The sequence below is a fragment of the Seriola dumerili genome, unplaced genomic scaffold (genome assembly GCF_002260705.1).
Source record: "Seriola dumerili isolate Sdu_G_001 unplaced genomic scaffold, Sdu_1.0 BDQW01002074.1, whole genome shotgun sequence".
In the NCBI taxonomy this organism is placed as follows: Eukaryota; Metazoa; Chordata; class Actinopteri; order Carangiformes; family Carangidae; genus Seriola; species Seriola dumerili.
Window position 1 is genome coordinate 34,995 of NW_019176329.1, and position 130,634 is coordinate 165,628.

The window sequence follows — 130,634 nt, forward strand, 5'->3', positions numbered from 1 at the left end:
TTTTTCTGCCATACATTCTTTAGACGTTTTTTGGCATTTTTCTGTACAATTATATCATTTCTTCTCATGTCCTGCCATACTATGACGTTTTTATGACCTTTTATGCCTTAATATACTATGATGTTTTTTTGACATTTTATGCCATACTATACTATGGCGTTTTTTGTCATTTTTCTGCCATACATTCTTTAGACGTTTTTTGGCATTTTTCTGTACAATTATATCATTTCTTCTCATGTCCTGCCATACTATGACGTTTTTATGACCTTTTATGCCTTAATATACTATGATGTTTTTTTGACATTTTATGCCATACTATACTATGGCGTTTTTTGTCAGTTTTCTGCCATAATTTCTTTTCACGTTTTTTGGCATTTTTATGCATAATTATATTATTTCCTCTCATGCCTTGCTATACTATGACGTTTTTATGACCTTTTATGCCTTAATATACTATGATGTTTTTTTGACATTTTATGCCATACTATACTATGGCGTTTTTTGTCATTTTTCTGCCATACTTTCTTTTGACGTTTTTTGGCATTTTTATGCATAATTATATTATTTCCTCTCATGCCTTGCCATACTATGACGTTTTTATGACCTTTTATGCCTTAATATACTATGATGTTTTTTTGACATTTTATGCCATACTATACTATGGCGTTTTTTGTCATTTTTCTGCCATACATTCTTTAGACGTTTTTTGGCATTTTTATACATAATTATATCATTTTGACTCATGCCCTGCCATACTATGACGTTTTTATGATCTTTTATGCCTTAATATACTATGATGTTTTTTTGACATTTTATGCCATACTATACTGTGGCGCTTTTTGTCATTGTCGTTTTTTTGGCATTTTCATGCATAATTATATTATTTCCTCTCATGCCTTGCCATACTATGACGTTTTTATGATGTTATAAGCCTTAATATACTATGATGTTTTTTTGACATTTTTTGCCATACTATACTATGGCGTTTTTTGTAATTTTTCTGCCATACTTTCTTTTGACGTTTTTTAGCATTTTTATACATAATTATATCATTTCCTCTCATGCCTTGCTATACTATGACGTTTTTATGACCTTTTATGCCTTAATATACTATGATGTTATTTTGACATTTTATGCCATACTATGGCGTTTTTTGTCATTTTTCTGCCTTACTTTTTTTTGACGTTTTTTGGCATTTTTATACATAATTATATCATTTCTTCTCATGCCTTGATATACTATGACGTTTTCATGACCTTTTATGCCTTAATATACTATGATGTTTTTTTGACATTTTATGCCATACTATACTATGGCGTTTTTTGTCATTTTTCTGCCATACTTTCTTTTGACGTTTTTTGGCATTTTTATACATAATTATATCATTTCTTCTCATGCCCTGCCATACTATGACGATTTTATGACCTTTTATGCCTTAATATACTATGATGTTTTTTTGACATTTTATGCCATACTATATTATGGCATTTTTATGCCTTACTATACTATGACATTTTATGACATTTGTATGCCATACCATAATATGACGTTTTATGACATTCTTTGATTTACTATACTATGACATTTTTTGACATTTTCATGCGTTACTATACTATGACATTTTTATGTCTTACTATAATATGACATTTTTATGTCTTACTATATTATGACATTTTTATGCCTTACTATACTATGACGTTTTATGACATTCTTTGCCTTACTATACCATGACATTTTGTGACATTTTTATGCCATACTATACTATTACAACTTATGACATTTTAATGCCTTACTATACTATGATTTTTTTGCCTTACTATACTATGACATTTTTTGCTTTGCCATACTATACTATGACATTTTATGACATTTTCATGCCTTGCCATACTATGACGTTTTTATGACGTTTTACGCCTTACTATACTATGACAACTTATGACATTTTAATGCCTTACTATACTATGATTTTTTTGCCTTACTATACTATGACATTTTTTGCTTTGCCATACTATACTATGACATTTTATGACATTTTCATGCCTTACTATACTATGACATTTTTTGACATTTTCATGCTTTACTATACTATGATATTTTATGAATTTTTTTTGCCATACTATACTATTACATTTTTTGCCTTACTATACTATGACATTTTATGACATTTTTAGGCTATACTATACTATGACATTTTTATGCCTTACTATACTAAGACGTTTTATGACATTTTCACGCCTTAATATATTATGACATTTTATGTCATTTTCATGACTTACCATAGTGTGACAGTTTTATCCCTCACTATACCATGACTTTTTATGACATTTTTATTCCTTACTATACTATGAAGTTTTTATGCCTTACCATAATATGAAATTTGTATGCCCTATTACAGCATTACATTTTTTCATGCCTGATTGACGGGAGGGGTGAAATGGGATTAAATTGGACCGAAAGTCCTGTGGTCTGAGCCCGGCATTACTTAAGTAAAGGACATAAATAGTTCACAGATATCTTCTGCAGTCTTTGTGTGTTTGCAGTTGAAACATGAAATGAAGTGAGGCTGGATCAAAGCTGAGTCAATAAAACATTATTGTTTAATGTTTGTCATTAATCATGAATCCACAACACAGCAGTTTGTTTAGTGAGTAGGAAAAAAAATGTGAGTATTTACATCTACTGTCATACACGTCACAGTTTATACCCATGCTAACACAATAAAGACTTTTATATACAAGAAATACTTACTAGCATCATCGTACAAAGGAATATCGTCATAGTAACTCAATATCTGGATTTGATGCAAAATACACAAAATAATGATAACCCTCAGCTGCCCTGAAATCATCAGAATCATTAGACAAAAGGAACTTGTGTTTTTTGTTGTCGTCTAGGTTTAAAAACAGTTTTACATCAGAAGGTACAAGGCAAGACAACCACAGTCTACATGTATACAAGGTTTGCCCTTTATGATCGGTATAAATACACTCTCCTTGTTTATGTACACAGAAATCAACCTGTTGCCCCTGTGCACTGGACATCAGTCCCCCCCCCACACACACACACACCTCCTCTTCATCAGCTTCAGCGTTTACACTGAACGTCAAAATACAACCTGCCCAGTGGTTTTAGTGTCACACCACACTCACTGCTCGTCTGACTGAGCATCTCCAACAAAGCTTCAGTTAGCACATGAAACGAGCCCTTCCTGCTGTTATCTATTACAACATTTTGTTTTTGTCACTTTTATAAAGTGCCAGCCTTCAGCTAATATCCCTGCTCTCAAGCACTGACATTGTATGATATTTTTATTTCAAACAAATGATTCAGTCAAGACTTAAAGAAACAACTAAATAATTCAAACTGGAAATCGTATTAAAAAAAAGGGGCTTTGCATAGTTTCTCCTCAACTGACAAGCTGTGATTCTCAGAATGGTTTTAATGTGAACTGAGTTTACAGGCCTGTATATCTAATACATTTAACACTGTCTAACAATCTAGTGTATGGCCTTGAAAATTACATCGTGCCAAACAAGTCCTTCTCCCTGCGTTTAAAGTCTGCACCAAACAGTCCTAATGAACATGTTGACCCAAACCTTTCACTCAGTGGGTGGGATTCATCCTTCATAACAACAAGTGTAAATGTCTGTCTGTGTGTGTGTAAACTTTCTGTCACTGATTTAATTGCGACAAACAGAAGAAAAGCATCATTTAGATCTTAGCGTTCAATGACTCAGTGTCTTTTAACATTAGAAGTAAAAGTAAAATAATAAACCAAGGCTTCTGGATTTCCCCTCAGCGTGGCTGTGAAACATTGACACCAACACACAGCGGTTACATGTGGATGAGAATACATTGTCAGTTAATACAGTGCGGTGAGCCACACTTCACCTGTATCAGAATCACACCTCACTCAAACCTCAAAGCCAAACCACCGGCCCCAAAACGAGCTCATAACTCAGCTTTTAGCACAAGGACGAAAAACTGATGCAGCAGCCAAACTAAGAAGAAAAAAAAAAATCAGTATCAGTGGCTCAGAAAGATTCAGAGTTTCACTGTTATCGTGTAGAGAATAAGTGAAGGAGCAAGATTTCATTAAAGAAACAGAAAACTCCAGATCTATAGATATACATATATACGATATAACGTGTGGAGCTATAACAACAACAGACTGGTGATGTTCAGACACCAAAACAGAAGGAGTGTTTCTATAAATCAAGAAAGCTGCAGAGTGACATGAACGATCTCTGAGCTTCACACCAGAATCCACGAGGCCGAGGTCAAAAACACAAATCACAAGCTGAACCCAGCTCGCGTCACCTCGACAGGAAGATAAAGAGGAAGCAAATATGTTTCTGTGACCACTCAGTCCACAACAACAGCCCCAAACAATCTGTGGTTCAGTGTGTCCAAAGGGAGGGAGGAGGAGACGAGCTGCTCAACGTTACGGGTCTGAGTAAAGACACAAGTGGAGACGTGATTAACGAGTCAAACACTCACCTGCTCTAAACTACAGCTCCTGTCGCGGGTGGAACTGACGCCATGATAATAACGACGGCTGTGTTACCAGTGAGGCAGCGTGCAGACATACAGGGGCCCCCGGGGGCCGGCACACCCTCATCAATGTCATTAATCACACCTGTGCTTTTCCTACAGTGACACATCTGCTGCTACACTGAAGGTGACGCACATTGTTCCACATCTGGATCTTTTCCGTCGTCGAAGGAAACAGGAAATAAAAATAGTCAATATTAAATCAGGAGCTTATGGATTACACTTGTACAGTTATTGATGATTATTCTGGGAGCTGATGGAAACAAACACAGACTCTACTTTTTCATTTCCTTCTGTCTGTGACTCGCAGCTCTAAAGACAAACCTTCAAAAACACCTCGCAAATATATAGTTTCATCATCAAACTGCTCAGTATTTACTAAACCAAGTGGCCAGTGTGTGTTTGGGGTCTATTGTCTGTCATGACATGAGATGACAGGATATTAGCAGCCTTCTCCTTTAACTTTGCATCAGTTAATGCAAATTCAGGATTTTGAGTTTCTCGTACCTTTAAGATGTTACAGTCTGCGCCGTTACAGTTCATCATGTGTGGTTACAGTGGGACTATGATCCAGCAACAGGTGAATCTGTGACAGAACCAAGGAGCGGTCGCTAAGAGGCTAAACCAGACGAGCTAACGGCTGATCACACTTCAGTTCTTTCCGTCTGAGACAGAACAGAGAGGAGGTGGATTACAGCAGGACAGAGTGTGTTCAGTCTGAGCTGGTGGCTACAAGTCAAACGTTTCACATATTTAAAATAAAAAAAACAAAACAAAAACAAAGTATTATCCTTCACAGTTCTGTTACTTTATCACAGAGATTTCACATCCTGGGTGATTTAAGTGAAAGTGTTTCATCAGTGCACAGCAATCCTCCAGTGCTTCCTCTAATTCACCTTTGTGCATCGCTCACAGTCTGTCCCACGACTCATTAAATGAACATGCATACAAAACAGGACCCTGATTAAAAAAATGTACAGTCATTACAGTTCATTACTTTCATAAAAAAATGGCAAAAAGTGTATATTTATGATAGTTAATATTCTCTATAAATCCATCTAATGCCTCGCACACATTTACTGGTTCGTCCCTCAAACATCCTCAGCTAAAAAAAAAAAAACAAAAACCAACCCTCACAGTCTTTTTCCAAATCACAAGCATAAATAAACCAGTTCTTTAACCCTCAAGTTGCTGGATTCAACGTCTTCAGGACGTTAGAAGCTGCTGTTGTTTGTGTGTGAGGCGTCGTCACGTCGTCCTTCTCAACAAGTGCACATCATGTATCATCAAGCAGCTACTCGTGGCTCCAGAAGCCATTTAACTTGCATATTTCTACATAGGTTTCACCTTTCAATCAAAAGTATAAGGATTAAATATAAATTATATTTATACACATCTGTATACCGTATTACATTTATCTACACGCTTTGATATAAAGACTCTCCGGCTCCGTCAAACGCTCGTTGGTTGTTGATGCGTCCAGGAATAACATGAAGCTGTTGTTCAGGTGGAAGAACTAAACGTGTCTCGTGTCTTCATTGTTACCACTTTCTTTATGTTTTGGTCTTTTTGTTTTCAGTCACTTTACCTTCGTGCATCAGCTCCCGTCTCTACTTTGATCTTTCTGCGTTTATAAAAACTATAATTCTTAACTCTCAGTTGTGTTGCTCTGGTGCTTCGTTAAAGTGCCGCTTGTCTTCGCGTCATCAGAGCGAGGTATCAACAGCACGTCTTCCCTTCATGAACGATAACGTTTGATCAATGTCATCGATGAAAATGAAATCAATAACTAACATGAGATCTGTGCAGGTGTCAGAATTTAGAAACATGATGACGGGTTTAATGAAGGGGCGGACTGATTCATTATTCCTTGGTTTGCTCCTCCACAGATGACGGGAGGTGGTTAACGGCGGTGGGATGTGAGGGAGCAGATCATTTGAAACTTTAACTTTAAGGTTTAATTATGGGACTAAAACAACGGGGGGGAATCTGACCGTTTCTCTCAACATCACTTTTCATTTTCATCAGTTTTCGTTTGGCTCTTGTTCTCATTTCTCTCTCTCTTTCTTTCTTTCTCTCTCTCTTCTGAAAAGAGTTTATTCAAATCCTACACGTCTCTACGAATCGCCCGTCGTCGTCTTACTCCTCACTGATGCCGTGCTCCCACGCCACCTTAGCTTGCTCATCCTTGGTTGCTGCGATTATGGGCTGGGAGATCTTGCGTGGCATGGGCCGGGGCGCAGGAGGAGGTGCAGACTGGGCGTTGAGGGCGTCTTCTTCAGGGATACACCCCTCTCTGAGGTAGGGTTTGGGGGGCAGGGCTGGGGGAGGCTCGTGGAGGTGGTAAAGAGGCGGGTGGTGGGGGATGTAGTGTGGGTGGAAGTGGTGGTGATAGTAGTGGTGTTGTGGGTGCGGCAGCCCGTCCTGCTGCTGCGGTTGTGGTTGTGGAGCTCCGGTGGAGGTCGAACCCTGGGGCTGGATTTGGCCGCCCGCCTGGGCCGGGGCAACGCCTCCCGGGGCGGACTGGCTGCGGCAGGGTGGGGGCTTGGATCCGTCCAGGACTTCGGGCTCAGAGACGCTGTACCTGACGGGCTGGTAAGGCGAGTCGAGGTCTTCTTGGTCGGTGGTCCAGGCCTGGCTGCTGGGGACGGACTCCAGGGTGTCTGTGCGGCTGGCCGGGGGGTCGGAGGAGGAGGCGGGGCCGCCGAAGTTGCTCTCGCTGAGGGAGGAGACTCCAGAGCTGGCGCTGCCCGACAAGGTGGAGTTACTGCCATCCAGGATGGACTGTGGACTGGTGGGCGAGGCAGGTATAGGGTGCAGGGGAGACTGGGGAGAGAGAGAGAGGGTGGGGGTGGGGGAGTTAGCAGGGGCAGACACATCAGCAGCTCAGTTTCTATTCAAACGTTTTTAATCTGATATGATGGAAAAAATCTGTAGCTACTGTTTCATATTATTATTTTCTCTTCTCAGACTGAAAATCACAGTCGATGCTTTTCACTGTAGTATTTTACTGTAGTTTCATATCTGCAGTGTGTTGTGGTTCTATGATAATGATTTAATTTAATTACACTGCACATGTAAAAGCAAAACTAGAGACAAGAGCTGAAGATTAGCAGCAGCTGTAAACTCTCTGTGCAACACATCAGCTTCATGCTTCGTATCGGAACTGTGTTAAACTGCATCGTCCCTAATAAATAAATAACAAACAGCAAAAGAATTATAATAAAACCCACTGTAGCACAAAACAATTAGGTAATTGAAAAAAACACAAATAAGGAATAAACTCTGGACATTAATCAGATTATTCTCATTAATAATACTTTAATACTAATAAACCAGTTTATTTTCTTTTAGAAATAAAAAAGTAAAGTCTGGTCTCTGGACTCAGACAGAGCGTGAGAACAAACTCAGACTCAGTCGAGTCAAAGAAAGACTCAAATATAAAACTAAAAAAAATTAACTATTTCATGTTTCTATTTAACAGTGTTCATAAAAAGGTGAACAGGAAAAGGACAGTGAGAGGTGAACAGGTGAAATATTCTTGTTGCGTTCAGGAATCAAACTGTCGACAGGGAGATGAGGAGAAGGACACGAAGGTTGAACAGAACTGGAAAATGGACAGAAAAGCAGAGGAGTGTGTGTCAGGGGAGACAACATGGAGATTTAATCCGCTGATGGTTTGATTGTGTTTATCTTTAATCTTAGCGCTTCCTGCTGCTGCTCCCCCGACACACAACGCCCTGAAATCTCACAGTTTCATCCACACTGACATTTTGAATGTCAGCTGAGGATGAATTTTTCTTCATGAAATCTATCTTCCTCTGATGTCTCACAAAAAGTCGTTCTGCTGACGTTGTGACAACAATCACTGAGTGTGTGCAGCGATGTTTCCTAATCATGGCATCAAATAAATAAAAATGGACACAAAGAAATACACACAGTCTTGGGGAGTGCAGACAGACAGACGGACAGACAGACAGACAGACAGACAAGCATCCAGACCAACAGCAGGAGTGAGGAAGAGGAGGAGGAGGAGGAGGGTACCTTTCTTAAGGAGCGCGCGGGGAGAGCTGGAGGGAGGTCGCTGACCTGGTGGTGGAAAGCGTCAAAGTGCATCGACAGGTGTTGCCCTACGGGGGGGACACAGCAGGACTGACTGAGAGAGAGGCACACTCACACACCTCAGAGCAGAGAAGAAGAAGAAGAAGAAGATGAAGATGAGAAGAAGAAGAAGAAGGAGGAGGAGGAAGAGAGAGAAAGGAGAGTAGAAAGATGCAGCAGGAGGACTGAAGCAGAGAGGAGGTGGAGGAGTGAGTGAAGGAGGGAGGGGGGTGATCGAAGGGCCCTCTGAAGATCACATGGTGCTTGGTTTTGATTCTTAATATGATCTTAAACTTATTTTAAACGAGAAACTGAGAAACATAAAGATGAAAGGTTCAGTTCAACCACGTCACACAAACACGTCCCCTCTTAGTTAATATTGTCGAGCCTCGCAGAACGTCTTGATTTCATGTGGTGAGGTTCTGAGATAACTGTGTGTGATGGGAGTGTAATCTGAGGTTTCTCATCTCTTTTAAAATCCTCTGCTATGATAAATATTTTTGTTTCACTTGGTTTTCACACATAAAAAGTGAAAAAGAAAATGGAAAACTGGTTCTGAAGCTCATCTCCTCTTACTTCCTGGATCAGGGCTTGTGCCCCGCCCACCACCTGCTGGCTCCAGGTGGACAGGTGAAAGAGCAGAGAGTAGGAAGATGGTGAGAGGAGGAAACATCAGAGAGACTCAGCCACATGTTTGAGCCTCAGTCAGACCCAGACTCAGAGGAGGAGTCTGAGACCAGAACCAGAGACTAGCAGACGGGTCAGAACTGTTAGCATAGTTAGCATCTTTTATTTGTTTATTAGCTTGTAACTGGCAGTGGCTGACACGGTGTTAGCAGTTGTTGCTAATGCTAACTCTCTCTCTCTGTACTGACAAGGTTTTCAGGTGTATTTAGCCCCGCCCCCCGTTCCCATAAGGTGACAGGATTGGTTCCTGAGGTTTGTGACGTATGAAACCCAGAATCTGTGTTTATGAGACTGTGATTGGTTCACTGCAGTTCAAGGTGGAAACACGCAGTCATGGTGTTGATGATCACATGTCTGTATTATATAAAAAAACATCATACGGATGATAACAAGTAACATAAAAAAGGAAATATCTGTGAACCACAGTTCAGACTGAAGTAAACGCCAACAGGAACATTTCTGACCTGAAAATAAACAACAACATTACACCAAAACAAAGCACCACACACACACACACACACACACACACACACACACACACACACACACACACACACACACACACACACACAGAGACAAAGACAGTTCTGAAGGACCTGAGTAACACACACACACACACACACACACACACACGTTTACATGCAGTAATGTCAGAAGAAACAAAAAAACAAACATCCACAAGTGAACACACAAGAGAAATGAGTCAGACTAACACACAAACATATAAGACACACACACACACACACACACACACACACACACACGTAAGACACACACTCAGCAGTAGAGTCATACCATGAGGCAGGTTGCGTGGGGGAACAGGAGGCGCCATGACGCTGCCAACGTGGGCAGAGAGGAAGGGGAGGGCTTCTCTGGTACCACTGTCCAAACTCCAACTACTGGGGGTGGTGAGGACTAGAGGAGGAGAGGAGGAGAGGCAGAGGAGGAGAGGAGGAGAGAGAGGAGAGGAGGGGAGAGAGGAGAGGGGAGGGGAGGGGAGGAGAGGCGAGGAGAGAGGAGAGGAGAGGAGAGGAGGAGAGAGGAGAGGAGGAGAGAGAGGAGAGAGGAGAGGAGGAGAGAGAGGAGAGAGGAGATGAGGAGAGGAGGAGAGGAGGAGAGAGAGGAGAGGAGGAGAGAGAGGAGAGGAGGAGAGGAGGAGAGAGAGGAGAGAGGAGAGAGGAGAGGAGAGAAAACAAGGAGGAGAGGAGGAGAGAGGACAGAAAACAAGGATAAGAGGAGAGGAGGAGAGGAGAGGAGAGGAATTGAGAGAAGACAAGATGAGAGAAATACAGGAGAGCAGAGGAAGAAGAAACAGAATAGAGAGAAGAGGACAGGAAAAGGAAAGGAGAGGAGAAAGAGAAAGAGGAGGAGACGAGGAAGAAAGGAGAGGAGAGAAACAATGAGGAATGGAAATAAGAGACAAAGAAAGGAGGAGAAGAGAAGAGGAGAAAAAGGTGGCGAGGGTGAAGAAAGAAAAGACAGGAGGGGATGAGCGACTGTATTTTGAGATATAATCCGTCACATTGAGTCTGAGTGAGTGACTTCTACCTTTCTCAGCTACAGACAGGTTGGGGTCGCTGCAGGGTTTACATGGACCGATCACCTGGTGGAACAACGCCCGCTGGAAGTTCACGGGCTGAAGACGGCGAGAAAGACTAAAGGTCAAAGCCCGTTACACTTCATACACAGCTGTCTCATGACTGTTCAAAGAGTTTCTGTTTCGACATAAATCCAGCTGCAACAGTTACAGATCAAAAATCCTGAGAGAGAAAATCATCAGTCGCATCATGTGGTTTATATTTACACCTGAAAAAGCTTCACTTTAATCAGAGGGTTAGGGTTGTGTCTACAGTTAGACACAAAGAAGATCCTTGTTCCTCCCGCCTGTCGCTCCGTACCTGTCCGTTCTCCGTGATGTTGGTGTACATTGCGCTGCTCGGCCGCTCTCTGTGCGGCGGCAGCAGCATCAGCATCTCTCTGTTGTGTCTGTATTTGTCTGGTAGAGAAGGAGAGCCGACTGCAGAGGGACAGAGAGGGGGGGTGGGGTTAACAGGAAGTTAACTCTAGTGTCAAATACACACAAACACGTGACGTCTGTTCCTCTGGTCACTACAAGGTTAAAGCCTTCACTCCCACTCATTCACTCTTTTTTCTCCTTTACATGGGGCTGCAGTTTATGTTGCTCTTGAGTTCTTATACTTGGTCCATGTTTGTCTCATAGAGCTTTATTTGTCCCTATTTCTTTAAGAACAACATGAGACTTCTTTGATTCACTGTGTTCTTTTAATCTTTAATTCTCCCCTTCATGTTTAGAAAAACAACTCTTTTGAGATTTGAGAATAAACCTTTGTCAGAGAATTGAAGTTTCATGGTTTCCTGACCCGATGCCCATGATGACAGTTCACCTTTTATTCTGAACCTCCTACTTCACAGGGACTGTCTGACCAAGTATTGAAGCTTTTCTCTCCAAGTTTTAGTCTTAAACTTCGGGGGTGATTCCTCTCAGCTAAAGTCGGTTAAATTGTTACACAAAAGATCAAAGTTCACCACGGGGTGAGTTCCTGTTCAAACAACAGGAGGATGAAATAGTAGTGCGCTTCTTTGATGTTACCCGCTTTGAAAAAGTGATAGTTAGGTCTATCACAAGTGCTATTGGCAGCAAATCAACAGTCTCCATGGAAACAGCAGAATTTCTTACTTAACTCTTTTCCTTAACTAAGGAAACCTTTGATGAGATGAGTAACTCCCTCTGCTGAGGAGAAATCAAACCTTAAGTGTCAGACTCAAGTAGAAAACTTAAGGTGTTGTGTGCAACAGGTCCCAGAAGCTGGTGTAGCTAACGGATGAATGTTGCATGGTGTATCTGATCTGCTCACCTCTGATGGTTGAGGGGGTGGAGTTTATCATCTGAGAGGGCGCAGAGTGGGTGGAGCTAAGGCTGGAGGAGGAGGGGCTTGCCTGCAAAGAGAAAACGTGACTGTGGTGAAAATCAGCAACACAAACAAAAACACTCACATAAAATCTGGACTGAAAAAGAAAGTGATTAAAATAAACGTACAGTGGTGATGTAAAGTCTTACTGGTGGAGATAGATCCACTGACCTGCATGCGGTAGAAGTCCTCGGGGTGCTCCACCACCATGCCGTCAGCCAGGATCAGCAGATTGCCAACGTTCCCCATCTCACTGGAGTTGTGAGAGGAGAGAGAGGAGGAGGAGTTTCGCACTGGAGTCAAAACGGCTATGGGACTGGGAGGAGGGAACGAAGGAGGGACAGTGGGGAGGGAAGAAGAGGAGAGGGGTGGAGGAGGAAGAGGAGGAAGAGGAGGAAGAGGAGGAAGGGCAAAGAGGAGAGAGAAAGGCGTCGAGGCACAGGGAGGAGAGGAGAGGAGGGAAGGAAAGAGGAGCCATGCAGAGTACGTCCCAAAATCGGAGGGAGGAGGCAAACCAACAACCAAAACATGCAAAATATGATTTGGTGGGAATGAGAGTGATGCAGGAGTGTTCAGCCAAGACGAGGCAAGAGGCGACACACAGGGTGATATCATGGGAAAAGGAAGACGGAGTGAGAGAGAGAGAGAGAGAGAGAGAGAGAGAGGGAGGGAGGAAATGGTAGAATGTCAGAAAGCATGATGTGTGCAGCAGAACAGAGATGAGCGAGAACGCAGCATGTTTTTTTTTTTGTGTGTAAAAAAATTAGCAAAGATCATTAATGAGACGGAACCAGTGAAGAAGAGATGAAGAAGCCGGTGAGAAAAAAAGTGTGTGTTGACTAATTTACATGTGATGAGGATGTGACACCGTGTGGCTATGAACGGATGAGTGTGTCGTTCAATGAGGACAAAGCAGAACATTCTCACTTGGGGATAAGTGTGTAAGTGTGTAAGTGTGTGTGTGTGTGTGTGTGTGTGTTGCTGACCTGTGCCGGTGCATGATCTTGAAGCTCTCGGGGCTCATGGGGCTGTGAGAAGCCAGGATCCCTCTGGGGGTGTTGGCTCCTGAGCCGGTCTTGTCTAAACCAGGCAGACCCTGCAAGGCCACATAGAAACACTGCTCTGAATGTTCACGCTGCCCTCGGACACGTGCCTGTGTTAATGTGTGTGAATGTGCGTCTGAAATCAAGGGACTTTTAAACGGAGGTGCCCTGCAGTTCAACATATATAACGGAGTGAAAGGCTGTTGCTGCGACAGTTTCTCTGCACTCACGTGGCAGAGGCTGCTCCTCATCATCTGGAACTGATCGATCAGCTTCTTGTGCAGGGGGCGCATTTCAGGGTGCACCAGCTTCTCGTGCACCGCCAGGCCGACTCCCAGGATGTGAACCTGCGGGAAACCAAGCAGTGTGTGAAGAGACTGGAAGTTCCTGAACTTTATTTTTCTGTTGAGAAAAATTGTATTTGTTCTTGGTCCTCGCAGCTTTCATCCAAAATTTTTAGCGCCACCATCAAGCCAAAAGTTTTCAGAAACTTAAGGGTAGATTGATGATTCAGCTTATTTATGCTTCTTTGTTTAACGTTTAACGTTTTATTTATGAACATTTTTCATGTTATGAGAACAAGTTTTAAAAGAAAAACATTATTCCATAATGTTGGTGCATGTTTACTCTTCACTGAGATCCTCAGCGTCACATAAAATCCATAAAATGTGTATCAGTTAAAAACTTCAGTTTTTCCAAAGTGGTTAAAATGAACTTGTTTTCCACAATAAATCCAAGTTATATTTTACATCTTCAGAGAAATCTTTACAGCTACTCACATATAGAAGTCACTCCTCCATGTTTCTCGTGACCCGACTCTTTAGTCTAACGCCACAGTCAGGTGAAGCTCTTCAGGTGCATGTGCATGTATAGTGTATAGTGTGAAGTGTGTTCAGTTCACTGTGGTTAAATAAAGTCTCACCTGCTCCTGCATCAGGTCTTTGAGCTGTGTGATCTTCTCCGTGTCCTCAGGGTGGCTGGTGATATACTCCTTATCAAAGAAAGCCTGTGTCACAAACAAAAACAAACTTCTTTAAGAACATCATCATCAAATTAACAAATGACTAATTGTGTTTAGAATATTTTTAATATTGAAGTAAAACTGCTGTTGTCACTAATTATCATTGTTTAATTATCAGACTGCGTGAACAGTGATGACGGCTGAGCATAAGCTTTAATAAGAAACCTGCAGGTTCACTGAGCATGAAACAAGAACATCCTCCTAACGTCTGTGTTTACCCCGACTCAGCCGTTTACCCAGAACTGCCCCCGTTGATAACTGCATTAATTACCCCCGTGTCATTTAATTAGGCAGTTATAAAAGAAATGAGGTGTTTCTGTGACGCCAAACTCACAGAGCCTTGAGGCATACCAGGCTCGCATGATGAACTTAATTTGCATTTAACACTTTTGTTTTCGCTGTGTGTCCGACCTCTTGGTATCTGGCGATGCCTCCGTTGACGGCGGCGTCGATGACTCCGTTCAGGGTCATGCTGAGCAGGTTGATGTTGCCGTGCAGCTGCTTGTGTTGGTACTGGCTGATCAGAGTCCGCAGCTCCTGGTTCTTATTCTCCACCACGGAGACGGCGTTTTCTAACGGACTCACCTCCACCTGGGAGAGAGAATTTATTTAACGTTATTCTCTCCGTGTACAAAACTGTGTTGATCCTCTGCTGTAAGATGCAGCTGATCCCCAAGTAAAAGATCCAGACAGTGAGTGTGCAGGGCGGGAAATTTGAAGGGTTTCATGAATTATAGGAGTAAGGAAATGTAACACGAGCATTATCATACTGTCCGTTTTCATTTCACTCACCAGCTCTCTCTTCTCCACCTCGAACCAGCGTGAAATCCCAGGCAAAGGGTGAGTGAGGATCAGGGTGGTCCTCTCAATCCACAGACTCTGAAACACACAACAAGCAGCGACACACACACACACACACACACACACACACACACAGTCCTGAATCCACGAGGTGACATGTTTGATATGAGCATCAGCAGCACTGAGGTCTGAACCACTGACCGCTCTCATTACAAATGATATTAATCAGTTCCATGTTAATGTTGATATATAGTGTAATTATCGCTCATGTTTACGAACGAAGCTGGAGTTGTGCACTAAAGTTTTTCTTTTTCTAACGTACGTGTCCCTTAAGAAGGAGTGTCAGTAAAACACAATGTAAAAATGTTGGTGAAATACAGAAACAGAAATAAATTTCAGTGAGTGAATGGACATTTTTCCAGCTGTACATTCATTTGTGTAAAGGTTTACAATAGAACAGTTTATCTTTAATATATATGTAATTGCAGAAAAACACACGGATCTTAAAATGAGTAGAAACTGATGCGAGCGTTTTCCTTGCTCACCTTGAACTCATTGTCTCGGTCTTTGGGTCCTTTGTGGAAGGGCCGGTCGTAACGGAAACGGCGAACGTTGTTGACCCGGTAGAAGCTCTTGATGCGGTCCGGCACTCTGTCCATCTGCAGCACGCTGACGCTGTCTGGTACCGGTGTCACGGCGTAGATCTGGAGGTCTGATCCTCACAGGTCAAAGAACTAACTCTATAAACGTCACGGATCATTTGCTTCTGATTCTCCTTCTCATGATGAAGTAATATTCAGATCAATCAGTCATAATTGGACAAACATCAACACACACACACACACACACACGCACACGCACACGCACACGCACACGCACACGCACACGCACACACACACACTCTTTTTCTGAAGGATACACTGTGCATCACACTGCAGAATAGCCTCATCTGGCTGATTGGGGTGCTGCATCGCAATGGCTTGTGGGAATTCTCCCAGCATCCTTTGCTGGAAGGCCTCTAACCTTTCGTAGTCATGGCCACGACAGACAAACTCTTTGTTCTGGAGAGGACAAAGACAGAGACAAAACAAAAAGTTTTTCTAAATGTCTTCCTCTCGTTAATAGTCAGAATATTTATGGAGCAGTTTCATTCATTAAATTACTTCAGAAAAAACTTTTTAAACTTCGTGTTTTTATCAGTAAGTTGTTTTTTTTTTTTTAAAACTGACACTGTACAACGACACTAGAAGATAAATGTTTAACTCACTCTGAGGAAGAAAGGGAACTTCCGGCCGTAGAACCCGACCCTGAAGAACTCTGGCTCCAGACGCTGCTGCTCCATGATGTTGTCATAATATGCCGCCTCCATTTTCTTTACACACACACACACACACACACACACACACACACACACACACACACACACACACACACACACACCACAGCAGGAAGACATGAGAAGAAGAAGTCACAAATAGTTTGATGATATTGGGAATTTTTATTCATCTGAGAGACCTGACACAGGAAACAGGAAAACTATCATGAGTGACGTGTCATGTGACTCACCCGTATCCAGCTCAGACTCTGGTAGTCGTACAGAGATTCATACTGGAAGGCCAGCTCTCTGCAAAGGGGTATTCCATATTCCCAACACTGAAGAGCGCAGACACACACACACACACACACACACACACACACACACACACACACACACACACACACACACACACACACACACACTTTCTTAATGTTCACTTCCCCTTCTATTGTTCTTTCCTCACTAAATGAAGTTGATCATGATGAACGCCTCTTCCTTGACGAGGTAGTTACTAAAAGTGACACTTCCTGGATGTGCACAGGAAACAGCTGCCAAGTCCAGTCCAGTTTTACTTTTCTCCCCTCACTGGGTGACTGAACCAGCTGTGCTAGGGGACTGTCAGCTGTCGGTCACTTCCCATCAGTGCACATCTACATCAGGGTTTTTCTTCCTTTTTTGGCCAGAAACCTGCCAATTTATCTCTAAACATTAGGGAGAGGATTATGTTTTCTCATCTTTTGTGGCCAGTCAGGGAGGTGTCACTTCCCTTTGTTACTTGTGTTACTCTGATATTAAACACCCACTCCTGTTGCACTCTCAGACACTTCCTTTTCTTTTCTTAGTTGTCGTGGTTTGTTAGAGTCACCTCGGGTACTTTGTTACTCCCCGTGTTCCCCGGGACATTTTTCTAGTGTTGTAACACCACAGATTAAAATCACGGGGTGAATTAAACTGAAGTGAAGCACAGCAGCAGATATTTCTGTTATCAGTTTACCTCTCCACATGACACAAGTTAAACTTCTTGTTAAAAGCTTCTGCTTTTGTATATAGAGGATAATACACACTCATTCCTCATTGAGGTTTCCCTCAGTAAAATTCAAAAGGGGACATGTGTCGATCTTGAGAGTGTGTTGTAGATAATTCCATGTGTTTGGTGCAAAAAACTAAAGGCAGATTTTAAAAAGCCAAAACTTTATCAAAACACTGTTCAACCTGCATAAATGTGAACATGTAGAAACAAGCGAAAAAGAAAGCTGTCTGTCTGTCGTCTGACCGTTTAGCTTAGTTTTCCACAAGACTAAAATGTGGCACCGCTGACTGAGATAAGCAGCCCCCTCAGTGTTGAGTATGTGTGTGTGTGTGTGTGTGTGTGTCTGTCCTCACCTTTCCCTTGTTGAAGTAGTGGATGACCTTGCGGCACAGCCCCTCCTTGCGATGCCACTCTGTCTGAGCAGGATAGTGCAGGAACTCTTTGAGAGGCCGCTCGTCCCAGTGCAGCAGCTCCCAGTACAACAGCAGAGTGAACGCAGCCTCTGTGGACAAACAACCCCAGCGTTTTATACAGTGTGCATGAGTGTGTGTGTGTGTGTGTGTGTTAGTGTGTGTGTGTGTGCTGTACCGGTGTAGTTCTCCGCCTGTAGATGCATATCACACAGTTTGTGGATGTAGCGGATGTACATCTCCTCCTTGTTGATCTCTGACTTGTAGAAGTTCTGAAAAGACACAGACACAAACTGTTTTCATCCAAACTAAAATAGTTTCTGTGGTTCATCAGGTAGAAACAAGTACTGAAGGATCTGCAGTATTAGAGATATCAACATGACATAAATCTTACCAGGAGGTTCACAGTGCAGCCAATCTTCTTGTTCTCAGTCTCATCTCCCTTCATACAGTCTCTGAAGAATAAACGACACCATAGCAATTAAAAACTGCAGCCCCTCCCCCTCCTCTCGTAATGAGCCTCTGTTCCACTGGCTCCAGCTTCTATAAGAAAGTGGACTGGACAATGAGTTTGGGCTGATATTCAATAATAGCGAATATTGTGATATTGGCTTTACTGTTTGTTGTAATCCTGCAATGTGCCTTCTGAGTTACACTGGTGAAGGAACCTGGTCCAAACACAACAAACACATTTTAACGACTGGATGCACGACAGCTAAAAGACTGGTAGCAACAAACTGGAAGGACGCAGATCGACTGAAAGAGGGACTGTGGACTGTGTCTGTGTGTGTGTGTGTGTCTCTTGTATGTTACCGGTAGTCCAGCAGTCGCTCCATCAGCCGTGTGACTGAGGTAACAAAGGAAATCCCCGTCTCCCTCCACGTCTCCTGCTCAATCTTCTCCAACAGACTTCAGAGAAAAGAAAAAAGAAAAATCAGACACTGAGCTCGTTTTACAAACTGGTAACTTGTGTTTTGACTCTGTTGTTGTTGTTGTTGTTGTTGTTTAAGTCAGATCTCTTTATTTCCTTGAAACTGATTCACTTTCAACAGGCCCATGTGCACAGGGCAGACTTCCATCAGTTAACTTGGCCTTTCGGAGAAACAGTGTTTTCAACAGTTCATGGGTGGTTGGTGGTTAGTGGTAAAGAGCTCAGATGGTTAAACATGAAAATATGGTGGCTATTCTCTACCGGCTTGTTCATGTGAAAGTAAATGTGGTTAAAACCCACAAACAGTGTTTTCTGAGTAAGTTGTGCAACTGTTATTGTTTGAGTTTGTTTTACTGTAAGATGTGTCGCAACAGTTTCAATCAAGAACGATAACCCGCTTTTGAAATCTGAGTTTTAGTTTCCTCTGAATGACACTGAAGAGACACTGAGAGGTGATATAGTAATAAACCTGAACATTTTTGTTTCACCGCAGCTTTTACGAGGTATTGGTGATGTCATACCTGGGGTACGGCCCAAACAGCTGGGTTCTAGTCCCGCAGCACAGAGCAAAGCAAACACACAAGAGCAGTGTTAGAGCAGAGAGACAGAGAGTTAATCTGTGTTACCAAAGAGAGGCAGAGCAGAAGGATCAGACTGGGGTTTCAAATCAGAGGCAGACACGGGGAGAGAAACTGTGAGGAGTAATCTGACTGTCTTCTTACAGCAAACCGAAGAGCTCCCTGTAGTTCTCGTCACCTTTCCCCTCGGACACCAAACTGTCCAGCTTGTCGATCAGCTCAGCCTCCACCTGCACGCACACACCAAGAAAAACAAACACTGGCTTCCTCCAAACTATCGGGGCTGTTTGCAGTTGTCCTTAAAAGTGTGTGTGTGTGTGTGTGTGTGTGTGTGTGTGTGTGTGTGTGTGTGTGTGTGAGTGTGAGTGTGTGTGTACCTGTTTGAAGTTCCCGTTCTTACGTTGCTCCCAGTCCATCATGTCATGGAAGATGGGGATCATGATGTTTCGTACCTCCACCTGAGGGACCAGCGTCACTCCCAGGAACGGACCGATCATACCGGGGATGAAGTGGATCTTATTCTCACCTGCAGCCAGAGAGTTCGTATCAACTCTTCAATCTTTGATCAATCAACCAATAAATCTAAATCTGTGTGCGAGTTAACCATTTCAGCACGGAAACGGAATTGGACACACATTAGATTTCAGGAATATAAATTATAGTTACAGTAAACTCTTTGAGAGGTGAACAAAAAGTCTTACCCAGGTTCTGCCACATGCTGAACAGTTCATAGGTCATCATCACTCTCATGTCACCGTACCTGCAGAGGCACAAACATCAAGTGATAAGTCCCAAAAACTACTAATAATATGTAAGAAGACTGTAGAGCCTTTAGATGAAAAGGTTAATATAGGTCAAACTACTGTTAACTCCTTTTATGATAAAGAAAAAATAATATATTTAAATGTAGTTCATGTCTTGATTGGCTAAAACAAGAGAGCAACAGGGTGAGGAGATTATTTTTTGGGGGTTGCGGGTTGATTTTCAAAATAAATTAATAATAAAGAGTTAGCCAAACGTTGGCTAACTACCGCAGAGTGGCTGAGCGGTGCCTTAAGATGCCAGCTCAAGATGAGAAGAGATGGAAGAGATATGTGAAGTTGGACCAACTGAAAGTAACGTTACAAAGTCAAGTTCAAATGAAAGACGTGAGGTGCTGGCGACAGATTTGGCCTCCAACGAGCAGGAGAGGTCAGTGACCTCAACGCAGCAGAGAAGTCACCGGTACCGACTCCCCCTCTGTGCTGCTCATGGGAATAATATTATAAAGAGTACAGTCCTGATCTGTATGAATGAAAAGTGCCCTGATAACTTCTGTTATGATTTGGCTGCTGTATAAAATATGGAAGGTGTTTTAATGTTTTCTTTCCATTGAAACATCGCAGTCGCTCAACTATGTGCTGTGTCATCGTACATGTCTCAATCCAGGAATTCGCTTTTTGATCCGAAACTCAGTAATAACTGTGGGTGGGGACTTTACTGAGTTTAGTGTCTAGGTCCTCTTCGTTCCTGGGACTATTTGGTGGAGAAGGCCTAATGGAGATGGGAAAAGGGTTTTCCTGGTGTGAGAAAGTGTGTGTTCCTGCAGGAGGGAATAAGAAGGTCTCCAACTTTGTAGATTCTCAGCACAAATGACTCAAAACTCTCCGGAATAGAGAGTTGGCGGTCTGTAGTGTTTTATTGGTGCACGGCTCTCACTTGTCTAAAACCTTCTTCCTCTTCGCAGGGCTCAGGCTTTCCAGCTGTAAACTGGGCTGGTTGATATACAGTACCGCCAAACTGAAGTAGGAGTTCCACACCTGCTCTCACACACACACACACACACACACACACACACACACACACACACACACACACACACACATTAAAGCATATCCATTAGTAATATTTCAGAGTGTGTGAACATTAATGTTAGCAGCCACATTAGCTCCACTGATTCATGATGATTCACAGTTTTCTCTCCCGGTAGAAAAGGGATTCGAGCCGACGATGCAGTCTGGTGCCATGGTCTGTGATGCAAATCCCCGACCAGCTGAATGTTACATTCCTCATGTTTTTGTCATTGAAAGTGAGAGATATATTCAGCCTTATATTCATGTTGAAATGGCCCATTTTGAGGCACCTGTGGCAGATTAACTGAGCAAAGGGACGGGGAAGCCTCACAGACTTCCAGCGGTTTGAATTAAATCTCATACCAGACAGTTTGTGGGTGTGTGCGGGGACGACTGTGGCTCAGTTCCACACACGTACCTTAAAATCAAATTCTGCTTCTGTGAAGTTCTTGTGCAGAGCAGGAGACAGATACTGAGCTGTGGTCAGGATGATGCTGCAGAGAGGGAACACACACAAACAGCTGTTGCTAGGGCAAAGTTGTGTGTTACTTAACTAGAGCTGCACAATTAAACAAAACATTATCGTAATCACAATCTGTCCGAGTGCAATATCCAAATCGCAGGAGCTGCTATTTTTTGATAAAGGGAAATGTGTCACAACCTTTTTGTGCAATGTTAGTGCAATAAACATTGTGGAGTTGCAGAGACGCCCCGGCCTACAAATCATATTGCAATCACACTATGATATTTCAATCATGCTTGAGTCAGTGATAGATGCAAACACTGTTAGATGTGTGTGTCCAGGCTGTCGGTGTTTCATTCTTACTTGCTGGTGAGGAGTCTCATGACGTTCCAGTCGCGGGGGAAAATGCTGAGCTTCATCAGATTTCTAAACACACACAGGATCTTCAACAAGAACTCCTGGAGACGGACGATGAAAGAAGAGGAGGGAAGAGTCTCTGAGTGTCAGTTTCTCTCAAACAACGTTCAAAACTGTCATGAGGAATTTTTACTTTCCTATTGTATGTTTGGAGAACTACAGCACCTTCCCTCAGACATCACCTGACACAAAGGCCTTGAAGCACTGTAGTTTACACTTGTATATTTCAGCCCTTAGGAATCTAATTAGTGAGGTTGCACAATGACATGATTGTAATAATGTGTTTCTAGCTGCATGTAGGACGTCAGCTTCCTGTACCTTGAGCTCCTCCTTGCTCTGAAAGTTTTCCATCAGGTGTTGGAAGTGGATGTCTGTCATCTGGCGGAGGAGGGACAGGAGGCAGGACACGTACTCTCCCTGTCAAATGGGGGGAGCGGGGGGGAGGCATGTGAGCCAATCACATGGAAGCAGATGGCGGCACATGAACAGTCCGTGTAAATAAAGCCCATAATAAGACAAACCCTCCGTACAAAGAAAGGTGTAGTGGACAGAGGAAGTAAGGATTAAGACTGAGACTGAGATAAAAGGAGTGAAACATGAATGAAGAATAGTGGAAGTCATGTGACAACCAATCTCTAAAATATATGAAATTATAACAAGAGAAAGAAGAAATCATTCAAGTGCATGTGAGAAAAACTCAGATCTTTTCCAGAAATACATATAACAACGACAGGATGCAAGGAAAGAGCAAAACACAACTTTTAATAAGAATTATTAAGGCATGCAGGGCAGCATGCAAAGAGAGAGGAGGAAGAGGAGAGGGAGGAGGATGAAGACCGAGTCGTGTCTAATGGGAGAGATACCAACAGCTGTGAGGAGACGTGCTGTCAAACTGTTTTCTAATGTTTTTCTGGACGTTTGTTTTTATTCATTTTGAACCTCACTGTGACATATTCTGTCAAAACTGAACTTGTTGTCGTTCAGATGTGAGGAAAGAATTTTCTGATAATATAAAGGGAAAATAAACAACAATAATATATGGCTTAGGGTGGACGAACATGCAGACAGATGCGGGATGGACGAGGGTCGTGGGGGGTGAAGTAGTAGTAGTCGTATTGTTAGTTACTAACAGTGATCTCCGCGGTGCACTGCGGACAGCGTTGACCCCTTACCGCCTCCTGCGATTGGCTCTTGCTCATGATGGACAGCAGGGTCTGCAGGAGGACGTCCAACAGAGACTCCACCATCATCTCCACCTCCTCCTGCACTGACGTGTCCTGGAGGAATGAGGTGAAGGAAAGGTTTGGTGAGACGGTGGAAAAAGGAAAAGGGGAAAGCAGCGAGCAGCGATGGGAGGAGAGAGTGAGGAAAAGGAGAAGAGGAAACAAAAGAGGGAAGTAAGAGGGAGAAGTCGAGTGAAACGTGTTTTATTTGAGTAAGTGTGTTTGTTTATGGCTGGGAGGTTACACTGACATCAGGATTACTGGGGAAAGAAACTTCATTAAAATCTCACATTTGATGCTTCATGAGTTTCTGGGTTAATGACACAAACTCTCAACCTCATGGACAAAAATTAAAGGTTTATATCAACCACGACTGTTTAACAACCTGGAAGGAGTCAAATCTGTTGATCATCTGTTCTGAGTTTAAAATAAAATGTCTCAGCAGCAGCAACTGAACTGGCTCGAGCTCTGGTCCCGATCTTCCTGGAGGATGATTCTTTTTGATTTTGGTGGATTTGGTGACATGTTTTCATTTCAAAATTTCCACTTCTACCAAACACAATCAAATGTGTGTGTGTGTGTGTGTGTGTGTGTGTGTGTGTGTGTGTGTGTGTGTGTGTGTGTTACCAGTGAGCTGGTCTTGATAATAGAGAATATCGAGCTGAGTATTCCAGAGCAGATGAGCAGCTCTTTCTGCTGCCTCAGATGGAGATGGATGTGATGCAGGACCACAGGAAGCAGGATCCTTCGAGACTCTGAGGACACAAACACAAACACAAACACAAACACACAAAGACATTTATTTTGGTGTTGGTTCATCCAGAACACGTTCCCCTTTCATATCACAGAGGATGAATCGGAGAAAACAATAAGATGTGTTTGTGTCTTTACTAAAACCCTCACCTGGGAAAGAGAAGAGCCTGCTGTCCACAGTCCGGGCTATGGACTGCAGTTTGACCACATCCATGGACTGTCCTATGTGCACCGTGGACGGCATGCTGCCCAGAGTGCCGCGCACAAACTCTGCCACTTCTTGCACCGTGAACATCTGCAGCAGCTCATCGAAGATCGCAGGGAACGAGTTCAGCAGAGCGGCCTGAGGGAGAGGAGGGAGAGAGGGGGGAGTGAGTGACGAGGGAAGAGGGGGGGAGATTTACAGAGAGAAAAGGAAGAAGAGAGGAAGAAGAGAGGGAGACTGGGCTGCATTGTTAGGCAGCTTCTGTGTTTGTAGTGGAGAGAAATGTGACCAAGACTCTGTAATACAGCCGAGCTGAGAAAAACAGTTTCATCACATCCAGTGGAGTCCAAAGTGGCCTCAGACTCTTGGCCTCCACTGATCAGGTGTGTGCTTCATGCAGGTGAACATGACAGTGTCCCGGGGAAGTTTACTATTCAGGCTCCATTTCATGACACAGTTTTAAGCCAATCACCTGGTATTAAGTGCCGACTTCATGTTCTAAAATTCATTAAATGAAATGTACTTTACATGGAGGCTGTTCACCATTTGAGAGGGACACAGGAGAGTGAACAAGGAAAAACTCATTCATTAGTAGATTAGAAATCACAGCAAGATTAAAAGGGAGCGATTAAGAAACGACAAAAAATAGGAAAGGGTTAAGAAGACAGAGCGTCAAAAGCAGCAGAGAAAAGTCATTAAAAACACACAGAGAAGCTACAAGTTTTAGTAACAGCACAATAAAGACGGTGCAGCAGAAAAGACTTTAAAACAGTTTGAGTTTCCTGTCGACAGGAGTCGGTCTCTGTCGCTGTACAGAATGAGATTCAGGAGGGACGGTGGTTGTGCCTGGACACGGGTGTGTTGCTCTGACAGGAAGCCAACACTCAACCACAGATTCAATGAAGACGCGTTTCAAGGCCGACGTGCCTCTTCTCCAAGAGCAAATATCATGTTTCAGCTACTGGATCGATTCACTATCAACTTCTCTGATCATTAATTTCACTTTGTCTATAAAATGTTTTAATTTCCTGACTCAAAATTTCCTGCAGAGATGTCACAAATTATTTGTTGTGTCCAGATGGAACCAGAGAATATCTGACATATTTTTTATTAAACAATGACTTCAATGAAGAGCTGAAAGTGTGTGTGTGAGTGCAACATGACAGGAAGCAGCTGGTGGCAGTGAAAACATGTTCTGAATCAGGTCTAATTATAGTTACGGGACTTTGATCGGTCAGTAAAGGTCATCTGAGGAAGGTGTGCCTGTGTATGTGAAGGCAGTCGGGGTGGTGGGGTGGGGGTGGTGGTGAAGGACCACAAGTGTGTGCGTGTGCGTGTGGTTAGGCTCACAAACAGCTGAACAGGTGAATGAGGACTCTGGGCTTCACACAGGGAGCGGGGGTGTTCTGGTTTTCATCCGGACGTCTACTTACTGACAGTGGAGACGGCCGCAGAGCGTTGGAGCTCCAGGCCTGAGTGCAGTTGGCTTGCCCGCTGCCAGGAGCCTGTCCTGGGGCAGGGGGCTGGGCTTGGCCCAGAGCAGGGGCTAGTGCTAAGGGAGCAGCAGGCCCAATGCCAGGGCCTGGGGCTTGATTTGTGCCTGGACAAGACTGGGAGGCCTGTGGTGCATGGACGTGGAGGGAAGAGGCCGAGGAGGAATAATAAGGACCCGATGGATGGAGCAGAGCATAGTGGGAGATTGAAAGAGAAGGTGAGGGAGGGAAGGAAAGAAGCAAGGAGAGGGCCGAGGTACAAGTAGAAAGAGGTAAATAAAGGAGATAAAAATCAGATTAAAGCAACTAACAGAAGCTGGGAAAGAAGCTCAGGAAGAAACTAAACTATAAGCAAATACAATTCAAAAATCTCACAAACTACAAAGACACAACAAGTCGCAGTTACATTTCAGCTGTGAAAAAAAGGTGATTACTTCATCAGAGAAGCACATCAAATATCTATTATTTTCACACTTGATGCTTCTTTGAAAAAAAAAAGAAAAAGAAAAAAAAAAAAGACCTATAAACAAAACATGATGAAGAAACTGTCGAACTTGTGCTGTTCCCTTACCTGTGTGAAGATGAGGGTCTCTGAGTTGCGGCTGTCCAGGCTGAGGACGAAGCGGATCGACTGAAAGAGTTCCTGGATGCTGGTGCGAAACTGCTCCTCCTCCATCCCACACGTGGCCCGAGAGTAAAGGATCCGAGACTGGACAATAAACTTAAACAGGTACTCCAGGGCCTGAGGGGAGACAGGGAGAAGAAACATCAATACAACATCAATAATGTTTTAAACAAACAAACATAGTCAACTTGGAGATTTATCGTCCAGGTCACTTGTTTTATCGACACATTAACGTTCTGGTGAGACACAAAAAGTGAAACTGAAAAACTGAAGAATAAGACAGATACAGGCTGAAACTGTGGACACACACGCACACACACACACGCACACACACACGCACACACACACGCACACACACACACGCACACAGACTTGTTCACACAGACTTGTTAAAGATGGATTAAAGAAAACTCAGATCTGAACCCACGGCTGCAGCATGTGTCAAAACTATCCTCAATAATTCACATCGTCCACTTTTACCCGACAGTGTGACCCATTTGAGACAGATGTTTGAATCTGATAAATATTTCAAAGTGCTGAGCGGCATTTGTCTGTGAAATGTGTTACATTCTGCTCATGTGCTTCAGATGGAACATCTATTCTGAGCTCTGCCTACAATGTGAGGCGATGCTGAATGTATGCAGTCAGCTTTCTGTCTGTTTACAAGGGGAAGTGGGAAGAACGGGAAAGGTGTAAAAATGTTGATAAAGCTTTATGGTTGATTTTTTTTTTTTTTTTTACATTAAAACACTGTGCACATGAGTCGGTGAGGAGAAGAGGAGATGAAGCGTGTCAGACATCAGAATAAGGATGAGGATCTCTGCAGCTGCTTGTTTGTTTGTGAAAAACACATTCGTAGATCCAGTCGGTGTTTTTTGTTCAGCAGGTGACTGTGAGACGCCTCCGGCCTGAACCAGTCGCTCCTTCTCTCTTTACATGACCCATAAAAACTAAACAAAGATGGAAGCCTCATATTTGGCAAAAAAAAAAAAATTAACATTTTTTGGAAAACAGAACTGCATAAAAAGTAGGACACAAATATAAACACAGCTATGAAGTAACATGCAGAGATTTAGTTGAGTAGCTGATCTCATCATGCAGTGTGCAGCCTGTGGGTGTGTAATGTAAAATGCAATGACAGCACATGTTGTTTAACATTCACCTCATTCACAGCATTAGCTATTACGTAACAGCTCCTGTTAATCGTATAAACTATTTCACCTCTTCAGTCAGGTCACAAGCGACAACTCAGCTGAACTCGTTCAGGAAGCTTCATATGAACTCTTACCCTCATGGCTTCCTGTATGTGATCCTGCCTGACCACCTCTGCAGAGCGGTCCATGTACCACTTCAGGCAGCGGATCAGCTCTCTGAAACACAACAGACATTAAACACTGCATCTGAGCCAGTGTGGTTTTTCTGTCTGAGATTTACCCAGGCTGTGAACACAACACTGACATATCATATATCAATATCAAGCTGATATTGTGAACTTGTTAACAAACAGCTGTTTATTTCCACATCCAGCAGCTACAGAGCAACACGATGATTCGTGTGGAGTTATGTTTGTGTCATCTGATGAATTAAAGTCCAGTGTTAACTCTCTTTCTTTGTGTGTTTGGTCTCCTGAGGGAACTATCTATTTCTTTAGCTGCTAAATGCTCCACTATGTTCACCAGCCGCTCCCTGACTGAGTCCGTCTGCTACTGAACAGGAAGTGGTCAGCAGCAGTGGAAAACGTGTGCCTGCTGCCGCTGAAAACCACACAATGAGAGGGGTGAGAGTCAACCTAGTAAAGCTGTGTGAAGCTGACGACAGCTGCAGATTCAGTAACTCTCTGAACACTACAAGTGACTCCTTTCACATGGTCACACTTTCATACAGTGTAATTATAAAAAATACTGGTTAAAGATGCTTTAAAGAAATAATAAGCAACAGGTTCAGAACACAGTCAGCACCAATTTAGAGAAATAGGTGTTGGCTGTCTTTGTATAATAATTAATAATAATATATATTATAATGCAACAGATGCACATGGCTTTGGTCTGAAGTGGTCATAAATTCATCAACATTTCAAATCATAAACAACAAAAAAAATTATCAGAATATATCAGATATCACACTTCTATGAGACATCTGAGGTGAATTGTGATTATTGGGAAACCTGGATAACAATAAACGAATGTTACCCATGTGCATGTGAATGTACTTGCAGAGACACTTCAGGATGTGGTGTTTGCAGAATTAGTAAAATGAAAGTGAGGGATAATGACAGTAAATACCATTCTGAGAGGGATATTCTGAACACAAACATGAAATCAAGAACACACACACACTTGTACCTGCAGAGTATTAGTCAGAGTGAAACACTCACTTGTAGGCCAGTGCACCGGCAAAGTGTTTCTGGATGTACGTGTCCATCACCGGCCTGAAGTGGTAGTATTTACTGTCCCTGAGCAGGTTTATGATGAATACCTGAGAGAGAGAGACGTTTAGATTGTAATATACGTGACACAATACTGACACTGAGTCACTTCTGTTATTGGACTGATTCTAAGAGGACTCCAGCTCTTAGTTGATATTCTCAGTTTCACTCAGTCACATTGTGTCTTACCAATGACTGGAACACCAGTGGTCCATATTTGTCCGTGTTGTCGTCCAAGATGGAGAATAAGGTGTCCAGAATGTCTTGGAGAAACTGCCACACACACACACACACACACACACACACACGGGTCATTAACTGTGACCACCTGTTTATGGGTCAGTTGATCTAACCATCCCTCTGCATAGCTTTACTGTAACACACTTGAGACATAAAACAGTAACTACAGTACACACCCTTTAAAATGTAAATAGAAGAAATTTAATTTAGTATACACCAATTCAAAAACAAAAAGTTCCTTTCAAAACTGTTTTTTTTTTTTTTTGGTAACGCTAATTCACAAAATGGTTCATTTTCTTCTGATGATACATTTCTCGTTTATAAAAAAAAAACGGGGGAAAAATGAAAGTGTCTTTTTTGGTCAATCATGAAATCAACGGTGTGGTGCCATCTGCCAACTGAACTGACTCACAATACAGGCAGCCAGTCTTTCCATGTAAAGAAACTGTATGACTAATAAATCTTACCATACACATTTCTAAGAAGCAGTACATAATGGTTGGGCACTCTTAATGAGGGGAACTATATTTGTCTTACAACACTGAGAATAACAAAAAAAATAAAAATAAATTTGACAACAGGCTGCTCGCAAACAAAGCAACCACAAAACCAACTGTGGTAAGTTCAGATCAGTATTCTGAGAAATCACACGTGTTCAGAAACACCAGACAAAAGCTGCAAGAGGAAGTGTTACTTCACACGGAGAAAGATATGATCCTGTGGTGGCTCACTGCCAGTAATGCCTCTGGATGAAAGCAGTGAAGCAACAATAATTTCTGTGCGTTTATGTGCTGACACTGCAGTTACATAGTTTGAGCATCTGATTCACAGTGACTATTCTTTTTTAGCTTCCTGGAGAAGTTGATGGAAGTAATCCAGAATCCATATCAACCTAGGAGCAACACGTGGATTAAAGACTTCTTGTCTGACTGAACCTCACCTTCACTATCTCCTCTCCACTGACGTGTCGTAGCCGGCCGAGAATGTCCATGACCCGGTCCGGATGGGCCTTCCACTTGAGCAGGGCCAGGAGGTCGACTGAAAGACCACAGCAAGTGTCAGAAAACGTGGTGACAGCAGTAAAGAAAAGCACTGGTCAGGCCCTCCGTAGTTTACATAAAACACCAGGGTCCAGTATCCACACACAGAAAAGATGGATGAATAAAAACAGAGCTAATTTCATTGTTCTTAAGAACAAACAATCACAACATACGAAGGGGGCTTCCCCTGTGATTATCATTAGATCAACTGTTCTGCATGCAGGTCCCACGAATGAATGAAGGCAGAGCTTTAAGATCTCACCCGGACACTTTAAAAACAACATGGGATCAGCTGAGTACCGTTCTGAGTGAGCTTGGTGGAGGAGAGCTGTGTGGAGATCCAGAAGGTCTCCTTGGTGCTGCGCTGGAAGATGAGGCTGGAGGGGATGCTGGGGCAGCTGTTGAAGTCTTCTTTACAGCAGGGCAGGCCCAGGTAGAGGGCGTGGTTACTGAAGGTCGTGTTCTCGTCACACTGAGGCCAACGGGAGCCGGGAGTGAGATGGAGACAAGGAACGGTAAATTATTTAAAACAGGAAACATCTGCAAATTCACAAATCTCAAACTAACACAACTGGTGACGCAGTTGTATAGAAGCACATTCTTGGTGAGTCCATACCTTTGGTGGGTTGTTTTCCTCTGAGACACTTTGAATGCCAGTAATTCACTTTTAAATAATCCTGAATTTTGACAGTTCGACAGCATGCACATCGAACTAGATGATTTTTCACTTCATAACCAGCTCCACCGTCAGTGGTTCACTGCAGAATCATTCTTACTGGAAACTGATCAATCATGTTGTTTACGCACATTGTTTTACAGTGGATTCCTGTGGTGTGACTAGTATAGTGTAAGTGAGAGACCCGCTGATGATCAGGCCAATGTTTAATTAATGGATACGGGAAAATGTAAAGAAAACGTGCAGTAATTTTAAAAATCCAACTTCACAGTTTGTACAAAAACATATTACATATAATAATAGAAACACAAATAAATACTATGCTGGAATTTTATGCTCTTAAGGTTGATGACACTTGTAAGAACCCACTGGATGTCACTCTGTTGTCAGAACAGGAAGGCCAGAAATAAACAGACGAAAAAGCAGAAGCAGTAACACAGCAATTTCGTCTGACCTTGTAAACGTAGAGTTCATGGCTCTCGTCTGAAAGAGTGGTTCCATCCTCCCTCATCAGGGGAGTGAAGGCAAAACCAAACAGCTTCTTCTCTCCTTTGTCCTTTGCTGTGGAGTGAAAGAAAATGGAGAAATGAGGAGAGAGAGAAAGATATACAACAGAGAGAGGCAGAGGGAGTTTAGAGTGAAGCAAATTTTTTTCCCAGCTTTGCTTTTATTGCTTGTTTTGGTAAATAATGTATTAAAATTAGGACAAGAAAATGACATGAAAACAGGTAGATGATAATCTCAACTCTGGTATCAGCTGCTCTAGTCGTCATTTCACTACTGTGAAGATACAGGAGACAATAGTCAAACCACTTCAGCAACATATTGTTTATGTTGATCTCACACTGTTTACTGTCACTGTATTATCTCTGCAAGTACAATTAGCGTTTGATGTCATGTCAAAAAATATGAAAATGTACCACAGCCTCTCTTAGTGACATGGAGTTACTCACTGGAGCAGTGTCTGAACTCGAAGCGTAGGTGGGACCCTCTGAAACGGTCGATGGGAATCGGCAGTTTAATCACTTCGCTCCATCGAGGGCTGTTGTTATGGTAGAGGACGAAGGAGCGGTGCTCTGGCATGTTGGGCTCCCCTGAACCCAGACAGATGCAGTCCTGCAGAGAGACAGAGAGAGGGACAGAGGGATTAACATACATCCTAACAAAGAGCTTCACACCTACCAACATTTAATCGTCTCTCTGGTGCACGTGCTTATTTTATGTTTGCCACTGGATCAGTGTTTTGAGGGATGTAATTTCATCACTGCCTCTTCCTGACACTGTTTTTGTTTCATGTTTTTGTTATGTTTGAGAAAACGTGTAGATGTTTGTGGAATCAGTTGTGCCACTTGTCGCACACATACAGCTCAAAAGTTAAAAAGCGGCTGGATTTGGTGAAGTACAGGAGGCTCAGTCATTTCTTTGCAATGATCATTTTTAACTTTGAAGAAATTATTCAGTCTCGTTTTATCTTTGTTGATTCTAAATGTTGGTGTCAGGAAATCAGGTTGTTGTGGCAGCTCTGTTACTGGCTTTATTACACGGGCAGCTTGATGAACACCACTGCTATTCCCAACAGAACTAGATCAATAGTATTACGACTGAATCATAAACATATAAATTACAGTTCTTCTGAATTGCTAAAACACTAAATTCATCTCATTTCACTTTTTTGCAAAAACTCTAAACACATTTTCACTCACTAAAACACACTGTGCACTGTGATTCACTCATGACGCATAATGGTAACCAATGATAGCAGTGGCTAAACACAATTACAGCACAGATGTCACAGCTTACACACAATAACTCAAAACTGTTCATACTTTTTGCTAATTATTTGATGAAACCAATATAAGCCAGTTCAGAGTGCACAGGTAGCTGAAGGTTGAAGATTGAAAGAAACAAATGGAGGAAAATAATCTGAGAGAGGAAGGAGGAAGTGCAAGTTCAAGAACAGACCAAGAACAGTAATTTCAGATGAAATTTGTGTGTGTGTCTCAGTGTGCCGTGTGTTACGGTAAAGCTATACAGGGGGTTGGTTAGATCAGCTGACCCACAAACATGTGGTCACAGTTAATGTGTGTGTACTTGGAAATGCTACTTAGTGAGGCCCAAAAAACTATTTTCGTAACATCACTTAACTTTTGCAGCATCTCTTGAATTCTGGCATAATTCTGGTGCAGTGCTGTTGTTGTTCAATTAGTATCTGAAAGACTTTTCAAAGTCTTTATCCTATGGTTGTCATTAGGCTGTAAACCTGCTGTAATTCTCTGCTAACGAGATGTGGATTCAGAAGAAAAATTTGAAAGTGTCTGTACAAAGATCAAAATTTCCTCAAGTCTCAAGGCAGCAGTTAGTTTCTTTTTTTTCACTGTAAACTGCTTATACACAAAAACTTTATATATCAAACAATGTCTGAAACCTGCAACTCAAACAAAAAAAAAATCAACACACCAAATCTGCAAAAAACCAAAAGCTGATTCTGAGTCTTTAACTCAGTTTTCTATGTCATAAAACCAGTGGCGGCTGGTGAAAAATATTCTAGGTGGGGCTGTTTGTGCCAGAAGCTTTCGGTAACTATCCCAATAAAAGAACCCAAACCAAAAGATACCATTGTTTTAAGGATAAACAATAATTATTTAATTGCCCTTTAGAAATCAACAGTTTGACAATGATATGAGATGCATATTAGTGAATACTCTTCATACAAAATTAAATTTCTTGAGACATTTACAGTTGGATGATGATTAAAAATAACTACATACAAAGAAAAACTGTGTCATAGGAACATAAAATGTAGCAATTGGATTAAATACATTAGTGAATAATAATAAAAAATTACAATATAATGGTATTTTATTATAATATTTACAGGTGGATGGTGATTAAAGTGAACTATACACAGAAAAACTGGCACAGGAACATAAAATGTACCAATTGGAGTCTAACCAGCATTTATGTCTCACTCCCTTGAAACCTGGGGACTGTGTGCAAATACTGAGTCGTATATGTGTGTGTTTTTTTTGTGTGATTGAGTGAGTGAGTGAGTTTTATGATAAAACACTTTTTGCAAAACACTACACACAATTCTCTACCTGAAAGGCACAAAGAGAGAAGAAGGGTGGAGACTCGCTTCCAGTCTCTCATGAGATAAAGGCCACACTTACACTTCATGTCATCAACCACAGGTTGCAGTTTTTTCACTATTGCAAAAACACAGTTCCTGAAACTAGGGCCCTGGTTGTAAAAGCTCCACACACACAAAATACAAAACATCTTACATCTCTTGCAAAAGTAAGCACTACATCAAAAACTAAATTAACTCTTCTAAATATGATACATTAGCTTCAGAACTTTACACACAAACAACAAATATATAGATCTTTCCACCGCCAACTGCACATGACTGTGTTAAATCTAAAATATTTTTCACATTTCTACTTTTCTAATAGTATAAAGAGTATAAAAAACACTATTACTGTATGTTTTTTTTTTTTAGATATTTTTCATTTGGAGCATACTGTAAATATGAACACAGATGCAATGGGGAAACAAAATCTCTCTATTCTCAATAGTGAACCGAAGATGACATGAACATACTGTACTGTAAAACACAGTAGGCCTATCGTGTCTCTGCTCCAATCTGTAAGAATTGTCCTAACTTCTTCTGACCCGTCCTCTCGCCACTCCCTGTCCTGTGTCTTGCTCCTCTTCCTATTTCTTCTCTCGCTCTTCTTCCTCTTACTCGACCACGTCTTCCTCTAATTCTCTCCAAAATAGTCCTCCATTGTTGGTCACACCAAAGAGAAAACCTGACTCACATTTATGGTGACCAAGCTGTGATTTCTGTGTGATCTGAGTGTTTACATGTGTCCTCACGTGCATTCTGAGTTCAGGTGATTGCTAATTGAAGGTGGTGTTTCAGTGGCAGTGTTTAGCAATTAACACACAAAGGCTTTTAATTTTTAATGAGTCTAATGTGGAGAAGAATGTGTGTATAGTTCTGCAAATCTGGGGATTTGGTTCCTTGTGTGTCAAGTTTCAAAATATGTGCATTATTTTTAATTTTAGTGTGTAAGCAATCGTAAAAAACTGTAAATGTGAGAGAGACTGGACTGACAGTCCAACCCAACATGAGTCCATTTACAGCAGCATCTATAATTCAAAGCTTCAGAAATGAGAACAGGTATGTCTACAGGTTACTTCAGCATTACTGCATTGTGTTACAGAAAAACATTTGGTTTCATGGTTTCAGGTCAAAGTGTTGTTGTGGTATAATGAGCAGGAGACTACTGATGACTAACATGATAGTTATGGCTGTACAATTCATGAGTGGTTATCTGCTCTCAGCCTGTTGCGCCCCTCCAGTAGTAGAGAGGTATAGGCTGTGACCGGGTTTCCGACAAGTCACGTGGTCACAGCTGTATGACTGCGACTACCCAGAGTCAGGAAACGTAAACTGTGAAGTGCCGCCGGCTGCAGACGAATCGTTAAGATACTCTGGAGCTACTAAAGCCGTAATGGAACCTGGACTAAAGTTTTTCTGGCTCCTGACTCTGAGTATAAAGGCGTTTGGCCATAAACAAGGTGAGAAACAGCAGCCGATAACCTGCGTTGACCGATTCGTCGATATGAACATACAATAGACACGCGCGGAATTAGACAAAATAATAATAATAATAATAATAATACCACACGCCATGTAGACGGGGTTTTAAAGGCGGAGACGGAGGTGAGCACCTGCCGACAACTACGGTCGTAGCTCTAAGTGTCATCGCGGCTTTTTCGAGTAAAAAATAAAGTAATTAGCTTCCTTCATCACACCACCTGTTCAACAAGATTTAAACACTAACAAAGCCTTTATTTTCAACTTCTCCATCCACCGCGGTTTGTTTTTGTGAACTCAAGCTGCATCGCCGGAGGGCTTGCAGGAGCTCCTTAAAGCATCCGTGCCCAGGGGTTAAGAGTAAGGAGAGGACATGTACTATATTTTTAATATGCATTCCTAATTGTGTCCATTGTGTGAAGCCAGAGACCAGGCAACAAGCACACAGTATGTGTCTGTAAGTCACGTGTAGGGCAGACGTTGAAAATGTCATGTAAATAGAATGATGATTGCCACTCAAGAGAGAGTCACTTCTTGTTTTCAGAAGTTGGCGCTGTGACTATGACTTGATATTAGTTTGCAGATATATCTACAGTGTCAGACGGTCATCTTGCATGTTAAAGACAGAAGATATTGCACGTTACTTTGCAAGAGTCTTCACGTGACATGTGCCTACCGATATTCATGCTTGTAGGTGAAACAGAGCAGGGGCTCAATTTAAAAAAATAATAATTTTTTTTAAATCAACGTCCATGTGAATTGGAAGATTGGGGGAGTATAAAGTAATAACAGTAAGACATAGTTAGCACAGTACACCCATTATCAGGTGTGATATTATATGATTATGATATTGAGATTATGCTCCTTTGCATTTGCATTGCACTTGTAGCTGGCAAGTCCTAAAGATTTAAAGTGAGTAAAACTGTATAATTTTTTCCTGTTTTAAAAAAAAGGCTTGACAAAAACTAAAACATCCTTTTTATGTATCATGTGTTGAAACAGGTTTCTTATTTAATCAACCACAATACAACTAGAGCATGAAAATGTTTAAGAATAATTAAGGATATATAGTGCATTCAGAAAGTATTCAGACCCCTTAAACTTTGTCACATTTTGTTATGTACACTCGATCTAATTTTCTGCTTCAACTTGATTATTCAGCTCAAAAATGTCCTGAATAATACATATACTTTTCTCTTCCCTGGCCAGGTGTCATCAAAGTGAAAGTTGAAGAAGGGAGTGATGCCATTTTGCCCTGTTCCCTCATCACCAAGGAGAACATTGAGTCGAAGCTGTTTGATTGGAAGAAGGACGGTCAGATGGAAGTTTTCCTGTATGATAATGGCAATAATTATAATAACGGCCGCTTAGGTCAAGATGACCAATTCAACGGTCGCGTCTCACACTTTGAAAAAGAACTGAAGTACGGCAACGCCTCCATACTCATCAGACATACGAAGATGGCTGACAGTGGAAACTACAGCTGTGATTTTCCACGTCTCCGGCAAATATTTCGCATTTGGCTTGTTGTTGGTGAGTACATTCTGCATACTGTTGCATAGCTTTAATTCTGGTTTTCTTGTCTACAGTTGTCTGTCTTCCAAACCACACCATGGTTAGCTCAAGTTTGAAAGTAGGGCTGTATAGGGTATAGGGCTCAGTATATAGTAGTAACACTTGTAATACTACCGGTAATACTAAAACATTATAAGTGAAGCTGGATATTTTCCCACTAGTGTTTTAACCTGTGATTCTTCTTTTTTCTTTGGATTCATCCTACGCTGACCTGCTTCAACTATCTACTTTGTCCTGCTGCAGAGTCGTCTGATTTGTCTTAGCTTTCTGCTTTTATCTGTAAATCAGGTAACTAACAAAATTGCTTCTGCTGCATTCTCTAACCTCTTCCATTACATTTATCCATATTCTACCTTTGGGCTCCACCTCAGCTTTCCGATCTCTGGAGAATAACTTGAATTTAATCCGAGCTTTCCATGTTAACATTTGTAACAAAGCCATAGCTTTGCGAGATGGGTTCTTCATAACCAAAGATGCCCACCTTCATGTTTTACCTCTCCACACACTCCAACACTCTAATATGCCTTTTAGATCGTGACCCACAGCGCCCTACCTTAGAAGACAAATCAGGAAAAATCCTTGGTGAGTGGTGCTATATATATACAATACAATATATCGTGCAATGATAATTATTTACTTAATGATCTAAAGTTCATGCTGTATTTTCCACTGTTATACATCTACCATAATAATAAAAATAAGACTTCAAATCCTGATTTTGTAACTGACATCGTCTGACAAAATCACCAAACACCTAAATTAAAGACAACTGTGTTAAAGTCGTTGTCGTGTTAAAGTTACTGTTCTACATGTTCATACAAACTCAACACTTCCTGTAACCGTTTCCCTGGGCAGACACCCTTTATTCCTTTTATCATTCATTTTATATTTATATCATTCCTTTTATTGTTGTGCTGCAGTAAGCGTTATTGTCTCATTTCCAGCTGCTGATATTTCTGTTTATATGTTATTTCAGATATACTAGTTTCTGTAGCAGTTACTGATCAGCCCCCCCCCCGCTCTCTCTGCTCCATGTATCTTATGTTTAGTTATTCCTCTGCCTGCTTTAGTAATAATGATTCATGTAATGAAACCCTCTCTAAATGTCTTTGATAAGGTATTTAATACAGCTACTGCTTCATCTGCTTTGTTTTTCTGCTGTCTGCTGATTTCTGACAGAAAGACTTTACTGAAAGAAATTACAATTCCAGCCATTTAAATGTCCTTCACAAGCTCTTCTTTTTACTCACAGGTGCGGCTCCAAAGCCATGTATCACCATTGTTAATAACACAGAGGATGGGATGCTGCTGATGTGTGAGGTTTTCAGAGCTTTTCCAAAGCCGACACTGGAGTGGCTGGACAGTGATGGAAATGTCCTCCCTGCTGACCAGCAACACGACCCAGAAAGAAGCGGCCACTACTACGTTACCCTCCTCATCACTGTGACCAAACGCCTCCGCTGTGTAGCCAAGCAGGAGGCCATCGACCACATGACTGATGCAGAGATCCATGGACTTGTCTGTGGTGAGAGTTCTTGCACAGCTTTAAAGCTACAGGATTTATCTGGATTTAGTGCACCTACTAGAGACGAAACTGTTACCAGTTTCACACTACATCACGGTAGAAAGCAGATAAACAGTGAGCTGTAGCTGCTCAGCCTCTGTGTGAGACGCCTCGGTTGGTGATTGTGTGTTTTTAAAAAGGGCTGCAGCTCACTGTTTTATTCCCGACTGCAGTGTAGCCGCTGTGTTTCTGGTTTAACAGCACCGTGCTGGACAGGTGACAGGTGTGTCTACAGTGTCTGTCTCTGAAAGACGTAACAGCACAGAAAATAAAACATTTGACTGATCATTTTGCTCAATATAATCGCAATACTAAATTTCTGTACCGTTTCATGTCTAGCACCTACACTGTAGGTATACATATGATGTGTAAAGCACATGAACTGAGATTTATTGATGTGCATTCAACAGTTACAGCATAGTAATGAAGTTTATGATTATAGCAAGTCATTTGTTGTTGCTGACTCACTTAACACAGATAATGCTAAAAGAAGGGATTCAAAAGCTCAGAGTAACGATAAATGACTAGTTATAATGCATTTAGTATTTACTTATACTGATGTGAAGTAAGGTCAGGAGCAGACTAAATTAATAATAATAAAATAAACTAGTAGAGCTTTTCTGAAATTACTCGCATTTACATACAGAGTACATTTATAACAGTGACTATGGTGTATCTGCCCAGTTTGCTTTGCATACTGTTCTGACTGAAATGCACCAAATATTTTTTATCCCCCTCAAATGAATTAACTTAAAAATATTAAGGTAAAAACAACAGCCAGATTGACATGTTTTTCCTGTGATAGACCTTCACACTACAGAGACCGACAATTTGCTATTAATTGAGTTAATTACGGTAGACAAATTATTTGTTAATCACACATCAAAGGTAATGCCAAGGGAGGAGTAGTACTACATATTCCAACCTCTTTTAAACCCAGTGTAAAGTTAACAATAAAGCACAATCAGCATCTGTTAAGTTACAAATTCACAATTTTGAGAATGACATTATCTTTTTAGGTGTTTCAGAGAATCTCTTCACTGCCAAAGAATGGATGCTGGGAATTTTGGTTGGAGTTGCTATTGGAGTTTTTTCAACTCTTATAGTTGTGTATCTACTTCTATCTCTGTGTGGAGCTCCGAAATGTTTCACAAAACAATCCAACAAAGGTAAGTTTAATATAATGTATCTTAAAAATGATGCTCAGTTGTCAGTTTATTAGGAACACCTAGCTAAAACATGCAGTTTAATGCAACAGTCCTGCAGTGAATCCTCCTCCATCATTAGATGCTACTTAATTGCGTTGTAGACTTAATTTTAAATGGAAAAATTGCCATTTTAGCCATGAATCTTCAATCAATAACCCACAATAATACTAAAAAACCAAAATCTCTCATTTACAAAAGTTTTCAGACCCTTTGCTGTGATACTCCAAGTTTACTTTAATTATCCTTGAAATGCATCTAGATCTTGACTGGAGTCCAACTGAACTGATTGGGCATAGTTTGGAAATTAACACACAACTGTGTTTGTATTTATTTGTTTTATTTGTTCCACAATTTACCCTGCATGTCAAGACAAAAACCAAACCATGGAAATCTCTTACACCTTTTCCATCAGGGCAGTTTGAGGGCCAGTTTGGTGCTGATGCCTGATCTCAGTCCAGTTCTTCACATTTTTACAGCCAAAGAACCAGCTCTTAGCCAGGAAAACTGGATTGAAAGTGGCACCAACATTTTGTTGGTCTAGAACCAAGAAACATTTGCATCAGGGTCTGGGGGGGTGGGATTATCATGACCAGCAACCAACTAAAACTTGCGACCACCATTTAAAAAAAAAAAACACCAGAGCTAGAGTATGCAAACATGAATGAGTCTGAATACTCTCTGAAGCCTCCGTATATTATTGATCTCACCATTAATTTCCTTTATAGCTGCATTAATTAATTAAATTTTTTTATTTTTTTTACCATTTGCAGATTCAGAAAAACAAAATGGTACTTCAGGAAAGACACATCAATGTACAAATGGTGTTTCAGAAGAGCCGTCCTTTTAACAGTTATTAACACGTGTATAGTTTTATGGAGTTTTTTGATGCTGTATATAAAATAAAAATCTAAATGTTTTGATAATAAATTGCTATTTAAAGATATTGCTTTCTATTTATTGGCTTCTGCACTTCTCCAGAAACTTTCAGTGCTTGAAACTAAGATACATAATGAATAACTGATGCAGAATTGAATCGACTGTGTGGGAAGGACTCAACAGTGGCCTAACAAATGAATGCTAACACATGGCTACAGTACACAACATGGATACAAACTCCAAGGAAGCAATGCAGACAAATTAAAGCCGACCAACACTTTCACACACAGACTGCAGAGTTGAGGTTTAATAAACAGTGAGAGATTTAGCCATTCATAACAATGTCATGGGTTAATTTCTGGTCGCTGCAGTTTGCACAAGACCTGGATCTGTAACTGTAGTTTCATACACATCTGTATTAAACTTCACCTCAAGGATGTACCTACCAAACAATACTGTTGTTCATTTAATGAAAAATTGTCACTGTAATATTTGTGTATAAGAGATAAGAGTCCTCTTAATATACATGATTGAGACATATAGGAATCATTTATTTATCTGTGTCAAAGCAAAGAGCAGAGAAGTAGAAAACCTGCTTTAAGCTTTAAAAAAAATAAGCAGAAACTCGTGTTTATCTTCATCTTCTGTGCTCCAAAAGATGTAAAAGCTTTTGTATACACTGTTCTTAGTTATTGCCCCATTTATCATTTTAAACAGGATAGATGTGAAGAGCCTCAAGCTGTGTCGTATATGTATCATGTTATTGCACCTGCATTGCGATATGTTAGAAATGAAAAATAATTCCTTTATACTTGAAATCAAAACCTTGAATACAGTAAAGTTTACAAAATGGGAATCAGCAAAACTATGTGTCCAGCATTTGCTGCCACATGTTTCACCTTTCGTGGCTTCTCGTGTCATGAGGGGTGTGTAGCAGGACCACATCCCTACCTTGAGGATCTCTCCATCAGCATAAAGCACATAGATGGTGACTTCAATGTTCTTCTGGACGCTCTTCCCTCCTCTCTCAAAATCCCCTCGCTCCAGGGTCAGGTACAGGTCATTACGGATATCACCTGGACCAGAACAAACACACAAATAAAACCTTACATTTTGTTTCACATTTCACCTGAGAACAGTTCTGAGATTAACTGTAATATATTAGTCTGATAAATACATAAAAGGTTAATGCAAATGTTTGTATGTCACAGATGCACAAACACACTGCGTCCTCCCAGAGTGAATATTATACAATGTCAATCAGAATCAGAGGGGTTCTCCTGGGTGAATTAGAGCCCAGTACAGTGCAGGTACGTCCTTCAGTGAACTGCCTTGCAGTGAAGTGAACTAAAGCTTTCAAATAAATGTCGTGGAGTAGAAAGAGCAATATTTCCTCTGATGATATGATATGATCACTCGGTCAGTCTGTCAGCAACATTTGCCATTATAGGACTGGCCCCTGCTGTTGTTGTCCAGCCAAAACCACCACAGACACACAAAAGACTATTACAATGAAATAATAAACTCTACAGTGATGTCAAAACGTATCTCTACAATAGCTAATCCTCCATTGTCTCACTTCTCATGACTGAGCACCAGTGTTTGCTAACATTAGCTCATGTATGACATTTTTACATCACTAATGAAGTGACAAGCTAGCACTGGGAAGGAAAGGGCGCGCTATCAGCTAGCTAACATTAGTTAGCTAAACCGTAACTTACGGCTAAAGTTAGAAACTAGCTAACATAGCGTCAATCCGTAGATACTTGACACAGTCTAATTCAGAAACTCTGAAGATAAGAAAGTAAAGTGTATTGTATTAAAAACGCTGGGTAGTTAGCTACTGCTACTTATATTTACCTACAGTATCTGTGCAACGCATCGGACCAGCGATTTGAGGGCGTTAGCCACTAAAGGGCGTGAGGAAGGCAGACGTTACGTTCAGCTAACGTCAAGGTAACGAAATGGTATGGTCCAGTTCAGGGGTGTCTGGAAGCGTATTACAAAATTCTACCTGGCATAAATGATGAATGAATACAGGTAAGTAGGATATATAAATATTTTAACCTCCCTGAACTGTAGCGTTTACCTTTTTTTTTTTTTGAGGGGGTTGGGGGGTGGGGTCTTAATCAGTCTTAATCAGGGGGGTCAGACTCCCCCAATCCCTCCTATAATTCGAACCCTGCTTCCTCCACAGCTTCCATTGTGTCACCTTTTTACAATTTATCACAGGCCTGAATAATCACTGTATAAAGACACATATATGTCCACAAATATAGATGTGGCCACGTATAGATTCTCACACACATTTAAAACTGAATACCTCTGACATGCACAAGACTAATGACCTGTGTTACCGTGTGTGGATTCATTTATCATTTCAGCTTGTCCTTAAAGAAAAGGTGTCACCCTTCATATAACAAGATGAGAGTTAAATACGGGCTCCATCACTGTCCGAGGGGAGCAATGTGCGACCTGCATGTTTAATGTATGTGAAAGAGGTGTGAAGGACACTTCTGCATATGTTATGTGTGCAGGTGCTACTGGAAATGCAGTTTTTGCTGGAAGTGTTAATCCTTTTAATTAAGAGGATTCTCTCTAACATTGAAAGTAATCATCAATATGAATTATACAGCGTCTTAATTTGTCACATTTGTTTTTGTTGGGACAATTTTTACAGTAGGAATCAGAGCAAATGAAAGCTGTTGGCTGTGTGATCTGTGGATTGTAAATCTAGGACGTTGCTTTTTTATTTATCAATCAGAACTTTATGGTGTTTTTCAGCACAAGAAATTAAATTCCATTCATCTCCATTATACTGGGCTTCTAACAGAAGTTTCAAAACCTATGCAAATAAATTCTTTAAATGTGACAAACTAAAGCACAGCCCTTCTCTTTTCCTCAACTCAGTATCATTCTGACCTTTTCTAAATCTGTACAAGAAAACAAGAAAAAACTGAACAAAACTCCTGTTTCACTGCAACTACGTGCAGCTCTGCTGAACTGAAAAGAGCTGCATGTGTTCAGTGGACACCGACACTAAACTGAGTGATGCTTTGCATATAAATCCAGCCAGTGCTTCAGTATGATATATGGCCTCATTCCCCAGACACTGCAAGACTCACACACACACACACTCCCATGTGTGAAATTCTTCAGTGTCTCAATCTGGTTGCAGCCAGTCGGAAACATGGACGTTAATCTGACCAGGAAACTGAACCTCAGTTCCAAACAGGAAAACGTGAACAAATACATGTAAACACTCTAACATCAAATCTGTTTCCTGCTCTGGTTGGTAAAGTTCATCTTCATTAGGCCTATGTAACCTAGTACTCTATGGTCTCTGTATATTATGTGTTGTTGTAGAATCCTGCTCTTTTAACAATAAAGGTCACGTCGGTTTCATCTCACTCGTCCAGGTGGAACATCAAGACAAGAGTAATAATCCAGAAGGTTTCTTCAGTTCTGAACAGAAACGTCTCTTTATTTCATTTTAATCTATAAATATCTTGGTCCTCCAAATGAAAACTCGGGAGGGAAAACTTTGTTTTGAGGAACCTTTTCCCAGAAAACATGCACATGTCACAGAAGGAAGAGCTCACTGTCATGTCTTAACTAGGACTCTAAAGCTACAGAAGCAGCTATTACAGTCCATACGAACTCGGTGGAAAGACATAAACTGATGCAAACAGACACAGTCAGTTGCTTTTTCAGACATGTGGAACTGAGCAGGGGTGGACTCCTTGTCGTGCCTTGATGGGCTGATTATACTGTATGACTCACCTGGCATGATGACGTCTGGAAACCCCAGTTTGCGTGTGATGGCCACCCCCCTGCTGAAAATGAGAGGGTTCTCCCTGCGGACCTGATCCATGTCGCCTCTCAGCAGCTGCAGGGAGATGATCAGACCTGCATGGATGGAGGGGGGAACAGAGGAGGACGGAAGATGAAGGGACGAGTGAAGTCACGAGCAAAAGTGTAGAAAGAGAGAGAGGGTAAAACAGAAGAAGAAGAGAGCAGTAAACGGCAGAGGTGAAGAGAAAAGAGGAAATTAATCAAACTAAACTTAAAACTCTGGTTACTTGTCGTTCTGAAGCTTGACGCTTCCTTGGAGAGTCACTACGAAGCTGTAGTTTGGTCAATAATCACATTTCCTCTGTGCCATCTATCACGTCTATTGTTGTTATTCTCATACACGTATGTTAGACAAGCTGTAACAGTGGTACACAGATTTATTTTCATCCCTTCACCTGAAAACAAAAAATAAAGGCAAACTCCTGCCTGAACTACAGCTTCATGTCTAAACGATAAAGTTCTGGGACCACAGGAGCTCAGAGACTTAAACATGGGGGCACAAGAGGCTGCGAGTCGCCTCCAGTGACACCAATTAAGATGATTTTAAAGCCGATGTCGAGTGATGACATGCACATGTCAGTCAGATGGCGTGCTGCGCTCCAAACCGGACGAGTTGCTCCTGGGTTTGTTTGTTTTGTAACTGACATTATGAGTTCTGCGTTCTGCGTGTCTAACTTAATTCATCAGTGCGTGTGTGTGTGTGTGTGTGTGTGTGTGTGACTGACTCCATCCTCACAAATGCAGTAACACGATTCATTAATGCTGCTGGACTCTTCTTTCTAAAATCAACAGATCTGTGCGCCATCTGCTTTGATTGACACAGTGACTTCCTCAGCAGCTAAAAACCACAGGATACAGACACAATAAAGCAAAGGCTGGGTGTGGTACTTGTTATCAGGGAGGAAACATTTACACAACTAACACACACACACACACACACACACACACACAGAGTTGTACCATAGTTGGTGCTGGGCGCAGTGTATTTGGTGCTGGACTTGCGGATGATGTTCTCGTGGATCTGGTACCACTCGTTCTCATTGTTGCACCTGCAGAACAGCAAAGAAAAAAGTGGCACAGTGAAGAACACGTCTGTCTGTTTAAATCTGCTGAAATAGCACATGGGAATATTCCAGGTAATCCCTCAGGTTGGTTTTATTTAAACGACTCACATGAAAAAAAAAAGCATGAAAAGGCTGATTCATTCATTCATGTGAGAATGAAGCAGTAAAAGCAGTCTACCTCCCACAACCCCTCCCACTCTGCTTGTGGCTCCTGGGGTTTTTCTCTTTCTTTTCCTTCCTGTTTAGGAGGTGTCAGGTGTTACAGGTGTGTCAGGAGAGTAATCACTTTTCTCCCTGTTTGGTTTTGGTTCAGCTTCATTTGATCGCTTTATTGATTCCACCTCACCACTGATCTGACTGATATACATGTTCCACCTTAAACCTGTGTTTTGCTTATTATCAGTTGAAATAAATTTGATTCGGCTTTAAACGTTAATTATTTGTGCAGATAAAACAAAACGGAAGTAGAACACCTGGTTAATTCCAGTGGTTATTATTATTATTGTTATTATTATTATTATTATTATCATTCTTCTTCATCTTTTTCTTCTTCTTCTTATTATCATTAGATGAATTGTCCTGTGGCACCACGAGGCCTGAGGTTCACACTGAAGATGTGCAACAACCCATGAAGCATGAAGCATCCTCAGGAGTTCAGGTAAGGTTGCTGTAGCACACACACACACACACACACACACACACACAGACACACACACACACACACACACACGCACACAGAGTTGCATCATGTTGTGACTGTGAGCACTTTAGGGGGCCTGGAGGCAAGTCTTCAGATGTTTCAGCCGAGGGGAATTCCCTTGTGTGTGTGTGTGTGTGTGTGTGTGTGTGTGTGTGTGTGTGTGTGTGCAGAGTGCTGATGGCATTATAAGACTGCAGAGACTACTTGGTGGCAAAGTGGCTGTCTGTAGCTTCTCTCTCCCTCCTTTACATAAAGTGTGACATGTGGTTAAGAATAAAGAAAGAAAGGAAACAGGTCAGTGGTTAAAGAGACAAGAGGATGAGAGTAAAGACATGAAAAGATACTGACTGCTGCTCATCTTTAATCTTTTGGCTTCTCTGACTTTTTCTGTCACATTTATTTCTTACACGTCTCAGTTCAGTTTAGGACGATTACATCATCATCGTAGAGCCGTGTGTATGTTTGCAGAGTGAGGTTAAAGGTTAACGACGCCCATTGTATGAATTCTTACATGCTATACTTTATATATATACTTAACTTTTCTATACTACTTGATTTTTTCTTGTAAATTTAATTTAATGTTGGAGTTTCTGAGTTTTTACTCAGATTATTACCCCCTCCCCTCCTCTGTCACTGTCCTTTTACTTACAGTGGCCCTCACACGCCGTCGTACTTGTGGACATGCAGAACTCTTCTTTCTCTTAAAGCTACGAATTATAAAACTGTTTGATTCATTTTGGTGCGATGACCCAGTTTAGCTTCAGCCTGAGAGAACGAACCAAACCAAAAGTTCTGCTACTTATAAATGTAGTTGGTGAGTTTGTTATTGTCCATGTTGTTTTGGGCTTCAACAGACAAAGTTAAAAAGGATACAGGACAAAGATGAAGACAAGCAGTGTGTGATTGTGTTCGTGCGTCGCAGCCACTCACGTGTAGACTTTAAGCACAAAGTCTTTCTCCTCTTTGAGTTCGGAGATGGTCTGCAGCACGTCGCTCATGGCCAGGACGGCGCAGCCGTACGGTCGGCGGTACTGAACGTGGGGAGGTCCTTTCTTACTGTCGTTCAGCAGCATACGACCTGCGACAGGAAGTGTGTGTGTCGTTTGTCACGTAATACAGGTCATACACGAGGATCCTCTCACATTCATTCATCAGCATGACTAAGAAGAGAAGATTTAAAAGGCTGAGACGATATAGATGTTCAGCTTCAACAGGTGTGGTTTGATTTTACTTTAGTCTGATGTTGCAGCTCTAAAAACTCTGACCGTCCCAACAACTGAACATTATAAACTTGAGCAAATTACTTTTATGTCAGATATCCTGCCTGGGATTGTGCGGCATTCTGTGAGCGTTTTGTCACTGAACATCTCAGCGACTAAGTCTCACCTGTTCTGATCACTTGTGAAACGATGTAGAGATCTCTCTTCATGTCTTTGTTGCTCAGGTCCTGCAAGAGAAAGAAAAAAACACTGCAAGTTTAAAGACGGCGCTGATGTTTTCTCCTGTTAAACAAACTGAATCCCGTCGCAGGAGGCGGAGAGAAGGCAGAGAGATGATCTGCAGCAAATATCAAGTCTCATCTTCAAACCTTCGGTGAAGAAAGGAAGAACTGGAGATCCCTCTGGGTTTTCTCCTGCAGTACTTTTTTTAAATATTTGCCTCAAACACTGACACAGCAAAGCTTAATTCTAATGAACTGCTTTTTCTCATGAGCGTCACATCCTCTACTGCCATTTTTAAGAATCAACAAAATCACTGCTTTTATTAGACACAGCAGAGTGACGACAGGAAATGAGGTATTGATGCAACAATGGTCCTCAGTCGGACACTAAGGTTCACACTTGGCACCTTACAGCTTCCCAGCTGAGTCATTTCTAAACTAAGCCCTGTCTCTTTACGTTGCTTCCTGTATTTCTGCAGCCAGGCTTCTGATTGGTTCTTGTGGGATGGTAAGGTGGGACCACATTCTCGCCTCTTCACTTGGCTCCAGAATTGATTTCAAATTTTTGCTGTTTAGTTTCTAAAGCCCATACGCTGCATCACGGCAACGACCAATCACGGATCCTTATTGTTTTTATTCTGGAGGATTTAACTTTACTATTTAAGTTTAATGTTATTTTGTCAAAACAGACAAAGTTAACAAGTGAATTTATTCCAGTGCTCTATTCATGATGCATCCAGCTCCCTCAGGTCGTCTTGCCTGTTGCTTTATAAAAACATTTGATCAGTTATCTTTCTCCTGAACCGTGTGAATCAGTGTTGCACGCTCCTGGTGTGTGTGTCTTATATTTAAGGTGCTGTGTTTTAAAGAATATTGGCTTGGAGGGGGGTTTCCATAAAAGCTGATGCACTCATATTCTCTGCATGAACAAAAGTGGAGGAGCTTTTGTCCAAAAAGTCCCTCGTGGTTTTCCTGCTGAGGCAGATGAAGCTGAATCATCTCTCTGCTGATTCTCTGACAGAGCGATAGGGGGCAATGCTTCCTCACAAATGTCTTCCACCTAAACCAGTTTACCCCCCCCCCCCCCCCCCCTGCATTTACAGCATGTGTTTTACATTGTGTGTGTGTGTGTGCGTGTGTGTGTGTGTGTTACCGTGAAGAGTGCGCACAGCCTGTCCACCTTCTCTGGATTCTTGGGTCCTCCGTTCTTGTTCAGCCTCACCATGAACTTCTCACTGGAAAACACAACCAGAACAAAACTTCAGCACAAAGGTTTAACCCCTCTCTCGAGTTCCTACCAGGTGCTGCTCTGTAGTTGACCTTTGACCTATGATTAAAAGTACAGTACCCAGACTAAGAAACTCTGCGATAAGGAGTCTCCTTGGGGGGGATTTCCGGAAGAGATAAAATTCCTTCAGACTTCTCCTCATGCTTCCTCTCTGCTCCCCCCGGGCTCTCGGCTGCGAGCAGCATGTCTCAGCCTTTTTCGCTTCAGGGAACAGCCAAGTGTTGTCTGCTGGTGTCAGCGGCTGCTCTTTAACTCACATTTATCCAGGGGGAATGTGACTAAACTGACTGGATTTTATTCAATAATGGCGAAGCTCGACATTACCACAGTTAAGCCTCAGATGCATCAGAATACGTCTCCAATCACAAGACGGTTGCATCCGAAAACACGTACGGCAGCGCTGAGTGCTGCCGTACCTCAGGCTCGACCAGGAGGGACAGTGAGCCCAGGGACAGTCAGCGTCAAGCTGCCTCACACCAGCGGAGACACACCAGACTACAAAGACTGATTCGACCCTCGACACTGACGGTCCCGACTGAAATAGAAGGAGTTCTGTGTGCTCTGCTTAAAAGAGCTGGAAATAAATACTTATCATTCTGTGGAGAGACCGGGCCACTTGTCAATAATAAGTTATATATCGTTGTCATCATCATCAGTGTGATGCTGTACACAGATGTGATTTACTGTTTCCACTGTTGAGTTGGGAGCATCAAGATAAACAGCCGGTGGAGCTAACTCTCCAGTCGGTGCCGTTAAACCACTGCAGAAGAAGAGGAGGCGACGAGATGACGCCATCAAAAGAATGAAAACATGGATAAATGTGAGGAAGGTTCCAGTCTCCTCGTCGCTCCGCGCAGAAGCTTCAGTGCAGCAGGAGAGTGTAAGGTGCATGAGATCAACAGAAGACGTGCAGTGAAAGTCGATGGTAGTTATTCATGATAGGGTTTTAAAGGTGTTAGGAGACATGGAGGTCTCTGAGGAGACGAGTCTTCAACAGATACTTGAAGACGGAGACTGTGGAGAAACATGTTGCCAAACTCAGCTCAGTCAGCTGGATCCCTGTCTGTCTCTAAAAATCACCAGAAAACCAATCTCCTCCGAGAGTCCCTCCTGAACTGATGTTTCTCTCTGACAATTAAAAATAATGATCTAATTTTCTTTATGCACCTGCAGCCTCGTGGTCCTGGTGTCGGGTGGAGCAGGAACAGAGTGTCGAGGCTCTTACTGCGGCTCGCGTTGGACACGAGCGTCTCCCAAATGAATAAATGTAAATGTAAGTCGCAGCAGATCAGTGCTGACGAGTCCGTGATTCATGATTTTGTAAAAAAACAGAAGAGGTGGGGGAAGTGTTTCTCATTCTGGGTTCTCAGCAGGATCTTTGCCAGCCAGTCTGCTCTTTTTAAAAACCATAAATTAAAAATGATAACATACACTGGTGCACACAGTGGAACAAAGCTGCTTTAGAATGAGTCAACAGCTGATATCAGGAGCCTTCAGATGATCTTCATTCATTTATTTAGTCATAAAGAATAACAAGGAGAATGTTTATTAGTGCTTCAGGTTCACTCAGCATCAGATTCCTCCATCAGCAAATGTTTGTTCATTTTGATCAGGCAACTTAATTAAGTTTATCTGGTATTTTCTGATTTTCTGACATTTTGTTCATTGCACTTGCTGGCTGAGCATTTCACAGCATATTAAAACAGTACATCAGTAAATATTCTAATTCAAATCATTAAGATCCCGTTTATAACGACATGATCATTTCATAAACCATATTTTACCTTCTGTCATTCCAAACTATTTTAAACCAATTTTTGTGTCATCAGTCAATTTTAATTGAATTAAAACGAATATTTTATGATAAATATTGTATTTCATTATAGAAAAGCAGCTTTTCATATTTGCTATATGTGATATTTTTCATTATATGTTTTTTTGTTGTTGCAGTTTTTCAGTTTTGCCCAGTCTGAGCTGTTTAGTGGCAGCACGGCTTATACCTGAAACATAAAATACAGAAATATAATTATGTATTACGGCTGCACAATTAAGCGAAATAAAGGTAAAACGTGTCACAACAGACTGTAAATGAAGCGTTATGGCGATACAGCACAAATCATATTCACAAAATCATTTTTATATTTTTTTTCAGTGAAAGTGAAACGAAACCGTCGTGACTCACATCTGCAAAATCTGTCAAAATAATAAATTATACATTTTTTTCAATATTCTTAAGCTCTATTATGTATGATAAAAAAACACCTGAAACATAATTTAAATGACTATAATTATGTTTTAACAAAATAAAACAATATCAATTTCATAAACCCGCCTGCGATAATATTGTACATCGTGATATTTGGGCTGAACTGTATCAAGATATTAAATTTAGAGATTTTGGATATCGCCCGAGCCGACGTCATACGGTCTCACTGTTCAGTTTATTCTCTGGGACAATACGAACCAACTCTGGGGTTATTGCTAAGGTTTGCACCATGTCTGCAAACAGCAGCAGTGAGGAGCCACAAATCCCTGCAACACACACACACAACGTCCGACTGTCTTTAAACTAAACAATTTATTCTAATCCCCTGGAGATACCGAGGAGCAAACAAACAAATAGAACAAAAGAGAATAAATATGTATTTCTATCCTGAACAGGAGAGTGTGACTTAGCATGTGTGGGTGGATGGGGGTGGGGGGCTGTGGAGTTTGTGGTCCTGTTTTGTTATTGTTGTTGGTTGTTGCTTTCTTGAATTAAAGAGTGATTCACATTAGAGAGTGCGCACACACACACACACACACACACACACAGATACATGCACACATGCAAACTAGAGTAAGTTGTAACAATCCCTTAGGTGGTAGCAGGCACTAATGTACAAAACACACGTATGTACACACATCCTAATACACACACACACACACACACACACACACACACACACACACACACACACGCTTGCACACATTAGGAACACTACTTCATGTCAGCATCGATGTGAAAGAGGAAACACGAAACACTGCAGATGAAATCAGAAAAACGTCCTGCGCGATACAAACATGTTCAAACGCACAGATTCCTGCATGTATGCATGGATACACACGTGCACATGCAGACACACCGATGTTCTGTAGATACATGTATGCATGGGTGCGCTCAGTCACGTGAACACACAGATGCACCAACAGAAACACACACACACACACACATGAACACACACAAACACACACACTTTTATGGAAATGCATATGAACCATTCCTTTCCACTCCATTGCCGTTCGTCCTCTCGATGGAGCACATCTGCAGCCGAGCCACGGCTGAGGAGGAGCAGCAGTCGGAGTGACCGGGAGCTTTTCAGCCTTATTTACCCAGGAGGCGTTGTCCAAACACATGTTAATAAAATTCACACATGGGAACTGACCAGACCAACAACACGCTTCCACTATCAGCCACTGGTAGAGGAGGGAGGAGACATGGGTAATTCTCTCTCCCTAAAGACTCTACCAGCAACCTTGCTGCCTACCCAGATGTTGTCTGTCCCTAATATCCATCGCTCCACACAGATCTGATGTTGTTGCCTCTCTCTCACATTTAAAGGAGCTATATGTAAGTTTTGCTATTGCTACATAGCTAACGTTAGCATTAACAGCTGTTTACTAACCAGTCTAGAAGAAACATTTTCGAGTTCAGCATCAAACTTCATCCCTAAACTCAACAACAGCTGTCTCCAGCAGTGGAAAGCAACACCAATGTCTCCATCACGTCTTTTCTTCTACTGAAGTTAGCACGCTAACCAGCTAGCCCCGGCCGACTCCCTGTGGCCTCCAATCTGCCCTGAAGACGTGGCGCTGCTCAGAGGGCGAGTTATAACCTCTTGGCTGAAGCTCTTGTTGAGCAACAACCCCCACCAACCTGCTCCCAGCAAGAAACCATGTCCGGCGGCAGAGAAAACTTTCAGGTAGAACCTTTAAGTCTGTTTGCACTTTGTTTTATTTTGCAAGTTATTCTGTCTTTTTTTAAGGCTCGAGCTGGAAATGCACATACAAACAGAAACACACTGACTTTAAGACACAGATACTTTGACTTGCTTCTACATAAACAAATGAAGCAGTTGGATTATCTTCTATTAGCTCTATCAAATTCACCAGAGTGAAGCCACTTCAATTAAACCTTGAATCAACACTTAACAGCTGATTTCCCTTCATTACATTACAGCCAGAGATGCTGAACCACCACTTCCTCTCACCTCACATAGATTTCTAGTGTTATTTCCACAACAGCCCTGAAGTTATTACTCCTGTGATCGGTGGGAAATCATTTAAGAAAGAAGTTGTTGGGAAGGAGAGAGAGAAAAAAAAAAAACGAAAGCTAAAGAGAAGGTTTGTGTTTCTCTGATGAGGAACAAAATCATGGAGAAAAGAGGATGAGAGGGTGATGACTCAGAGGGACCCGGCTCCGGTGAGTCACACCTTGTAGAGACGAGCTTTAAAAAGCGGCGACAGAACAAGGGGAGCGCTCGGCTGTCATGACTGAAGTGGAGAGGTCTTTGCCACTCGCAGGCTTGAAAGAAAAGTGCCAAGTTATGTGGGAAAGAAAGAAAAGTGCAGACCCTAAACTTCACCTGGAAAACTCGCTCTGCACCGGTGAGTGATGCACATCTTCTCATTGACGTGTCTCTCATGTGGGTTTATTATTCATACAGCTTCCACTTTGATAGAGCTCAGACAACAAGTGAGAGACGTTCACACAGTAAAACGGACAAAATTCAAATTCAAACAATTTCAAACAACCTGAATCAGAAAGTCTATGATGGTATTAAATTAGATGTGAATAATCTTCTGCTTCTCCAAACATGTGGAGAGAAACATGAAATCAACAAGAACATATTTTAATAGACTCTGTTTCTTTAAACCTACAATAACTTTTCTGGCTACTTGGGTGCAGCAGAAATAAGTTGTGAACACGACGCTGACATATCATCAGCTGATATCACACACACCAGGAACTCACACACTCACCATGTGCAATAATGTGCAATAAGTAACACATCACCATCTGTGCAATATAACTCTTATGCTTCTATTTTGTAAATTTCTGTTAATGTGGTTTTGTACATATTATATTATTATCTATTATTATTTTTACTTCTTGTACTGTCACTTTACTGCTGTGACGCTGCAACTTCCCCAGTGTGGTTATCTTATCTAATCTTATCTTGTCTTGTCTTATATAATGTTGAACAAACATCGTCTTATTTCCACATCCAGCGGTTACAGAGCAACATGATGATTCATCTGCAGCAGTGTGTCCAGTGTTCTCTCTCTTTTAGCTCTGTTTTTGGTCTCCACCTGCTCCTGAGGCAAATATCTGGCTTTTTAGCTGCTAAATGCTCCACGATGTTCAGCAGCTGTGTTTGAGCGACCCGCAGAGGGAACACGGCGTTTACTGGACCACGGTGCTGAAACTCACCCACAGGGCAGAGCTGCTCCGAGGGCGACGCATGGGCGAGTTACAGCTCAATAACTGGAGGGTTTATGCTACTTGTTTCCTCTCCTTGTTCCTTCTCCTTGTTTCCCCTACTCTCATATCTCCTTGTCTCCTCTCCTCACGTCATCTGAGCGTCTCAGAGGAGCAGCTCTTGTCATTAGACTCTAATGCTGAGTCAGGCTAGACATTGAAAACAGGCTGCCAAGGTCAAGTGTATTTGTGTGTGTGTGTGTGTGTGTGTGTGTGTGTGTGTGTGTGTGTGTGTGTGTGTGTGTGTGTCTTTGTGCCTCTGTGTTTGTGTTATGCAATAAGGAGTCAGAGGAAGCAAAATGCAAAATGAACAAAAAAGATGAGGGAGTGTCTGTTGAGCTGCTCTCTGTTTCCTGTAGGGACACACACACACACACACACACACACACACACACACACAGACACACACACACACGCTTGCACAAAAGACCTAAGTTCTCCTTCCTGCTAAACATCAACATTTGTGTATAATATACTCTCTGACCCTCCACAGAACTGCTCTATATTACATATTAATAACCCAAAACACACACACACACACACACACCATCATGCCATCACAGTGCGCCTACATCAGCCTCATTACTGATATTAGCAATTCCTTATCTGTTAGCATTGTGATCGCTCCACTAATACATAATTGATGGGCATTCATTACAGTGGTGGGAGTCATGTATTATTCACAGCAGCTCTGTGCGGCCACTTGCCAGTATTTGTTCCACATTATGAAGTTAATATGTCACGTATGAGAGAGGGAGAGAGAGAGAGAGAGGGAGAGAGAGGGAGAGAGAGAGAGAGGATCGACCTCGTCCTCGTTTCGCTCACGCCAATAAAGATCAGATCATTTGAGATTCGACAGAAATCAAAACAAATAAAAAATCTTTTTCACAAACACTGACTACTTGTTTGAAAGCAATACACAAGTTGTCATAACAACCAAGGGTGTAAAGACACGATGGGCCGGTAGTGGGAGTAAACAGTCATAATACTTCAGGGTCACACAGTCTCCTCTGGGTCGGTGCTGAATATAAACAAAACCCAACCGAACGCTGGTAAACAAGAACCCACAATGCACTCTGACTGACTCAGCGATCGAACTGTGCAACAACAGAGCGGTGAGATGTGCTTTCACTGACAGAGGCTCGATATGAGACTTTGGTACGGTGGCCCTGAGAGCTCAAAGCACTGCAGCTGCAGAAAACACAAGCAGGCCGCACATCAACACATGTGCTGCAAATACACACAACACTGCAAAATACACACTACAAATACACACAACACTGCAAAATACACACTACAAATACACACAACACTACAAAATACACACTACAAATACACACAACACTGCAAAATACACACTACAAATACACACAACACTGCAAAATACACACAGTGTATCACTTTTTAGTTTCCCCTGGAAACACTTCTGTTGTCGTCTGTGCTACTTGCAGCGTGTTTGTGTATCTGATTGTGTTGTGAGTGTTTGCAGCACATGTGATGTTAAATTGATGAGGATGTTTTTCTGAATCAGTCTGTTGAGCTCTCTGGGCCACCGTACTTTAGACTGATCTTTTATCTGAACGTATAAAAACATTATTAAATCAAAAGAGGAGAAATCAGCTCGACTAAAAACCTTCAGGAAAAGTCAGAAATCCAGCAGGTAAAAATTGATGGACAAGCAGTGGATGTGTGTGTGTGTGTGTGTGTGTGTGTGTGTGTGTGTGTGTGTGTGTGTGTGTGTGTGTGTCCTACCTGATGGTCTTCCCCTCTCTCAGGTCGTACAGAGAGAAGAAAATGTCCGTGTCCTCTCCGATGCTGTTGTAGGTGAAGCTCTTCAGGTTGACCAGCAGGTGGTGCGGCACCGGAACTCGACATGGCTCCCCGTGTCGCTGCCGCGTACTGTCGCCCTGGAAACCAACGACAACAACAGGCTGTGATTTTATTTATGTTCTGGATTGTTTTCCTTTTAACACCCTACTTTTATTTCTGGTTTTCATCACCTCCAAACATCTCCTCTCTTCTAGCATTTTATCAGTTTATCTTCACTATTTTTCTCTTCATTTTTATCTGGTTTTTAAAACCCTATCTTTTATTTCTGGTTTTACTCACCTCAGTACATCTCCTCTGTTTTAGTATTTTAGTATTTTATCTTTACCACTCGATCTTTATCTTTACTTTCTTCTTAGCTTCCTCAGTTCCTGTTGTTATTGTCTTATTTTTATCTTTTTATTTTTTTTATCTATCTATCTATTTATTGCTCTGTGTGTAAATGGGATGGGTTTGTTGTTATTGCTTTTATTCTGTAAAACACTTAATGTATGTTGTTTGTATGAAAAGTATTATACAAATAAAGTCTGATTGATTAATTCTGATTAAACAAGGTTTTGGGGAAAAACTCTGACATTGTGACAAGACTCAAACTTCTAAGAGTGATATATGACTCTGGTGTTTTCAGCTGTCTCATCATGATGTCAGTTATGAACATTAATTATAAATATCACAATTGTTTGACAAAGAAACGTCAGTGTTTAAATGTGGAGCATCTTCAGAAAGTTGAACAGATCCGTGATGTAACAGCTGGAAGCAGATGTACGGTTTGTGTTTATACCAGTTAAAGTTAAAGTTAAAGCTCAGCTCGGGGAAGCCGCTGAGCAAGGCACTAAATCCCCGAGCGCTTCATTATCCAACAGGAGAATATCTAATGAGAAGATCATTTTCATTGACAGTGTTGTGTGTTGACTTGCCTTCAGTGGTGGATTAAGGCTTGTAAATATAACATAACCTTTTAAATTCTTTTCATGAATATTTCCACGTCCTGAATATTAAACACTAAAATTTATTGATTGCATAAACGATGACTGTAAAAGCTTTTCAAGGATCCTGTTTGTGCTAAGTGTCTTAAATCCTTCTGTAAATACTGTGAAACATATTCAGACGCTGCATTCGAATGTTTCCTGAAGGAAAAGGTCAAGCCGCTTTTAAAGCTGAATAATTAAAGTGTTGATCGGATTCTTAATGTTGCAGGTGGGGTCACGTGACATCACTACTACCGGTCTCACAGTGGAGACGCTCAGACCTGCGTGTGATCACCTGAGGAGGAGTCGGGGAACGTTACCTGTGTGGTGCTCTGCTGAACGCTGTGTCTGCTGGACAGGTGCTGAGGAAGAGACACAAACAAACCTGAGGTCAATAATCATGTCCCCTCTTCCCTATTCACGCCTCCTCTTCTTGTTTCCTCTCCTTGTTTCCTCTCCTTTTCTCTCATTTCCTCTCCTCTCCTACTTTCCTATCCTCGTCTCATTTTCTCTCCTCTTGTTTCCTCTCCTCTCATCTCGGTCCCTTTTCTCATTTCCTCTCCTTGTTTCCTCACCTCTTCTCATTTCCTCTCCTCTCCTCTCCTCTTCATGATTAAATACTTAAATGCCCCAGAGAGTCATTACCCCGACTCGTCTCTCTAAATCTCTCGAGTGTGAGACGAGAGCGAGCGAACGGTGGAACCTGTTTGATGAATTGAAGTAATGACTGTCGAATTAAAGCCATCTGCAAATATTCAAATATTCCAACCTGAGCAGAGGAGAAACACTGCTTCAGTGCGATCATCAGAGTTTCATTATACGAGGGATTCCCCGTCTATATGTTAACGGTCATTGTAAACTCTGCTAATATCTTTGTCACAGCGACAATATACTGATGTTACATTATACAGTCAGAGCAGGAGCCATATTGTTTTCAGGTTGTCCGTCCATCTCAGTAACGCCTCGGAAATTCTTCAAATTTGGCACAAACATTCACCAGGACTCAAGGATGAACTGGTTGAGATTTTGGTGGCTAAAGGTCAAAGGTCAAAGGTCAAGGCCTTGTGAACGTGATATCTCTTCCTCAAGGGAATCCCCTTCACATTTTGCACAAGCCTTCACTTGGACTCAAGGACAAACTGATAAGGCTTTTGTGGTCAAAGGTCAAAGGTCAAGGTCACATTTTCACACAGCAATTATGACAAAATTTCACACAAATGGTTCATATTTTATACGACTCTGGATCAACAGGGAAGTATCCACGAGGTGGTAATTCTAGTTTAATAAATAATCTTTTCATTCTTGATTAATCTGCTGATTGTTTCTGTATAAACTTTCAGAAACTACAGAAAAATGTCTGTTTTCATTTCAGCTGTTTTTCGATTCCTTGTTTTATTCAATAATCAGAACAAATTCCAAACAGTTTAATGTCATATATGATGAAAAAGCAGCAAACGTTCACGCTGGAGAAGCTGGAAGCAGCAGGTGTGTTTTAGAAAAATGACCAAACGACTGATTGATTATCAAAGTAGTCGCCTTGATTTTCTGTTGATTGACTCACAAACTAATTAACTAATTGTTGCAGCTGTAAATTAGCTCACATGATGATAATCTGTTGTCAGCAGTGACTTTATATTCACAGTCAGTCGTCTTGCAGTCGACTGTTGTTAGTTTGAAAACTTTCTTTTCGTTCACTTTGTATTCTCGTTTTCACTCTGCTGCTGCTGCACTAATGTAAATTCTCTGAAGGGATCAATAAAGTTTAATTTGATCTTATCTGGTGTTTTCTTCATCTTGACCTTTTCTTGGTCAAATCTAACGACTTTTTGTTCACACACGATGTCATCTCCATCTCCAGACAATTCATCAGGATGCTGAGAATCATAATTTCATATCTGTGTGACTTTCTTTTGCTCGTATTTGTTCCTGTTATTTGCATCAGTGTCACTTCTCCAAACAAAACATTACGGCTGTGAAACAGCATCTGATTTATTTCTCTCTCTGCAGGTTCACCGCTCCACAACTTCCACCCCACCATCTATAAACTTTACAACTTTCTCCCCTCTGTGTCTCTCTCTTCCTCTCTCTCCGTCTCTAGGCAACAGAACAAAGGGGGAATCACCACGGCCACGGTGTTTGACTGGTACAGCTCAGCTATTTAAAGCAGGGCTGATGTAAGACACAGAACATCAAGTATTTCTTTAAGAGACCAGGAACAACTAAGAATACTCCTCACGTTGCAGCAGCTCACTCCGACTTCAAGTAGCTCCAGGTTTTTTCTCAAAACATCCTCAAAAATCTGACGCAAACTGACCCGCAGATTATCCACAATATCAACACGTGTAGAACAAAGTATTAATAGAGATTCACCATATTTTTCTGTGGTTGAAAAACTCGTATGTCACATGGCTTTTACCATGAGATATGAGACATCTCAGCAACTAATGTATTTATGATATTTCATGCAGCATAACAGCTCAAATATCAGCCACAGTTATACAGATACTCGCTCAGGTGTCAGATTATTAGGAACGCCCAGCTGAATCCAACAGTCCTGCAGTAAATCCATATATAACAGTGTTGAAACTGTTGATTTAACTTTTAGAAGTGTTTGCTAATTTCTTTAAAAATCAAAAACCGAAATCTCTCATTTACAAAAGTTTTCAGGGCGTCTGCTGAGGTCGGGTCAGAGCTTCAGAGGTCGTCTGCAGAGATGGTCGTCCTTCCAGTAGCTTCTTCCATCTCTGCAGGACGTTATCTGTTCACGTGTTCACACCTGTTCACGAGTTCACACCTCTGCACCCCGGTTAGAATCACTTTATCTGTAGACCAGTGTGTGGAGAGATGAGACTTCCTGGAAATAAATTAATTACGTAATTACTCACCATTTTGTAAAGATCTGAGACGCTTATCTGCTCTTCATCCACCATCTCAAACTCTTTTCTCGGCACCAAGTCCAGACCCAGGTGTCTGAGAGAGAGAGAGAGAGAGAGAGAGAGAGAGAGAGAGAGAGAGAGAGGGAGCTTTTATTTAACCTTCACACAAATGATATTTCCGATATGGATACAGGTACAGAAACCTTTACACCAACCTGTGCACTTTAACACACACACACACACTCACTCNAGAGAGAGAGAGAGAGAGAGAGAGAGAGAGACAGAGAGAGAGAGAGAGAGACAGAGAGAGAGAGAGAGGGAGAGAGAGGGAGAGAGAGGGAGAACCACATCAGTGTCTTTTATTTAACCTTCACACAAATGATATTTCCGATATGGATACAGGTACAGAAACCTTTACACCAACCTGTGCACTTTAACACACACACACACACTCACTCACTCACACTCACACACACACACACACACACACACACACACACACACACACACACACACACACACACACAGTGTATTAAAGTCATCTGAGCTGTGGCCTGCAGGGATGTTGTTCCTGAGGATTACACACACACCTCTCACCTTCAGGCCGTCGACCTCGGTCTTAAAGACACGGAGCAGAATATTCTTAGAAACAGTGAAACGGCCTTAAACTGCGACCGGGAGACTGAATGTCTGTTGCCGTGTTAATGGGAGCAGGACGGTAAATTTTGTTTAGCCACAGATCCGGAGGCAGCAGCTCGTTCTCCGGCCGATAAAGTTTAAGAACTGAGGGCGGAGGGTCGTATCCATCACGTCTCCGCTGTGCCAACAGAGACCGTCCTGCTGTAACCAGCCCTCAGGTCGCCTGTGCAGCACGTCATTATGACCCACAGTTAGGTTTTGTTGCTAGGCGACGTCTATTGTTCAGGTTGAAGGACTGGTTGGACCAACATCACTTCATTAGTTTCATTTATTTATTTGTAGTTGATTAACAAAATAGCTGCTGATTGATTTGATTGATCAACTAATGAGAGTAAGAAGAACTTTTCCCTCAGATTTGAGAGAACTCGCAGAACGTCACATGACACACAAACTGACCGTCAGATGATCTGCGTGACTCTCCAGCCTCTGATTCTACTGTCTGAGCTTTCTCCCTCAGAGGAGGCAGTGGAGCTTGTTTTCCCATCATGCAACCTTTCAGCATGAATTAGCTTTCAGGCAAGAGACGCCGCTGCTCGGCCTCCTGCTCGTTTCTGTCTGACACATCACTTTCTCTCACCAGCTGAGGACTAAATCAGGAGTGTAGCAGCTACTGGAATAGCTCCATTCTACATGAACGCACTAATATCACTACGAGCAGCTAATTCCTACTTCTGAACTCTCTTAAGCAGCAACAGTAATGACTGATCCAACGGTCAACGGTTTCTGGGTTCTACTGGAAACTGGAAGAAACACGCCACATTATCCCAAATACGAGGCTGTAATAATAACAATCCTCCTCCTCCTCCTCCTGATGACCTCCCAGTGTGTCTCGTCCCCGCAGACCGTGAAGTGGAGCTTTAAATAACCTGTTACAGTCCCGGCGAGCCCATCTTTCATTTCTCCAGTATTAATAACTCAAATCCGAACTCAGCCGACGGTTTCTCGCCATTTCATCTGTTTTCTTTCAGCCTTTCAACGAGCTCCCACGAGTCTCTTCAACCGACGGCGCACGGCTTCATCCACCTGCCTCCAATCACGCTTTTATTTGCCCTGTGTTTGTGTCTGGGGAGCTCCCTGATCTGCCGTCTGCAGCACAGACTCAGAGGCCAGGCCGTCTTCAAACATCCACACATCCACGCAGAGGATTTCTGTGTTATTTTTCTGAAGAACTTGCTTCAAGTCAATAACATTAGAAACACGTATCAAGCTTTTTTTTTTTCGAGAACTGAACCAGAGATTTTGATTCGATCAAAAATACAGAGTGTTGCAAAAAGGCTTGGGCAACATCCAAAATATAATCTTTTATATTCGGGGGAATTTCTGGGGGGAAGATTTTTATTTCAGATGAGATAAGATAAAACTTTATTGTCCATTAGATTTGCATGAAATGGAAATTGGTCCTTGACAACGTGGCAACACAGTAAAAACTATGAATATATAAAATACACATATATACTTTTTTTGGGGGGGGGGTTCATAATATTATTCATATTTTTGTATTTTATATTTCAGGTATAATTGATGTCACATGCCAAAAAAAAGAGTAAATAAATAAATACATTTTCTATATTATGAAAATTATTGCAAAGGGCAGGAAACATCACGATATTTGATATTATTGAATATCGTTCCGAGCTTAGCTGCTCAAATGCCTCAGACATTTGGACTCGGCTGTATATCAGCGTTCACGACTGTTTTACAATTTGTTGTGATGCTGATCTTTGGTAAACGTTTTGTCACAGTAACCAATAAGTGACCAGCTACAACAAGCAGGAAGTAAAAGGTGAGAGGATCAAATTAGTTGAAATGATCAAAGTAATTTACAAACAACTGAAATAGTTATAAAAGAAAGAATTAGCTGAAAGTATAAATATATAAACAAGGGAATCAGTTATTTATATATAATGATATTTAATGGATAAATGGTATAAATGCTTCTGTCACTTCAAGTGGTACAACTGCAAACTCTGTGCATGTGTTACTGTGTGTGTGTGTGTGTGTGTGTGTGTGTGTGTGTGTTTTTGTGTGTGTGTGTGTGTGTGTGTGTGTGTGTGTGTGTGTGTGTGTGTGTTCTCACTCATTGCCCCAGTCCAGTCTGACGGTGATGTGTCTCTTGACGTCTCGGCTCTGGTCCTGCGTCAGGTGACCGGACAGGAGCTGCCGCCTCAGGTCGATCAGCTCCATCATCACGTGGCGAACCTTGTAGAACAGATCCACCTTGTGTTTCTGATGGAGAGAGAGAGAGAGAGAGAGAGAGAGAGAGAGAGAGGGCGGGGGGTTACATTCGTCTGTTGTTGAGCACCCACACTCATATTGTCCAGCTCGCGAAGAGGCTGAGTAAGCTGTCATCCTTTGGCAGCGACGAGGACACTGTTGCCGTGGCGCTTCTTCCAAGGCGGTGTGACACAAACAAACAACAGCTCTCACTGTAATACAGTTAAGGTGAACGCGCTCATTGTTCTGCCAGCCAGTTCCTGTGAAGCCTCGCAGACCGAGCCGGAGCCGACGCCAGCGTGTGTTGGCCGGGAGGAAGAGGAGCGCTGTGAACGGATCACAGTTTATCACAGAGCTCATATCAACAAACACAGTCACTGAGTCCAGTCCACCTGTTGGTGAGCGAGGACGGCACACAGAGGGGTCCGGCCGGGGAATCGAACCGTCGACCCTCTTGCTGTCGGCTGGTTGGGACACAGAGGACACCAACATGGAGATGTAATCGTGTTTCATGTCATTACAAAGTAAAAACAATCATGGTCATAAACATCAGCCATGTTTGATGTTAAAGGACCAGGAGTCAAACGGTGAGACATTCGGCTGCTGTTTAAAGCCTTAAATAAATCTGCATCTGTGTGACATCAATTACTAATAATAATAAACTAATAAATACAAATACTAATATTCAGGATCTTTAAATGCAGGTTCATGTTCCACTGACTCGTCTGTTGTTTCTGGTTTTGAGGGATTCTCTGAAAACAAAGGCAGCACAGACTCGACTCTACAATGGGTCTGCAGTTCAGTGTTTCCAGTGAGACAGCACAGCAACTGCATAAACACACACACACACGCACACACACACACACGCGCACACACACAAAATCCAGAATACACTTCCCGCTATAGCTTGTTCTATTATTAGCGCTCTAATTCACCCCACAGGCTTTCAACAGCAGGCGCTGGGGTTAAATGTCGACTCAGTTTTTAGCTGGAAAGCTACAGAGGCAGAAATGACTGTACAGAGAGGAAGGTGCTGCGGACACACACATACTACACACACACACACACACACACACACACACACACACACTGTAAACCGGGCTGAAGAGGAGAACAGTGGACCTGCTCCTGTGAGGAAACTTTCAGTGTGTTTCAGTCTTTAACACACACAGAACCTCTTCGCATCAGAACCATTATGTAACTCCGGCTGCAGTGGAGGTGGAGCTGTTTTTGGGAACCTCAGCTCAGAAACAGCATCATGAGCATCTGGTTGAACATGGCAGCAGCAGCAGCAGCAGCAGCTCTGATATCGACCGGCAACCGCCGTTTCTCCCAGTGCATCCTGGGATAGACTTTAGCCCCAGCCAAGAATAAGCGGTATTGAGATTAGATGGAAGAACAGACACACAGTCGAGACAAAATCTTTAAAGGTATTTCTCAGGGTGTAGATGGGGATCAGTCGTTTAAGATGCCTGGGTTTGTTTCTCCTCTTGTTACCGGAGGCGTCCTGCTCCACTTCAACTTTAGACTGTCGAACTTTTGTCCACTTGTTCCTGTTTTTATCGTGTCTACTGTTTATTACTATTAAATATCTATTCAATAATAATAATATCTAATCAGGAGGCCAATCATTATCACTTGTTGTGAGCCTGTTCAAAAGTAATTACTTTTTTAGTTTAAGCTTGTTTATTTAATTCTTTTATCTATTTAATATTATTATTATTTTATTAAGGTTTTTCAATCACAATGCAACACACCCTGTTTTCTTGTTCTGTTTATTTTTTATAATAAATTGTATTGCATTGAAAAAAAGACGGATCACTCTGTAAAAGGAATCAACGATTTTACTGAACCGGCAGCTGAAGTCTGATCTCAGTTTTACTAACAGAAAGCAGAACTGGCTGCTGCACATTAAATCAAACTGCTTGGACAGAATACGCGAGATGAGTTAATTATTTAGAGGATATTTAAACAGACTGGTTCACTGTAGTAAGAGTACTCTACTCTTGCTCTGAGGTAATGTGTCCACAGGGAAGCCCCATTTTTCACAGACCTGGGATCTGTATCTCAGGAGCTCGTGTTGTGACCTCTGCTGCAGCCGTCCAGCTCGTGCTGACTGATTAGCATGTTTTCAGCACTCAGCGCGGCGAGTGAACAAGGTTAAAAATACTACAACTTTTAGCCAAAGAGCGCCAAATGGATTTCCAGTAGTTGCTTAGCAACAACAAGAGTCATGTACAGCGGTTCCCCTCAGCAGCTGTTTGGCGCTTGTTTTGAAGGAGATGCCCAGTGGACACAGGAGCTAATGCTCTTTGAAACACACTCTCCATATTAAAATTCAGCATGAAACATGTAACTATTAATGATGCAGCAGGATCTTTCAGAGTAAAAGCTTTTACACATTATCTTAATGGGCAGAGAAAAGTGCACTTTAATTATTCTCATTAATAATATATACATTGGATCAATTTTTTTTACTAATTAATTCTTTCATCTAATAAAAAGTGAAAAACAAGAGAAGTGCCAGCAACAAGTTACTCAGAGATAATCTCATATAAAACAGGTCAGAAAAATCCTGTGAAGTTTTATTAGTGATTTAATTAATCAAATTAAAACACATCTAACAATCAAAATCATAATCAATCAATTAGTCTCAAAAACACTTAGAGAAGTGATAATTTAGACAAGTACACATCAGACGAGTCGGGTTACAGCAGAAGGATGACGAACAATAAAAACAGTAATTCATCAGTGGCCAAACAGGAAGTAAAAAACAACTGAGGTGACTCAGTCATGACTCAGCAGAGCAGTAGGACTGTAGGTGACCTGGAGTTTATATCATCACACACAAAAGGAATCCTGCTGCACAATATTCAGAGTTCACACTGAGCGTGCGTCCTGCACTGACCCAAAATTACCAAGTCACAAACAGGAACTGCATGACTAAGATTAGATATTGATTGTTTTATTAAATCCTTCACAGTGTAGAAGGAAATAATCGACATCGGCCAAATTCCACGAAACAGGATGATACAGTAAAAAAAAAAAAAGATCCTGTGTATTTTAATGAAAAAATGATGAGATGACGTGTCACATTCATTTTGAGACTTTACAGTCACTGTAAACACACGACAGAGTTTCCACCAGGCTGAGAATTTATTTGTGGTGGTGGGTGGTTGTTTTCTGTAGTTACAATTTACATATCTACCTTAAACGCTTCATATGCAGTCTATCAGTAGATCAGTAGATACTACAATTTATACCCTAAACGCTTCACGTACAATCTATCAGTAGATGTTCAAATTTACTGATGTACCCTAAACGCCTCACATACAGTCTCAGTAGACAACTACAACTTACTGAAGTACCCAAAACGCCTCATATGGTAGATGCGACAATTCACAGGTGTTCCATAAACACCTCACGTACAGTCTATCAGTAGAAACTACAGTTTACAGATGTACCCTAAATGCCACACAAGCAGGATAATGGACAGTAGCTACCACAGGTGTAAACTAGGTGATGTTATCCACCTGGGCGGGGCTTCCTCTACCTGTGTGACCGAGTTGAGCGGCTAAATGAGACCCTCCCTGCCTCAGCCTGTCGACTGTACTCTGTTCCTGTACTGTGCTGCAGCAGGATGCGTTCAAAGGCCGAAGGCAGCCCACACTGTTGGTTCATTCATTGAGCCAATGTATAAAAGCTCATATATAACCACCATGTTTACACTCTTGAAGTGTGTCCTGGAGACGCTCAGCGGCACAGGAGTCAGATGTAAAGCTCCCAGAACCACGCAGACACATCAGAGACAACACAACACATACACACACACACACACACACACACACACACACACTGTTGTTGTTTACAGCAGCAGACTGAGAGAGGAGCTGCACCTGGAGCAAGGTTCACACACACATCTACACCAGAGAGCTGCCCAGAACTCACAGCCTGTTGTCAGCCACTGGAGCCGCTGGGGAAACTGTAAAGTGTGTGTTTGGCTCAAGTTCACAACAACAGTGTGTGTGTGTGTGTGTGTGTGTGTGTGTGTGTGTGTGTGTGTGTGAGTGTGAGCGTGTGTGTCGCTCTCCGTCAGTGCTACACAAACACATAGGAGAAAAGATCTGGAGTACAGGTGTACTCTCCAGAGTAGACAATATGTTTCTGCAGCAGGACTGGAGACGGCTACAAACTGTGACCTGTAGCAGATCTAGAAGTTTTCATTAATCTGCTCCAACAACAAACACCAACATCCACAGACAGCAGCTGACCTGGAAGTGCTGACTCAGCTGATCCAGTATTAGTCAGTTCTCACTGAGGTCATGCAGACAGTTTATCTGCAGAGCCACATGCTGCCTTAACGTGTGAGGCACAACAGACTCGTCTTCAATTCACAGCCATCAACGGGACGTAGCTCAGCTTTACCAGGCCGGATTATCAGTGGACTTTTAGTTTTAATACCGATTCATGTTATTTTATATTGTTGTTGTTGTTAAATTAAAATGGTGCATATCAACCAAACTAACTGACATACAAGATAATATGTCAGTGTAGGAATAATCAGAGTCCCTGTGCAAATATTGAAGATGCCATTTATTCTACAATGTTCCCTGTGTTGTTGATGGGAAGTTACAGACGACAAAGTACATACTTAAAGCTCCTCCAGTGTAAAGGTCTGTGTCCATGTGTAGTGTGATTATAGATCAGCTCTAGCTTCTATATTAATACTGTGAAAGTATCAAAGCCTCAGTCCACAGAGAAATGCACACAGCCTGTATTCAGAAACTGAGCCTTAAAACCAGCCGTCAGGACTTCTGCAACTTTGTGATGTCACAACAAAGCAGTCACCAAGCCCCGCCCACCTGGACCCACCATCCAAACCTTGCAGGAGGTTCTGAGCCTCCTCTCCTCTGATTGGCTCACAGACCTGTTGTCACTAGAGCTCCAGAGAGAAGCCTGAGTTAAACATCAAAAAACAAAACTGTGATGCTTTCAAGGACACACCTTTCTAATTCTTGGAAACGTTTACTGAAGGAAAATGAACATGTCTTTGTGCGATGCAGCAAACAGCAGCTGTACCACAGAGGTCTGTCGGTTTAAAAAATAGATCACAAACACAGTGAGCAGACTGACTAACAAACATGACTGACACCTTCGTCTCTGCATGCGTGAAATAAAATCAGCAGGGCTGGTTTAGATGCAGTGAACGCGTCACAGACGTGTCTGACCATCTGCACTTCTTTTCCTCAACAGCCAGTCGTCCACTGGACTAAAAACTGCTTTAAAAAAAACCAGGACTGTGGATTTATCCGGGACATCTGGCCGTCCCAGTCGGTGGGTGGATGTGCTTTGACCTTCTGACCCTCCTCTGAGTCAATCATCTTGGACTTGGAACAGGTGCAGCGGCTGGCACAACAGGAGGGAGCTGAGTCTCCTCTCCACCTCTAGCTGGCGCTCAGAATAGGCCCGCCCACACCACAGACACAGAGACGAGGCGCCGGCCGGCCCGTCTGTCTTTAAGAGGAAACACAGTCTCACAGGTTCGACTCAACACAAAGTTTGGTTTTTCAGCTGCTGAGTGGAAATCTCTTTTGTGTGGACTATTTGTGGATTTAGACTCCCTCCTCCTCCATCCCTCCATCCCTCCCTCCCTCCCTCCATCCCTCTTTCCCCAGCTGCACTGAGTAATCACACCTTCACATCCTGCGGGAGCGAACACACAAACACACACATTAACACCGTTTAACACATCTTTACCACCTCATAAACACCATCTATCAAAGCTATTGTGTTTCGCTGGACGCCATCTTGACCACAATTCTACACACACAACATTTCAGCAGAGCCGCACAGAGACCAAGAGAAAGACTCTTGAACCGCTCGTGTTTAAGCCTGACATGGCGGCGTCCGGCCTCGGCTGCAGAGCTCACCACTGTCGACTAAATCACATATTTACTTTCCTGTTTATTGCTGCTTTGGCCTTTTGCTTTTCGGAGTTAGAGGAACATAATGTGAAGATCTTAATCACTCTGACAGCTCACAAACTAGAGAGACCCACCACAACGTCTCCCCTCCATTAACAAACACCCCCACATTTTCTGCCGGAGCATAAAACTACATCAGCGGATATTCAAACTGTGGGTCAGGGACCAAAAGGTGGGTCTCCAGAGGGTGAGACACTGTCACAGCAAGGCATTAATATATAATAGGATTTTATTCGGCCTGACAGCTTTAATATCTAATGGGACATTTGCAACACCTCTGTTCCATTAGCAGCTTCCTGCTCCGTTTTCACACCTGACGGATGAGAAAAGCAAAAAGGCAAAGTGCAAAGCTCCATGGTTTCACTTGAGGTCTGAAGTGCCTGGCTGTGTAACTGAGGAGGTTTGAATCTTGCAGTATTTCAAATATTCGTGAGTTAAAAAAAAAGCATGAAAAATAATCCAAAAATCTAAAAATGTATAAACATTTATAAAGTTAGTTTCCTGGCGACGGTGACGATGAGTTTAGTGAACATTACGTCCAAATGAGAACTGGAAGTTACGACAGACTCAAGGTCATGACTAGTGACCATCTAGACTCAAGCTCTGCATGTTCTGCACCTGGGTTCAACTTTGTTTGGAGCAGGTGTAGGTTGGACAGTCAGTAACCGATGGGAAAAACACTGATCACACAACCAGGAGGAAAAAACATCGACAGCAGCTCGTCCGTCGATGTTTTTCCTCCTCTGTGTTTGCAGGATAAATAACCAAACGTGGCGACTCTCTCCCGCCCTGCAGGTGCTGACTGAGCTCAAATTCTCCACCTTCCTTCAGTTTGACTGAAGGTCGAAGTTAGAATGAAGTAAGTTGCTTAGCAACAGTCGCCGCTCCGCGTGCATTCATGTGTACATGCATCATAAGACCAGGCGCAGCTACAACCGTCCTCCGTCAGGTTTGGTGTGAATTCAAAGACGGGAGTTAAAACCAGGAACAATGAATCAAGTGCAATATCTAAATTGAGGGAGCTGCAATTTTTGTGATAAAGGTAAAATCTGTCACAACAGACCATAAATGAAGCGTTGTGGTGCTACAGAGACAAACTAGTCTATAAATCATGTCCTCCAGACGTAAGGGAACAGGCTGGTTTTTTTTATATTTGTCAGTGAAAATGCAAAAACGATGATTCCAACTAAATCGTGACTCGTATCTCAACACCTGCCAAAACAATCACAATATGGGCCTGTGCATATTCTCATTTGTCCAGGTCATAGTATCCTAAAGGAGTTTAAATCGAAAAAACAACTGGACTTGATTATTTGACAGTTCATGTACGCATCTGACCAGGCCGGTCATCTAACTCCTTAGAATCACAATCTGATTTTTCCACATATCGTTGATCCGCAGTGAAGACCTTCTTTCTGAGATCTAAGCAGAAAACCATCTGTGTGATGTGGTGGGACAGGAGATGTGCAGCGTGACTGTGCAGCTGACACGATGAAATGATGTGATGCGTCAGAGGCTCAGAGGGAAGTTTCCAGCTTCTGGTGGATCCATGACGTGAAGAACTGAGGCTGTTTAAGAGCAAAGGGAGGAACCACCTGTAGTGTTCCTAATAAAGTGCTCACTAAGTGTATACCACTTTCCAATGAGCACTAACCAAGCAAGAGTTTCACTGTCGCGCTGAGCCTCCGCTCTCCGGCTGCTGCCTCCTCGTACAGTGACTCACTCCGACAAGTTGAACTGCAAATTTAATCAGGTAATCTGTAACAGATTACTTTCCGGAGGTTTGCGTTGTGAAGCCTCCTAATGGGACGTGAGTCTGCCTGGCACCTCCCAAATCAGAGGGGACGCTCACAACAGCTCTGATCCATTAACAAACGTCCTGCTTCATTTCCACGGCTGTCAGAGCGGCTGCTGAAACCCAAAGAGCTGAGGAGAATCAGCGGGGAACACAGACAAACAGCGTCTGGAGTTCCTCCACTCCTCAGCTGTTATTCTAACAGGGTAAACCTGAACAAGACGAGATGTTTCCTGTAGGTTAAATTCATTTTTTCAGCCGCAGAACTGAGACCGGAGAGAAGAGATCCGTCGGTGTCTGAATGAAACCCTGAAAAAACATCGACAAAGGAGTTCTTTGAGCAAGACACAGCTGTGCCCGCCAATATCAAATATTCCTCTTCTATTTTCAGTCTTGTCCTGTCGAGCGAGAGGCTGAAGGTTTTCACTCTGGTTCAATCTGTCCTCATGTTTTCAGAGCCTCAGCAGCAGCAGGGATGGTGTATTTTCGTCGGCCATCATGGGAGTTAGCGTCTCCCTGCTTCTCTCATTCCTGCAGAACATGTTTCTTTTAAAGTAAACATGAAATAGATTCCAGATTGCTGAACAGCTGGATTATTTCCTAACTGACTGCGAGGTCACACTCCACACCAACAACAGCCATATTTGACTTTATAAACCTGTGGGTTCACTATGCAAATGTATTAAATATATAACCTCCTAAATACACAATGAATTGTAATCACTGTATACATGTATATAAATACTGTTTATAATTGTATTGCACTTATTCTGATGTTAACTCACAGTTATAGTCACATGAGGCATCCTCGTGTTGGAAAGTCTCGACACTGAACCGCAGGTGTAGATAAATATTTAGCGAATGACTGGTACAGATACCTTTAATTACAGAACGATGCAGAAAAACATCAACAAATACAATAAAATAAAATAAAATAAAATAGAATATATGTCCTTCAGTGAAATCTAAAACCTCTCTGCTTGTGCACTGAGCCGCCAGAGTCCAAGCTGTCAGTTTGGTAAAGGCAACAGCTTCTAGCAGGAGTCTGACACCATGCAGTGTGTGTGTGTGTGTGTGAGTGTGTGTGTGTGTGCGTGTCTGTGTGTGTGTGTGTGTGTGTGTGTGTGTTGTTTTTTGTCGTGTGCTTGTTAGTTTGGTGCAAATTCCATCCTAAATCCTCTCATAACCTTGTGAAAACTCTTCCTGGTGACACACACACACACACACACACATTTACAGCACCTGCTACAAGCGACCAAAAAGCGGGAAAGTACACCCAATTGTCAAATGGGGTGGACAAAATAATAGGAACACCTGTCAACATATCAACAGCAGCACACACCGCAGCCTCCTGCATGATCACACACACCTGACACAACACCTGTTCAACAGGTTCAACACAAACTGAACATCAACCTTCACGCAGGACGATTTCCTGCAGGACGACATGAGACTGAAGAATCTTCAGATCAGTTTGGATCCACAGAAAATCAATCATATCTGACAGTTTGACATTTCAACAGTCGATATAATCTCCTTCCATTGCATCACTTTTCAACTTTCTGGTGAGACCCAACGACCAGAGAGGGGGACAGGTGTCAGCGGTGTTCCTGCAGGTCCATGGCGAATCTTGGAAGGAAGGTGACGATGTCCCGCAGGTAAATTATCTTAAACTGTCTTTACGGTGTGAAGCTGTCTACGGTCCACTCAGCACTCAGGAACTGTGAAATAAAAAACAAACTTCTTCTTCTATGTTTTCAGTCGGTGACAACGTGTGAAACTGTGTCAGAAGTGTTAGAAACAAATGGATTAGCTTTAATACCAGTTACCAAACCCTGTGACCTTTAAAAACGCACTGGGAAGTTCCCACTCAGATAAATAGGACAGACTTCAGTAACTACAACACATGTTTGGTCAAAGACTGATGGAGACGGCCGTGATGCAGCTGCGAGTGTTTCATCATGTCTTTATGTGAAGATGAATGAAAACTTTCTGTGAGTTACTGTCAGTATGATCTGCTCCTCAGGACACAGACGTCCTGTCGTTCTCTTGCATCAAAGTTTCTTAAATGTGAAACTGTTTGATTCAGTGTTTCTACTGGTTTTAATCCTCTGGTCTGTTCGTCGTGGAGAGGAGGAAACGTCTGTGGATAATTCAGCTGCAGGTTAAAAAAAAAAACCTCCTGAACCACCGACACTGAAGGAGTCCAAACCGGCAGAAGCTGACGGCAACTCCCATGATGCCACGCTGCTTCACAATGTCATTTGTCATGGCTTTGATTGAGAGACCCTGAGCGAGGTACAGACTGTGAGTTCAAGTGTGACGGAGGGAAAAAAAAACTGCTGCACAGGATGGATGTCCACGACAGTTTTTATTAATTTCACTTTGAATACAACTAGAAAGTTTTTAAGGTGCTGTAATGGATACTGGTAACTTTCCGAATGACAGCATCTCTATCCCATAATGATACATTAGATAACTGGGGTGATAGGAGCACAGCTGGAGTCACATCTGGAATCACAGCGTCCAAAGTGGACTTATAGAAGTCAAATAACTGAGATGCAATAAAAACAAACATCAGTAGAGCTACAGCTACTACAGTATATGCCAACAATGGTGTCGCCGTGGCAACGATGGATGAGTCACCATGGAAATTATATGACACTGCACTTATTAAAGCCTATAGATCAGACATAGGCGATAACACACAAGTGAGGACAAAAACACACTTTCACCCTCTATGGACAACTCACACACACACACACACACACACACACACACACACACACACACACACACACACACGTGAATGACAGAAGGAGATGACTGGAGCTACTTACAGGTGTGACAGGGTGATAAATCCACTTGTTTCTCACGTCGTCTTTCTCCTCTCTCTCTCTCTCTCTCTCTCTGTCTCTCTGACTCTAACACTGGCGAGCCGCTAAACACCGATCCGAACTGGCGGACGAGAGGAAAATCATAGCCTGTCACACGACTTGAGATCCACTCACAATGCACTGTATCAACACTACCTCTCTCTCTCTCTCTCTCTCTACTGTGTGCACCTTATTCTGCCTCTCTCTCCTCCTCTGACCTGCTCCCAGTTTCCATCTTTCTCATATTTCTTTATCTCTCTTCTCACCTCTCTCTCTCTCTCTCTGCCCCCCCCCCCCCTCTCCCACCCTCTCATCTCTCTCCCACCCACGGGCCAGTCTGCAGCAGCGAGCTCCTCTCCACTTTTGCGATGCAAGCTGAGAACAGACGCGACGAGGTGTGCGCTCTGGAGATAGTGATATGCAGAACACTTGACGATAAAGACATCTGACAGCAGAGTTTATATTCTGAGGCTGTTGCCCACAGAGAGCCTTGAAATGAAATGTGTGACGTGAACGATTGAGAGAGAGAGACCGGACAGATGAAGAGAGATGGAAAGACAGCGAACAGTATGTCATCCTCTGCATCAACACCTCGCTTCACCTTGTTAACTGCGGCGACACCACACTCCTGCAGGAGCAGTGAAAGTTTCTATCATCAAACTCCTGACGCTGGTGGAAATCTGATGCTTTTTGTTTCTGGGATCAAACAGATGAAGACAAGTGTTTGGTTGCTAAGTATCCGATTGTAAACTGAAAGTATACAGTAGGTGTTGTAATTAAAAAGTTACCGAAAGATAATTAAGACAAGTAATTACAAGAGTAATCATCATGAAACCACGCAGAAGCTTAACAGATACTTCCTCTAAAACAATATTGACATGTTCATATACAATGAAGCAGCTGCTGTTTGCTGTAATCATTGCTCCTGTACATATTATTAACATGCACCTTCTAACTCGCGCTGAAGCTCCATATTTTCTTCTTCTTCTGTGTTTTATTTGAAGTGTTGATCCATAAGAAGATATGTTTGTGGTTTTTAAGAAACCAAAAACCATCTCACTGTAGTTTTACATCTCCTCTCTCAGGCTTCTCTCTGCAGCTCTAGTAACAACAGGTCAGTGAGCCAATCAGAAGAGAGGAGGCTCTGAGCCTCTCTTCTGATTGGCTGACTGTTTTCTGAGTGATCCAATAAAAATAAAGCAGATTTCAGGTAAAAACACTCAGAGAAACCAAATCCTGCAAGGTTTGGATGGTGGGTCCAGGTGGGCGGGGCTTGGTGACTGCTTTGTTGTGACATCACAAAGTTCCAGAAGTCCTGACGGCTGGTTTTAAGGCTCAGTTTCTGAATACAGGCTGTGTGCATTTCTCTGTGGACTGAGGCTTTGATACTTTCACAGTATTAATATAGAAGCTAGACCTGATCTATAATCACACTACACATGGACAGAGACCTTTACACTGGAGGAGCTTTAAATGGAAAACAAGTTCTCCCTCTGTGTGTGAAGTTAATGAGGCTTCAGCAGTGTGCACTTTATTGTTTTGACACACTCTTTAAAAAATTGTGAACCTGGCCTTTAAATATGGAAACCCCTGTTTATATAGTATTTAGCATTTTTACACAGCTGTGCAAAACAGACTTGACCACTTCAGATAATCATTATAAATTAAACAGGGTGAACTGGCAGTCAGCCTTTCTGCTGGAACCAGCTCCCAACAGACTGTAACTGTAAAAACTGCTCTGTTCTCCACGGCCTTCGTTTCATCTTTTAATGTTGCACTTTAATTAGATATTACCTGTTTTATAATCTGTGTTTTATACTGTTTTCTTTTTGTGCTATACAAATAAATGTGCTTTGTCTCGGTGCAGCTGTCTTTAAAAACAACATAACAACACCAGCCCAGAGATACATGTCCATCTTACAGTGGCACAAATCTTTCTTTCTCTTCTTTACCTTCAGTTCATGTCATTGTGTAAACTGATGACAGGTCGGTGTCTGCTTCGCCTCTTCTTGGGCAACAGACGCCGCGGACAACTCGCACAACACACTGGTGAGATGATGAAGAATATGCTTCAGTAGCTGCTGGTGCTCTGGCAGCAAACAGGGGACCTGCTGAAGAGCTGGCAGACTGGTCGACTGTGAAACGACCAGCAGAGACTCACAAAGACACGAGCGGGATTATGGGAAATCCTCCAGCTTCACAAATGTTGTTTGTAAAATAAAGTCATTTGGGAGTTTTTTTTTTTTTTTTTGGTTTTTATCTTGGTGTATTTTTCTGATTTCCACAGGTAATTCTCATCGTAGACCATTGATCCACTGACTTTTGGATTACTGCAGAAAATAAACTCTGTGACAAACAACAGTTTCTGATACTGACACGGTTTGTTCAGCAATCAGTTGTGTTACAGGCTATAAACCAACTTCACCACGGTCACATGACTTCAACATCACCGCCACTAAACTTCAACTTGTAGTTAGATTTAGTTCTGACCTCTTTAACACAAGCTTTTCCTCTTGTGAAGTCAGTAATAGTTTACAGACACGTGAGTATTTAAATACGAGGCTGTAAAAGTTTCATTCAGACACTCATTCAGTCAGCAACCGGACTTTTTAAAACTTCGACTCCCAGTTGGCCGGACCCTTTACTGCATGTCTCTCCCCCACTCTCTCTCCTGTATTTCCGGTCTCTCTCTCCACCTTTCCCTCTTGCGCCTGAGGTATTTACTGACGACTTCAGACGAGGGAACAGGAAGTGCTAAAATGCTAACTGACTTCCAGGTTTCCAGGTACCTTCAGTTTTCTCTCTGGGCTCAGCAACAGTTGATTTTCCCCTCCGGACACAGTGGCGTCACTTTGACTAACGCTCGTTCACACTTCTCCTTCTCTATAGGCACCTGTCACTCTGACAACACGCCGGCTGCAATTAACCGCCTCTTGATAGATGACAGTTTGATGAGGCATGTGATTGGTTGTCTGCTTCAGCTCCGGCTCTATAATTAGGTTGATGGTTAGGAGGATGTGGGCTTTCTTATCTTTCTTATGCACCGCAGTGTTCAGCCGGTGTCTTTAACAAAGACCCATCAGCTTCTAGGACAAGAAGGAGTCACTGCTCCACCCCCCCCACCCCCCCTGTCCACAGTCATCTCTCCTCACAATCTATCAAACACAGAAATACAGTGTGAGAGACAGACAGAGAGATGAGAGTCAAAGGTCAAAACCAGAGGTGGCGTTTTAACACTGTGCTGTTAGCTTAGCTACACAGAGCTGTCAGTCAGACCATACAGGAAATGGCAGCACAGGCCTGGGGGGGGTGGGGGTGGGGGCGGGGCAGATCAGATAGCACACTGTCATGTACTGCATGTATACACTAACACTGACAGACTCAGTGTCCATAAGAAAGGTTGAGTTTGAGGTACTGTCACAAGAGCTTCAGGTCCATCACAGCCCTTCATGTCCTCTGACAGCGACTGTGGAGGAGCGACACAGATATTAATATCCTGGCGTCCTGGAGATGAAACATGATTGTTTTTCTTGAGAGGCCATTGAGCTCAATATTTTTTATTTCTTGTTTTATGCTGTGTTTTAATATGAGGTGTGTTTGTACGATCTTGCCAAGTCTCTTGTAAATGAGATTTTTCTTTTTTTTTTTTTTATCTCAGTGGGACTTCCTGGTAAAAAATAAAGGAAATAATAATAATGAAAATGCCCATGTAAGAAAAAAACACTGCTGCAGGAAATCGTGCGGAATCATAATGTAAAAACTAAATATAGAAAATACATTCTTTATGTTTTTTTTCTTCAATTCATTTGTATGATTTGGGTGTGACTTAATATTTCAATTAGGGATCGATAAAGCATGACTACAGTGTTTTGTAATTCAAAGAACAAGAGCTGTGCGTCTCTGCCTGAAGAAAAACACTGACTATTAGTGGGACTTTTTTTTGTTTATACTAAACGACAGATGAGAAGATCAATACCATTCTCTTCTCTGTACATTAAATATGAAGCTATGAAATTCACCACTTCCTTGAGAATTTTCACATTAAAAGTTTTGTAGCTTTTAATGTGAAAGAAATCACGCTCACTCTACTTTGTGTCTCCTTTATTTAATGTGTGACTGAGTCTGAACATTTCAATGAAAACATTTCCTAGTGTCACTTTTCTGTCCTCCAGCTTTCATTGGATATTACTCTCTCTCTCTCTCTCTCTCTCTCTCCTCCTCTGAGCTGTACACTGTAAAAAGCTTCAGATGTATTTCTAAAGTAATTATTAAAAAATAGCCATCATCATCATCATCATCATCATCATTAGGTCTGGACACACTTTGCCATTTTTACAACAATAAATATTTAATGAGCCTATTTTAGCTGTGACGGCTGCGTCTGCTGAAATAAAAGACAAACTAATTGGAGGAAGAGGAAAGAAAGACGGAGACAGTCTTTAAGACGAGACACTGACTCTCTCCTGGAGACGAAGTTTAAATGAATCTCAGCCGGATTTACACCAAACGACTTCTCAAGCGACTTCAGAGAAATTTCCAATGAAAGGCTGAAACCATGAGAGCCGCAGCGATCCCGTCACCTCCATCGCCTGGTGTGAGGTGAGCGACCGCGCTGTTTCAACCCCTACCGTTGTTGTATCAGAAATCTGGTTTTCTTTCATGTAATTGGCTGAAAATAACACGGATGGTTCCTTACTAAACTTTTTGCAAATGTAATTAATTATCACTATTTTCACAGAATTTTGGGTGTTTTATTCAAATTTGCAGCATCTGTGGTTTTCACTCCTCTACTATGGTTTCAAAAGAGTATCGTGACTAAACTTTGACATTTACTTGTCTGTGATAATCCCTCAACATATGTTCCTCTGATTGTAACTTTAGTCAAAATGATTCGAAATTTAGTTTTTTTCTAACTCAAAAACAAGTTATATTTTTTATGTAAATGAGGTTCATTGACCATAAAACTCCAAAATAAAGTGTAAAAGTCGCAGAAATGAGCTGGAATGAAGTTGAAAAGGTGTGATGCAATTATTGGGTAATATCTTTATACTATTCTAATTTTATACCAGGAGCACAAAAGTTGCACGGTCGACGGAAAGACAATACTAGGGTAAAGTCAGGGAACGTTTTGCAGCAGCATCAGCAGCTTTACATTTCTGAAACATACTTTGGTGGCTGAGCTGTGGACGTCCACGTACGTCTCTGTCTCTAAAAACTCTCACTTGAGAAGAGCAGAATCTCAAGAGGGGAAGAGTCTTCAGACCGAAACCAACATGAAGACAGATGCATTCTGAAGTCACTGCTACGACATGTTGCGAAGCTTTATCCTTAAACCGCCCGACCGACCACACAGCAATTATCTCCAGACGCTCCAGTCTGGACGGAGGCGGCCAAAGGAAGAACCCCCACTAAACCACAGAATCAGCTGAGCGCATCTTTCATTTTCTCTTAATCATCAATATTTGAGTGAGGGTTTGAGGCGAGCTGTTTTATTTTTATTTTTTATTTTTTCTGATGCCACATCATAAAGAGCATAGCAGAGTATCTCCAGACATTTTCTTCGGACTGATTTTCACTCATGTTTTATGGATTCAGTAACGTTTTGATTTTCCTTTTCTTAGTTCTTCAAATCACCAGGATTTATCTTGACTTTGGTCTTTCTGCTTCTCTGTATCAGTTTTATTTAAATGTTGTTAAATGACTCCAGGAGGAAATTTGCTTCAACATTAGTCTCTTTTAATTAATGTCAGTTTAGCTCTCCTCTTCTTTTTTTTTTTACTTTATCTCTGAGTGTCTGTTTCTCTTTCGCCATCTGCCCTCCTGCTGCAGATTTCACTCAGATTACAGGATCACATTTATTTTCTGGGCTCTCTTCGCCCTGGTTAAAACCTCATGATGCACATTTTATTTTTCCAAAACATCACAAAAGCAACTTCCAGGCTCCATGAATAAAATTAAATTACATAACCCATGTAGGGTTCCTGCAAATCAAAATAAAGTCTTTTTAAGAGCTCAATAAATGAACAATGTGGAAGTGATTTCTTTTACTCAGACTTTTATTATTGCGTTCCTGTAAACGAAGATTTAAAAAAGAGGCAGAGTAGAAAATTCAGTCCACGGAAGTTCAACAGCACAGAGTCGACATAAATAGATGTCGACTACAGCAATAAAAGATGTGAAGCACCACACCATTCATTTTGCATGTTGGTAGAAATAAGTATTATTTCCTATTCCTGCTAAACATTTTCTAAATCCTACGACTAAATTTAATATACTGTTTTTTTTTAGTGTTTTGTAGAGCAGACTGTAGAATGACTTTTTTGTTTTCGGAGTAGAAATGATCTCACTATCGACCTGCGGACCGTCGACTGTAGTTTTATGCCAAACTATTAGGTCAGCGCCCCCTAGTGTGTTGGCATGACCACACATTAAAAATAAAACCGTGTCTGTGAACAAAGCGACAACAGCGAGGAAAGACTGACATGAAACCACAGCATCATTATTATTGGCTTGTTGGATTTGTTTTTTTCTCCCAGTCTTAAACACACTATCTGCAAATTTAATACCTACAACAAATTTACCGTAAATATACATTTTAAGACATTTTCATTTTAATTTTAATTAGATTTTATTTTAATTTCAGATTTTTTTAAAGACCCACGGGAACTCTTCTGTGTCATCAGGCCTTTCCTGTGTGATGATGTGCATCTGCATGAACGCTCAGCTACATGTGAATGTGAGCCTGTGTATCTGTGAGGCAGAGTGAGGGCCGTGTTCCCATCATGCACTGCTGCCTTCTCTACAGCGTGCTACACTGAGCTCTTCGTGTTTCCTGGGTTTAACTCGGCTCTCCGTGAGCTTTTACCACCATTTTCTGAGACTTGTTTGACTGGATTATAATAAAGTGTAAGAGGTTGAAAGTTCATGAAAACACACTGTGAGTTTCAGCTCTGAACTCTGTGTGTGTGTGTGTGTGTGTGTGTGTGTGTGTGTGTGTGTGTGTGTGTGTGTGTGTGTTTTCTCATTTCTCCTCCACAGCTGCAGAAAATGTCACTGCATCGTAAAACTGAAGGAGCTGGATGAGGACGAATTCCCCGCCTGCTGCATATCTGTCCTGTCACCCCTCCCTCTGTTTCTACTTTCTCTCGTCTCGGCTTCACACACACACACACACACACACACACACACACACACACACACACACACTTGTCTGCACATTTCACAGCGAAGAAATGTCTCCCTCTGTGTTTATCCCTGTCTTCACATCCCTCCATCATTGTTTGGTTGTCACCGCTCCCTCTCCTCCTCCTCCCTTCCTCTTCACACTTTTATCCCCCCTCCATGCGTACACACACACACACACACACACACACACAAACACACACACACACACACACAATATTATCTACTTTGACATCAGCATGTAAGAGACAACGAGGGGGGGGGGGGGGGATTAGAGAATGAGAAAAACAAAGGAACGAAGAGGCAGAAGCAGAAAACGAAAAGATGGGCTGAGAGAGAGGGAAAACCGGAGCGAGAGAGATAGAGAGAGAAAGAAGGAGAAAACAATAGAAGGACTAATAATCATGATGAGGACAGAGCGGCAGAGACGTAGAGGAGCCTCGTGTAATAACTTTCTCCATTTCCCTGATTTTATTCTTGCAAACTCAGCTTTTGTCTTTTTCTTATTCAGGTTTTCTCTGTGTCACTCGTCCTTTATCTGCCTCTCTTTTCCTCATCATACCATCACAGTAGAGCAGAGGATTGTCACAGGAGGTCGACGGTGTAAACGACTCAGAATGAAATAAAACACATTACACAACTGTTACACTACAGAGTGCTGTGTCAGAGCTTCAGCCATGCTAACGGCTCTGTCAGGCTACACTGGTGCTTTGACTAAATGCTAACAGCGGCATGCTAACATCAAATCATGACAATACTAATGTGCTGATGAGCAGGTGTAATGTTTACCATGTTCACCCTCTTAGTTTAGCTTGTTAGCATGCTAATATGTTGAGATATGTCTAATATGTCGAGTGATGGACGGAGTGTTCATGATTGGATAAGATATAACTGAATGATTGAACTTCCACCGGCCTCAAAGATCCGACCAATTATTTAGTCTTAAACTATTCTCAGTTGCTGGTTGTTCTCTGTGCGGATCAAGACAGTAGATAGTCCGACAGTTTAGGTACTTTTCTTTGTCTTTGGCTATAATTTCAGTCTGTAGATCAGATCTGATTCTAGAGTCCGACGACGACACCAAACAACGAAAACATTTTTTTTTTTTATTCCAAATGTTTGTTTTAATAAGATTTTCCTAAATATAAATATAAAGAACAATTAAAAACCTAAAAGAAAAACTAAATAACTTCACCGCTGCCACAGTGATGTGTGTGTGACGCCTCTGACTGTGTTCGGTTCAGCGTAAACAAATAAAGGCGTCATAACGAGGGTTCGTCTTAACGACAGGATCTCTGCATAAAAGGGTTTAATTATTTCTGCCCTCAGTGTTTCTGTCTCTCTGCTGCTCCTCTGTCAGTTCTCTCTTCTTCCCTCTTATATATTTACTCCCTCTCCCTCACCACTGCCCTCTCATGGTCAATTTTTCATTCATTCACTTCACCAACACGTCTTCCTGTCTCATATTCTTTTCTTTATTCTATATCTTAGACTCTATAGACACTATCTTTGGGTTGCTCTCGTACACTGCATGATTCGCCATAGACGTCGTCGTGTCCGATTGGTAGCTCGCACGGCGTGACAGTACCATGGAATCATAGTCCGGGTGCGTGCGGTCTCTAGCGAGATTAGGGTTTCGCCGGCGGCCCCTGTCTCGTTGACCGCGATCCACTTTGAGGCATAGTGCACAAACCGGTCGTGGTCAGGTAGCACGCGCGTCATGTGCAAGTAGTAGGTTGGCGGGCAGTGCATGCGTTGCCGGGATAAGTCGGATCAAGAGTACTGCTAACCACTGCCTCACGTGTTGAATGATATAGATAGTGGATGGCAAGGACGGGTCAACCGACTCATGTAGAGGTCACTTTGGGGGCAGGTGTATCAGCTGGCGCGTTCGACGTTGCTGGCGAAACGAGATCCATCGAGTATAGAGTCTGAGCCGACATAGGGGAGACACGTGTCCTAGCCTTGATGGAGGCAGATATGCGTTTGCCGTGGCCAGAGTTCTGTTAGTTCTGCAGCACGTCGTCAGTGTATCAGAGCGCTCGCGTGTGTCACGCAGGTCACGTACGTTCATTGGGCAGTTAATATCGTCGTGCGCGGGGCAGGACTGGTCGGGAGCGCCGCCCCTGATAATAATCGGCATTCAGTAGGTGGCGATGTCCTCTTCTGACAGAGATGCATACACTCATGCGGAGTTTGAGTAGGCTAATCTGATCGCTCTCACATCCAGCAAAGTGTAAATTTCCTGAGGCAGTCTGCAAAGAGCATACACACAATACACTGGAGAGAGAGAGAGAGAGAGAGAGAGAGAGAGAGAGAGAGAGAGAGAGAGAGAGAGAGAGAGAGAGAGAGAGAGGTTGAGTGTGTTCATCACAAAAGGACACAGAGTCAGAGACGTCTCCTCATTGACAGCCTGCATCACCACGGCAGAGGACACACATGTATCGCACATGTTCGCGTGCATCTGTGTGTGTGTGTGTGTGTGTGTGTGTGTGTGTTAGAGAGAGAGAGAGTGAGTGTGGGTGTCACTCGGCCTTTTCTGCTCCGCTGCATTTGTCACCTCTCCAGGCTTTGGTGCTGCCGAACATCCATTAGAGAGAATTCAACATGTCAACGTGAGTTTGTTCTCCAGGGCTCATCCATGTGTCACTGCACCATGCACACACTATAGATGGACTTTATCATTCTTTACCATCCACCCCTCTATCTATCTATCTATCTATCTATCTATCTATCTATCTATCTATCTATCTATCTATCTATCTATCTATCTATCTATCTATCTATCTATCTATCTATCTTTTCATCTGCGCACACAAAGCACGAGCGTTTCTTGTCGCTGGATTTACAGCAGCTTCACGAGGACATTTGCTTTTTCAGCGACAAAACTGAGTCACTAATGGGACGTCTGTCAGGAGGGAAATGGAAAATCTGTCATGCAGAACCTGACAAAGACAGTTTTGTCTTTCATCTATTCAACTCTGGCAGGGAGCAAAGACAAAAGTCTGTTAACTCTGAATAAAGGCACAGAGTGACAGCGCTGGCAGGACATGAGGAAGATGAGTGATGAAAATAACCGTCGGAGCAGAGACAGTAGACGAAGGATAGTGACGGATTTAGATTTCAACAAGGTTTAAATCACAGAATCCCCGTCCCACTATACATTCACATACAGAAGGAAAACTAATAAAACATATACTGTGACAGAGACGGTGAGCAGACAGACGTCATTAAAGGAAGATAAGAGGTGATGGATGGACAGAGGAGGTGCGGAGAATGATGAAAGTCTATGAGAGAAACAGGCGGGAGAGAATAACAGTGTCAACCTCCACAGACGAACAATGTGACTGTGAGCTATAAAGATCTTGTTCATATAATGTTTGTTATTGCTGTAACATTTTCAGCTCAAGCTCCAAAGTCAATAAATATCATCTGAACTGAAAACAGCATCCAACACGCTGCAGGACACAGAGCGGCGCAGTAATGTGTGTTTATAGAAAAATAAAAAAGACCTTTCGTTGTTAGTTCATCGTTAGTGAGTGTTTATTACTACCAGTTTAGAAAAGCAAAATATAAGTGTATAACAAGGACATGGCACCTCGTCTGGCAAATAAAACTTAAAATGTCAGAGTCTTTAATCAAATATTGTAAATGTAAATAAATCCAAACCAATGGTCTTAAAGGAAACTAAACTTCCTCATCTTTCTCTTTTTTTTTTTTACTGACGACAGACTCAATCCTCCCAACATCCTGAGGTACATCTTCAACCACCCTGTCTGTGACACACACACACACACACATACACACACACACACACACACACACACACACACACACACACACACACACCTTTTTGTCCCCAGTTGACTGGTCAATAGTCTCAAATTTCCAAACGAGAGAGCACAGAGGTAACACAGCGGATATCAGCATGAACATCTGAAACGCACGCCTCAAGCTAATGTGAGATACTTCACATATCTGAGGAGAAACTGGAAGTTAAAGGAATCAGTGTTTTTGTCTGTTACTGCAAAATGTTTCACTACAACCGTCTCTGCGTCTGAATCTTGGCACATGAGCTGCGGGTGTGTGAGAGCGTCGCAGCTGTCGTCCCCGCAAACATAAGTGAACATCTTTAAGACGCAGCAACCTGCTGCTGAGGATCTCATCAATGTGAACTGAGTCAAACATTAAAGGAGAAACGACACCTGCAAGAACCAATGGAAAGCTGAAATCAGGAAGTGCAACAATAAGAAGCTGAGAATGACTGGACTGAAAATAAGAACTTCAGTTTTACTTCGATTTAACTGAAGAAAATTTGGAGACATCCAGCTGCTAACCTCGAGCAGACACTGGTGGTTAAATTTGAGAGTTGTCGGATGAACTGCCCTGAGGGGAGAATATGTAATGAAAATAATGAATATAATGAAAATAAGATGGGTCCAGGGGTTGACCCCTGAGGCACACCACAGGTAAAAGGAGCACAGGTTCAAGTCTTCAACTGAGACAAAAAACTTCTGGTTTTTGTTTCCAAACTTTCCGAGACTACAGCAGGACACGACACAGCTGCAGGCGTCTGGCGGCTTTGCCTTTGTGCACGACGAACCAAAGTGAACAATAAAAAATAAAAAATCTGCAGTGACACTTCAAAGTATAATATTCTGAGTTCTTACCACGTAGAGCTGCTTCCACAGTAAGGCCCATTCCTGCAGCGTCGATGTCACCTCGGTGACGATGGGGTCCTCGAGAGGCACCACAGTCTCATGCGGCCTGTAGGAACACACAGAACCAAAACATTTAAAAACACACAACAACCGATCGGAGCGTCTCACACAGAAGCTCCGACACCGACAGGAGCACCACGACGGGTCTGTTTTACCCGTCTGCACAGCGGCTTCAGCTCGCCGTTTCTCCCCTGTATCAGTGTGTGTGTGTGTGTGTGTGTGTGTGTATGTAACTACATGTTATGACATCGGTCCCTGCGGTTCTGTGTGTCCTTTTGTTAGCAGGTTTAAAAACACCTGCTGAGACCTGCTGATGTTAGTGTGAAAACACTATTAGAAGCAGCTGGTTTGGAAAATGCCACTTCAATCGTTGTGATGTCGGTAAAGTCACTTCTTTTGGGCTTAAAGAGCAACTTTACTTTACAAAGTACAAGTACAAGTACGGAATTTAATTGCAGTACTTTTACTTTTAACAGAGTAAATTCTCATACTATATTTCTGAATTCATGTGGATGGGAAACTGGTCTCAGGTGATATAATGTTCACCTGTAAAAAAATAACTGACGTGACAAGACTCCCTGACGTTTCCAACCTGAGTGACCTCCTGCAGCAGCTGAGGGGGCGGAGCCTCAGTTCACCTCGCTCCGTTGTTTTCTACCTTCTTTGCACATAATTTTGACCATCGCGGGGATGTTCACTAAAAACTGAAAGCTGAGTCACTGTCTCAGCCCCGGAGTCATGAATATTAGAGCGACTCTGTCTCACACACACTTCTTTATCCTCCCTCTCCTCCCATGCTGTCGTTCTTCTCTTCCCACCCTGACTCTCTCTCTCTCTCTCTCTCTCTCTCTTTCTGTCTCATAACTGATTAATTAATAAAAGCCTGTGTGCTAGATTAGCTGATCTCCCAGCTGAGCTGTAGCTGGCGGCCGCCTGGTGATTTCACCCACATTAGTTACACTTGTATCTCAGACGCTTCTCCTCCTCTTCTCTTCTCTTCTATTTTTCACTCAATCTAATCTCTCCCTCCTTTTTTTCCCCCTCCCTCGTTCTGCTTCCCTGCCTTGAATCGTTCCTCCAAGTTTTTTCTTCTCTCGCTCTGGCACATTTCCATCATTCCTCTTCTTCTCCTCTCCCGAGCGCTCGTCCTTCTCCTCCTTCTCTCCCTTCATCCTCCACCTGCACTCACCTTGCCCTCGTCTCGTCTCTCTGGCGCCACTTTAGCTCCATCCTAATATTTCTCTCTCTCTCTCTTCTCATGTATGTCCCTCTGTTATTCTTTATGCAAGTATTTTATTTTTAAACGCACTTCCTGTCGGAAGAGTGATTTCTGGGGACTTCTCCTTTTGTCTGTGCCTCACAAAATATTTAAAGGCTACAGAGGCGTTTAATATTCTGTCTCTTGGCTACTTTAACTTTGTTTCACTACAAATCCAGATTTAATTTACTATTTTGTGGACATTACAGACAACCCTTTCCATTATTGTACCAGTATACAGACTCCTAATGGATTTAATTATCTTAAAGACAGCTCTAAGAAGCAGTTTGTCTTCAGCTTTTACACCATGAATGTTCGATGGGACAGTGTGAGGAATAAATTCTTCTTTATCTCCTAAACTACTGACGAGATTGATTCAGGCATCAATCTTTTATTTGCACACTGTTTAAAGAGGATGAGTCGAACTGATTCACAAACAGAACAGGATGTAAATATCAGTCGGAGTCTGCGGCTCGTTAAAAGGTCTCAGCATGACGACTCAAACAGCAGCTGTGATGGCGGCACTGAATCTGATGTCGGGACAAAGTCGTGTGTTATCTGTTGCTCCGGGCTTCGCTCTGAATTTCCCCCCACGTGTGATGTCTATCATAATATATAAAAAGTATTTCTTATTTATTTAGTAAAGTGCCTCTTACATTTTTCTGATAATAGTTTTGTACTTTTATGTTGGAAACAATTCGAGGGAATAAACATTAAACACTAACACTACTAACATGCCTGTAGATAAGATGTTACGCAACCACACACACACACACACACACACACACACACACACACACACACACACACTCTCGGACTCTGGTGTCAGAGTTGAGTACCATCAAACTCCATATGCTGACATTAACCTGAGGGTCAAACACGGGGCCGTGGTCATTTGACCACATTGATCCTAATGGGAACTGACGGTCACAACACTGCACTGTGTTAAACACACACATTTACACACACGTTAACACACACGTGGTGATTCTAAACATTCTGAACATTTCTCCTTCCTCTGTAAACTGGGTGTAGAAGTATTTCTTTTTATTTTCTGCTGTCACAGGTGAACTTGTTAAAGGTGTGTTCACCTGGAGTGTGGCCATAAATCTCATTTCCTTTCCTCATTACTGCACCTGTGTGTTTTTGAAAATGCCTGCCATCATCCACGTGTTTGTACAGTAACTGCATCCTCTTCTCCGAGTGTGTGTGTGTGAGTGTGTGTGTGTGTCTCACTGTGAGTGTGAATGCAGAGGTGTATTTGTCTCTATGGGTGTGTTCCTGAAGTGCGGGGGTTGTTGTTGTGATGTTTGTAAATATCAGCTCTTACAGTGGATTCATCCTGCAGAGAAGCAGCTGACAGAGTTTTCAGAGCGACTCCACGCGCTGTTGAACCTGGAGGCTGCAGCACGTCGATGTGCGGCTGTAGGTCGACGTGATAATGTTTTCAGGACAGGAAGTAGAAAGAGAGGTTTTACTTCCATAAATAAATATTTTCGTTTTAGAAAACTGTTTTTCTGATGCTGGGATAGGCTCCAGCCCCCCCGCGACCCTACTAGAGGATAAGCGGTAGAAAATGAATGAATGAATGAATGAATGAATGAAACACTTTGTAATCTCTGATTTTGATAAGTGCTATGTAAAAATCTTTTTTATTATTATTATTATTATTATTATTATATTAGTATACTGTGTATTGATCCTCAAGGACCCACCATCCCTCTGTGATCTGATCAGTCAGTTGGAGCGAACGCTGAGAGCTCCAGAAATAAAACACACGCAGCGTCGTCTGGAGATGAAGCTCAAGGCACAAACTGTTGATCGATAAGTTACACAGAAACAAACATTTCTCGTGGATTATTTTCTAACATGAACGGCACATTTCTACCTCACGACTGTCACAACACGAGAAAACAGTTATCTTCCTGTCTGAGATGATTAGAAACCTTCAGTGTCTGGTGACCTTCAAATGCTTTAATGTGTAACTCAAACCGGTCGCCCTCAGTCACCAAACACCACAGCCTTGTTGTCAGTCTGAATACCTGCTGACGTCTCGGCTCTAATGTGGATCTAATAATCACCTTTTAATCAGGTGTTTCCACACAAACACACACACACACACACACACACACACACACAGACACACACTCCAGACCCACTTGTTATTCGTCATCATGCACCAGCCTCCTTGATTCAGTAAAACACACTGAGAGTCTCCACTCGGAGCTCTGTCGCTCGTTGCCCTGGAGGTCTACTTAAAACACTAGATTCACTAATTCCAATTAATTTACTCTCTGCCTTTAATTAAAAAACTCTTACGCAAATCAAGACACGCTATGTAACTCTGATTAATCAGAAGTTAAGGAAAAAAAGAAAAAAGGTTTTCCAATCATTATGCAAATGTATTAAAATATGTACTCTCGAACTTGGAAGGGAATCAGGAACAAGGAGGTTCATACCTTATTTAGAGAGAATGGGTCTCAAAAAAAAAAAAAAAGTCTCAACACAAAACGAGATTTCATTAAAATTACCCCTTAAATGGCTTTAAATGCAAGAAGACGAAGAAGAAGCCTCTCGGCGCTGTGGCGTCATCCCAGACAGACGAGAGACGTTCAGATCAGCGCTGCAGCGACTTAAAGATCCTGATAAACAACTTTCACAACACCAGGCACTTTGAGGAGTTTTCCACAGCTTCACATCGGTGAGAAAAGACGGGAGAAAAATGACCATGAACACGTTGTGATTGGCGGCTGCTGAGGCCTGTGAGGTGAAACTGATATGATGATAAATTCTTTCAAGGTAAAAACAAAAAGGAGGGAAATGAGCGATAAAAGGATCAAGCTGAAGAGGCCATGTTTATCTTAGAGATCGGGACAAGCAGTCAAATAATATCTGTGTGACGAAGACGCTTTGTCTCAGTCACTTATTTTATTTAATCAGCGCGGTTAGCTGTGGCTGCCTTTAGCTTTAGTCATTTGTATCAGTGTTACTCACCGACATGATGATGTTGGTCCTGTAACATGTTCAACATCATGTCGTCCATCAAAATTAAACTTGGACATGATGTGATGCTGAAACAAGCCATGACCTTGAGACTTTTAGGGGAATCTGTTGAGCAGCTTCACCTATCTTTAATTTGGTGAAAGTTTTGCTTTTGCTACATAGCTAACGTTAGCATTAGCAGTTGTTTACTGTCCTGCCTTCCTGCCAAGAGCTTCAGCCATCCTTGTGTTTACACGGGCAGACGTTATGATCCGTCCTCTGAGCAGCGACTTCTTCAGGGCAGACTGGAGGCTACAGTGACTCGGTATCGGAAAGTGACTAGACAGGCTGACTGGAGCGACCAGACGGGGGCTAGCTGGTTAGCATGCTAACTTCAGAAGATAAAAAGACGTGACAGAAATAGAAGCAAAACAAGAGCGTTGTTTTCCACATCTGCAGACAGCTGTTGGTGAGTAAAGGAATGAAGTTTGATGCTGAACTCACATAGTTCAGTACATAATTCTAGACTGCTAAGTAAACAGCCGCTAATGCTAACGTTAGCTATGTAGCAAAAGCAAAAACTTACAAATAGCTCCTTAAAAGTCGAATTACTTCTTCACCAAAATCTCTCACATTTAACGGCTTAAATATATTATACAGTATCAAGTCTTCTGTCTTAAAAGGTGGATTTAACTTCACACACACAAACACACACACACACTTCATCTTGATTTAAAACAGGTGATATTACTGTGTGTGATACAGGTAAGACAGGATATGAAAGGAAACGGGGTAAAACAAAAACAAAAAAGAGAAAGATAGTGGAGATATGAATGTTCTGTCGAACAGAGTGTGGAGGTCGTGAACTCACCCTCGGTTGGTGACGATGGCTTTCTTCAAGTGTATGTAGTTGGCTGGAAAAACTCCCTGGAGAGACAGAGACAGAAAAAAAGCCCAGTTCAGACAGGATCAAACCTTCCTCTCTATAACTCTGAAGATCGACTGTCGGCACCACTGTACTATACTGCGTGATATTCTCACATACGGTTTGTCTGAGGCTCGTTTGCTCTGGTCCGATTCAGTTGGGGAGTTTGTGAACTTGTAGGTTCGGTTTGTTTTCACAAGGAGAAAAATTCAAGTGAACCAAAATGCATCATTACAAACAAGGTGAGAAGGTTCACTCCTCTGATTGGTCAGATTGTCTGGAGCAGGAAAGTAAACACAGGAAAAAGGTTGCGGGAACCGTCGAGCTCAAACAAAACGGAAAACGAACGAACGAGTTCAGGTGTGAAATCACCCTGAAACACTTCCCATCATGCATTGTATATTATACACAGTGACCAGTCCGTCCTTTCTGCTCTTTCTCCTGATGATAACACAACACGAACCTGCACAAGTGGCAGAACATGGATGGATAACCAAACCTGGTGGCACCACAGGCTTTTTGCCTCATGATAGGATGCTAATGGAAAAGTCAGGATTCAGTCTCTTTGTATCCAAACTGTCAATCCATCCACTACCTGTCGAGATATTTCAGTCTGGAGTGAATGACCTGCTAACCTTGTCATCCCTAGAGTCATTCTGCGAAGGAGGCTAACAAGTCGGTAAAGTAACAGTAAACTGTCTTCACACACCACTGCTCCCCGCCCGGTAACACTCACAGACAGAACAAGCAGAAGCATGTGTGAGTATGAAGCCCAGCGCCCTGTGCAGCGCTGCTACAAACATGTGCTGCGTCCCAGAGGTGCGCTGTTCAATAATTCATGGAAGACACTGTGAAGGTTATAATGGAAGCTGCTAGCATGCTCGACATGCCGCTTCATTTGCTTTAATATCACTGGATCTCTTTTAACTATAACCGCTCACTCTTCAGCAGATGTACAGAAACACGATCTGAACGTATTATGACTTCTTATATTTCTCCTCCCAATTTAATCAAAACAAACTGTGAAACGTTTCTTTTATCTTGATTTCTTGGTAATTAGAGTTATAAATAGCAGAGGGAAAAGCTGTCAGTAGTTCGGTATGGTACCAATTAGCTGCAGTGTCGCACAGGAGATTCAGCAGCCACATTTTCTACAAACATACCGTTTATAACTTCACTTTATCAGCACCATGGTCTCTGCACTCAACGGTCACTGCAGAGCAGACATTTTGATCCCTTGAACATTTGTCACTCTTAAATATATCAACTCTCAGTTTCTCATTAGATTCAAAGATACTGGCAGCGCTCCTACATTCAGACAAGTTCATTTTCCCTTTAAACGTCCCATATTTTACACTTTTACACTGTACCAGCTCAAAAAGCTTGACTCATCAACTACTTTAAGGAATTTAAACATCCCATATTTTACACTTCTCTGGTGTTTAAAGTGTTGATCCATAAGAAGATATATTTGTGGTTTTAAGAACCAAAAACCATCTAAGTGTAGTTTTACATCTCCTCTCTCAGGCTTCTCTCTGGAGCTCTAGTAACAACAGGTCGGTGAGCCAATCAGAAGAGAGGAGGCTCTGAGCCTCTCTTCTGATTGGCTGACTGTTTTCTGAGCGATCCAATAAAAATATAGCAGATTTCAGGTAAAAACACTCAGAGAAACCAAATCCTGCAAAGGTTTGGATGGTGGCACCAGGTGGGCGGGGCTTGGTGACTGCTTTGTTGTGACATCACAAAGTTCCAGAAGTCCTGACGGCTGGTTTTAAGGCTCAGTTTCTGAATACAGGCTGTGTGCATTTCTCTGTGGACTGAGGCTTTGATACTTTCACAGTATTAATATAGAAGCTAGACCTGATCTATAATCACACTACACATGGACACAGACCTTTACACTGGAGGAGCTTTAACGTTGCAACACAACAGATGTGAAGCACTGTTGCTTGTGTGGACCGTCCGACACCCTGTGCAGCTCTGTGGCCGCCTTTACTGTTCAAGTGTAAAACTGAGCACCACTTTTTGCAGTGGTGGTTATCTCTATTTGGAATGAAACTCTAGGCCCTTCTGCTTTATCTTTACACACTGTAAATGTTAAATACTGAATTCTCTCTCAAATGTAGAAGGTGATTAAATAAAATCTCTAAAAAAGATAATTGAAACTGTGACTGCGGAAAAAAAAAAAAAAAAGTGCAGCTGGTGCTGCAGAGGTCTGCTGAGGGAAACCTTCATACTGGAGGGATTTCATTCATATTCATATTCTACAACATGTTTCAGTGAGGAGAAGAAGAGCAGAGGCAGAGAGGAGGAAATCTATTTTAGAACTGGACATGTGTGTGTGTGTGTGTGTGTGTGTGTGTGTGTGTGTGTGCTTGGTTGTCTGTTCATGTATGAAAACATCATTGTGTACACTACTGTACCTGAATATACGTGTGTGTGTGTGTGTGTGTGTGGGTGTGTTTTCTATTCGTGAGTCAGCCTGTACACCAACGCAGACACTGTATGTACAGTATCAGCTTAGGTGCCAGGATTTCTGCCTCCGTGTGTGTGTGTGTGTGTGTGTGTGTGTGCATATGTATGTCCTATCTGTACTCTGAAAGCACGGCCCCCGGCGGTTTGGAGAGGAAGCCACCCTGTGCCATCATGCATAATAACCCAGCTGTCTTCAAGGCAGCGTTTCAGCTGCTGCTCCTGTCGACAGAGACGTTTCCAGCTCCGCTCTGCCTGTCAGACGACCTCCGAGGGTCGGACGCCGCACGATGAAACGCAGCGGCGCACCTTCCTCTGCTACTCACAATGTGAATGTATTCTCACAAAGAGAGAGACAGAAATGACAACAGTGGTGCTAAGGAGAAACAGAGTAACTGTGGTTAGCCATGCATTTGGCGTCTCAATTTTATGCAACTTTTAACTTCTTCAGAATATTGCACCAGGTTTATTTGGCAGCTGCTCACTCTTTACTTTATTTTCTTCTTTATTTAATATTTTACACACAGAGTTTATGACTGGTTTCTGCATCGCTGAGGATTAAACTCGACAGTATGTGAAGTAGCTCCACATTATATCATTATACAACAACAATATAACAATACACTGCTCACAGCTGTTTTCCTGCATAATAAATAAGGAGTATTTCCACCCTGTTGTAAAGGTAGTTTTACTTCTTCCTCCTACAGTCGGGTCAATGTGAGTCTATAGAGACAGGATTTACACAGTGCTCTGTGTATTTTACATCCAACTTTGGTTTGATTTAAAGAGTTTAACCCAGATCTTCATGTTATTAAAGTCGGAGGAATTGAGCTCATTTGAAACAGCTACTTGTTTAATATTGGATTTATTAAGAAAGAGAAAGTAGATCAGGAGTAAAGATCCCGCTGACACCTGATCTGAATAATGTGCTTTTAAGACACAAAGGACTATTTGACTTTGTCAAAGCAGGAAAAGTGGAAGTAATAACACTGATGATGGCTTCTTTTCATTTAGGTGAGCTACTTCCTGTTCTCTGGTGTTGTGCATGCTCGCTGTTGCCAGGTCTGGTAGAAATTTGACAACAGCTTCATAATATATCACAAATCAGTAAAACTCTTTATAATCCAGTGGAAATAAAAATTATCACATCATCATCCTCGGCTTCTGTCCCCCTGCCAGACGCCTAGATTCACCGGTCTGGACAACAGACACAGTTCACGGTCATATGACTCATTTATTACAGATCCCACGACACGAGATTTTAATACAAACGAGTTCAAGTTTTATAATAAACTTATAAAAATGAGTGTGTGACACCAGAGACACAGGAGGAGCCACGATTACACACAGTTACACAACAAACAGAACTGAACTGGGTCTTCCCCATTCTGATGTGACGGTAAGTAAATATATAAAAGACATCAGATGTAGACCAGGTAGTACACACACACACACACACACACACACACACACACACACACACACACACACACACACACACACAAACAGCGTACATCCTGTCCCTGCCTTGTTAGCTGCGGATGTTTGTTAACAGGTCAGTGCATTCAGAACACCTCAGGCACTTCTGTGATGCTACCTGGTCCGAAGTGTGTGTGTGTGTGTGTGTGTGTGTGTGTGTGTGTGTGTGTGTGTGTGTGTGTGTGTGTGTGTGTGATGGGCAGGAGGTCGTCATAGCGTTGTGTTATTCCTAATTTAGCCAACGTTGTGGAAACACTGGTTCACTTAAACAGGTCGTCTTGTTACAGAGAAAGAGACAAAAATAAACTCATGTATAGACAGAGACTGAGTGAGTGAGAGAGAGAGAGAGAGAGAGACAGAGACAGAGACAGAGAGAGAGACAGAGACAGAGAGAGAGAGAGAGAGAGAGAGAGAGAGAGCAAAAAGCATAATAATGATACAGAGGCAGAAATATGAGTGAACAGGGAGAAAACAAAAGAGGAACAAGGCGGCAGAGAAACTGTCATCCACCTTCGAATGATCCACTCTCCCTCTCTGCACCGGTCGGCTGCAGATACTCTGCGTCACCTTGTTTTGACCTGTGCTTTAAAAACCCCTCAGACGCCAATCACTGTGACACAACAAAGACTCACAGGAAAGAAATGAAAATAAAAAAACCCCCACAGGAAACAAAGACGCTGAGTTATTAGAGAAAGAGAAATGTACAGCAGAGAATCAGAGACAGAAAAAAACAGATAGAGAGGGAGACAGTGGAAGATGATTATAATAGAGAGACACATAATTACACAGCCCTCTCTCTCTTCCTCTCCAGCCCATAACTCCCAACAGATGTTTACTGTTTACCAAAGACACATAACAGCCAATTGTTTGCTCCCCACAATTGTCCAGGAGACAAATCCAAGCAAATACAAATAATGGTTTATTATCCACCTAAATACCCCGACCACTGCCGTGTGATAGGCTCTATTGTTCATACAGCGTGTGTGTGTGTGTGTGTGTGTGTGTGTGTAAATGTGTGTCGGTTTATTCAGACAATACTGGCTCATATTCACATTTATACATCATGTTATATCCAAACTGTGTAAGATGAAAGCTTCAAGAACTCCAAGTGTTGATCCATGAGAAGATATATTTGTGTTTTTAAGAACCAAAAACCATCTCAGTGTAGTTTTACATCTCCTCTCTCAGGCTTCTCTCTGCAGCTCTAGCAACAACAGGTCGGTGAGCCAATCAGAAGAGAGGAGGCTCTGAGCCTCTGGGCTTGGGGCGTGGCTGAGGGCGGAGACTGCTTTGTTGTGACATCACAAAGTTCCAGAAGTCCTGACGGCTGGTTTTAAGGCTCAGTTTCTGAATACAGGCTGTGTGCATTTCTCTGTGGACTGAGGCTTTGATACTTTCACAGTATTAATATAGAAGCTAGAGCTGATCTATAATTTATAATCACACTACACATGGACACAGACCTTTACACTGGATGGAGCTTTAAATCAAGGATGTCAGACGTCTGTGAGGTCTCATACTGAAGTTCAGCACGTTAACATTTGTGTAAATCATAAAGTAAATAACTCAATAAACTTAATGTGAAATTAACATTCTGATCACGGTATCATCATCATGACGGCTCGTCTATTTGCTGAGAGGTTGAAAAACATTCATTTTATCCTTTCAGGTTGTTTCTGAGGATCTGTGTGTAATATCTGTCGGCTGTGAAACTTTTACAGCTCTGTTGTTAGTAAAACTCTGAATGCTGCCCCAGAGTCTACGCATGCGGTCGAACAGGGACGGCTTTGCTTTAGAAAATCTGTTTTTTGTCATCTAACTTGTGAATTCCCTCTTTATTTCCACCACAGTACAACAGCGCTCCAATGACACATTGTTGGCTGCTGGATACATGTTTCCTAATTGTTCCCGGTCCGCTGATACGAGTGAAGACTCTGCTGAATATATTATATGTTTGTCGGCTGATTTCTCACAAAATGACTTGAAGCAGAGCAGAGCGAAGAGCTTGTTTTTTACTCTTTGGTGACATTTTCTTTCAGGGTCAGTGATTGTGCTAAAGATGAAATCGTATGAAGAAGCACCTCCTCATGAACAGGCGTCATTCATCACATTCAAAAAGCACTTTACAGGAGAAGTTTGAGAAGTTTAAAGTTAAAAGAAGTTAAGTTTAAAGGAGTTTTGTGAATCAGACTGGAAACATTCGTCAGATCAAACCAGCAGAGATTTAGAGAAGATGAAAATGTTCTTGCCTGAGACTCAAGTGCACTGCGCACTTAGATATTCACTAATGTGCATCTTCAAACCTGCAGTATAGATTATGAGAGTACTTCTAATATGAACTGCAGCTCAGGTCGCTCACAGCGGCGAGCTCAGACAGGGCCATTATGTTTAAACAAAGTTAGACAGGAAGCAGACAACGGTCGTCTCTCTACAGTTTGGTGTGAGTGTCCCTTTTCACTGCAGCTGTAAATTATTCAACATGTCTCCAACTTTAACATTCGGCCCATCTGTCCGACTCCTCCTCCTCCTCCTCCTCCTCCTCCTCCGACCGACATGACACAACAGTTTGAACCTCTGCTCCTCCCTCTCTACGTCTCTCAAAGCTTTCTCCTTCCTGCTCCTCAGACTTCTGGTGTTCAGTGTTTGACACCTCGAGGCAAAACAAAAGAAGATTAAACAGTTAAAAGTCTCGTTACAGGACGAACAACTTCTGAACTCAAGGTGACCCACCGCTGCGAAACTCTTCCAAAAAAGTTGAATTACTTTGATGAAGAGAATTAGAAAGATAAAACAATAATCACTTTGAGTTTAACAGACTGGAGCTGTGGTCACAGATCGTATCAGCGGTGGAATCACTGGTGACTCGCTAATGTTTGCTTTTAATAAAACAGCAGCTTTTCCCTGATATCAGACTTCATAACTTCCCTCAACTCTCTCTCTCTCTCTCTCTCTCTCTCTCTCTCCCTCTCTCCTCCTTTTCTTTCTCTCTTTGCTAGACCATTAAATAATTGATGGTCTTTGTAACCTAACTGCTGACCAGTGGTTTAAAGGCTCCAAGTTATAAATGATTTAACTTTGGGTTTCTGGACACAGACGGCTCCAATAGAAAAGATGCTGATTCTGTTCATCCGCTCCCCCAGTCGTGAGAAACAGTTTATTTTTTGACCTGAAAATTGAGGTAATCAGGACGAAGGCTTCGATGCCACCCAGTGAATAAAAGTTGGAAAATTGAGTTGAATAGTGATTATTTGTAAATACTTGAAGCCAATGAGCTGATGGATGCTCAGGCTCAGATCATTCGTGCAGGATGATTCAGAAACTTTCATCATAAAAACTATAAATAATATAGTGACACATTAATTGTGAGACAAACCAAGTAGAGGTTAGGACTGTGTCCACAAAGGTCAACGCCATGACTGAGTGTTTCCCCCTGAGCCAATGAATAAACACAGATTCAGGGTTTCATACGTCACAAACCTCAGGAACCAATCCTGTCAGCTTGTGGGGGCGAGGGGGCGGGGCTAAATACACCTGAAACCTTGTCAGTACAGAGGGAGAGTTAGCATTAGCACAACAGCTAACACTGTGTCAGCCACTGCCAGTTACAAGCTAACAAACAGCATAAAGAAATAAAAGATGCTAACTATGCTAACGGTTCTGATCGTCTGCTAGTCTCTGGTTCTGGTCTCAGACTCCTCCTCTGAGTCTGGGTCTGACTGAGGCTCAAACATGTGGCTGAGTCTCTCTGATGTTTCCTCCTCTCACCATCTTCATACTCTCTGCTCTTTCACCTGTCCACCTGGAGCCAGCAGGGGGTGGGCGGGGCTTAAGGCCTGATCCAGGTGTGTCAGTCAGGAAGAGAAGTTGAGCTTCAGACTCAGTTTTCCTTTTTTATGTGTGAAAACCAAGTTAAAGTAAATATGAATCAGAGCAGAGCTGAACACACGTGTGGAGATGATCTACTAAATATTTGGCAGCCAGTTAGTTAGTTTAGATTAGCATGAAGACGAAATGCACCTGCCGCCACCTCTAAAGCTCAATGTGCAGAGAAGAGGGACTCATCACTTCCAGATTTACTGCTTTACATGTGCAACAGACAAGTCCAGTCAGCCTAATCTGAAGAGTGCAAGTCATTTCACATCTCCACGAGATTATCTGTCTGAAAAAGAAGAAGAAAAGATGGTTTCGGTTCGTGCACAGGGACAGACCTGACGTAAATGCTGCCTCAAATTGACGAGGTGACTTCAGGAAACACAGCTCAGATATTCCAGCTTAGTCACGGTGACTCAGTGTTTATGTCCAACCTCACATCATCAAACACACACACACACACACACACACACACACACAGTCTCCACAGGACGCAGGGTTAATCTTGAAGGTGGAGGCAGAGCTGAGGCTCTGAAACCACAGTTTTAGTCCAGTACCAGGAAGTGAAAGAGCAGCATGGAGTGAGAGAGTCTCACTCATGGAGACGGTGGGCGGCGACCACTTCGCTGCGGCAGAGAATTAAAGCTGTTTAATATTAAAAAACACTGTAGAAATCACCTTCATATTGAGTTTGAAGCGCTTATGAACACGTATTAAAGCCAGTGGAGCACACAGATATCAAACTCTGCGTCCAGCTCAATGTGTCGGTTTCAGCTCTGTCAGCTCGTCGACCAGCAGCTGGTGAGACGGGTCGGATCCGTTAGAAACACACGGAGGTCGGCGTGTTGAAGGATAGGAATCAACACGGCTAAAATATTATTTTCTGTTCTCTCCACCTTCGTCAGATCAATCTGTTTTACTCAGGTCATAAAGGTCAAAGGTCATCAACCCCTTTAAGCCTATTCTTCTTCCTCCTCTTCCTCATTTGGCCGCAGCCATATTGTTTTCGGGTTGTCCGACCGTCTGTGCGTCCCGCTCTCGTGGACGCGATATCTCAGTAACGCCTCGACGGAACTTCTTCAAATTCGGTACAAACGTTCACGCGGACTCAAGGACAAACTGATTAGGATTTGGCTAAAGGTCAAAGGTCAAAGGTCGTGATGACCTCACAAAACGCTTTTTAGCCATTACTGAAGACTTCACTCAACAATTATGAGAAAATTCAGACAAATGTTTAATATTTTCTCTGACTCTGGAGGAACAGGGATGTGACCTGGAACTAGTCTGACCGGCGGAGGGATACGACCTCGAGGTGGTGATTCAAGTTCTTATGACAATCATACAGTACTTTCTCTCTCTCTCTCTCGTTTCAGTGTCACTGGCTTCCTGCTGAACAGTAATTACTCTCTTTTGTCTCGGTCTTATCACACCTGCTGATGAGCTCGTGATAAACCGTCACTCATTGTCTTCACAGCTCGAAGCTCCTCTTCTCCTCCGCTCTGCTTTCTTCTTCTACTGTCCTCAAGGAGTTTATCTCCTCACCCTAACCCCAACACTCCTGCTACTCGTTCTTCTTCTATTCTCAGCTCGTCCATTGTGTTCTGCTGCGTTCATTGTCCTTGCTGGAAGGGGGGGGGGGGGGTTGTGTAATTCCCACATACAGCTCCATGCAGGATCATAATGTACTCCCGCTCTATAATTTCACACACTGGTGCTGACTCGGCCTGGATGATAAAATAACAGTGATTACATCACAACTGCACAAGTGCACGACTTCATCTTTTGTTGTTTGATTCTGCAACAATGAGAGTCTGAGGAGGAGACGTTTCCACGCGGCGCCGTCAGCTGCATAAAGACAGGAGCGGCGCTGAAGGTGCTCACATCCTGTCTTAGCTTTCACACCTTTTCTCTCCATCTCTTTATGTGAGGCTGGTTTGACCTGGAGACGGAGCTGCTGGATGCGTTTCGCATCGTAGTGATGTGAACTGACAGCAGAGTCCGGCGGACACACGGTCTGCAGAATAACAAACACACATCAGCTTCTCTGCATCTTTCCTGGCGGTAACAGTTTGAGCTGCTGAGACTGAGATGTTTCTAAATGTTTCACTTCCTGTCAATAAGTTTTTACATGTTTCGATGTTTTTGTATCACCTCATTATATCTGTTTTTTTAAATTTTATTGCCGTGTTTCTTACCACCAGTTTGTCAATCAATCAATCAATCAAACTTGATTTGTACAGCACTCTTCATTCAGGTTACTGCAGTTCAAAATGCTTTGAGGATGACTGATGAGCAAACAATGAACTACAACTAGATAGATTTAAAAGCTATAATAACTTTAGCAAACAAATAAAAAACATAAGAAAATGAATAATAAAATAACAGATAAAATAGAATAAAATACAATTTACAACATAGATACAATAAAATAAAGTGATGAATGTGTAAAAATCATATTTGATTCAAAGCCAGACTGAAGAGGAACGTTTTAGTTTTAAGGTGCTGAGCTGCTGCTGTTTCCCCTTTTAGTGATTAATACAAACTGAACTGAACACCGTCTCAGCCAGAAATATATCCGTCGTCTCCGGTGAACGACTTTATATCTTTATAACTCCGGTGTCAACAATCAACTACCAATCCCACGTGTGTGTCGCCTGTTCGTTAACGTCATGTGACGTTGACTCAGATTAGACAACGTCACGTTACACACGACTCATTCAGCCGCGGCGTGAACGATCGTGAACCTTCGCTCACAGTGTGAAGACGTTTTCAGAGACCAGGTGACCTCCGGCTCTGCTCTGTTGACACTCTCCATTTTTATATTCACACATTCTTCTGCTTTGTGTTTGTTTGTCGTTGTCGGGTCTGATTTGGTTCCCACCCAGAACAAGCTGCACGGTGGTGTCAGTGTCGTTTTTATTCACCACAGCGTCTGTGTGTGTGTGTGTGTGTGTGTGTGTGTGTGTGTGTCTTAAATTTCACACACTGGAAAGTATTAACCTTCAGTTTCAATACTGAATACTGTCCCTCTCCTCTCTCTAAAAAGAAGTCAAATCAGTGTAAACACTTCTGAGTTTGAATAGATCCCCCGTCCCTCACTGAATCACTTACAAACACACACACAGTGAGATGCAGACGGCGTTGTCTAAACCTGACTCGTATTGTGCCAGGTGTGATCTCCAAGCGTTGTTCCCTGCAGAGCGGAGCCTTTAATGCCCGCTGCGTGAGGCCGTGCTGAGGAGCTTGACATCCCAGTGTGATAAAACCAGCCAAACACACACCGACACACACTCAGATTCATCTCCCTTTCTCATCTCCATATTTTCAATCTTTTGCTTTCAAACTGCGACACATCAGGATTCAGAACTCCGACCTTTTACCTGCTTTGTGTTTAGTGCTTGTGATACACATTATCATAATACTGATGACACAGTGTATCAGCTAAATGCAAACGACCACACACACACAAACACACCTGCTGCCTGCACGCAGTACAAAAAGATACCCAGCAGTCCACACATCGAAGATCGCACTCAACATCTGACGTCTACAGATCCTGATTTGGACAAAAATCTTGTGTCTGGTGTGATGATGTGAGAGAAGTGAGGCCCTGCTGATTGTGTTTACATGTGTGCATGTGTGTGTGTTTGTGACACTCGACCCTGATTGGTTTAATCTCTGCTGGAAGGTGACGGAACAGGAAGTCGCTTTCACTGAACTGAGCCAAGCACGCGATCGCACACATGGTGTTTAGGCTGGATTTCAGTGGGAGAGACAGATTANCACTCGACCCTGATTGGTTTAATCTCTGCTGGAAGGTGACTGAACAGGAAGTCGCTTTCACTGGTGTTTAGGCTGGATTTCAGTGGGAGAGACAGATTGCGGTCACTTCTCTTGTGTTTGTGTGTGTGTGTGTGTGTGTGTGTGTGTGTGTGTGTGTGCGTGTGTGTGTTTACACCTGGCGTAGAGCAGTTGGCACTCAGGTGTGTATTCAATTTGGCAGAGTTGATCAGCAGTCACCTCAAACACAAACATAATGTCCTTCACTGTCCTGCAGTGGGAGATGCATCAGTGACACACACACACACACACACACACACACACACACACACACACACACACACTTCTACATGTCATGTCACATTATGTCATGTTATTAATTACTGTTGTAATTTAGTTAAATAAACTACTTTTACAATAAGTTAAATAAAGAACTGTTGTCATGAAAGGAATCAAAGCTGAATCACTGGTGCTTTTATTCTGAAGCACCAAGCTGTGAACCTGAAGCTTCCTGTAAACAGATGGTCGGACAATAACAGTTAGCAGCTAGCTGTTAGCAGTTAGCAAGTTAAGCGGCGCCGTTAAATATGAGGATTTATTCAATGGTTTACGCACAGATGATATCAGGCTAACAAGCTAGCTCCTGGGCTAACTGTTAGCTGCTAGCTGGTATTACATTAGCTCAGAGTAAATAATACAGTAAAAAAAAAAAGAACCGTAAAAACGTGAATCAGTTTTTTTTCCCAACAGTTGATACAGTGACTTTAATATTTAAACGTTTTCCTCTTTGTTTTTATTTTTGTGTGAGTTCTGATGAAAAGCAAAAACAAAACATCTAATCCACGAGATTTAGCACTTTAACCTCAGTCGCATTTCAGCTGACCTCAAACACAGACGGGTTTCCCTGTTGAAGTGCGACGGAGTCTCATGGTTTCTGTCTATTGTACAACTGAACCTGTACAAGCTAATGTATAATCCAGTTTAATCCACTGCAATCCAACAGAACAGCTGTGTGATAAATCCCACTTTTATGAAGTCAGTCGTATTTGGTTTTGGTTGAGACCGAGTCAGACGTTCACTCGTGTCAGTGCGGTTACTGAGCTGTAATCAGCGGTGTAGCCGCGACTCTCTCACAGCTGTACAGCGCCGGCTGATTGGAGCACACTGCTCTCATTGACTGCGAGCTGCCCTCTCTCTGTGGCCCTGATGGTCTCGGTAATGTGAATGCTGATGAACCTCAGAGTGCGGAGGTCTCTACAGAGCTGCTGCTGGATCAGTGACGAGTCGGAGCAGGAAGGCATTTCCTGAGGGAGACGTAATGATTCGTCTCGACCAGCGAAGCGATTGTGGAGAAACCAGGTGATTAGGGTGGAACTAACAGGATTGGGCTGATGCCACTCTGCTGGGAGAGAGAGGCGAAGGAGGAGACACGGCACACACACACACACACACACACACACACACACCGGACTCAAACGTCATGTTCTCTAATCTCACAAATGCAACTTTATAAACCGCATGAAATCGACGTGAGCGCTAACTGCAGTTACCTGGGCGAAAACAAACAAAAGCAAAGACTTCAGAAGATTCAGACACAGACTTCCACCTGCTAAACAAGGTGAGAGACATGTTGGAGGAGGAGGATTGGCGAGCCAGTATCACCACTAGCTCGAGGTAAACATTCACCTGATGCACCGCTAATGCTAACCTTTATTTCTCAGCAGATAGAAACATGAAATAAAAACCATTTGAGACCTTAAACCTTTGGCTTTTATTGTAAATCATTTCCTTTACTCTAATGTTCATCAGCTTTAAAAAAAAATAAATCTATAAATGTTAAACTGAACTGAGAATGTTGACGGATGTGTTTGTTTTTTGAGCCATATACAATTTCGACTGTAAAGCCAGTGATTTACAATAAAGTCAAAGGTTTAAGGTCTCAACTGGTTTTTACTTCCTGTTTCTTTCTCCATCAGAGGCTGAGATATAAAGGTTTTATCGAATTCAGATTTATTCCCAATAACGACTACAACAGAAATATATATATATATAAAACACATCCTGTTCGCAGGCGTCTGCACCAGCCGCTCGTTGGCGTCACTTCCCTGAGGAGTTTCTACACTGACGTTCATTGTGTCCTGCTGCTGTTCTCTGACCTCTGAGCCCGACAGTGGAGAGCGACGGGGCTCTGTGGCTTTTGATCCATCAAAGGTTTAAAAATAATGTGAACGGAGATTTAAAAGAATCAGGACTTTTTTTTTAGCTTCGACGTGTCTGTTTGAGTCCGTCATGCTCTTCTGGGCGTCTGTTGCAACTGCAGTGAAAGAGAGCGGCAGAGCTGGTGGTTAGACGGTCCGTCTCCTGCAGCGCTCTCTAGTTCCCTCATGTTGGAGTTGCATGAGGAAACCTGAACTTCAACTTTTTCTTTCCTATTATCCCGCTGTGCTGCATCCCATTGCCCTCGCTGTAACCTACAGTAATGAATGGCAGTGTGCCGCCCACAGACAAGCTGTTATGTTAGTCCACTATAAGTCGAGGTTTTCTCTGGAGGTGCAGTCTTGGAAGCTCTCGACAAGATCTAATTTCCACCAGCAAGCCAGCTTCTCTTCACGGCGCCAACCTTCACCCTGTCTGCCTACCTGTCTCAGGTAACAACAGCTTTATAAAAACAGTTCTTCTGTGTATCTGACTGTGACAGAGTCTGACGAATGTCTTCACACACATTATGCACATCGGTATCATGTCCACATGATCAAATGTTTTCCATTTCATATAGTCTGTTTCTAACAAAGACAAGCCTTAAGAAGGACCTGTTAAACGTCTCTGTTTAAAGTTATCTTATGTAACTTCTACGTTATATCTGAGAATCCAAACCAGGAGAAGCAGACAGCAGGTGACTGTTGGTGAAGACAAAAAACTCCCATGATCCCACGCTACTTCCGTCGCGTTTGAAACTTAACGCAGAGTCCTCAGAGTCCTCACAGGACGGTGAGGATTCGTCCCACTTCGACATTCATCTGATGCTGGGGAGCATCCTGGAGCTGTGTGGTTGTCATGGAGATACAGTACAGCTCATATATCAGGCAGCAGCACCGCACAGTACAGAGGAGCCATATGGAGACAATCCTGTTTTATTTCATGGAAGCAATACATCTCATCTTATTAAAAATATGTAGTTTCAACATAAGGAAATGTGAAGAATACGTCTTCACTGTAAACCAACTCCTGTGTGCTGCGCTTCAGCGTGTCAGGGAGATGCTGCATGTGTCAAACCTTGTTTATATCACCAATAAAATATCAATGTTCAGATCCTATGTTTTCATATTTTTCCAGACGTTGATATTATTTCATGATGAAACGATTGACGTGAAGATATTAACGCACAAACGTGGCTTCACAGGTCATTTGTTTCTGAGAGTGAAGAAATTAAAACCAAATCAACGACCGAAAGTTAAATATTTTACAGGCCTTCGTTTTTGGACCCAAATATCCTGCAGACAAACTGAGCAGCCGAGCGTCTCGCCATGGCAACAGGTGACAATAGTTTCTGCACAAATATCTACAAGTAATTTATCAAAAGACAAGGTCTGTGAGAAAGATTAAATGTTACTTCTAATGAGTGTTTTTGATTTGTTGTACCGACAGTTTGCTCCTGATGTATTTAACACAATCTCCAGAGGTGCTCGTGTTTTATTTTCAGCATCACCTCTTTCCTTCTCCGCCTAAGACGAAAATACAAAATACAAAGCCCCCGGCAGATGATCTCTCCGGTGTTAATGCCTCTGCTATCTAGAACACAGAACACCCGGCCGGACACCGAGACAACAGCTCCAGGAAACGCCGCTGTCTAGATATAGTAAAGCTCGACAGCAAAGCCTCTTATATGCAGCAGGATGGAGCAGGATGGAGCGCAGCAGAATAAAACAGAAGGCTGGTGCATATGGAGAATGAGACAGAGCAGGACCAAACACAAAAGAGCTTTTTTTTTTTTTTTTAAAAGACTAAAAACCCAGAAGCCTGTTAGCTCCTGATCCAGGCGTGGCGCTTAAAAGAAGAGATGGATATAAAGCTGTTAGCATGAGTCATAACCAGCACGGGGTCAGAGAGTCTGCTTCAATAAAATCTGTTCAGACACTGATGCACCGCATTCATCAGACATAATACTCATCCACTGCAGTGCTTAAAGTCTGCGTCTGTAAATCACATCGACTTTCTCAAACATAATCGGACTGGATTTCTTCCAGCACACACACACACACACACACACACACACACACACACACCGGACTCAAACGTCACGTTCTCTAATCTCACAAATGCAACTTTATAAACCGCATGAAATCGACACCTCCTCCTATATTCCATGTTCCAGTCGCTTGTTATCAAGACTTTTCACAAGATGAACTTCCACTTTGTTAAATAGGGCGCACGCTGTAGGTGCTGCTGTATATATATATATATATATATATGATAATAATCTACAACCGATGGACATTAAAATTTATAAACCTGGAAAAGGCTGGAGGTTCATTTCCCTGTGAGATTATCTGTGAAACACCCACAGACAGAGCGGTGAGTCCGTCTGGGTAAAAGCATTAACACGGTGAAATGTGTCAAAGCTGCAGATCTGAATATGAAACTTCATTATATTTATTATATTTTATACATTTAATCAGAATATTTTATCGTTAGTTTCTATGAGGGGGAACATAACAAGCGACTGGTGGTTTGTGCAACATGTTCATCAGAAGGTGAAAGTGTTTACAGCTGTTACAGGGTGAACATCTGGCCGTCACCGAGAGGGACGGGATAATTGTTTAAAGCCACACACTTTCAAACAGTCTCTCCTGGAAGACATTCAGTGATGCACTGAGTTATAAACATCACATGTGACAGAAATAGCAGTATGTACTGTATCAGGGTTATAATACTTTATTTTGTTTTATTTTTAATTTCAGTTTGAATTTCAATTAGTTTTAAAGCAGGTTTGTTCATTTAGTTTAGTTTTTTATTAGTTTCAGTGTGAGTTTGAGATCTTTGTGATATGAGGTGTTTGTCAGGTTGCTGCAGCTCTGTGACACATGATTGCTGTTAATTCACAATAAAATACTTGACATCATTAACACAGTGAATGTTTTGGACACTTAAAGTCGACATGTGAAGATAGGGTTTCATATCCACCCAAAATACTTTAATACTATAAAGGCTTTATACTAGAGACACAAACTAAAAACATTTTCTCTGTGACTTTAGTTGGTTTAGTAGTTCTGTAAACACAGTCGTCTAGTTGTTGTTATTTTGTTTGTTTGAGTGAACGATAATAACCTCGGACCTTATACTGTACATTATGTCGCGATGTCATGGTTTTGAATACGTGTTTGTTCCAGTAAGATGCTGCAATACTTTGCAACTGACTCATTCCTGTAGCTGATGTTGGATCAGAAACGTGGAAGTTCGTGTTTTCATCATTAAGACCGAACAGAGTTCTGCATTGAGACGGTTTGACAAACATTATATCAAAGAATTCTCCTGTTCAGTTTTTTTTTCAGTTCAGAGATTCAGAAATTATTTTTCTTCCCTTCATTCTTGACAGAATTGTTTCCAGGTTTCTGGGTTTCATGCAGCAGCAGCGGGATGTCATCAACTGCAGCTACAGGGCGAGTTTCTAACAGACGAGAGAGTTTCTTTGCAGCGATCGTCGTGTCACATTGTTGTCGTAGTTACTGTGATGCAGAGAGCATGTAAACAACATACGAACCGCCACAGGCTGTGAGATCTAACCTCAGACAACAGACCGTGTTACTGTTGTTACTGACGGTTCCTGCGGTAAATAAACAAATAAAGCAAATAAACATGTTTACAATCAGAGCGACCTGAAGACCTGCGGGCTGAACCCACCAGGACATCACGCGCCGTGTAACATCTGTCGTCATGGTGAGGATAGAGTAACAGCTGTGGGGAGTAAAGGTGTCTCCTGGTTCACGTCACGTCACGTCACAGACTTTTGTCACTCCCGTGTCTCTCTGACCTCATTTCCTGTCATCAGTCTAGTGTCCAGCATCAATAAAGGCGTAAAGTTCAGTCAACTGAAAATGCATTAGTGGAAGAACTACAACGATAGTTTTACATCTTAAGATACCAGTTGGCCAGTTAATAATAACTCTGTTAAATTCGTCTGTAATCTTTCTGTGTCGAAGGCTTCTGACATTTTTTACCCAATTACTTTATTTAACAATGAATTTGCTTTAGACTTTTTTCTTTTTGAATGCCGACATTACATTACTTCATCATGCTCATGAGATAATGTTCTCTCTGCTCGTTCATTTACCTAAATATGAAAAAATAAAAACACGTCATGTGCTGCGTGGCGGAGATGACATTTAAACGAAGATAACAGGAAACGTTGTTATTCATGACTGTTTTTGTTTAATTTATTTTAACCATGTTAAAAAGCTGCAGCTGTGAAAGAAAAATAAACTGCAGGATCAGACAGAAACTTCATGTTATCAGTTTTCATTAACGCCTGCAGACTCTCTCTCTCTCTCTCTCTCTCTCTCTCTCTCTCTCTCTGGTCTCAGAGGTGTTTACTGTATCTCAACAATGATATCTGGCCGTCAGATTACTTAGATAATCTTTTTATTCTTACAATATCAGAGTTACAGCTCCACGTGTAGTTATAATGTCCAACTGGAGAATCAGAGAATCGACCCTCATTATTCTGTTACACAGTCTGTGCACAGCTCCCACAACAACACCGTCTCTTTTTAACGATTTTTGCAAAATAAAAGCGTGAGAAAGTTCTTATTTTTTTTCTTTTTTTTGCAGCTATTATTTATTTCGAGCTATTGAGAGGTTTAATTCTGAAAGGTTCTGACAGGAAGTTCCAAAGGTTCTGATGCTTTCTTGACGGACCTCTGGAATAGTGACATTTACACAACAGTTAGTTCCCGACCGAGTGATCTGATTGGACGAGAGGAACTCCATGATGCTGATATAGAGTATAACAGCACTGGGACCTTTAACATTTATCACTCCATTTGAAGTAAGTGATGTGCGGTCGTCAGGAGAGGATGAAGGAAGAAGCCTGGACACTTCAGAAACACCTGAGGTAACAGGTAACAGGTGCAGACGGAGTAGCAAGCTAGTGTGCACTGTGCAGGGCAGGACAATGTTTATGTGTTGCTTAGCAACAGTCCAGTACCAGTCCAGTTGTGGAGCTATTTGTGTTGGTGTAGCCAAATAGATGATGAAATAAACAAACAGATCATAATCTGTTGTTGCTTATTTCACTAACACGGCGTTTGGAGACCTGGTGTATGAAAGTGAAATCACACTGAGGGAGTGACGAGCTGAATCATGCACCAGGCTGCTGATATTCAGTTCAACGTCACTCCCTCGGTGTGGTATACGACGTGCGATGTGACAAAAGAATCAGTCAAGCGTTTAATATGTGACTGTGGGCCACAGCTGCACATGTGAACAGTCACTAAACAGATTCCAGCTGCATTTTTATGAATCAATTTCTTAAATTAGCCTTTGATTATGTTCTGACCCGCCATCTAATGGATCAGAAAGAAACTGGCCCGAAGCCAAACCGACTTTCCGACCCTGCAAGTTTATATCCTGGTCAGTGTTTCCCAGACGGACTGTAACATAACCACAGGAATATTATCAAATATCACATTTCACTCAGCGCTTGGACTTTTCCTTCCTTCATGCTCTTCAACCATCAGACTGTACAAACAGTCATTTAACTCATAGATGAGTTAAAGTTGATTTTACACTCTGTTTTTTACAAAATTGAAGCGGGAATCTTCACTTCATGGCGTGACTTGATGTGTACCGTCTGTCTCCCGCTGTGTGAAGTGTGAAGACAAACAGATGGAGAGGAAAGCAAAGCAGAAGTGTGGAAGGCAGAAGGAAACAGAGGAAAAGTCTCCTTCACATCAGACGTGCAGTCAGAGACTCTGGCCACATAAATAACTCATTTCACCACAACAGAGACGAGACAAAAGAGAATCGAAGACATGGAGAGAAAAAGAAGGAAGTGCAAGAGGAGGAAAGTGTCATTAGTGAAGCAGCGTGAGAGAGGAGGAGCAGAAGCTGTCAGTCTCTCTTACCTTGACATTCGGCTTCCTCGTCGAAAACCCTCTGTACCATCCTGAAAGAAAACACAAACCTCAGTGACTAAGACGGGCGAGCAAAACACACAGATTCAGAGTTAGAGACGGTTGTGAGTCAGCCGCCATGGCGACTTCAGCTCCGGAGATCTTTGTTGACACAGATAAAAGGAAACTCCGTCTTAAAAGCATCAAATCACTGAGTGGAGCAAAGAACAAAACAACAACTACCATGAAATTCCACCAAGCAGCGGAAAATGTTCAGCAACACTAAAGTAAAACAGTGAGGCAGCCCTGATTTAATTAGACTAAAACACTGGTGTGGTTTTATCACTTCCCTCCATATGCACCATGTATTTTTCATAAGAGATTTTTATATTTTGCAGCTTTGCAGTCCGACCCTCGTCTTGTCTTTGCACACCGTGATCTTTGGGCTGGACTGTATCACACAAGTCGATGTGCTGCACGACCCTGTCTGCTCACTTCATGTAAATCTGTTATGAATATAAAGATGTAATTTGATAAAGTTTCATCTGCAGATGTGTTTGCTTTTGATTTGACGCCATCAGAGAGGAAAAACAATCAGGCAATCAATGTTTATTATCAATATTCATCAGCCATGTGGACATTTAGTGAGTAATAGTTGGGTTGGATCCATGACTGAAGTTTTCCGTTGCGTGTGTGTGTGTGTGTGTGTGTGTGTGTGTGTGTGTGTGTGTGTGTGTGGGACTAGTTCTGTGCCCTGAGGAGTGTCTACACTTCCATAGAAGCTTATAGATGTGCGTGACAAAGTCAGACAGAGGCAGAGACACGACGCCGGGAGCTAAAGACAGATTCACTCTAGTGTGTGTGTGTGTGTGTGTGTGTGTGTGTGTGTGTGTGTGTGTGTGTTGTAGTTCCATCTTTGTGAGAACCAGTACAGGAGAACTTTAGAGTGAGGACATCATTAGAGACATGAACGCAAACAAAAAAATAATTGTAAATGTCAGTATCATGATAACTAGGTCTCCGTCAGCCTCGACTTCTGATTGGTCGATATTTATCTTCCAAGGGCTGAAGGTTAAAATTCAGTTTCAAGTTTTAGTCTCTGGTTTCCAGGGTTTTCACAGTCTGACCTTCTGCCCCCCCCCAACAGCTGAGGGCTACAACTTGAGCCCTGTTTTGTTTGTTTTTTAAACCTGTTTGTTCACGTTCTGTCGGATTCTCCTCATTAAAAGCTGCAGAATGAGTTATTAGCAGCTCCTGTCACTGCATCACTGTGATACTGGAGGAAACTTTCAAATGTGATGATTCTCAGGTTCTGCAGTTGTAAGGAGAATCTTTTTTTTTTTATGCTTTCAAAGCAGATTTTTGGACCATTATTCTTGACGGACACCGGAGACAACAACGTCCTCAGAAAGAGTGAGTCACAGGGAAACTAATAAAAGAGGTGATTTAGTCTGTGCGGTCAGATTTGTGTGAACCTGTCGTTCTCACGTCTGTCCCTCCTGTGACTTCCCTGCTGGGAGGCCTCGCAGTTTAAAAGCAAAGAGCTGGAATCCAGTGTTTGTGTCTCTGTGTGTGTGTGTGTGTGTGTGTGTGTGTGTTAGTGTGTAACTCAGAGAGCACAAAAGCTCTTTCCACATGGAGGGACATTCATCAGATGCCTCTGTGGAGTAGAAAGCTGTCATGAAAGTTGACTCAACTCGAAGTAAAAACCTTGACAGCTGAAAAATGACTTGTATCCAGGGACTAAACATGTACAGGAAAGGAAAGCACCGAGACGCGCTCTCAGACCGCGGGGACGTCATCCGTCTCCATCCAAGTGGAAATAAAAACGATTGTGTCTGTGGTTCCTGGAATCGTGAGGCTTGGCCGAACGCTTTCTGTCACGGACAGAGTGAAGCAAAAAGAGACGTTCATATCAAAACGATGCACATTATTGCTCTGACCCTCTCCGACCTCCACAGTGTTCGCCGCTACGGAGACGATTTATCACACTTCGATCAGAGCCGACGAATCTCTGACGTTATCTGAATCTCCACGATGTCCATCTTGTTTGAGTTTGTGATGAACATTTTGTCTGACATTTCTGAAAAGAAAAAGTCGAGAAATTTCCTAAAAGACTGTGAAATAGGTCGTTTCCCTGATAATAACTTTTAAACTTCTTAAACATTTAGAAAAAAACTAACTCTGCATCGGCCGGGATTCTTCATATTTATTTCCATCTTATCTTTTTGCAAGATCATGAGATCCAGTTCCTCAGTAGTTCTCCATAATCTGATATAAATATGGAGATGGGTGTTTAATTGGCTGGTTAATTAATAACCAATCAAGATTCATTTATCACCCTCGTTAAGATGGCTGTGTTTACTCCCCAGCCTCTCATCTATATGATAATCAGACTGGGGCTGGACCGGCAGTGTCTGGGCCTATTTGTAAGGGTTGAAATGAGGGTACGTGTGTGTGTGTGTGTGTGTGTGTGTGTGTGTGTGTGTTTCTGTAGCCAAGTGTGTTCACTAGAAAAACACAAAAGAGGACAGAAAGATTGGAAGAAACAATTCATTTGTCAGTGAGAGTGTGAATATGATTATTATATATCAGTGAAAGCGGAGATGACAGATCAGGTGTGTGTGTGTGTGTGTGTGTGTGTGTGTGTGTGGTGCCTCCGTGTGAACGCAGGTGCATGTATGTGTCTAATTTGTCCGTTGTCGCACGGCCGCTCTCTCCCTCTGCATCCAATCGGCTCACTGAGCGGTTATTAGAATAATCATTTTCGCACCGTTATCAAAATAATTCACAACAATAATCAGTGTGAATCATTTTTAAGTGGGAGGCAGAACTGGAGGAGCCACTTTTGTTGAATTAATGCAGGTTCAGACTGAAGTCATTATGAATGCAGCGTTATACAATAAATGCAGGTTTCCATCAAGCTATTAAAATCAGCTGAATATGAGTCTTAAATGACGCTTCCTCTCCCTGCAGAACGCACCTCCAGCTACTTCATGAAGGAAGAAATTGCTTGTTGATGCAGTAACAGCACCCGAGAGGGCGTTTTCATTGCAATTACAGTTATGACAGCGATTCAACAGAAGGTGTGAGCTGCAGCTGAGGCACCGAGCTACTCGCTGTGAACACAGCGTCCTCAGTTTACACAGCACTGCCGGTGCTCAGGTATTGATCATCAGTGTTAAATTAGTGCACTGTGCAAACATCGATGATTAGAATTTCCTCCTCGTGGTTGTTTAATGTTGAACAATGAAGATTTGTTTGTGGAGAACATTATGATGCCACAGTGAAGTTGACCTTCGACCGTTTGGATGGAAAATCTCACCGCTTCATCGTTGTGTCATAATTAACGTATGAATTCTCGAGTTATGGCCAAAAACATTTTAGGATATCTACTTTATGATCCAGAGGTTTACTGACCGAATGACTCGTGTTACCCACGTCACTATTTCATCTCCTCACAGCCTGGTTGTTGGCTGCAGCAGGGCCAGCGCTATAAACACGAAATGTCCGTGACTGAGTGATCAAGTTACATCATTGGCCTGCTGAGTGTCTGAGTTTCCCTATTGGCTGCTGCTCTTTCAAAACAAATTGGCACGAACAAGGAGCGTTAACAACTTAGCACATTTGTCACCAGATTTACAGACTTTTCAGACTGTTTAAGACTGTTTCAGACTTTCTTTCAAAGAAGCAAGTAGCGTCAAATCAGGCGACTTTTTAGGACTAAATAAGGAAGATATTCTGTTTCCTCTAACTTTCCTACTGAGTGATAATGTTACAAGTAAATAGAGCTGAAATCACAGCTCAGTCTTTGTTTTTCACTCTTGTGTTTGGTGATTTTGTCAGACGACGTCTTGGTTATAAAAATCAGGATTTTAGCAGCAGCTTGGAAAACGGCCTGGAAGTTAAAATTTAGCCTTAATGAGCCGCGTTTCAGTCACTGTTTCAAACTTGTTCCGTTGTCATGACAACAGAATCAGAAAACATGTAAATGAGAACAGCTTCATTTTGTATTCAGCTGTGTTAAAACACTGTATGTGTGAGCACAGAGAAGAGAGAGAAGATTAAAGGCTGAAACCAGCTGATACTCGGAGGCTGTTTCACAATTGTCTTCTACTACGTCCTAAAATCACTGACCAGTCTTTTTAAAATTTTAATATTTACCAGCAGCCATCTCTCTCCTGGTCGTCCACGCTAACAGCATTTCGCTGTGGAAGATGTGTCACAGCTGAAAAGCCTCTCAAAAATAAAGAGGCAGTCCTCGGCTGTGACTGCAGGTGCTTCAGTAATGCTGACAGTGCGAAGAGTCAAAATCTCACACTTTAAAACGCTGCTACGCCCCTTAATCGAACTCTAATGCGTTTTCAAGTGTTATGTCTGTAATCTATATCATATTATAAGACTGGAAGGTGGGGATTGCATTCCTCCACATCACTGACATTACAGCCATTGAGCTTCTGTCAGGGGAAGATAATTTGGCGTCAGAGCAGGGAGGGAAGTGGAAGAAGACGGGGACGGACAGTTTTAAGAAAGATCTTCCCTGCAGCTCGAACACTCAGTGTAAAAGCTCTGCAGTGTTTCTGCAGCAGCTGGATTGGCAACGATGACACATACACATACACACACACACACACACACACACACACACACTGTTCATCCAGCAGACAGAACTCCACAGACAAACTGATCGTTGGTGACATTTCTTAGTCAGCACCACTGGGTTTTTGTTCGAAACATATTTCATAAAACATGTTTTGCCTCAAAATAAATATCTAACAATAACATTAGCAAACATTCTCCCATGAATATCCTCATTGTTGGAGAGTATTTTTCTAAAATGCATTTGCATGTTCAGATAATGACAGGAGCTGGGGAAATCTTGAAGTTGCCAGGGGGCTGTTGGACAAAAGCTAGCCGTGGTTTGCCCAGATAATCACTGTGTGCTAAGAGGAAAGCTGTGATGCCAGCTTGGACCACAAGGGCTCGGATAATCGCCCATGTCCCTCGCTGTAAGGGCTGCATTTCATAACAGGAGCCAATTAGATGCTGATTGGATCTGAGTGCGATTAGAAGGAAGACCAGACAGAAGAGGAGAGGAAGATGTAGAGGGAAGTGGAGAGGAAGGATGAAAGACAAAGAGGGATGACAACACAGGAGGAAGAGGAAGCCATTTCCTCCTCTCTCTCTCTCTCTCTCTCTCTCTCTCTCTCTCTCTTCCTCCCTCTCACTGGCATTTACCGCCTCAGGTAAAGAAATCTCCCATCAGCCCCTGGCAGGGGATCGATGGCAGCGGCCTGCCCAGCTGTGGCTAATGGAGCACGTACTCACTCATTATCTGCAAAAGACAACGTTTCCCACACATCCTGGTTTGAGCTGCTAATTTCCACCAGTCAAACTAGGGATAACAATGGGGGCAACACTGTCTAATAAGTTGGGCTCTCGTCCAGTCCCGCGCCGGGCTATTACAGGCTATTTGCACTAATTATTCGAGAGAACTATGCACCATGCAGCAATGAGTGTCACTTTGTTTCTACTGTGTGCGTTAGTGATAACGCGACCGCGGCAGCGTTAATGTGGAAGCTTTTCTTCCCTGATTCACTGAGGCAAAGAGCAGGAGACGAATCTGCTGCTGCTGCTGCCGCCAGACACAGGGCGGAAAATTACAAAGCTGTTGTCTTTTCAGATGAAAGAGGAGTCGAGCAAAACACATAACCAATATTTCTAAATTACTTAATGTGTTTCACACAGCTACACTTACTAACTCAGGAGGTTGTATTTACAGGGGCTCAGGATTTGTTGCAGGACAAAAATCTTTACTCAGGAACTACTCTCAGGATTTTCTTCTTCTTCTGTGTTTTATTTTAAGTGTTGATCCATAAGAAGATATAAAAACCATCTCAGTGTAGTTTTACATCTCCTCTCTCAGGCTTCTCTCTGGAGCTCTAGTAACAACAGGTCAGTGAGCCAATCAGAGGAGAGGAGGCTCAGAACCTACTCTCCTCTGATTGGCTGACTGTTTTCTGAGTGATCCAATAAAAATAAAGCAGATTTCAGGTAAAAACACTCAGAGAAACCAAATCCTGCAAGGTTTGGATGGTGGGTCCAGGTGGGCGGGGCTTGGCGACTGCTTTGTTGTGACATCACAAAGTTCCAGAAGTCCTGACGGCTGGTTTTAAGGCTCAGTTTCTGAATACAGGCTGTGTGCATTTCTCTGTGGACTGAGGCTTTGATACTTTCACAGTATTAATATAGAAGCTAGAGCTGATCTATAATCACACTACACATGGAGGAGCCTCAGAGCCTCCTCTCTTCTGATTGGCTCATCGACCTGTTGTTATTAGAGCGCCAGAGAGAAGCCTGAGAGAGGAGATGTAAAACTGCACTGAGATGAACCACAGATATATCTTCTTATGGATCAACTCTTCAGATAAAACACAGGAGAAGAAGAAAATATGGAGCTTTAAAGCAGAATAAAGTTCTCTATATTATAAACTAACAGGATTCATCCTTAGTCAGTCCTTTAGTCTGTATGATAAAGAGAGCAGCAGAGGAGCAGGTATCTTATGTATATACATTTATTGTAAGAACTGTGACTCCTACAAAATAAAATTAAACAACAAAGCTTCATTCTTGCTCCTGTGAACACAAAAGCCTGATGGGAAAATGATCGTGCTCGTTTGAAATGACCTTCTCAGCAGTGAAGAGGTTTAAATGAACCATGGACGATCAGTGAGTGGCCACATCAGAACCACAAGAGCTGCTCTCTGACATTAATTAACGTTAGTCACATTCACACTATAATCCTCTGAAGATCTGATCACAGGTCGTCAGGAGCAGATTTCTGAACGGTTCTTTGGTCCGACAGTCAACAGGTTTCGAACTCTGGTCACCTGGTTATTTCTACACGGACAGGAAGACATAATTTTAACATCTTTCTTCCTTCTTTTCTTATTTGTAATAAAGATTAGAAACATGAAATGTGAAGGATAAAAATATGCAAAAAGTTTAAATGTACATATGTCACAAGTGAATTTTTTTGCAGGGTGTGCAAAGGCTTCAATTGAACACAATGGTGCTCGACAGGCTGAGGATAAAGGTCAGAGGTCAGAGTCCTCCCTGTGATGGACGGGGGCGTTCGACAGAGTTAATATTGTGCATAATAATGCAATAATGCAGTTTAACATTGATTTAGTTTTAAAGCTGAGTGAGGCGGCGGGAAGATTTTTTTGGCGTCAATGAAACACAAAACTCTATAATTATCTTTCAGCAAATTGTACATTCAAAGAAGTCTGAGAGGGAAACTAGACGTCTGCTCCTCCTCCAGGTTCTGTTAGCTCGGGCGAGAGACTTGGCCATTCAACAGGTGTTTTGTAGAGAAGAGAGAGAGAGAGAGAGAGAGAGAGAGCGAGAGAGAGAGAGAGAAGAGAGAGAGAGAGACGAGAGGCAAGGTTGCTAACTTCTTCCTGTATTATCTAAACGTGTTGTAGTGGCTGGTTTTGTTTTGCAGATTTTACCATGAAAGCAGCCGATGAGAGGCTACGTTGAATGTTGCTAACGGTTTAGCCTCTTGCTAACTGCAGCTAAAGGCTCACAGCTGCGTTGCTTGTGTTGAGTGTGTATATCTGTGTGTGTTTCAGCAGCTTTATATGTTTCTGAACAGTGTTTAAGATTTCAAGACGAATTCATCCCAGTTTTCCAACCTGGATATTCCACTTCAAAAAGTTGCATTTTTGTTGCATGACACAGTTTAAAACTGATGAAAACTGAACGAACTACAACTGTAAAATCGATGTTTTCCGACTGATTTAACCACAGGGTCCAAACTCCTTTACGATGCATCGGTCATCTCTAACCCTTGAGGAGGTTTCACTGGCGCTTCAGTGAAGCTCAGTCCTGTTCGAACAGTGATCAGGGACGTTATTGGAGTAGCAGCTCCTCAGGATCTTACCTTCACATTTCTCCAGAATCTGAACCGTCTCTCCCACCTCCAGAGCCAAACCCTGAGTCACTGAGCCCCGGAAGCTGCAGATCACTGCGGAGGAAAAGAAAAGAGGGAGAGGAAGAGGAAGGTGAATTATTGCAAGCAATAAATCGCAGCTGTTTTTACTGAAATCTGTAGAAAACAGTGACAAACAGAAACAGTGGCAACATGAGAGACTGACGTCAGGCGGCGACATCTTTCATCTTTCATTAATCCAGCAATATTCTATTTGTTTTTAATTCTTCAAAAAGATTCAACAGAAATTTGATTTAAAGTACAGTTCCACATGAATCCCAAAGCTGTGCCCTCATCTGCTTTCATCCCTTCCTCCGTCACTGCCCGTCCCGTGACAGCAGCGTGACGTCAGCACCAGAGCCTGACCCGATCCACGCCCCGTGCTGTACCAGGCGGTGTTGATGTTAATATTCCTCATGACTGCACCAGAGCAGAAAACAACAGAGCTCTGAGCGTCTTCACTTCGCTGCTGCACTCACTGTGTGTCACTGCGTGCAGGACCAAAATATGAAATATTGAAACGTCACACGAAGCAGCCGAGACGCTGCTCTCATCCCTCGCCGTTTCTCTTCCTGTGTATTTCTACACACTCTTTACTCACAGCTGCCTAACACCGAGATGCTACGTTCAAAGCCTGTTGGATTTTTGATATTGGTCGTGTTAAATAATGTGTAGCACATGGAAGAAAACACTAAAACAAGTTGTAACGAGAAGCAGAATGTAGTTCATCACAACACAGCAGGTAAACATCACAAGGGAATTCATCCATGACGGATTTTGAACTGTTAAATCACTAAAACAATCAAGTCCACGTGTCCAAAGGTTTCATAAGTGTATGTAAATTGTTTCTATTTATATTTTTCTATAATATTTCTTCACATTTTTATTGTAAATACTTTATTTTATTGTTAATCTTTTCTCTTTATATTCAAGATATCTGACCTACAGTGTTTGTTTTATCTTTGTTTATACTTCTTCTCTTCGTACTATGTTTATTGTCATGCACCAAAACACCAAAGCAAATTCCTTGTATGTTGAAAACCTAATTCTGTTTCTGATTCTGATTCTGGTGAAAGTCAGTGTGGTGTTCAGATAATGCTCTGACGGGTGTGAAAAATAAAGATTAGAAACATGAAATGTGAAGGATAAAAATATGCAAAAAGTTAAATGTACATATGTCACAAGTGAATTTTTTGCAGGGTAGTGCAAAGGCTTCATTGAACACAATGTGCTCGACAAGGCTGAGGATAAAGGTCAGAGGTCAGAGTCTCTCTGTGATGGACGGGGGCGTTCGACAGAGTTAATATTGTGCATAAAATGCAATAATGCAGTTTAACATTGATTTAGTTTTAAAGCTGAGGTCGGCGGGAAGTTTTTTTGGCGTCAATGAAACAAAAACTCTATAATTATCTTTCAGCAAATTGTAATTCAAGAAGTCTGAGAGGGAAACTAGACGTCTGCTCCTCCTCCAGGTTCTGTTAGCTCGGGACGAGAGACTTCGGCCAATCACAGGTGTTTTGTAGAGAGAGAGAGAGAGAGAGAGAGAGAGAGAGAGAGAGAGAGAGCGTTCCTATCGGAGGCAAGGCTTCTAACTTCTTCCTGTATTATCTAAACGTGTTGTAGTGGCTGGTTTTGTTTTGCAGATTTACCATGAAAGCAGCCGATGAGAGGCTACGTTGAATGTTGCTAACGGTTTAGCCTCTTGCTAACTGCAGCTAAAGGCTCACAGCTGCGTTGCTTGTGTTGAGTGTGTATATCTGCGTGTGTTTACAGCAGCTTTATAAGTTTCTGAACAGTGTTTAAGATTTCAAGACGAATTCTTCCCAGTTTTCTAACCTGGATATTCCACTTCAAAAACAATGTTTTCAAGGTGTAAATCTCCAGTTCCATCAAACACATCGTAAGGATGTAACCATCAGAACATACTGTTGTACACTGAAACTGTTTAGCAGGAAGTCAGAGGTAAAACTCAAAGACAAAGCAGCACTTCTCTGTGAGTGTGTGGAGAGGTGAGCTCGGGCCGCGGCTGCAGTCTGCTCTGAATGTAGAGCACGAAGTGAGACGGGACCAGATCTTAACTCTCGATCTGCTCCGTCTTTGTCTCTCTAACCGGCTGTTTCGATAAAGTCTCTTTGTGTTTGAAGACCGCACATCTTGAGGTCACGGCGTTTTAATTCCAGTAGTTACTTTCTCATTCGCTGTGCGGTCAATCAACCTCGGAGACAAAGCCAACTTTATGAGCCGGACGCGGTCACGCTCCTCAAGGCCTCATGACACTCACTCTCCGTCTGTCACTGTATATCTACAGAGCTCAGCTGTTCCTGCAACTGCTGCTCTAATACTTTGCATTAGTTTACTTTCTAAGTAAAAGGTAGTAAAACTGTTTTGCGGTTGCAGAACGAGCGTGTTCCAGCATCAATAATATTTTAGTGCGCTCATATAAAAAAGAGTAAAAGAAGCGTGTAAAATGCTGTTAAAATGCTGATGGGCAACGACTGTTGATGTTTCTCGAGTGACAGAAGATAAAACTGATTCGTAAACAGCAGCTTTGTGAAAGCTTTAATGCTGCTCTAATTCCTAAACAGACAGAAACATAAAAACATGAGGAGCAGTGACAGGCGCCACGACGCACTGACAAACAGCACCGCAGACACCGACTCACACTCAGAGGTCCCATATTGTAGAAAGTGAGATTTCCATGTTTGTTTTTTAATTATTATAAAACAGGTGGAAAGTTCTGTGTTCAAACTGTGGAAGTATTAAAGTGTTTAATCCATGGAGAAACACGTGCAGCTGTTATTCAGAAGCTGTGCCTCAAAACGAGCCATTGTGACTTCTGGAACTTTATGATGTCACAACCGCCCTAGGCCACGCCTCCAGCACAAACCACCTGACTCCTGTTTGTTGTTTTAACTCCTATTAACAGCCAATGGCACGGACGCAGCCCGTGGTCATGTGTTGGTGTTTGTGACTGTCGACTGTCCTCTCCCCCCCCGGAGTCGCATCACAGCTGGATTAATTTAATGCTGATGCTAACTACATCTGGCTGATACAGGATTTTTAAGGCTGATGCCAATTGCGAAGTCTGCAGGGTTTAAAAAAAAAAAAAAAAGTACATAAATCAGATAATATATTGGCAAATATTCATTTATTTTTTGATGAGGATCCTTCACATTTAGTTATTGAAGAGTTCTGACCAAGTTATGTTCAAGGACAAGATTTTATGCAGTTGAAAAATAAAGTTGCACAAATTCACTAAAAGTTTGGTTTTCCTTTACTTTAATTTCTTGTTATTTATCAGCCATTAATCTACAGTTCGCTTAAATCAGCTGATATAATGTCCCACAGACGTCTACGTTTAGACTAATGTTGTTGAGTTTCTCCCACGATTCAAGACAAGGAGGCAAACAGAGTTCAAGAGGTGAAGCGATGTAGTTTACGTTGTTTTGTTTACTTTAATAAAGACAGCTGGTACATTTAAACTGCTTCAACTTCAAAATGCTTTAGTAAAAACAAACGATCTCATCAGCATCCGACTCTAAAAGGAACCAATCAGGAACTGTATCTGACGCCATGACAACAGCTGAGAGAGGAAAGAAGAAATACATGAAGATCTCTGTAAACGAGAGGTGATTCATGAATAGATGTATTTTCTATTTACAGTGTCTCCTCATCAGAGATCTATTACCTGACGGCAGACAGTGAATCAAAGGCTTTCCAGCTTAAAGACTGAAATTATAATTCATGAGAAGATCTGATATTGATGAAAATGTTCTACATTTATGCCACATCTTCCAGATTAAGTTTAATCCTGGTTAGAAAAAAAAACGAAACAGAATACAGATGTGGACAAGCCGGTAATCCCTCAAAGATCTGATTCTTTTTTTTTTTTTATTACATAAAGTGCTTTTTATAAATATGATTCTCACGTCTGGAATTAAAACCTGTTTTTTTTTACGACACAGTTTCACTCTTTCACCAAACTTTTGGATTCGTTTGGCTCAACTTGTGGTGAAACACACGGTTTTCTCCCTCCAGCGAGACTGTGACAGAAGCTGAGAGCCCTGCAGAGACAGGAAGAGACAGAGGAGGGAAACACACACACACACACACACACACACACGCACAGTGAACACACGGGGATTAGCGTTGCTCTATCCGGCTGGTATTGGCATTTAGTTTATCCAGTGGATTGGGTCAATAGTCTGACAAATGACTCACATCTGTTAGGCCAGTCACACCGCTTAGCCTGTGGCCTTTATGTGTGTGTGTGTTTGTGTATGAATGTGGCTGTGAGAGAGAATTAGAAATAATGGATGTGTAGTGTGTGTGTGTGTGTGTGTGTGTGTGTGGCACTTGAATGAGTCACTTTCCCCCGACAGGATAATTCAATTTAGGGTGCGACTTCAAAAGCTTTGTTTCAATATTTATTTGCCGCTGCAGAGTTCAACCCAGACACAGACTGAAGAGGACGTTTGACACAAATTTAATGGCTGTGAATTATTCAGAGGAGCGACGTTCAGGTACAACAAAGTTTGTGCATTCGGAGAAAAGATGCTTTTAACCAAAAGCCCCTTGCACTGCCGGTTAGTGCACACACTACTTTAACATGAGATTTTCCAGGTTTTGTGTAAGTGCCACAGTCGAGTTACGACACAGTCACATACGTGAAAAACAAAAGAGTCTGAAACTGAATCCAACTCATCATCTCTTATTAAAACAACACCAGGCGACTCAGTGTTGCCAGCTCCGAACAGCAGAACTCATTTGAAATAGTTGAATTTCCATCCCCAGAAGAATATAAGGAATCTGTGTATTGTGGAGATGTGAGTTCCATTTCAGCAATTAAAGTAAATCCACAGGGTCTCAATTAGGGGGAATGAGATGATCTGCTCTCTCGCAGACCCACTGTGAGATTTTAAAGTGTGAAGTCGTAATGATTCTGCTAATGACAATCATTAATACGGCCATCTGTACGGCGGGGCGTGGTGACCCACCGTACTGGAAACGTTCCTCACATGTTTATGGAGAGCGTCAACACACACACACACACACACACACACACACACACACACACACACACACACACACAGACACACACACACACACAGACGTCAACGCCACCGCTGTAGTAACGTCTTGTTCCCAACGGACAGGAGGGAGAAACAGCTGCGGGAACGTGACGCTAAATGCTAAATCGTGTGTGAACATCTGGGAGGTCACATGTTACAGTTTTACATTCCTCCTCCACCTTTAGGAGGTCGGAGGTTAAAACAGTCAGGACAAACCATCCACCAAAAGACAATATTTTACATGTAAACTGTATGAACGTTGAAATTAATGTAATATCCATGTAAATGTACAACGTGTGTATATTTTACATATGTAGTAAATACGGGGTCGACCACTAATTGGAAGGTCGGTGGACTAGAAACCATTTACCATCATTAGCTGCAGTATTTGTTGTAAATATCAAACAGTAAACATCAGGTTCTGGAGGAAGGACGATATCGAGATGTTAAAGTTCGGGCAGCCGCGATCACAGAGAGAGAGAATCATCACAGAAGCAGCTTCGATATCAAATTATCCACTCACACCGGAATCGTTAGTCTGCAGAGTAATGAGGCCTCACATGCAGTTATTTTTAGTTTTAATTATTTCTCCTTTACACAGGAAGCAAACATCAGCAACAAGCTGATTCCTTTGTCATTAACACAAAGTAAAAGTTGATCAATTAAAAGTAGAAGAAGACACGTGGGATTTAGGGACAGGCAGCAGAGCAAAAATGTCAATTATTAGAATTCATGCAGTAACATTTGGGGTTTTCTGGCTTTATTCTAAGTTAAATGTGTGTATGCTATTCTGCTGGGTAATAACATTTTAATGGGCTCTTTAGTTGTCGAACACCGACACGATCATCATTTGTCTTTGTTAAATTGGTGAGCTGGTCGTGTTTTTCCAGCAGGAACAGTCGTACACATCCACTGACTGTTGGAGAAGGAACTGCTGCAGCTTCATGTCAAAGCTTTTCAGAAATGAGAAAAACATGTGAGCGTCTGATGTGAGGCGGCGGCCGGTGGTCGGCCTGGAAACCTCTCTTTACGAGCTGTATCTTATTTAATTTGCAAATGCAGAAGCACTCTGCATAAGTCATCAACTGTGGAGCCATGAACCACATTAACAACAGTTTCAACTTTAAATGAAACCATAATATGTGACATGCGGGGAAATAAAGTGGGTAAAAAAAACCCCGCATAATTCTCCTTTAAAGCCTCTTAATGGATTTCCCTCTCGCTGTAAACGGTCTAATGCGTATCATGTTGCATTTTGTGGAAGTTGTGCTCATGTATTATGTATAATCTGCCCGGCGCTGCGATACGCGGCCGACTAAGAAACATATTACACGCGCATTTAGTCGTGTGTTCCATCGACGGGCGCATGAAAGGGAATGAATGGGAATCCCTCGGGTGTGTGAGCCGCGCTGCAGTCTGACGTGCAGATCTGCAGAGCTTCAGATCAACGACAGTTCTGCAAAGTAAAAGAGGGAAAGGTCAGAAGAGGAAGGATGGTGCTGACAAGTGTGTGTGTGTGTGTGTGTGTGTGTGTGTGTGTGTGTGTGTGTGTACAGTATGTGCACGTGTGATAGAGGAGGATTAAACATGGTTGACTCTCAGGTCTGTTTGAACACAGAGGGAGAGTAAGAACAGAAGATGCTCTTTAATGCTTTTTCTCTATACATGAGTTTCTATGTACATGATTGTGTGTGTGTGTGTGTGTGTGTGTGTGTGTGTGTGTCATCATGCCCCATGAACAGATCTCATCCTAATTAAGACATGAAGCTTGTCATTTTAACATCCTCCTCGATGCCCACAGGCACATGCAAAGTCTCAAGTGCACTCAGCACTCCAGCAGATGGACTGTGTGTAAGTGTGTGTTGCTGCGTTTGTATCTGTGTGCGTGTGTGTGTGTGTGTGTGTGTGTGTGTGTGTGTGTGACAGAGATTTTCCCCATACCCTGTAGTTACTGCTGCTCCACAGCTGATGGGGAGGATGAGGTTTTCTTAGTGTGATGAGGTGAAAAAAATCGGAGGGAACACGGAGCAGGAGAGAGAGGAAAAGAGATTCAGATCCAAAGATGGTGATTAGAGAGACACGCAGCTTTTCTTTTTTCTTTTCTTTTTGTTTTTGCATGTGTTCCTTTATTTATTTATTTACTTATTCATATGCATGTGCGGTGAGTGTGTGCCAGCGTGCATGCATGTGAGGCAGATCTCCTGTAAGCTCTTAAGCTGCATAATAACAAACTGTAAGATGAGATGTAAGACAGGAACACTGGGTACAGAGGTTGGCGTGGGGAGCGCGGTAACGGAGCGGGGACGTCTTCCTCAGCGCCGGGCGGCGAGCAGAACTAGGCCACCTCTGTGAACCCACAGTGGTGAGTGGGGCGGCACAGACGGCACACACCAACCCACATTCAGCTAAGATCAACTGCGCCGCACAGATGGGACGCAGATCTCAGTATGTCACATCGAGCCTGGAGATCTGCTCCCCCGCTATTAATAGGCTAAACGGACAAACTACTCACTTGCACTTTACCCCCCAACTGCTCAACCAGAGACGTCTCAGTAACCGACAGTCAGGGTGGTGGATACTGGGCAGCTCCCAGGAGAGGACTGTTGTCCATTTGAATCAGAGGAGCATGCATGCTGACGGGCACAAGAGTCTGAGTCGTCTGAAGCGCCTCAGTCCTGCAGCTCCGGTGCTTATACGTCATATACGAATACCAAAACAAGACATTTCAAGAACCTCATGAAAAGTCCAGGTGCCCGCTGTCGATAGTATCGAATATCGCAATATGTAATATTTTTTTGTAATATACGGTATGTGAGAAATAAAACTGCATCGATGTGTCTAAAACATAAAATACAATAATATAATTATATGAATTACCGTCTCGTGGTTGAACGTCTCCACCAATCTCCCCTTCCTGAGTTGCAGCATTGAATAACAGTCAGAGGTGGTTTTTTATGATGTCACAGTGAAGATGACCTTTGACCTTTTGGATATAAAATGTCTCGATTTCCATCCCTAGAGACATTTGAGTTAAAGTGTGTCTTAATTATTGCATGAAATTCGTGAGTTATGGACCAAACCGCGACCTTAACCTTTGACCTTTGACCACCAAAGTCTAATCAGTTCATCCCTGAGCGCTGGTGATTGTTTATGTCAAATTTAAAGACGTTCCCTCAAGGCGATACACAGATATCGCGTTCACGAGAATGGGACGGACGGACGGACAAACCGAAAACATGACGCCTGAATGTCGCCGGCGCAGAGGCATAAAAACACCTGAAACATAAAATACAATAATATAATTGCCACACCCACAATAATATTGTACATCTCGATATTCGCGCTGGCCTGTATGTTTATTAAATCCTGGATATCACCCAAGTGTCTTCATATAGCACTGAGGATGGCTTAATGGCGAATGGACTGCTCCAAGAGCTTTACAGTGAATGTCTCACACATTCACACACTGATGGCACAGCACCAGGAGCTGCCAGGGGTTCCCTGTTGGCTCAAGGACACTTCAACACGCTCTCCAGACGGCCGCTCTGCCTCCTGAGCCACGCCGCCTCCAGAGAGACCGTTAGTCAAGTGGAAACCCAGTGAGTTGTTTCTGGCTGAGAGGCGTTAGCTCCAGGAAAGTGGCTTCGTGGGAAGTTAACTTGTAGCTTGGTGACGACTTTTTTTTTTAGCTGTAACTTCAAGGGGAAATTCAGAAGGTTTGGAGGTTGCGTTTGATTGACAGGTGTGTCAGCCTATCGTGATTCCAGGACGGAGAGTGCAGCCTCCTGCTCATCATATCTCAGCTACAACCAGCTCCCACCCCACGTTTCACATTTCCATACGACACACGATGAATACACGGTTGAAGACGTCAACAGACCGTGTCAAATTTAAAATGTCAACACATCATTGTCATTATGTCTCTGCAGATAAAGGCAGAGGTTCGGCTGGATGAAGCTGCTGGCAGAGATCACACACCTGCTCACATTTCTCTCCCGACAGAAGTCCCTCTTTAATCGAGGTAATGGCTCAAAGGAAACAGCATTTAATCAAGACGTTAACACAGCTGTGAGGGAATGAAGTGTGGCAGTAGTGATCACTGCTCTCCAACACAACTGAGCTGAAACCTACAATAATAACAAGAGGGAGGCAACAGTGACTCACTCCTACTAACATGCTCTCAGACACGTCATTATTACACCTTCATTCTTGGTCTCTGTAGTCCAGAAGTTCAGTTCAGTTTTCATTTCGGTCCTTATTAATAATTATACATAGTATATATACAATATAATACACCGAGCAATAAAACAGTCTGACGCTGTGAGCTACAACTGACAAAACTTGCCTGTATTTATTTACATTTTGGCAAAGTGGCAACAATAAACTCTGAAGTTTGAATTAAAGTTTCTCTCCTAACTTGGTTTTCACACGTCAGAATCACAGGAATCAGAACCAGAGACGAGCAGACGGATCAGAGCCGTTAGCCTGGTTAGGATCTTTTATTTGTTCATGTTTTTTCTTTTAGCTTGTGTTTTAGCGGTTGTGCTAATGCTAACGCGCTCTCTGCACTGACAAGGTTTCAGGTTTATTCGTACAAGGTGCTCAAAGCTGCTAAAATGCCGCGACCGTTCTCGTGTTGCTGCGTTTGTATTGTGTGTGCGTGTGTGTGTGTGTGTTGTGTGTGTGTGTTGTGGTGTGTGTGGTGTGTGACAGAGATTTTCCCCATACCCTGTAGTTACTGCTGCTTCCACAGCTGATGGGAGGATGAGGTTTTCTTAGTGTGATGAGGTCGAAAAAAATCGGAGGGAACACGAAGCAGGAGAGAGAGGAAAAGAGATTCAGATCCAAAGATGGTGATTAGAGAGACATCGCAGCTTTTCTTTTTTCTTTTCTTTTTGTTTTTGCATGTGTTCCTTTATTTATTTATTTACTTATTCATATGCATGTGCGGTGAGTGTGTGCCAGCGTGCATGCATGTGAGGCAGATTCTCCTGTAAGCTCTTAAGCGCAATAATATACAAACTGTAAGATGAGATGTAAGACAGGAACACTGGGTACAGAGGTGGCGTGGGGAGCGCGGTAACGGAGCGGGGACGTCTTCCTCAGCGCCGGGCGGCGAGCAGAACTAGGCACCTCTGTGAACCCACAGTGGTGAGTGGGCGGCACAGGACGGACACACCAACCCACATTCAGCTAAGATCAACTGCGCCGCACAGATGGGACCGCAGATCTCAGTATGTCACAGATCGAGGCCTGGAGATCTGCTCCCCGCTATTAATAGGCTAAACGGACAAACTACTCACTTGCACTTTACCCACCAACTGCTCAACCAAGAACGTCTCAGTAACCGACAGTCAGGGTGGTGATACTGGGCAGCTTCCCAGGAGAGACTGTTGTCATTTGAATCAGAGGAGCATGCATTGCTGACGGGCACAAGAGTCTGAGTCGTCTGAAGCGCCTCAGTCCTGCAGCTCCGGTGCTTATACGTCATATACGAATACCAAAACAGACATTTCGAGAACCTCATGAAAAGTCCAGGTGCCCGCGCTTCGATAGTATCGAAATATCGCAATATGTAATATTTTTTTGTAATATACGGTATGTGAGAAATAAAACTGCATCGATGTGTCTAAAACATAAAACTACAATAATATAATTATATTGAATTACCGTCTCGTGGTTGAACGTCTCCACCAATCTCCCCTTCCTGAGTTGCAGCATTGAATAACAGTCAGAGGTGGTTTTTTATGATGTCACAGTGAAGATGACCTTTGACCTTTTTGGATATAAAATGTCTCGATTTCCATCCTCAGAGACATTTGAGTTAAAGTGTGTCTTAATTATTGCATGGAAATTCGTGAGTTTATGGACCAAACCGCAGACCTTTAACCTTTGACCTTTGACCACCAAAGTCTAATCAGTTTCATCCCTGAAGCGCTGGTGATTGTTTATGTCAAATTTAAAGACGTTCCGTCAAGGCGATACACAGATATCGCGTTCACGGAGAATGGGACGGACGGACGGACAAACCGAAAACATGACCCTGAATGTCGCCGGCGCAGAGGCATAAAAACACCCTGAAACATAAAATACAATAATATAATTGCCACACAGCACAATATATTGTGGGTGTGGTGTGTAATTATTCAAGCTGTCTGGCTCCAAGACAACTTCAACACGCTCTCCACGACGGCCGCTCTGCCTCCTGAGCACGCCGCCTCCAGAGAGAACCGTTAGTCAAGTGGAAACCCAGGAGTTGTTTCTGGCTGAGAGGCGTTAGCTCCAGGAAAGTGGCTTCGTGGGAAGTTAACTTGTAGCTTGTGGACGATTTTTTTTTTAAGCTGTAACTTCAAGGGGAAATTCAGAAGGTTTGGAGGTTGCGTTTGATTGACAGGTGTGTCAGCCTATCTGTGATTTTCCAGGACGGAGAGTGCACCTCCTGCTCATCATATCTCAGCTACACCAGCTCCAACCACGTTTCACATTTCCATACGACACACGATGAATACACGGTTGAAGCAACGTCAACAGACCGTGTCAAATTTAAAATGTCACACATCATTGTCATTATGTCTCTGCAGATAAAGGCAGAGGTTCGGCTGGATGAAGCTGCTGGCAGAGATCACACACCTGCTCACATTTCTCTCCCGACAGAAGTCCCCTCTTTAATCGAGGTAATGGCTAAAAGGAAACAGCATTTAATCAAGACGTTAACACAGCTGTGAGGAATGAAGTGTGGCAGTAATGATCACTCGTGCTCGGAACACAACTGAGCTGAAACTACAATAATAACAAGAGGGAGGCAACAGTGACTCACTCACTATAACATGCTCTCAGACACGTCATTATTACACCTTCATTCTTGGTCTCTGTAGTCGCAAGAAGTTCAGTTCAGTTTTCATTTCGGTCCTTATTAATTAATTATACATAGATATATAAAATAATACACCGAGCAATAAAACAGTCTGACGCTGTGAGCTACAACTGACAAAACTTGCCTGTATTTATTTAGCATTTTGGCAAAGTGGCAACAATAAACTCTGAAGTTTGAAA

General features: G+C 42.4%; 2 protein-coding genes across 3 annotated transcripts; one reads left to right on the forward strand and one right to left on the reverse strand.

Moving 5' to 3' along the window:
• Nucleotides 1–6,693: 6,693 nt before the first annotated feature.
• On the reverse strand, nt 6,694–118,927 carry dock3 (dedicator of cytokinesis 3). Its single transcript, XM_022768986.1, has 56 exons — nt 118,831–118,927; nt 118,462–118,545; nt 110,526–110,566; nt 90,751–90,806; nt 85,589–85,685; nt 62,945–63,093; nt 60,178–60,262; nt 57,613–57,654; nt 56,250–56,404; nt 48,842–48,923; nt 47,634–47,694; nt 47,178–47,325; nt 45,444–45,532; nt 44,412–44,537; nt 41,580–41,704; nt 31,750–31,912; nt 31,251–31,357; nt 30,421–30,592; nt 30,021–30,118; nt 29,030–29,113; nt 28,790–28,890; nt 27,704–27,785; nt 26,362–26,532; nt 25,731–25,820; nt 24,243–24,435; nt 23,967–24,094; nt 23,247–23,393; nt 22,435–22,533; nt 22,063–22,157; nt 21,655–21,730; nt 21,103–21,203; nt 20,106–20,164; nt 19,782–19,930; nt 19,549–19,634; nt 19,348–19,374; nt 18,709–18,804; nt 18,290–18,350; nt 18,074–18,167; nt 17,839–17,987; nt 16,704–16,790; nt 16,405–16,509; nt 16,057–16,198; nt 15,683–15,849; nt 15,129–15,215; nt 14,748–14,927; nt 14,238–14,321; nt 13,546–13,662; nt 13,259–13,389; nt 12,444–12,588; nt 12,219–12,300; nt 11,241–11,359; nt 10,891–10,978; nt 10,138–10,257; nt 8,599–8,684; nt 7,060–7,380; nt 6,694–6,981 (listed from the first exon to the last, which is right to left on the reverse strand). Exons 1-56 carry the CDS (start codon nt 118,925–118,927, stop codon nt 6,694–6,696), a joined length of 6,414 nt encoding a protein of 2,137 aa, XP_022624707.1.
• Nucleotides 35,235–40,639, forward strand: LOC111239171 (butyrophilin-like protein 10). 2 transcript variants are annotated; one of them, XM_022768988.1, is made up of 6 exons: nt 35,235–35,386; nt 36,615–36,938; nt 37,512–37,562; nt 38,233–38,505; nt 39,564–39,713; nt 40,523–40,639. In XM_022768988.1, the coding sequence occupies exons 1-6, from the start codon at nt 35,320–35,322 to the stop codon at nt 40,597–40,599; spliced, it is 942 nt and encodes a 313-aa protein (XP_022624709.1). In that variant the 5' UTR covers nt 35,235–35,319; the 3' UTR covers nt 40,600–40,639. The 2 variants fall into 2 exon arrangements, with proteins under 2 accessions (XP_022624709.1, XP_022624710.1); XM_022768989.1 differs by lacking the exon at nt 37,512–37,562.
• Nucleotides 118,928–130,634: the final 11,707 nt, after the last annotated feature.

Excerpts from the sequence above, each read along its gene's own strand:
- LOC111239171 (XM_022768988.1), top strand. The coding sequence starts at position 35,320 with ATGGAACCTGGACTAAAGTTTTTCTGGCTCCTGACTCTGAGTATAAAG. Across the intron at positions 36,939-37,511 it reads TCGCATTTGGCTTGTTGTTG|ATCGTGACCCACAGCGCCCT; the intron begins GTGAGTACATTC and ends TATGCCTTTTAG. Across the intron at positions 39,714-40,522 it reads CACAAAACAATCCAACAAAG|ATTCAGAAAAACAAAATGGT; the intron begins GTAAGTTTAATA and ends TACCATTTGCAG.
- dock3 (XM_022768986.1), bottom strand. The coding sequence starts at position 118,927 with ATGAGGAATATTAACATCAACACCGCCTGGTACAGCACGGGGCGTGGA. Across the intron at positions 60,263-62,944 it reads AGACTGGACTGGGGCAATGA|ACACCTGGGTCTGGACTTGG; the intron begins GTGAGAACACAC and ends TCTCTCTCTCAG. Across the intron at positions 14,928-15,128 it reads AGGTGGAGAAGAGAGAGCTG|GTGGAGGTGAGTCCGTTAGA; the intron begins GTGAGTGAAATG and ends TCTCTCTCCCAG.